The sequence below is a fragment of the Homalodisca vitripennis genome, chromosome 5 (genome assembly GCF_021130785.1).
Source record: "Homalodisca vitripennis isolate AUS2020 chromosome 5, UT_GWSS_2.1, whole genome shotgun sequence".
Classification (NCBI taxonomy): Eukaryota; Metazoa; Arthropoda; class Insecta; order Hemiptera; family Cicadellidae; genus Homalodisca; species Homalodisca vitripennis.
The window spans coordinates 8083348-8227526 of record NC_060211.1 but is presented as its reverse complement, the minus strand read 5'-3'; the positions used below and the strand labels follow the sequence as shown (position 1 = coordinate 8227526).

General features: G+C 32.9%; 4 protein-coding genes across 4 annotated transcripts; 2 read left to right on the top strand and 2 right to left on the bottom strand.

Annotated features, from left to right (window-relative positions):
• Window positions 1–27428: 27428 nt before the first annotated feature.
• Window positions 27429–53599, top strand: LOC124361751 (tripeptidyl-peptidase 2-like). The gene is made up of 8 exons (XM_046815712.1): window positions 27429–27438; window positions 29134–29278; window positions 34673–34803; window positions 37603–37836; window positions 38874–39004; window positions 41853–42033; window positions 45299–45456; window positions 53316–53599. The coding sequence occupies exons 2-8, from the start codon at window positions 29154–29156 to the stop codon at window positions 53400–53402; spliced, it is 1047 nt and encodes a 348-aa protein (XP_046671668.1). The 5' UTR covers window positions 27429–27438; window positions 29134–29153; the 3' UTR covers window positions 53403–53599.
• A 2-nt stretch (window positions 53600–53601) lies between these two features.
• On the top strand, window positions 53602–81784 carry LOC124363347 (tripeptidyl-peptidase 2-like). Its single transcript, XM_046818595.1, is given in 13 exon segments — window positions 53602–53652; window positions 56085–56302; window positions 57379–57613; window positions 58001–58137; window positions 58184–58303; window positions 58350–58446; window positions 60241–60370; window positions 60486–60627; window positions 73429–73507; window positions 75900–76035; window positions 76332–76596; window positions 78597–78765; window positions 81225–81784. Coding segments are annotated over 13 exon segments (1992 nt in total). The 3' UTR covers window positions 81438–81784.
• A 23936-nt stretch (window positions 81785–105720) lies between these two features.
• LOC124361749 (eukaryotic translation initiation factor 3 subunit C) lies at window positions 105721–141249 on the bottom strand. Its single transcript, XM_046815710.1, has 18 exons — window positions 141127–141249; window positions 139284–139396; window positions 130275–130407; window positions 122875–123019; window positions 122463–122605; window positions 122185–122279; window positions 120212–120348; window positions 119820–119964; window positions 119267–119529; window positions 116042–116251; window positions 115333–115486; window positions 113557–113772; window positions 109161–109301; window positions 108882–109020; window positions 108020–108213; window positions 107304–107507; window positions 106165–106303; window positions 105721–105897 (listed from the first exon to the last, which is right to left on the bottom strand). The coding sequence occupies exons 2-18, from the start codon at window positions 139374–139376 to the stop codon at window positions 105782–105784; spliced, it is 2667 nt and encodes an 888-aa protein (XP_046671666.1). The 5' UTR covers window positions 139377–139396; window positions 141127–141249; the 3' UTR covers window positions 105721–105781.
• LOC124361750 lies at window positions 127730–129652 on the bottom strand. The gene has a single exon (XM_046815711.1). It carries the CDS (start codon window positions 129228–129230, stop codon window positions 127752–127754), a length of 1479 nt encoding a protein of 492 aa, XP_046671667.1. The 5' UTR covers window positions 129231–129652; the 3' UTR covers window positions 127730–127751.
• Window positions 141250–144179: the final 2930 nt, after the last annotated feature.

Sequence of the window (144179 nt, the reverse complement as noted above, 5' to 3'; positions counted from 1 at the left end):
CGGAAATGGGGTTGGGTTTTGAAGGGATTCTTTTGGCCCATAATTTTCCCTGGTTCCCTTTTTAACCCCTGGGGTAAAAAATCTAAAATTTTTCGTTTTATTGGGGAAAAAGGTTTAAAAATAGGTAGTTTTTTTAAAAATTGGGGGTTTAAAAAGAAATTTTTTTTTTTTGTTGATTTTTAAAACGAAATGGTTAAACCCCCAATTATTTTATATTTAAAAAATATTTTTATTTTAATTTTTTTAAAAAATTTAATATTTTTTATTTAGGGTTATTTTTGGTTTTCATTTCCCTTTGTAAAAATTTTTAAATAAATTTTTTTCCCCCCTTTTACCAGGTTTTCTAAAATTTGGGTAAAAATTAAAAAAAATTTTTTTTACTTTTTTAATTTGTTTGGAGTTTTGGGGGGAAGAGAAAGGGGCTTTAATCCAAATTTTTTATGTTAAATAAAAATAAAAATTCATTCTTTCAAAAACCTTTGGTTTATTTTTAAATATTTCTTTTTTTGAGGAATTTGCGGGATTGAATAAAAATGTTTAAAATTAGTTTGGGGTTGGGTTTTCCATTTATGGGGCCCAAAAATACAAAATACTAAAACATTTGTCAACCAACCCAGCCCCTAAAAAGGGTTTTTTAAAAGTTGGTCCCCCTTTTTTTATTTATTTAATAAAATTAAAAAAATTTTTAAAGTTTTTTTATTACAAATTTTTAAAAAAGATTTTGAAACCCGTTTCTTGCGTTGAGTCCTCCTTAAAAAAGTTTTAAAAAAATTTTTATAAAAAATTAAAATTTTGGACTCTCCCGGGGAAAGAACCCCAAACATTGGTCGAGGGTTTATTTGGGTTTTTCTTTAAATTTTTTTTTCCGTAAAATTGGTAAATGTTTATTAAAATTTGGGTTTTTTAAAATTTTTTAAAAAATTTTTAAGCTTAAAAGAAAAAACGAAATAATTTTTTTTTAAACAAATTTTTTAAAATTTGGAAAAAAATTTTTTACTATGCCCAAGTTTTTGTTTGGGGTTTTAGTATTTTTTGCCCTGAAGGTTGCTCTTTAAAAAGGGTTTTAAAAAATTAAATAAAAATGTAACCTTAATTTTCCCAAAAACTTTCAAATCTTCCTAAATTTCTTCCCCTTGTGTCCCTTTTTTAAAAAAGTTTTAAAAAATTTTTTTCTTTAAATTTTCCTTCTTTTTTTGCCGCATATTCGAGAATAAAATTGGTTCGAGCCATGCAAATCAGTAAAACCCCTTTACCCACAAATTCTTTTTTTTCCCCACATTTTATAGAAAAACTGTAAATCCCGAAGAAAAATATTAATATTTTAAAAAATTCAATAAAGGTTTATTTTTCGGCCAACCGGGGGCAAAATTTTTTTTCCCAAAACCTTGTTTTTCCCCCCTGTTTGGTTTTACCCCAAAAATGTGGATATTTTTTAAATTTTTTTATTTTTTTTATTTAAAATTTTTTTTTTTTGTTTCCTCTTTAAAAAAATTGTTTAATTTGTTTTTTTCCAAAAATTTTTTTCTTTTTAAAAAAAATTTTAAAATTTTTTTTTTCCAAAAAGTTTTTAAAAAAAAAGGTTTATCTTGTTCGCTTGGAAAATTTAGGGCCTATTAATTAAAAGGTGGGGTTTTTATGGATGAAAATGTTAAATATTTGTTAATTATTTCCCCCAAATTTAAAATTTAGCCCAAAAACCAAAAACAAACGGTACGAAAACCCCTTTTCCCCCTTCTCATTTTTCCCCTATTTAAATTATGGTTTTTTATGTTAATTTTTTATAAAAAAAAAAACCCCCCTTTTTTTAAACCAAATGTAAAAAGTAAAAAATTTTAAAATTAAAATTTACCCCAAAAAGGGGAAAAAAATTTGATTAATTAAACAATTAACTTTTACTTTCTTTTCTTCAATAAAGGGACTTTTAGTTTTTAAAATTTACATAAAATTTAAAAATGGGGAAAAAACCAGGATTGTTATAATTTGGGTTTTTTCTTTTTTATAAGGGTTTAAAAAAAACAATAATTCCAGTTTGTTTTTTATGGTTAATTTAAATTTTCGGCCCCAAAACAAATCAAATGTAAAAATTTTTAAATGGCTTCATAACAAACCAATGTAAAACCCCTGTATTGTAGGTTGGAAAACCGCATGATAAATCGTGAAATATATCAAGAACAGTGATTTAAAGCTTCTCTTGCAACCAAGGCGCACGGCTGTTGGCAACAAATATGTTCTTTTTGGCCCTGTGTTTCAAACAAACAGGCGGTCCCGGGCCGCGTAGATTAAGAACATACTGTTTAATAAAAGTAGCGGTTATAAAAGGTTTTTTGGGTATATTGGGTTTTAAACAATTAAAAGCTCAAAATAACGTGCCCCCCAAATTAAGAGCTCAATGGTATTTCTTTTATCTCTCTTTTAAAGCTCAGGGTTTTTCCTTTGGGTTTATGGCAGGTTTGGTTTTTAGTCACTGTGACTGTTATTTCCTATAAAATGATTAAATCTTTCCCCGTGGGGAATTTTCAAACCCGTTGATCTTTTTTGCAGTTAAAAAAAGTTCAAAAAGGGTTTTGTTTAAAAGTTTGCCAAAATTTTTCGGGGCACACTTTATTATCATGTTATCGTTCCACCCGCAAAAGTAAAAAGTTATTTTGTTGGTATATATAGCATATGCTTTTCAATAGTCTCTAAAAACTGAGAATAATCAAGCAAATTTTAATGGTAACTCCCATAAGTACGTAACGGCGTGACCCGTTATTCACATTACATGATTTATGAGTAACATAATATGAAGTCTAAACTAACTGTTTTTATGATTTAAAAACGTTTTAATATAAATATGAAAAACAACCTTATAAATGTTTAACGCCCCCAAATCTTGCCGCCCACGTTGTTGAGCACCCATAATAACACGGTGCCTAAATACGGGTTTGCTAATTCTGTGATAAGGAATATGATATCTCGTTTAATATTATCCAAACAGAAATTTTTGAAGAACAACGCGGCAACGTCGAAACTGCCATATTTCCAATATTTTCTTTTTAATATTTTGAATGGTTTTAGTACATTAGTTTTGATTAACTTTGTTTATCGGTAACTATTCTCCATACAGAAAGAATCATGTTAAAAATAAAAATTTAACTGCAGTATATATAAAATTTTAATGAACTGTTCTTTATAAATGGGTTGTGAAAGACAGAAAATATTATTTTATCCTCTTTGTTAAACGCATGAAATTGGATTTTCACGCATTTTCATATGATGTCGCCCGTGCGTCTGCATTTTAACTCATAGCTGTTACTTTACTAGTTACGGCAGGCATGTTATCATTTATAAAGTTAGTGGTAGTTGAAAATGTGTAATTTTGCAGTTGTGGTTGCAAAAGTCAAAGATAAAATTGTGATTATTTCGTCATCTTGTTTTAAAGGTGCTTATACTTTGTTGTTGTTTGGGTATGGAGTTTATATATTGTTGGCTAGTTCGTGTGTTATTTAATATTGTCCTCAGTAGTCATTTGGAAGTAATATGAAATTTTGCCCTTTCAAGGACTAGTAATTCACATATTACAGACGCAATGATTGCAGAATATTATATACGTCCTAAACATGGACAGAACACAATCCGTAGGGGCTAACAAATTAAAATTTTTGTAAACTGTAGCTCTAAATTTAGCGTTTTGTGAATTAAAAGAAAATAGGGTCTATTTTTGAGTAACTATACGTTGTTATTTTAATTGTGATGAAATCAAAATAGTTTGTTTTTAAAGAACGAATTTTAGTGAATAATAGATGTTTTCACATGTTGTTAGTGTCCCAATAAAAAATATTTTGACTATTAAACAATTTGTCCTGTTATAGGTTAGCCTGTTTTAGATTTAGCTGTTACAAATAGTTTATCCTCAGTTTTAATAGTTTTTTTTGTTTCCTTTTTCGAGTAGAGTATGATAAGCGACCCCAGTTTTTTAATATCGATATTGACAAATGGTATTATTTATAGCTTTTTCGATATAAACAACCGATACTGATTTTTTAACAATAGACTAACTTTATGTATCAACTTTAGTTTAGTTATTTTTAGCCTGTTATACTTAAAACTACTATCCATAGTCCCGATTAGTTGCCATAACGTGGGCTTTGGGTGACAGCTGCGGGCGACTACTCGTCCTGAAGATAAAATGTAATTTATTGATTAAACTCAAAACTAAAATAACATGCATGAGAGCAATTATTATTAGTAAAATACATTCAAATTATTGAAGTATCCTAAAGAACCCATAAAAGATATTAATAATAAGCAATATATTTCATCATCAATTGAGTTTGTAACTCATTAGTTAGATATTTGATGTAACTATTGAATTTATATTACAGTCCAGTATTATAAATTTTAATACTTAATTATTTTTTATTTATTATTACCATTATATAATATAATAATACAACAAAACTTTTAAGTTTGGTTTTTACTCTACACTTTTATTTTGTAATTGAAACATTATTATTACAAAATTAGATACGCATTGCAAATTATAGTATTGATTTTATTACTCCAATACATCCAAAAGTGTATGATACCTGTGTTGAACGACACATCGAGATCGAAAGAACGATATGAAAAGAGACATCGAAATGGAAGTAAAAATAGCATCGCCTATTCACAAGAATACGATAGAGGGTGAAAGAGGATGTATTTTTAGTACACGTACTAACTGTAAAATGTAACTCTTACCTAATACAACTGTCCATAATGAATAACCTGTCCTTTATTAAGATTCATAATGATATTATGTATAATTTCAAGAAAAGTATCCTTTATTAATCAAACAAAATGTGAACATTTCGAATTTAAATTTTGACGGTTCCAATGTTGATTTAAATGGGAAGATAAAGAGAACAGAAGTGCAGTAGAAGTAAGTAGCAAGTGACTGACACAAAGTCAGGTAGTACAGTTAGTGCCGAAACCTGCCGTTTTAAACTTTCAGGTCATCCACCTGTACTGCCAACTAAACCCTTAGTGAACAGTGGGGTGTATTTGATTGTTATTGTGATGAAACTATTGATAAATTCTTTGATTTGTCCAAACAAGGAAAGTGATTGCTAAATCATTGCATCAGTCATTTTAAGGTATTGAACTGCAAATTGCTAAGAGATTCTAGCGCAACCCATTACTCTTACCACAGCACAGTGCCACGCCTGCATTGTTTGGAGAATATCCTAACCGATCGACCCTTGGTATTCCTTTTCTATGTTTTGAAGATAGTTTTTAAAGCAAAAACTTATTGAGACCTTTTCATAGTGGAAGCTTGTGTTACTGAATGAACCATATTTGTGGTGCTAAAACATCCACATAAACACAGTGGACACAAACTCGCGACAATTGGACTAACATATTCAATAAAACACAAAAATATTTTGATATACCCACTTGCTTTTCAATTGCCATTCATTCCCATAATTATTGGATTTAATCATATTTCTTAAGTTTTTATCGTTGCTATTTCTTTTGTAATACTTGTTACATTGTTTGATTCATTGTTATATTTAATTTCATGTGTTAATTTCGATTATTTGGTACTAATTATTGTAAAATTGCGATTACCGTGCAATTATAAATAAAATTGGCTAGATATCCAACAATAAATTGTTCACAAGAGCATTGTTCATACGGAATGTGTCCTGATTTTTTCATCCATTTACTACACCTCATGAAGGCTTCAGTGTAATAGTTAACATAAAGCTCATGGTTTAACCTTCTCCAAATTGTCGATTATGATCCTTATTTGCAATTATTAATTACAGCTTTATTTATTAGTAAAAAAAATTAAATAATTATAGTTTTTCAATCGAATTTTGAACAGATTAAATAAATAATTTGTGTAACATTTTAGAAATGACCTAAAGTGAAATGGCAATGAATATGTATTATAGAGGTGGTTGTTAAATAGTTTCTAATAACAAGCTGACAATTTTTTTAAAAGCTGTAGACACATGTATGTCCTACAAATCAGTTTTGAATTTACTGCTTTGTTTTACATTTAACTAATATATACATAAAATATTAGTTATAGATTCATAGAATAAAATGAATGTTTTCCCTTATATAAGTATTACATAACTTTTAATATTTTTAGATAAGTTAAGCAAATGATTAATCTCCCATATTTATAACCTAAATGTCAATAGCTTGGACATATTCGATTATTTCTAAACTATTCAGTAGTTTAAATGATTCAGAAAGATTGGTAGTTTTTAATGTTTTGATTGCCAACATTATTTTACTGCAGCTCCCTTGTTTTACCTAATGTAAGAACAAGTAAAATGTTTGATTTGTGGTTTTAAATTTTGTATGGTTGCAGGGAGGAAGACTTTGAAACATCTCATTACTATTGGGTTTTGTTTTGGTTTCTTTTATATTTAGAATTTGCTCTATGGTTGTTGTGTCCAAGTTTTGGCAAAATGTAACAGTTGCTACGAACAATTATATTCTGTTTATTGCGTAATAGCAGCATCCCCTAGTTTATGTTTTTTGCCTGTTAGGAAGATTATAATTTTGATGATATATTGTAAGTTATCAAGTGATAAGGCAACTTCATGTTTCTTATTATAGGGTGTGGAATTATAGTCTAATACTACTGCTTCAATAATTAACAAGCCTCTTGGTTTAAACATGAGCTAAATTACATTCCGCCAGCATTATATTTTAAATATGTAAGTTTTACTGTAAGTAGTGTAGAAAAGCTTACAAGTATGTTTTAATATAGTTCTTAGGACTATAAATTTAATATTTAAAAAAATCAACACACACAATTTAAAGTCAAATGTGGTAAGTCTTCGTTAGAATTTCTTCTTTATAGACCTAAAATGTGTTGGATGATCACCCTTGCAGGTCAATCCGACAATATAGCTGCAAGTACAAGTACAAATGAAAAATGAATGGAAATAAACTAATAGATCCACTTGCATTTATTCAACTTTTCATAATTTGTGGACATTGTCAGTAGTCCCGCGTGCATACCTTGTAGTTCAGTTGAAAACGTCCGGTAATATTATGAATCTAAATCTTGCTGCTTATTTTTAACACAAGCTGTGAATAAAATAAATCTAAAAGCAACATTGTTTCAATAGTATGAAAAGCTTGTAACCTGTACACATGGTAAAGACAATAACCTTCTGCATCACTTCTAGTTGTTTTTGGTTTTTGGTAATTCATCTCATTAACTCCTTTAATTTATGTTTATGTCACGCTAAAACATTTTTAGTGCAGGCTCTCAAGTGTTTGTATACCAATAAACTATATAAATGTTAAAGGCTTGTTGTGAATAAAAATTAATCAATAAGTATATCTTCTGGAACCGTTATTCCCAGGTAGCAGTGGTTGGTATTAAGATATTCCATGTTCGAGATGAGAACTATCTACTAAATACTCAATTCTGTCCCCTTACACGTATGTTTCTAATGTGTGTCTATATTAAGACTCACAGGCTTATATTGGCATCTATGGGCTGGAAATAAAATTTTGTACTAATGTACTGATTATAGAAATATAGGAAAATAAACAAGTTTATTGGAGTTTAAACAATCTTTCCTAATAAAATTATGCTTGTTTCGAAGCGCTATTAAAGTTCTATAGAGATTCAACAGAAGAAATTTCATTTATATGCAAAAAGATCATGATAGTGAAAAATCTTAAGTAAATACCGAGTCAATAGTTTAATTTTTTGAAAAAATGCCATCGATAGGACATATTAATCTTATCTTCTTAGACTTTAAGCATCTTATGTCATCAACTGACATCATGTACTTGTTTTCCATTTTAAAACTATGTTGAAACATTGTTTAACACTATTAAATTCTCATCCTGTTAAAGTATAAGCATGGCCTACCTGTGGGGAGCCATCCACAGTCAACAGATGTTGGTCCAAAAGTGTTGTATGCTAATAAAAAAATAGACAAAAAGGTTTTAGTTGACTATTCATTGAACTAATATAAAGAGGCCCCTGTAATGTGGAGTTAATAACAAAAAAATTAAATAATGTGAAAATTCCATACTAAGGATAAGAAGAGAAACCTTACAAACAATCAAGAAAAAAAAAACGAACTAAAAAGGTAGCGTGACATTGTCAAAGAGCTGGCATCTATATTTGTTTAGAAGTCATACTGATTATAATCGGTTGTTGGTAATAATTTAAAACCATGATAAACTCTTACTTATCGTGTCCCTTTCAACTTACCTTAACTGGCCGTTTTGTTTTATATAGAAAATATATATATATATATATATATATAATATAAATATATAATTAAACAAAGAAAGTTCCCACAAAGCGAGGTCAACATATAACTTTAGACGTTAATTGAGTAAGCAATGTTTCAATATGTTTTGCACCAGAAAACATTAATGTTAAAGAAAATATAAACACCTTTTTCTCTCATGAGTTAGTACATGATAACACACACTAGTATTCAATATAATGTTGTAGCACCTCAATTAAGACTAACTCTGACCTATATTACTTACAATTTGCAACAAACTAGATTATTAAAAAAAACTACCATTAGCTATAAGAGAACTACCAAAAAATAAGTTTTAAACTAAGGATTTTCAGCTTGGCTTAAGACAAAAAACTTTTTACTCTGTTGACTAGATACTTGAAGTGTCAACATGTTTAATCTGTTTACAAGTACATCTGGTTACAATTTACAACTGTTTTTTTCATTGGCGAAGCCTATGTAACAGAAAATGTTTATTTAATGGCCAATATTTATCTAGAATCTTGAATATATATTAGCTATAAATATCGTTACAGTTAAATAAGTGAGTGAACATTATGTTTGATGTTTACATAATAACCTGTTGTGTTTTTCAGCTTTCAGTAATGAAATCACAATGATGTGTTCCCAACGCTCTGCGAAATGAACCAGGTTTTGTGCCCTTTAAAATCCCACAAATGCTTGAAAAATTAGTTTTGCTGTGTAATTTTGCTTAGCACAAACTAGTATTTTAGTTTTTTTTTGTTTTAACTCACTAGTTTTTTAACTGTCAAAACCTCAAGACTCCTATTTTAAAAAATATGTTTTTAACAGTTTACAGGTTGTTTTGCCTTTTGAAAAATGAGCAGTGGGTAAAATTAAAAACTAGAGGAGTTTAAAATATAACTAGAAGTTATTTAATCAGAACAGATTACATATATGAAGTACAGAACAGTTTTTTCAGTAGGAATTATAGCACTAAGAAGAATATTTAGGTCAATCTTTTCGGGGGTTCGGAAGAAAAGATTGTAACTAATTTCAGAGATTGTTTAACCATAGTTTTATTAATAAAAATTAAGATAAAGAGTGTTTGTTTAGAGTACTTTTACCAAGTCCTTAAAACATTTTTGGTAGCCCATCGGTACAACAACACTACTATATTGCCCTAATATTTTATTGTTTTGCATGAGCTATTAATTTGGATCTAAATATAAGTAGTCCACCAAATTCTGGGTTCTTACGTACTTACGTTGATTTAGTGTTTCAAATGGTCTTACATTATACTCCATAAGCCGCTGGCCATGAAATAAACAAGTGAGCAATTTTGCTTTACTAAAACACTGTTTGCTATAAGAAAAACATAGAGAAGTTTAAATATTTTAAATTTAATAAAGTTGAAACTTGTGCATTGGTTACAACATAGTTATTTTTTTGTCAGTGATTCATCCCATACAATCAATCGGTTTCTTACCATTTTCCACTCTACTTGGTATTTTAAATTATATGAAAACAATAATCTTGTTTTCATCTCCCTATTTTTTGGTCAGGACAATAGATAATGTTGGATGTAGGAACAAACCAATATATTGTAGAATCCCAGATAAATAAATTAAATTTCAATACAATTTATGTACAAGTGGTACTCTGGGATTTGCAATAATTGTATTAGTGTAGTAATTTGCAGTTTTGTGTTTTAAATATGTATAATAATGCTCAATGACAATAGTAGAATATTTTTTATTTTAAAGTGATTAATGGTTCAGTTCCAGATTAGTGATAGGTACCTGTCTGGAAGAGTATTGAATCATGGCGTGAGAACATTTAAAGTGATTAAGATTATTCTCAAACCCACAAACAGTTCATTTATCACCGGATTAAAATGCAAGTTTTGAAGTCCAACCAATGGCTGCTTCCCTTGTTTAAATACACATAAAAAACAAATAAACAGACTTCACCAGTTTTAATCTTTGATTAAATTCTGAATTGACTATAGTTCACATTACGTCAAAACATTATTTACATAACTCAAATCGATGTTTTGGTCACCCTGTAAAACGCCATCTTCAGTCAACAGATGTTGAACCACAATTGGCCATGCACTTCCGCTTTTAAACATGGGTGAAGAGGGTAAGTTGTACTGTTATTAGATGTTTCAACAAATCAGTGAGATTTGGTTGTAATCAAAGTAATCAGCAATCATCGGTTTGCTTCTTATTGCAGGTTGCCAACTTTTTGATAGTCTAATGCATTTTTCTGATTATTTCAGAGTTTCTCCTTTTTTATAGTATGGATATTTACAATGCTTTATGTTTTGTAGAAATCTATTAAATTTTTAGTTTTGTAACTGTGTTCTGCTATATCCAATTTTCTATATCTTAAGTATGTTTAACTCGTAGATATTCAATGTTTTGTTTCATCAAAGTAGACTGAGCCACATGTTCAAGAGATTTTGCAGGAAAAAATAGTTCTTAAATTTTTGAGCCAGGTTGAATTATTTTTGATATTATGTTTCTTCAATATTTTACTTATGGTTTTATCAGTCCTTACTTTTTATCGCTGTAAGGAAGATAGGCCAGTATTGGATTTTCTTCATTTTGATTGGACTTAGTAGCATACTTTTTGACGATGAGTAACACTTTTGTAATTTGATTTTGAAATCCTTTATTAATTTGTGTTGTGTTTACCCATTATCCTTTTATACCTTGTGAATGTCCTCTTCTCTTCATTCCAGTTATCTTTATCTGATATATGTAATTGGCGCAATTAACTGATTTATTCAATGCTCCGAACTAGGGCTGGATGAGAGTGAGATTTGAGTGTTCTAGAAAAAAATTTTGACTTGTATCAAATACTGATTATAAAAGAAAAAAACTTTTGTTAAAAACATTTTCAAGCCTGTTTTAGTTATTTAAAAATGTCAATTGCATGACAAAAAGTGAGCTAAAAATGTTTAAATACTTTGATTTTAAAGTGTAGGTCAGCTTTATACAATTACTTTTTAATACAATTAGTGGGTTTCTCTCAGTATCATATGGGCATGCTAGTTAATGCTTTAAAGGAGGAAATAGCAATTAGAGACTAAGCCCTAAGGGCCAGGTAGTCACCTTCCATGCACAAACTCTATTCGGGTTATTCAGTATAGTATAATTTTTGATGTTGTGATGTTTACAATCTGTATTGATCACTTTTGTAAAATTACAAATAACAAAAAACTGGGTTCGATTGGGAAGTGCACTAGATACTTACAGGGTGGAAATGTGGCCGGTTATAATCCTCTGCACTTTAGTGTGGGGTCTGTGTCTGTGTTGGTGTAAAACTACCTGAGCCCCAGCTGTAGTCACTAATTGCTAATACTACAGAATATAACATGGCTCCTCTGCATGCAGCTGCTTGCTTACTGTGTAGTTTTTATACTATAATATTTAGATATTATTGATCAATTTTTAAGATTCAAGGAAATCCATGTTGGTTTATAAAAACACTTGAACAAGCTACAGAACTGTTATTACTTAAATCTTGAAACCCACTATCTCTTGTCAATTCATCAGAATTGTCCTATCTGTGAACAAGTAAGAAAGCTCAGCTTATAATTAACCTGCCAATCAATCTGTGATGACATTTACATTTCCTCATCAGCCAAAATCCTTTCTTTACACTTCATTATTGACTATGGATGATATAACAGAATTACAGACGTTTACCGTAATTTATTATTAAAATAATAGGAATAAGACGTTTCCAGGACTTGAATTTATCCTCATTTCCAAACTAAAACACAAATTGTATGCGTGAAAAAAGTAAACTAATCATTATTTGGTGAACACACAAAGTAAAAATTAACATTGAAAATAGTTTAAAAAGTGAACTTGTATTTGAAGCACTTACTCTTTCATTTAGATAAACAGATGAGTATCACTTGGCATCAAGTTGATGTTGTCTGGTGTATGCTGGAAAGTGCATGTGAACTCATGATGTAGAGATTTGGATCTTTAATGGGTAGAATATGACAGTATTATAATCTAAACACACAATACCAATGACCAATGACCAATAAACTGCATCACTTATTTTGGATAGCTCGACTGAGGTTGTTTAAGTTCACAAGTAAAATTCTTATAGTCATTCCATGTTGTACATATTCTATAAGCAAAGCTCTATTTCATGTCCGCAACAATTCGTTACCACTATTTTCTGGCCAATAGTCTTCAAGACTTAACAGTTTTGTTACATAAAGCTGTATGATCCTAACAGTGGTATTGCCTTTCGATTCACAACTACAGCAAGATACCCAAGACTCGTCAACAGAACTTCTCCTTCATTAAATCTTAATGTAATAAAAGTAGAGAAGCTTTCATAAAGTGCTTTTTGTAGTTCTAAGTAAGAATTTGTCACCCAACAGAACAAAATTTGCGGTAACTCAGCTTTAGAAATCTGTGTAAAACTGTCCAATAGTTCAGATATACAAAACAGAGTTTTGTACATTTTCCAAACTGACTCATTGTTCACCACAGGCAGGTAACTACTTCTATGATCAATCAACACTTCTCTATTTTTAGACAAATTACACTGATGACCATAAATATTTTATAGGCTCATCTTCTGTACAAATTTCCAAATGGGTGTTAGTAGCAAGTATAAATCGTATCAGCTTACTCGACTAACTTCACATGGCCATAATTGAACTAATTGTCTATTGGGGGGGGGGGGGGGTGGGGGGGGGGGGGGGTGGGGGGGGGGGGGGGTGGGGGGGGGGGGGGGTGGGGGGGGGGGGGGGTGGGGGGGGGGGGGGGTGGGTCAGGTTTTACCAAAACACCCTGTGGTACTGATTTACTTTCATGATACAAAGTCAAGCCCACTCCCTGGCATACTTTGAAACTTGAAATTTGGCACAATTCTAGCTTATTACCTGTAACCAGCTAGAAAATGTCTGAAAGCCAGCAAATTCTTCATTCACTTTACTCTAAAATGTTCACAATGGCTGACCAGTGCAGTCTCTTTTTTGGAACTCTGTACCAGGCAAACGAGGGGACTTAGGTGAAAATCAGATGGCACAATCGTTGAAGAGTTTTAAAAATCGTACAACAATGATCCAGTTACTTTTAGTTATAACTCCAACGGTTAAGCCAAAATACAACTTCTCCAAAGTCAAAACTTTGGTTAAATCCAGAAAATTAAACAATCTGCAATCTACTTTTAACTCCCTGACAATAGTAATCTTCGGCTGTTCATTTTTTGGGAATGTTTTCAAACTGTAGTTTTGGTTGGATTGGTATTGATCAGTGAGTTTTCAAGTTTTCTTTTGAGATGTTTCTGGTGGGGAGACCTCCCTTTCAAACCAGTTTGGAGTTCTTTGTTGGAATTCTCAGTGGGGTTATAGTTAAATAACTGAAAAGTGGAGGTGTCCATACGTTGTCTGTAGGCCTCGTATACGAGGGCTGTTCAGAAAGTAACCTCCGGTCGATTGAAAAAAATACACCAAGTTAAGTAAAAATATTTTAATATATACATCTTACAACTACATCTTTGCACTATTTTTCGACATAGTCTCCATCACGATTGAGGCACTTATCGTATCTCTTCACAAGCTTTGAAATTCCTTCTGCATAAAAATCACCCGCCTGTGCCTTGAGCCAGCCTGTGACCGCATCTTTGAGCTCTTCGTCGTCATCAAACCGCTGGGACCCGAGCCATTTCTTCATATGCATGAAGAGGTGATAGTCGCTTGGCGCCAGATCTGGGCTGTAAGGTGGATGGTTGAAAACGTCCCACTTGAAGGACTTAAGAAGGGCTGTTGTTCTGCAAGCAGAGTGAGGACGGGCGTTATCGTGCAAAAAAACGATACCGGAAGTCAGCATACCAACGCGTTTTGTTCTGTATAGCCCCGTCGTAATGTTTTTAGTGTTTCACAGTACACGTCTTGATTAATGGTCGTCCCACGTTCCATGAATTCAACCAACAACACCCCTTTGGCATCCCAAAACACCGTTGCCATCAGTTTTCTGGCAGAAAAATCTTGCCGGGCTTTTTTTGGTTTGGTAGGCGAATCTGAATGTGCCCACATCTTTGATTGTTTCTTTTGTCTCAGGGTTTACGTACTTAATTCCAGGTTTCGTCACCGGTCACGATTCTGTTTAACAATGGTTTTCTCCTTCGTCCGCATAACGTGACAGAAAGTCTAATGCAGAGGCCATTCTTTGAGTTTTGTGGTGGTCGGTAAGAATTTTGGGCACCCATCGTGCACATAACTTACGGTAACCCAATCTTGCTGTCACTATCTCGTACAAAAGAGTCTTAGAAATCTGTGGAAAATCAGTAGACAACTCCGCCATTGTGAAAACGTCGATTTTCACGAACTTTTGCATCAACTGTCTGAACGAGTTCGTCAGTCACCAAGGATGGTCTACCACTCCTCTCTTCATCATGAACGTTTTCTCGTTCCACTTTTAAATAAACGTACCCATTCACGGGACAACTCCTTCACTCATAACTTGTGGTCCGTACACGGCACAAAGCTCACGATGAATAGCTGCTGCAGAGTATCCTTTGGCTGTAAAAAACCGTATAACAGCACGCACTTCACATTTGGCGGTATTTTCTATTGCAGCACACATTTCAAACCTGCCACAAAAACTAAACTAGCGCAGGTACGATGTTCACTCGACTACAGCTTGATGCCGACTGACCTGCTTAGTGCGTGAATGCACAGATGGCGCGCTACTCCCCTCCACTACCCGCACTGTGACCAACCGGAGGTTACTTTCTGAACAGCCCTCGTATATGTAGTCAGTTGTGTTCATCACTATAGTGGTGGATCCTTTGTTAGCAGGTAGAATTTTTTTATGATTTTTCTCCTTCGGTGATTGCGGTCTAGGTCTTTCTTTTCTTGTGTTCTACATAGCATGTCTTGGAGTGATGGTTTGCATAATATAATTTGTATACAATTCAATGGGATGGTCTGAAGGTAATGGTGGAGGGTTGCAATTGGAAGCTTGTTTGAATTTCTTAAGGCAGTCAACAGGCTGTAGCAAAGTTGATGATGGCATCAGGCTGTTGGTAAATGTAATATTGTATTTTTAAATTTCTAGCAAATGAGAAGATACCTCTGCTGAAGTTGAAGAAGTTCATTTTGGTTGTGGGAGTAAATGAAAAGTCCTCGGACAATAGAACTGAATCATCGTCAGTTAACCTAACTAATAATAGTTGGATATGTTGAGGACTTGGGTTAGAATTCTTAATTAGCAGATTCTCTTTTATTATTATTAGTTGGTTGTTGATTTTATTCGATATTGGGCGGCTTGGGCAAAACAAAATTAACTAGTCATGCCGAAAAAAGACAAGTGGGCTATACATAGCCTACTTGTTGTTTTAATGTTTATAAATTATTTATGTAACTGTCTGATACATTTATCCTTTCAAAATAGTAAGGAATAAATTCAGTTTTATTGTGCTTTATTTTTTAAATTTAATAAACATAAGCATATTCTTGGAAAAAATTAAGAAATTTCTGACCCTAGATCACATTGGACGGTCCTAGCACTATTGGCACAAAAAGAAAAACATATTTCGAGATAGTACCTTAAATTTTCAAACTCAGATCATGTCAGCACTTGTAAAGGTTTAACTTTAACTTATATATATAATACGTATTTACCTTCTTATTTGTATAATAAAAAGTAGTAAGTAGGGACAGAGGATTACTTTATTAGCTTCATTCAATATTTTTATTTGTTGTTTTAAGTTTATTAAGTTTTTATTACACTTGTAATTAGTCTCAAATGTTATTAAAAACATCCATTTCTAGTTACGAATAATTTTGGCCATCAGTGTTGATGTTGGGATTTTAAAAACCGTTGATTTTTGTACAGGTAAACCCCTCACACTACAGGAGACAATTAAAAAATTGTTATTCGTACTGTGTTACTAATGGTTACAATTTTGTTTTTTGTCAGATTGGTATCGACAGTTTAATTGTTTCTGATACCTTTCTTTGTCTTTTGGTCTCCCACTGTTTTTGCTCGATTTTAATGTTTTCTGATTGCAGTAATTTTTTCCTGTCAATAATAATGGTATTTGTTTGTAATTTATAGATGGTTGAATGAAGGATAATATTTAATGAAATATGATCTCTCAATTTTAGTTTTGAGACAATGTTTTTATTGTTATTTTAATAATGTACTGGTTTTGGAAACTTCAACTATGTGTAAATAAGTTTTATTAGGTACAACATATTTTATATGGCAGTATCATTTGGTATACATTATGGTTTATTGGTCAAAATTTCTTTCTTTCTTGACTGAATCAAGTAATTTAAAATGGGCATGTGTCCTTAAAAATTTTAATAGGCTATTAGAAAATTTAAAACTCTTCTCACAACTATGGATTCAGGTTTTTGTTTGACACCTCAACATTGTTAAAATTGGTTCTCAAATGATGAAGACGAAGTTCTATTAAAAAAATTCACATTAGTATATTGTATATAATAGATTTAATACAGCAAGTTTTGAACTTACATTTTGTGGTTCAGTGTCCCTTTTATTTTTGTCCTTTCTTTCTTCCTACTTCCTATTAATTTACTATTCTTTTTTTGTTGGTATTGAAAACTCAGGAGAGTTGGTAATAATATTATTGATGTGTATTTCAGGTTACAAGTGATGGAATAACCTAAACTGATAGGCAGATATGACTGTAGTGGAGCCGGGTGACGTTGACACCTCTACAGTTCAGCAGAGTGTTGATGGGGAACTCCAGGGTATCACAGGGCGTAAACTGAAGGTTAGTCGTGATATTCTCTGTTCACGGAAGTATTTTGTTGCAATTGTCTTTTTCAGATTTTTTTCACGTCTAAATTCATGTGAAATTCTTAATAATTACCAATTTTCTATATCTATTTTCCTATACCATTTCTTAGTACACTTTCTAAATTAATTTGAGAAAATGTAATAGTCACGTTTGTTAACTCCTCCAATATGTTCTATAAAATCAAGGACTGTGGTTGGGAATTTGATGTTAATGCCACTTACTTAAAAAAGATTGTTATAACTTTTTTATTGTGCTTGCTGAATGGGCTTAACACATTTACAACAGATCTATTTTTTTCCAAGACAGCAGCAAAATGCCTTTTTCATTGTGACTAAATATTTATTTAAGTTTTTTCCTCCCCTTAGTTTTACGGTAGGAGGTTTCTTGTCTGACTGATTACAATTCTTCCAGCGAGGAAAAACTGTACTGTTTTGTGCAAACTGTTTGAAAATAACTCAAAGTGTTTCAATCAACTAAAATGTTATGATTAATTTATAAATAAACATTAATCAGTACGTATCGCTATTGCAGGTACCTCCGGCATGGAAAAAATCCTACTGGTAATTACTATCTTGGAATAAAAAACGCGTTTGATATCTACCCAAAAAAGGCTCAAGAACGACTTATCAAGGAAAGAAAAGAGAAACTATGGGATCCTGAACACAAAACTGCATTGGCTGATGCAACTCGGAATCTCAATGCAATCAATAAGGTAAATCAATTACAGACAGGTTTAGTTCATTCTGATCATCCTTAAACGTAAGGAGAATCCAGAAGTTAATGTGCATTCATTTAATAATTTAATACAGCAGTTGTGGGTGTCATACAATGAGATTTAGTTGATAGTGCCACAGATAATTCATTAATTGATAATACAGGGTGTATCAAAAAGAATCATCCGATTTGGCATGTCTATATTTTGAACAGTAGTAAACATATACAATTACTAATTTGTTTGGCTGAAAGGGAAACTAAAAAAGTTTTTTTTCATACCTTTTCAAAGGTGTTCAATATGTCCACCTTTAGATACACGGCATATGTCTGTGCGGTATTCAAATTCATCCCACACTACAGCGAGCATGTCCTGAGTTACTGATTCCACTGCTGTTGTAATGCGATTCCTCAGCTCATCCATTGTTGTTGGTAGCGGAGGCACATATACAGAGTCTTTGATTAAATCCTATAAGAAAAAAATCGCATACAGTAAGGTCCGGTGACCTCCTTCCTGTGGGAAAAGGACAGTTTCTCCCCGCGCTTAGTCCTAAAAGGACCTTCATATACTATCACTCATGATGTCGAACTGTTAAACCTCAGCTAACTGTCGGTAGTGACAGAGTGGCTTGTTTGCTTTAAGAAAGTGCTATTTACTTTTTAGAGTTCTCTCAAATATTTCAAGCCTTAACTTAAAAATATTTATTGGATTGCCTGGATTTTGTAATAAATATAAATAAATTGTCTAGTCTGAAATAAAACATTGACAAACTTCATAAAATAATTCCTTAGTGACACAGATAGTTATTAGAATTAATTTCATTTTATGATAAAAATTATATTTAATGCTTACTCTACTTCACCATTTCAATTGCTTTAACAGTGAAAAGGTTAGCTCCTTAGAGCATCTTTAGCATGATTTTGCTGTTATTCAGATTCAGTATTTATAATGATATTTATATAATCGATGCAGATACATTTTTAATAATAATAAGAGTCAGGAGGACCTGATCGATTCTTTTTGGCGGTTTGTAGAATTGTTGTAACTGTAAACTGGTTGACCTCATGATGTACTTCCGGGGTACACAAAAGGTCCTTGAGACTTACATGAAACCTTAGAACAAGAATTGGACAGGCTGCCTTGTGACACTCCAGCAACGCACTTCCTTGTGGCAGGATTTGTGTTGGGGGGGGGGGGAGGCAAGCTAAGCAATGCACTGGCCACAGTTATATCAATGCTCTAATGCAGTGAGGATTAGGTGTGACTCAAAGGATTTTTTTGTCCTTTGTGAGAAAACATCTAAAATGAAGCTTTCCCAGGTTTTTAGTGGTTGTGATGCAAGTTCAAACAGAAAGTCAATGAAAACATGGAGTGATCTGAATGGCCAGGAAAGTAAGATTGCCTAGGTTTTGACTGTCATTTGAGTGTAATACTGGTGCATTTGTACAAGTCTCACTTCTTATGATTTGTAGATTTTTTTAGTGGAAACTACTTAAAAAGTGTTATGGATAGCAATATTAGAGAAAAAAGTGAGGAAAGACCTAATAAGGAAATTATTGAGAAATATGAGGATAATAGTAGAAAATGTTATTTTATCCATTAAACTAACAAAAACATACCTAATATAGAACTACCTGACTGTTATGTCTACCCGAGGGCCTACCACCCTACACAAGAAGGATTTCTTTCCCTTGCGGGAATTTTTGTAGATTTTAAGGCCATTTTTCACTTTTATTTAATTAATTGTGAAGTGGGTCTTATATACTAGTACCAAGGGAGGTGTGTGTAAAACTGGTGCCTAAAGTGTAACCAGATTTTCCAGTTCTAAAAGCTAGTTAGAGAAGACGGATATATCAAACTACCATCCAATATCTCTTTTGTCTGCATGATCCAATGTTTTTTGAAACAATCTTTTTGGTTTGTTAGTTATTTTTCTTAAATACGTTTAAAATTCTCACAGACTTTCAATTCGGATTTAGTTTTAAATCTTCAACAATAGATGCATTGTTTTTATTTATTGGATTTTTTTATTTATTATTTATTGATTGTAAAAACAGTATTACAGTCAATTGTAAGAAATTACTCTAGAAAGAAGATGTAGGAAGAAAGGATTTTAGCATCTTTAATGTGTGATCTTTCTAAAAAGCATTGTATTGCGTCAAATCACACTCTTTTCTTTACGAAATTTTAATATTATGGGATGCGCGGTAAAGCAAAAAATTGGCTAAATTCTTATCTTTGTGGGAGAAAAACAGTGTGTATCCTATGTAAATAGTGATGGTATTACTTGTTAATCTCCCTGGGAAGTTAACGATCGTGGGGTGCCCCTGGGATCAATATTTGGCCCCACCTTTTTCTGACATATGTGAACGACCTTCCACAGGCCTTCGGGGGGTTCATCAGTGGTCCTCTGCTGATTTCAAATAAAAATTAATATACACGAGCTCAATAAACTCATTGAGGAGCCTGAAAGGTAACTGTTTAAATATGTTCCAACCATCACACCCCAACAAGCTGACACAGTGTCTTTGATAGTAGTTGTGGCAGGTACAACTGAATTTGCAGTGTGATAATTGAGAATTTTACAAGACCCAGTCACAATACTTAACAGGTAATTGTGTGCAAAGGGCATATACAGGGCGCTTCAAAAAGGACTTTACAACTTTGAAAATTCATATAAATTTTTATTAAACAAGGTACAGAGCTGGTTTTGGTGTTATTTTAAAGGAAAAAACTTCAAGTTTTTTTACCTTAAACTAAAGATGTTTTATGTGGCTTCCGTAGGTTATTCTGCAGACATCCCATCGGTAGTCGATTTCTTCCCAGACTCGCACTAGCATTTCAGGTGTAACTTGCTCAGCAGCAGCGTAAATTCTTGCTCTAAGTTCAGGTAGAGTGGCCGGCAAAGGAGGTACATACACCATATCTTTTATGAAACCCCAGAAGAAAAAATCTAGCGGTGTCAGGTCTGGGGAATGGGGGGGGCCATGCAATTGGCACATCACGGCCAATCCATTGACCTGGGAAGCGGTCATTTAGAAAAATCCCGGACGTCAGTCAGATAGTGTCGTGGTGCGCCATCTTGCATAAAGAAAACATTTTGTTCTCGGACATCCTCATCGATCTGTGGTATTAAAAATTGTTGCAACATATCAAGGTACAGTATCCCATTGATGGTTCTCTCTTGGAAATAAAAAGGGGCCGTACACTTCCCTCTTGCTCAACGCACCAAAAAACTTTCACTTTAGGGCTATCACGAACATGTAATGTTTCATGTGGATTTTCGCTGCTCCAAATCCTACAGTTATGTGTGTTTACCTTGCCACTTGAGTGAAAAGTGGACTCGTCAGAAAAGATTATGTTGTCCAAGAAATGTTCATCATCATCCACTCGATTTAACATATCCACACAGAAGTTCCTATGGGCAATCTTATCAGTGTCTTTAATTGCTTGTAAAAGCGAATATCGGTATGGTTTCAAGTGTAAACGTTTTCTTAACACACGCCAAACCGTCGTATGTGGTACTTGCAGCTCATGAGATGCACACTGGATCAATTTCGTAGAGCTATTTACAAAACATTGTCTCACTTGCTCAACGACTTCGTCAGATGTGTTTGGACTACCTGAGGATTTTTTATGTTTCACTGAGCACCCTGTTTCTACAAAACAACTATGCCACTCATTGTAGGCCTACTAGGAGGATCTTTAGCGTACTTGGTACAAAAATTACACTGAATTGTTGTCGCAGACTTTGATTCTTCAAACCAAAACACACAACTAGCACGCTCCGGTCCAGTGAAGGCAGCCATGTTTAACGTAACTGTCACTAGCGCTTGTGCGGCGCGATTAGGCACTAGCGGACTACGTGAGTCAAAACTTGAACTGTTTTCCTTTAAAACAACACCAAAACCAGCTCTGTACCTTGTTTAATAAATTTTATATGAATTTTCAAAGTTGTAAAGTCCTTTTTGAAACGCCCTGTACTGTCTTCACTGTACTTTCATGTTACTTGTGGACACAGAGTGGACAAAGGTCATAGGTACTATGTTACTTTTTTATAATACTAATCTATTTTTGTATTTGTCATGTTTTTCACAATATAAATTTTATCTCATTTAGTCGGTTATATGTTTTAGAACTGTTGGTTTTCAGATTTTGGTTAGTAGTAAATCCAATTTTGTGTTCTTAAGAACTTACTTATTTCCCAAATGTGTTTTGGACATAACCAAATCTTTTTAGGTATAGATTATTTAATAATTTGAAATGAAATATGTAATGCTTTTACATTCAACATAGTCATTTTCTTTAGGAACAAGAGGCAAACAAATCGTCTACTATACCAAGAGAAGAGAAGTTAAAAAAGGATGAAGCTGAAGCACGTATTGAGATTCTGAACAATTTTGAGAAGAAATACAACGATGTGGGAGCTGTATATGATTGCATAGTTTTTTCATGATGGAGAAATGTGGCGGTAATGTTTTGACAATGGCTTGTTGGCCTATACACTTTATCTTATCTGTTGTGTTAAAATGATAAAACTAAGTCAGGGATTTAATGTTTTATAAAATTATATTAGAGGTAGATAGCTTTGATCTGCTCCAATAGTTTTACTAGACCCCTCTTCCTGTATTATTTATTGTTATTGCTGCTATCCAACTCAGTATTTGGTTAAGGTTGTGTGAATAATCAATAACTATACTAATACTATGCATACAAGATTATATCTCACATGTTGACATATAATAAACTTGTCTAACGATCTGAGATAAAAAAAATTAAATAGTATTTAACATATTCACGACAATGGTTAATTTTGTGGGCTTTTTTATATACCATCTAATTTTTCAATATATTAAAATGGGAAAAAAATTTTACCAAGGAGTACTTAAAGAATTAACTGACCTAAAAAATTGAGCAATTGTGCACCTGAAGAGAAAACATGATAGACCGAGGTATTTATTTAAGCGCAAGGTCAAATGTAACAAACCACCAAGGCAGTTAAACAATAAAAACACAATAAGGAAATGCTTAGCAATGTATACCCCATTAACCCTTTCAGTGCCAGACATTCTCCCTAGTGCGCCTGCAAGAAATGCCAGGTATAGTGCCATATGCTCATGCAAGAAGAGCCAGGCTATAATTGCCAATTTTTCAGCAGTTTGCAAAAACTGTCACAGTTTTGTTATTTATTGATGAAAATTGTTACTTTTTGTTTTGTTTTGCTCTAAACAGTGTGCTTTAAATTAATACTGAAAAATAAATTTACTACAACATGCATTAAAAATATAAAACCAAAAAAACTTTTACTTACATAAAATTTTATGATGAATTTTTCAGTTTGGTGTAAATATAAAGCCAGTAAAAAAAGCCTTGTTCCATAAATTGAGTATGTATTTGAACCTCCACATACTTTTGAACACACATACACAAAAAATTTTAACATCTATCTTCAAAAATAAAGGTTTTATCATTGTTTTTCAAAAATAACGCATATTTGGATTTTTCGCACATCTTGCTAAACACTGTTTTTCACTTTATAAAATTTTTTTTTCACTATCACTCATAACAACATCACTTTCGTCTTCTAACACTCTCCGTACAGTGTTTTCACTAAGAGGTGATGCACTACACTTCATTTTGTAAACATTTTACAACAATAAACAAAACAACAACAAGTTAGCTCGGCGCAATCGGCAAAACTGCGTAGTTGGTTAGTAAACAACAGACGACAGCTTACTCAGACTAGCGACGTCCACAGCCACTTGTATTTTGTTTTTATTTATAACACTAATGTAATGGAAATACATTCAACTGAATGTTTTTAATAGTTTATATCTTTATAAATACAATTATATCAAAATTAGGATTGTTTAGATATTTTTTACGAATATTTTAAAACACGTCCGTGTAGTCGGACGCTGGCTCTTCTTGCACAATTTACATGTGTCCTTGTAGTCGGACGCTGGCTCTTCTTGCACATTTTATGTACGTCCGTGTAGTCGGACGTTGGCACTGAAAGGGTTAAGTGTAAGACACGCTTCACAAAATCCCGGTGTATACCCGATCTGGTACACAACGGCAGATCGTGAAAGATCGTGAATACCCAATGGGTATATGTCGTTGTCAGCATGTTAAACCCAAGGCACAAGTTTCAAGCTAATACTTGCTATTTGATTGCTGTCTTATTGCTACTTGTGGTTTGTTCCATGATTGTAATTAACTCTTGCAGCACCGTAAACAATAGAGCAAGCCCGAGAGCTGGTCATGCTCTAAACACTCATAAGCATAAGCGTGTATACGCATAAAGCAATTGTTTGCCTTTTTTTGTGATGATAGTTCTGAGTGTGTGGGAAGTATGTGGTAGTTTAGAGAAGTGCTATGCATACCACACTGTACATGACCGTCTCTGTGCTTATAGATCGATGCTAGGCCGGTTCTTATCTTACATGCGGTAGTTTGGTTGTACTGATCAACGCCACAAGCGAGTATATGCGTTCACTACTGCTGCACCAATAATAAACATCTGTGGGGAAATAAAATATTTACTTGTAGTTTCTTTTTCTTTTGTTATATATAGAAAAATCAAATGAGCATTGAGAAGATATGGTTTTCTTTTTTTATAATTAAGGAGCGCTAATCCAAAGTTAGACATCAACTATACAAGGCTTTTAGAGTTAAACATATTTATTGGTTTCAAGTGAGAATATAAATCAATAAACAATACAACAAAATTAAACATTAAAAACCAAATATAAATGGAAAAGCAACTCAACACTCAACTCAACTTTAATTATACACATTTTTAATTTTAATCAGTAACTTTGTAAAAACTGACATTAATGGCATTAAGCTTTTTATTGCCTTGTATAATCTATAGTAGGCAGTAATAGTTTTATGTTTAGAGACTTAGGCAAGTTGACGAAGGCCTTTCTTCAAATTCATTCGATGTCCAGTTGACCATCAGAATCATAAAAATTAGAACACTAAATACTCTTAATGGTAATAACCAGACAAGTAACTATTAACTTTAAACAAAATTTAACAATAAACAAATATAATAAATAAAATCTGCAAGATGAAAGTTCTATCACAGGTTATTATGTATAAAAGGGTATTATAAGTTAAAAATCATCAACACAATAAAATATACTATTTAACCCTTTCCGGGCCAGGCGGCAATATATTGCCGCCATAGATCGCGTCTGAAAAGTGCCAGGCGGCAATATATTGCCGTCGGTGGCATACGCGAAATGCGCCAGGCAGCAATATATTCGTTATATTGATATTCGTCGTTTTCTTAAATAAATACGACGTCAAATGATTAAAGTTTTATGTTTTTTTATTCCTTGGTATATTTTTAGATAATTAATATGAATATCATTTTTATTTTGGAGGTCTATGCATTTTTCTTTCGTAATTGTCACGTGACATTATCAGCTGACTCGATCTATTGTTGTTAATTCTTTATGCTTTAGTGTAATCGTACTATTGTATGCTGGATTCTTCTTCATTATTTTATGTTGTGGTTGTAAATATTAGTAGTGTTAGTAGTTACCTGCTTAGCTATTGTGTGTAGTAGTTACAATGACTGACAATTTGCGATCTCACGGGAGTGAAATTGTAAGTAGCATATTTGTAAATAAAAAAATTGTAAATAAATTTCAAATAAAATTGTGTAAATTTTCTTGGTAAATAGTGTTTTTAACTGTATTGAAACTGCTTATGGATCCTACAATCATCTGTTTACCGGTACATCCATAATGTAAATATTTATTTTAAGTTTCTTGCAGTGTAAGAGTCAGTTGCTTTATCATTTATAAAATGTTGCGAAGTACAATTATGCGTTTTTATACAAAATGTGTCATAAAAAATTTATTTATGAGAGAAATAACACAAAATTTTGTATGGTTGTTCCTTTCTAAATGTACAATATAATAACATAGCTTCCCACATTAAAATTATTTTTCCTTTTTTAGTTATTTACAAAAAAAAAAAAAAAAAAAATTATTTTATGTAATCCATTAAAACATTATTTTTTTCAAATTTTTAAATTACTTAAAACTACATCTATATATTTTTTTGTTGATAGTCTATATCTATACGAGTAATTTGGTGCAACTTTTAGGTCATTCTCTAATTTTTATGAAAAGTTATAAATTTTAATCTAAGAGACTGCAAAATCGCCAATTTTAGCCTGGCACTTTTGACTAGTCACAAGGTGATATGATATGTGAAAAAATTTTGCAACATCTCATATTTGGTCCTGGCCCTGAAAGGGTTAAACGTATTTTTAAAACTTTGTTATATTTTATCAGTAGTAGGCCTAAAGCTTTTATTGCTGAACCTAAACAAGGTTTTTATGATCTGTATTGAAATATTTTATAAAAGATTGCATAGGCACAAAATGTTTTCAGTATATATTATTAAAATGTATTTGGAAGAAAAATTGCTGTTTAGTTGAATTTGTATTTTGAGTAAATTACAATCGAAGGCTCTCAAATAGATAATAAGAAGGTATAATTTTGCTGAAATTCTTCATGCAAGATAATAGTTTATAGACATCTGCAGAACCTAATCATTTTTAATCATTAAAATTTGAGTAATCCTAAATATTGAATGAAAGAATTTTTGTCTACAAAGCGAAGAGATTATGTAATTAAAAAAATACCTTTACTTATCATCTATTAAATAGTTTAAAATGCCATAAACCATACCAGTATAAAATATAATCTAAAGAAGATTTAAATACATGAACAAAATTAGGATCTAAAAGATGTCCCAGTGTGACTTTTCAGAACTATTAGGTATTGCAGAAAAATTAAATTACAGTACTAGTGTTTAAATTGAGATTTTTTTTCATATTTATATCACTATTTGTTATTACAGTATTGATGTATGAACATTTATTATTGTTGTACTGTATATTATAAGTTGCGTTAACACATCCACTACCAAAGAGTGATGGTACTAGTGTGTAATGATACAACAAAAAATTACATTTGATGAACGTTAGATTTCAATGAATATGTGATAAGTGATTATGTGGTTCACAGAGCTTGTTTGGACACGTCTGAGAAAGGTGACCTGGCATCTTGCCATGTACTCGGAGAGTATTCTAAGACTAGAGATTTTGTATCACTATCAGCATCTGACCAAGTGAACTACTCAATTAACGTTCACGATGAAGGAAAATTACTAGAAATTGTTAGTGTTTGCTGTAAGTACAAATTATACTTATAATCACTAGGAATCAGTCAGTTTCTAGAGATAGAGTCAGTACTTAGCGATACTAAGGAAGATTGACCAGAATTGACATACTGGTATTTTTGTTAGAAAAATAATTTTAAGCAATCTGTTTACTTTTACTAACTAAAATGTCAATGTATAATACATTTATGGATACTAACGTACTTAAATTTTTAATTGAGTTCAAAATCGCTAGAACATTTGGTTGTCAAATGATTGGTTCTCTAAGTCCAAGTTGTCTGATCAACAGCTTAATGCGTTGGATGTTTTTATTCCTGAATTATTTAATACTTTTTAATAATAATAATAACTTTGCCACGGAATGTTCCAGCAACTCATGGTACACATGTAGCCAGTATAGCCGCTGCAAATTTCCCGGATGCTCCAGAGAAGAACGGGAGTGGCACCAGGAGCTCAGCTAGTTTTCTTTATGCATAGGTAAGTGTTAATGTATTAACAGTAGATACGTATGATATATAACTTTCAGTAACATCTTCTACAACAGGTGGTTATCTACATGGAAGAGTATGAGAAATTTTAAAATCCGGAAAAATTCAGAGGATTCTGTAAACAAAACAGTCAGTGAACTTTGCCCTGATTAACTGAGCTTTGAAAAATAAATTTAAAGTCTTTCCTAACAAAGTAGTAGTTTTAAATCATTACTATAAAATGTAATAGAATTCTTTTCTTTTAAAAAGAGTTTATTGGTGGTGGTTCGGAAGTCACCTTTAAGCTGTTGGTCCCCAGGTTAAGTGTTAGAGAGGGCTTCTTAGGCCTAACTTCGCCTGGTAAAATAAGACATTCTTTCCTTTTTTTTTTCCTTTTTATTCACAATAATTGTATTAAGTATATAAGAAGTTAGTATTGTGTTTTCTTATTCTGAGTATTATAAATTTTATTAGATCTCTATGCATAAAAATGTACGTTTATTTTCTTTTTAGCAATTTTTATAATATTCTTAGCAAATGTTTTATAAGAATCAAATAAAATGAAAAGTAAGTAAATAAACTGTTTTTACATTTTGAGTTCTTCAATTTTCTAAGTAATTTATATTCTCTCTAAACATTCATAATTTGTTTTGGCATGTAAACATTTATAAACTACTAATTTTCCATCTGTGACAAAAAATTTTCCCGCAGTATCATTATTGTAATAACGTACTCATTTATATTTAAGATAATAGGGTTTTGATAGAGGAGAAAGAGCAGGTTTATCTTTACCAAATTGGTTATAATTTTTTATGTGAAATAGAAACATTAAATAATAAATAAATGTTATATTTCGTGCCCACTGAGCACCTCCAGAGAGAAAAACTCAGGGCAGAGGTTGACAAAGTGAATAACCTTCCAATCTGGAAAGGTACTATTGCAGTGTAGGTAACTATAGTATGGGACATAGCGAACCTGAGTTTTGGCAAATAACCTGTTGTTTAGTGAACTTGGGGCTGAAATATATTGTTTAAACTTTGCAAGAGCATAGAATATTGATTTCTTGTGATAATACTAGTATAACAATTATTAGAGCAGCACACACCAATATAAGTCCCCCCCTCTACATCTTGCGTCCATCAGGGTTGCCAATTTTACGTGAATGAGAAAGTACTGATCCACATCAATATCAGGGAACACCTGATGGTCTGCAGAGATTTGGCAACATAACCTCAAATGTCATCGGACTATTTTGGTGCGGGCTGCTCCAATTGAGATTTCTTTACATTATTAATCAATAAAAAGATATGTCTCATACTCTAGATTAAAGCTTCATCAGACCGCTTGAATTATCTAGTGATCCCAACAAATCAAGACCTCATTAGAAAACCTTTAGAGTTTAGAGTTTTCACAAAAGTAAACAAATTTATAATAGTTCTTTGTGGATTTTAAATAAAAAAATACACATAATTCAATCAGTAAAGCACATACGATTTGTACTTTGAGCTGGTGAACATTTATCAAAATACCCACATTGTGCAAATAAATTATATAAAATAAGATGACAAATGTGAGTTTTGTTTTAATTGTGGTATTTTGGCTTTTGTGTGTTACAGACAACAGACTTTTGTTTTACTGTGTTCTCTTTCAGCATGAAAAAAATACATAAAATAACTACAAAATGAATGAATTGTGACTGTTTTAGGAGATATCCGTCTTGAATCAATGGAGACTGGAACTGCTTTGGTCAGATCAATGATTCATGTAATGAACAGTGCAATCGAAAATGGGTACAAAATTGATATTATAAACATGAGCTATGGGGAGCGCACACATTTTAGTGGTTCAGGGTGAGTTGATTTATTTTACTTGATTTATAATAGTGAATTGTAAGTCAATTTGTCTTTCAATGGTGTCTTGATAGTCTGATGATTAACGGACTGGCAGATGTTGGATTAGTAGTGTTGGGTTACCGAAGGTCAGCTGTATTTCAATGAATTTAATGGTATGAGCCGATAAAGTTTTATTTATAATGTACTAAGAGGTATGCTTTTTAGTAAGAGCTGTTTTTTATGTCAGCGCTAGCATCGTGTCCTGATGTTTGTTGGAAACAACTGAGCTTAGTTGCAGCTATGTAGCTAACCTGTAATGTCTGTTCTGTGTTTTTAAAATGTTCAAAGATTTTCAAATCTCCCACCCATTTGAGGTTTAGTCAGTGATACAATTTTTGTCGGCAAGAAACCTGTTTCCTGTTAACATTCACCAGCAGTGTTAGTCCAGAGTGAAAACTGGCCGTTATCACTTGTGGTGCTGGAAAAATTTAATTTCTGTATATCTGTCCACACAATATTTCAAAAACAAACTGATCTATAGACTTGAATTTGTGCATGAGGCTTAATTTCTACAAGACGAACTCTGAGTTCGATGATGGTGCATGCCATTTCCATGGGATTTGGCTGAAGTTTAGCAAATATTTCTACATCGATCTTATGGGTAACTGTGATGGCAACTAGAAAATGTAGTACTCAATACTCCCGTACGAGATTCAAATATGTGATATATTAACACATGTAGCCCAACAATAAAGAATAAAGAATGATTTATTTTCTCATTTTCTTACAGGCTACACACATACATCAATACATAACGGTAAATTAATATAATGGAGTTATAATTTCTTAAATCTTGCCAGTTCTGACTGCACCATTACAAAAGACTGGAAATAAAAAATTACTTCTTCAAAATACCTATAAACTAAATTTATAGTTAAAATATAACCTACAACTAAATGCGCTTAGGCCTATACTTTACAATAAATGAGAAAATATAGGGCCTCCAAGGCTAAGCCTGTTTGGAGGTTCCTTATTATATTTTAACACATAAAAAACATCAGCAAACAACTTAATTTAACAATTTAGATCTCTCTTGAGGATATAAATTAATATATTATTTAATCAAAACAAAATATAATAATAGTTATAATCAACCTGCTTATTTGAGTTGGATTAGATTTTTCAAATTATTTGAAAATATATATATATATATATATATATATATATATATATATATATATATATATATATATGGGCCGTGAGGTAAAAAACCAGTTACTATGTCTGAATATATAAAACTGAATTTATATCCTCTAGTTGAAACAACCACCTTCCCAATTTTTAAAAAAATACTAATTTGTTATTTGAATTTTTTATATTGTTAGGTAATTTATTAAAAATCCACGGTGACATAAAAATGAATGATTTAGTAAAAAAAGTATTGTTTGGTTTTGAAACTCTTATATTTCCTGAATTTCTTAGTTTTAAGCTGTATTCATTTGCTTCTAAGTTGGTAGTATTTATTAAATCATAGTATTGTTTTAATACTTTATATATAAATAACATCTTGATAGGGAAAATCTTAAGCTGATTAAATAATGGTCGTGAGTGTTCAAATATATGTCTGTGGGTTATTAATCTGACAAAGTGCTTTTGCTGCATAAGTAATGAGTTTAAATTTGAATCATACGCACTTCCCCAAAGAAATATGCCGTATTCAATTCGACTTTGTTCAAGCGCGAAATATAACATTCTAAGTATTTTTAAATTGCAAATGTTTCTTAAAAAATAAAAAATTCTTATAATATTATTGAGTTTTTTCTGTAATTTTCGATATGTGAATTTTCCAATTAAATTCACTATCCATATGAATTCCCAAATATTTTATAATATCCAATTTTTGTATCGTTGAACAATCCATTGTTAAGCAATTATTGATTTGGCTTGATTTCAAAATACAGTCAGCACATCTATAGAAAACAGGTTCAAATATAATGTCATTTTTTCTGAGACTGAAATTGACATATTTTGTTTTTTCCGTACTTAAAAGCATATGGTTCATTGTGAACCACCACTGAATTATTTCTAGATCTTTGCTCATAGCAACGTGGATATCAGTCCAGCTATCTTTGACATAGCTAAGGGCTGTATCATCAGCAAATGATGTTAGTGTTCCTTGAAATCTGGCATCGCATAGATCATTTATATATATAATGAAAAGGATTGCTCCCAAGGATTGACCCTTGGGGCACGCCATATAAAATTTTACCCATTTCACTATATGTGGAGTGCATTCTGACACACTGATACCTATCCCGTAAATAACTTTCAAACCAAGAATAAGCTATTCCTCGAATACCACACCTATAAAGTTTTTTTAATAAAATTGTATGATCTACAGTGTCAAATGCTTTTTTTATATCTAAGAATAAACCACAACACATCTAACATCATTTTGGAATGACTTGGTGTGTAGGCCTTTATTATTTTAAACACTGACATAAACCCAATTCAATAAAAAGAAAATGTATCAGCAAGATATCTTGAGAAGATTTCATATGTAACTTGAAATTTTTCACGAAACTTGATTTCTATAAGAATGAGATCGTCTATGATGCATCATTCTTGTGTAAACTTCTTTTCTGTTTGATTATCTGTCTGTCTGTCTTAAAGAATGAAATGAGCTGTAATTTGAAATTTTTTCCTCCAAACTTAGCAAAGCCTATTATGATGACATGCGGTGCAGACTTCTTCCTTGTTGATAAAGTGGAACAAGTTTTTCAATGCTGATCTGATAACCTTTCATATCAAAGATCTTATCTAGTATGTCACTGTTTCTTTGAACTTTCATTTTCTCCAAACCGTTTTCTACTTAAACATTCCTTTAGTTTCAGGAAGAGATGAAAAGTAAATTAGGCGAGTGCCATATTCAAATATTTCCCTCTCAATGCTATAGATAATAGACAATGAGATTATGAAGCATTGTGTAGTCATGAGACCCAAGTTTGTTTCTATAGCCAGGATGGATTGTCCACTATGTTATGTAAAGAGATCTTTATGAGTTGAAGGAACTTACTTGTGTATGGTGCTCAAAGTGAAGCACCAGTTTTTCTGATTTTTTTTTCCTCAGCTTTTACATTTTAAGTTATAGCTTATAATTCTTTATCATGTCCATTGTTTCTTCCTTGATTAAATATTATGCACCATTTTCTCATAGAAAATCCATTCCATATGTTGTATCCATGTTTTATTTGCTTAAATTTCGATTGGCCTAACATTTAATGAAGGCTATTTAAGAAAATAATGACACTACACATTTAAAAAACATTATTCACCAATTACTTTCATTAGGGGTCTTTTTTGAAATAACATGACCGCTGCAGTCCGTAAGGAGAATACCCACTATGAGTCTAACAACTTAAATAACTGTACTATTTTAATATATGTGAATACAATATCAATGCAAAAAAATGGGTTTCAGAACATTATTTTATTAAATAATAAATAAACGTTATTAACAAGAGGAAGCACTATGGGTTTTTAAAATATTAATGAGAAAAACTATATTTTTGCCTCACCGTTTGAAGTTTGGACTTAAGTTTGTGCAGGCTATTGTCATTAAATCTTGGAGATGTTTGTCGATTATTCTGCTCTGGAATTTATTTTAACGAAGTTCATCTTAGATGCTGCTTCACAAACAAAATGAGAAGTTCCAAGGGTTTTTTTTTTTAATTCTGGATATTTATTAGCACAAATTGTATCCAAAACTTTTGACACAAATCTTTCTCTTTTTGATGTTTTAAAACTATATTTTCTTAGAAATCGTTCATTTCTATCTGGAGAGCAGCTGTATTACTCCTGAAAATATTTGCAGCTTCATTGCTCCATTCAGCAGGAGCAAGTACTGAGTATGTCAACAGTTTTTTTAAAATCTGTGAATCTTTTTTAAAATTTCCAAACAACTTTGTTATCAAATTTTCATTAAATTTTGCAATGGGTCTTAATAGGTGAACTAGTCCATTTATAGATCCAATCATTGTTGATGCACTGTCAGTAGTTACTTATAAAAGCTTGTTTAAATGGGTTTTTCCTATTGACAGCAAAATAATAAACAGCTCCTCAACAAAAGTTTTACTCATTTTATTCAAGAAACCAATTGTGCTTTATTAGTAAAATGAAAAATGACATGATTCATCCATAACCAAGGCATAGTCGGAATTATTTAACTGTCTTTCACATCACAATGATTTTCTTTTGCCAAAACTTGTGTGTTTCTAGAGTGAGTACTTGCAGATAACAGAATCCATCGAATAGTTTCAACAACATCTTTTTTATTATCACAGAAATCATTGCCTGCCTCAAGCATTTATTTCTCAAGATATAGATATGTATTTCTATGTCAGCATCGGTGAATGGTTTCATATGCTTAGCAAGAGTCCAAGAAATATGTGAAGAAGCGTTACCATATTTCTCCTGTTCAGTCATTGAACCACTCATGATTTGAGTAAAAAATAAGTAGCTTGGCAATAAACGCATAATTTTAGATTTGTACAGGTTACTACCATTTGGAAAATTGTCAGCAAATGATTTGTGTTTGGTCTCATAATGCCGTTTTATATTCGAGTTTTTAACTAACGCAACTGTTTGTTGATAAATCAAGCACTGCTTCAACACAATTTGGCAGTGTGAACCTATACAAATCGGTCCATTCTGGCAAAAACTGTCTATTTTTGCATCCACCTCTTTTTTTTCGGTTCCATTGTAAAAAGTTAAAGTTACTTTAACTCGTAGCATAGCAAACATATTTAGCACACGTAGTGTTGGCATTCATCAGTCAACATAAAAATAATACACTGATTGAAGACGTGAGTGGGCGGCATCAGCACGTACTTCCCCCTCCCCCGAACACACCGTGACGACTGACCATCTTGTGCTCTAATCCTATCCGTTGGTGAATCGATGAAAGGAAAGAGAAAGAACAGGAAGAATCAAATAACATACTCAAGTTAAATATGTAAAATATTTTGAATTGGTAACACGATGTCTGCACAAAATAGATTGGTGGTCCGCATCCGGACCGCTGTCTGTTATTTGGTGACCCCTGGGTTAAAGAATTACGGACAATAACTATTGTTATCCTTCTTAATATTGTCAATTCTCAATAATAAACTTTAAATTTCATTTGACAGGATTTTCAGGATCTGTCAGCCTTTCTATAACCTGAGTTCAAGAAATGTTTCAGGAAATTAGGGTATTGTACGACTGTAGTGTCCTGTAGATACCAGATTGCAGTTGCTGCCAAGTGAATCATAATCTTGTCAAAAGTCAAGTTCATATATTTTTTCAGACAAACCCTGTACATAATTGACGTTCCAAAGTGTTAAACAACAGTTTTAATTGTTTGCTCCACAGGCGGTGTGGTGAGTTGATGTCTGAGGTGATAGACAAGTATGGAGTGGTATGGGTAACAGCTGCAGGTAACCATGGACCGGCTCTGTGCACCATTAACACACCTCCAGACATTTCCGTCTCCAGTATCATCGGTAGGCTTCCATAAACATACAAATATAATGTATTTAAAACTATCAACTATGATTTGAGCTTTTTAAACTTAAGAAACTAATAAATGTAGTAGTATCTAGTCATAAGTTTCTAGTTGAGTAAATTCGTAACACTTGAGATTAAATTATTCGTATTATATTTGTATGGGACAGCAGGTTGCACCAATGTATAAAATCTTGGACTATGAGTCTGGGATTGCACAGCTGATCTTGCCTTTACTGGATCACTTTGTATCCATACGTGTTTTACACCTAATATTGTACGACTGCAACCCTTACACTGCTTGTTACTTTTTCCATGCAGATTATAATTATGGAGGAATTAATAGAGCAAGGTTGTAAAAGTGGATAGGCTCTTCTTAACCCTCTCCCGCTCGCAAGGCATGAATCGGCACGGTTACCACATAGCCACTGCAGCTTAAACGGCACAGATCGGCACGCACTGCTTTATCTACTAGAGCCGATAAGTGCTGCTCTCGAGTAGCAATATGTTGTACTACTACGGGTTGTTTGCTATCAGGAGACCATTCACTTTACTTTTACAGTAGATTTATTCCATTATTTTGCTATTTGTATTAGTTGTGCGGAAATAATGGCGGGTTGTAGTCGTACACTTTGTGACAGTGAAATCGATCTCGTTATTAGTAGTGATTGCGACGATTCAAGTGAGTGTAGTGATGTACCAGAGCCTTGTGAAATGGTTGGTGGCATTGAGAATGTAGTTCGGAGTGATCACAGTGGCAGTGACGGCGAGCCAGACAATGACCTTCACCAAGTAACTGCGCAACAAACAATCCCGCCCCACCGGCGCCCAGCTGTCCGTGTGCCCCCTCCCTGGTCTCGTACAGTCAACTTCATTGAACCAATAAATAGTAAAATAATTAATATATATAATTATAGTTAATTACAATGACAGAACGTGTGTAAGTTGAGGCGCTGCGTATTTTTACCGAGCGCGACCGGCAGAGCGAATTAATTCAGGTTAGAAGCACCGTGAGCACCTGGAAACAATGCGAGTGGGAGAGGGTTAATATACATGTTTATGTTTTGTTTGTTGTGCTTGTGTTGCATTCATACGTACGTGTGTTAGTGTACACATGTGTATATGTGAGTAAATGTAAAGCTTGTATTGCCTAATTGATGATTTAAGCTATCAAAGCTTTTGAATAAGTAGTGGTTTAAAATTGGTTAATTTTTACTAAGATTTCTTATTGGGGATGTCTCACGGGGACCAACCATTGATGGGGACAAGGGTGTGACTGTGTCTATCGCAGTTTTATTACAGTTGAGAATGTGAACAGGTGTGGGTGCCCCCCGGACATGATGGAAGCTGAGTACTCATTGCGTCAGAAACAGCCGGGAATGCAATTCACCTGGTCCTCACGGGGACCGACCATTGATGGGGACAAGGGTGTGTGACTGTGTCTATCGCAGTTTTATTACAGTTGAGGTTGTGAACAGGTGTGGGTGCCTACGTGTCCCCGGACATGATGGAAGCTGAGTACTCATTGCGTCAGAAACAGCCGGGGATGCAATTCACCTGGTCCTCACGGGGACCGACCATTGATGGGGACAAGGGTGAGACTGTGTCTATCGCAGTTTTATTACAGTTGAGAATGTGAACAGGTGTGGGTGCCTACGTGTCCCTGGACATGATGGAAGCTGAGTACTCATTGCGTCAGAAACAGCCGGGAATGCAATTCACCTGGTCCTCACGGGGACCGACCATTGATAGGGACAAGGGTGTGACTGTGTCTATCGCAGTTTTATTACAGTTGAGGTTGTGAACAGGTGTGGGTGCCTACGTGTCCCCGGACATGATGGAAGCTGAGTACTCATTGCATCAGAAACAGCCGGGAATGCAATTCACCTGGTCCTCACGGGGACCGACCATTGATGGGGACAAGGGTGTAACTGTGTCTATCGCAGTTTTATTACAGGTGAGAATGTGAACAGGTGTGGGTGCCTACGTGTCCCCGGACATGATGGAAGCTGAGTACTCATTGCGTCAGAAACAGCCGGGGATGCAATTCACCTGGTCCTCACGGGGACCGACCATTGATGGGGACAAGGGTGAGACTGTGTCTATCGCAGTTTTATTACAGTTGAGAATGTGAACAGGTGTGGGTGCCTACGTGTCCCCGGACATGATGGAAGCTGAGTACTCATTGCGTCAGAAACAGCCGGGGATGCCATTCACCTGGTCCTCACGGGGACCGACCATTGATGGGGACAAGGGTGAGACTGTGTCTATCGCAGTTTTATTACAGTTGAGAATGTGAACAGGTGTGGGTGCCTACGTGTCCCTGGACATGATGGAAGCTGAGTACTCATTGCGTCAGAAACAGCCGGGGATGCCATTCACCTGGTCCTCACGGGGACCGACCATTGGTGGGGACAAGGGTGAGACTGTGTCTATCGCAGTTTTATTACAGTTGAGGTTGTGAACAGGTGTGGGTGCCTACGTGTCCCCGGATATGATGGAAGCTGAGTACTCATTGCGTCAGAAACAGCCGGGAATGCAATTCACCTGGTCCTCACGGGGACCGACCATTGATGGGGACAAGGGTGTGACTGTGTCTATCGCAGTTTTATTACAGTTGAGAATGTGAACAGGTGTGGGTGCCTACGTGTCCCCGGATATGATGGAAGCTGAGTACTCATTGCGTCAGAAACAGCCGGGGATGCCATTCACCTGGTCCTCACGGGGACCGACCATTGATGGGGACAAGGGTGAGACTGTGTCTATCGCAGTTTTATTACAGTTGAGGTTGTGAACAGGTGTGGGTGCCTATGTGTCCCCGGACATGATGGAAGCTGAGTACTCATTGCGTCAGAAACAGCCGGGGATGCCATTCACCTGGTCCTCACGGGGACCGACCATTGATGGAGAAAAGGGAGTGACTGTATGTGCTCCGGGAGCTGCTATCACATCTGTCTCCTGCTTCACACTGAGAGGTTCCCAGCTGTTGAATGGGACTAGCATGTCTTCCCCTCACGCCGCTGGATGTGTAGGTCAGTTTTGCAATAAATCTTGGATATATTTATAAAATTCTAAATATATTGTGAATCCTCAATTAAAACAAAAATAACCCATTGGGTTGTGGCTGCTAGCTCCTATAAATGGAAAAATGGACATTTTCAACACAGTAGTGTTTATAAAGACAACGTTCTTTCCTTTTGGTGTAGCACAGAAGTTCTTAAATATGCATATGAGTACAGATCAATGTTCAGACTGTTGAGACTGTACAAAACACTTTGTGACCATTGTTGAACTGTTGTGGGGCTGGTAAATATCCAGCGGAATGATTATTTAAATACTTCAAAACAAGGGTATGTTAGTTTTTGAGCTTTATACAATACTTTTTGGTGTTTTGATGAAGTGTTCATCAAAACAAAATTCAAACACAACCATTTAATCAAAACAAAATTCAAACACAACCATTTAATGCCTTAAATTGAAATTAGTAACAATATTTAACCTTCAAGACAAAAATAAATGTATAAAGTAATTTTTGCACTTCTGCTGTCTTGTCTCTTTAAATGCATTGTAATAGTTTTCTTTTTTCATACACTTTGAATGATATGTTGAGAAAAGCTTTTCATCATTTTAATATACGCTTGAAGTAATGTATAAAGGTTTTTAGTGTTTCGTTACAGTGGTATTATATCTGTATCCACTGGATTACAGGCTTACAAGCAAATAGACAGACAAACAATTTTAATATTAAGATTTAAACTTTAAAGATAACTTAAACCTGGATATTTGATCAGTCTAATGATTTTTAGAGATGTGTTTATTTGTGAGGGAATAAATTTTCCTTTGAAATTATATTTATAGATACTTACCACCACATTTATGTTAAACAAGCAATACATTTTAACATTGACTTTATTATGTTTACTTTAGACTTGTTTAGTTATATTGTTCTTTCATTCTGGGGAAAGTTAATACTAAATGAGAACATTGGTATCGTTCATTATATAGTTTAAAAACTTATTTGCTGTTGTTTGTTTAATGGATTGCACATTCATTTAAGTATGTTTTACAGCACTTTTACTGTCTGGCATGAAGGCTAGAGGGCTTCCTTATTCTCCATTCTCAGTAAAGAGAGCCCTTGAAAATACTGCACTCTTTGTAGAATCCATGGACGTCTTTGCTCAAGGTTATGGTCTTCTTCAGGTAAAAGGTTTTTTTGGTTAAATTGAGTTTAATATTTAAATATTTAATATATAAACTTAATATATTAGTAAAGTCTGTATTTTTTTATGAAAATAAGGTTAGAAATGTATAAGGAAGAAATAAAAAATAAAATAGTGCTTATGAATGTTGGCTAGTATCCAGTCCAGATATAGCTCTTGAACAGCTATTGTTGGTATAAAAACATTACTATAATATCAACCTATTACTAACTACTATGCATGACCTGACATTTTGAATAAAAAATCAAGAAGCGTTATTGTCATTAAATACACAAAGGTACAATAGACATTGTCTGACAATATAAATATAATCTGCTTGAACACAAGCATAAAATAAATATACCCTTCTGAGACAGCCCGGAATGCTATCCTGAATCGGAGCCATCATCAGACTTCTCTGCAAAGCAGAACACACAGCAGACACCACCTTACTGTGCTGGAAGTTAACCTTAAGAACCTTATGTGTACTAAGCGAGGATCTGCTCTCATTAACCACTGCTCCAGGTCTTTGCCCTTAGTGTGGTTCAAAACAGTCGTCCTGATCGTCTATACAGGAGATCTAAGGAGCCTTCCGGCCCAGAAGAGTCCTGACCTTGAAGAATATCTTGGTAGAATGAGAGTTCTATAGTTCCCAACGATCACACCTCTCTTACCAAGGCAGTTTACCCTTATCCTCAGAGCTAGATCCCGCAATAATGATTCAAGTACGTTTTCTAACTTTTAATAAAGGCTAAAGAGTTTTCTTATTATTCATTCTCAGTTAAAAGTGTTGTTGAGAATGCAATGATGTATTTGCCTTCAGCCTATAGTTATCTTCAAATAAAAGCAGATTAAATTGAGCACAATACTTTGAAACAAAGAGTTTCCGCAAAATATTAAGATTTTCCGAATTAGCTGCTGTTTTTAATCAAGAGTAAATATATTTTTGCCACTTTTAAATATGCGATTTGTTTATCTGTTTGGTCTTTAAGATAATCATGTCTGTTGATTTAAATGTTCAAAATTGTATTGAAGGAACAATAATATTAAATCATTATCCAGTTAAATTTTTAACAAAAACCAATGACTTGTATAAAATATTGGTACTTTATACATTTTGCTTGGGCACTTCAAACTATCTTGTTCATCATATACCAATGCTTAATAAATAGCTCAATGAACCCAGGGATGCAGAATACGTTTGACCACTAAAATTTCCCCAGGACACTATTTTTTTTATGTACATTTTCCAGCTATAACAATACATCCGTACAGCAGTATTGCTGGGGCTTGCTGTTGTTAGTTAGCCCTACCAATTAAATTGTGATGTTAAACATTATTTCAATAACATTTATTTATTGTTATCTTAAAAAAGAAAATAAATAAGATAAAAACAGTGTTCCCTAAAATTCTAGAAGAACTAATACTAAAACTAGAAGTTAAGAAAGCAATGCTATTTCCATGATTAGTAAAATAATTTAAGAGATAACGCACATTTCAAAGCGGACAGCAGCACTGATATCACACATTCACAGAGAAACATTGTTCTAACATCATAGGGGAAACAATTCCCAACCCTCCCCTCCAACCCCTCCCCAGCCCTATCCCCACTCTGCCCGCCAGTATGTGGTGGGAGTAAGTGATCAACACGCATGGGATATGGCATATTTTACTGTATATCAGAATATAGGAAAATAATTATTAATATCATAATTAAAAAGATTTGACTATTTTACTGAATGAAAAAATTTACATGTAAAGGTCTACAAATATATGTACATTTATTCATTTATCTAAATACTATACATTTAATGTAACATTATTTTTAACTCTTACACATAAAACATGTTCTTTTACACCCTGTTTTATGTTATGAAATGTATTATTATTATTATTAAGTGTTATGTGTTAACACTTTTTTAATTGAAATAAAAAACGAATTCTAAATATCAGTGTACATCAAAAGGGTACAAAACTAAATAGTAACCTATTATGTTGAAATAATAGTATGAAATAATACTTTCCTCAAAACAGTGACATGTGCCCTATGTATATAATCATTACCTATATTAACTACCAAGTGTTTCGATTAATCAAGAAGATATTTTGGAGAACACTTATCGATGACATTTAAGAGTTTGTTTGCTACTTGTACATAGTCGTGAGTCATGACCAAATTAATTTTTCTATTCTTGTATTTTTTTTTTTAATCTAACAGGAAAATGTTTGGAAGAAAATGGAGTTCATATATGTGTATAAAGATTAAAATACTATTTATTGTAACCATGTATTATTTAGCATAAAAATGCCCAAATTATATTTGTATAATTTTCTTACATTACATTTTGAATCTTATCTTTATTGCAGGTCGACAAAATATTTGAAAATCTAGTAAACTACCACAACACTTAAATTACATTAAAATACAAAACCAATATTTAATACATATTATTGTTAATATATTAATACATAAAATACTTTTTTTTTTTTTTTTTTTTTTTTTTTGTGATGTGTCTGATGAAGGTATCTTGGATATCGAAAGGCCTCACAATAATATGTATTAAATATTGGTTTTGTATTTTAATGTAATTTAACAGTGACCAATATAAGCTCCATCTACAGCATACCACAACACTTCTGTAAGAGACTTGAGGTGTCATCTCTCTTGTACTGACCAAGTTATATTAGTAGAACTTTACACATAACTTAGTTATGGTAGGAAGGGTTAATTCAATTTGAACATTGAGTTTAGCTCCAGTTCACCTTCCTTTTATGCGGTGTATGGTATCTGACACTGTCTCAGACTTAAATTTTCATACATAATATTTTAACATGTTTCGGTGTTGCAGGTAGAGAAAGCATTTGAAAATCTAGTGAATTATCACGACTCTCCTGACAGAGAAGTGAGATTTCACATCTCCTGTGGTCCTGGCCACAACAAAGGCATCCACATCAGAAACGGTGTTCAGGATGTGCCCAAAGAATACACAGTTTCTGTGGAGCCATTCTTCGCTGATGCTGACAATGTAGGTTAGTCTTTGTACAAAAATTATATTTTCTATTATTGATGTTTAGCGCATTTTGTATTCAAAGGTAATAATATCCTGGTAACTCAATATATATTTTATAAATAGAGTCAGTGAAGAATATTTTTATATCAGGGTAGTTGAACTGGATGATTGGACCATCAGATATAACATTGGATTCGCAACTGATGACTATTCTGGGAAAATCCTGTCTTGTGAGGTTGCTTGAGGAATAGAACCTTGTGGATCATGCAGCTTGTGAGTCCTGCATGTGGTATCCATCGGCTGCATGTTGAGAGCCTTCTGATAGATGGACACATGATAAAAAAAGCCTAAGATTGAAAATGAATGATATGGCAGAATTCTGGGGAGCTTTTTTGTTTGATAAATGTCCCTGCCTGAAATGTTGTTACCATATGCAGGATACGAATAATGAAACACCGGTATAAAAATCAGTGATAGCATCAGTTGTTGCTTGTTGCTGTGGTCTCTGGTAGCATACAAGTATTCTTGATCCTGCACAGTTCTCTCAGCCTGCCTCACTAAAGGGGGGGATGCAGTATACAAATCAATAGATATCACTGAGTTTCAGCCCATTCACCATTGACCATCTAACAGCTTCCTTTAAGTCAAGATGTTATTGACCAGTGGTGGCTGTTGTAATTATGTCAGGATCATAAGAGTATGTATGCAGTTGAGAATTATCAGCATATAAATAACCCATTCAGTTCTGCAAACAGGCAGGAAAATCTACCGTGTACAGAATCGGTCCCAGACAGCTACCTTGAGGAACACCTCTCTTCCTTATAAACAGACTAGACTGACGAGGTCACTCCCTGTCTGGGTGACTTGCAGTCTGTCACAATTAAGACCCATTCAATTGACCATGTCATCACTGACTCCATCCCAATGCAGCTTTGCTAATAACATACCATGGTGCATTGAATCAAAAGCCTTCGAGTAATCTAATGTTGTAAGGGAACTTTGTCATGTCACTTGGCAGGTTGGTTATAGTAGTGCAGGTATTGTGATTTTATCTAAAGCCTAATTTTAATTTTGGCAATAATCGAGCTTGATTTCCAAAGTTCATTATTTGTTTCACAACTATTTTCTCTAGGATCTTTGACATAGCTGGTAATATTGATATTGGTCACAATTACTCGAATGTGAGTGGTGCTGTCATCTTTGAAATAAATCATAATAAAATATTTAAATTCAAACCTTACAACTATTTTAATTTACGAAATACATGGCACTACTCATATAATACTTCAGTTTGTTACAAAACCCAAAATATTTTAATTTCATCTTCACGTAGCAACCACGAAAGTGTGGTTAGTTCTTACTATTTCTTGTGATTTCTACCTGTACCCGGTGCTTTAGTAAGCGAGTAAAAATGTACTGATTTAGAATCAGACGTTACAAAGTACTCCTAAAATCGTACAGGTACAAGTTCCAGTTACTGTTACTGCTAAGAGTCCGAATACTTTGTACCGGGAATGATGGTAACCGTGTAATGTACTTGTACGGATTTATAATATGTTACAGAGTACTCCTAAATGGTACGGGTACAAGTTCTAGTTACTGTTAAGAGTTCGAATAATGTGTACCAAGAACGGTGGTAAGCGTGTAAAGTATCTACGAGATCGTAAATGCATCTACAACAGTATCCTGTATCGGGTACTTTTGGTTTATGGTAACTTGCACTCTCTGTACAGACGAGTAACCAGTACCAAAAGTATTTTTTATATTAGACCTGACGTGATCAGTTGTCACAGTAGTAAGTTGCCAAGCTCTGAGCAGTTCTGTACTGTGTTAGTTTGTTATTATTCATCACTACAAGACCCTGGGAACTCTGGCAATTGCACATTAAAACAAACAATTACTGGTTACAGTGAATTAACAAAACTTGCTTAATTTAATCTGTGTTAAAAATTAAATGTTTTAATTGGTGATTTACAAAATTACACACTGTGACCAATGCCTAATTTTGTAGACCACACAGTCATGAATTAAAGTTAAGATGGTAATTTAACAACAACCTTTTCATACTATTCTTAAATTTATATAGCAGAACTACAATTACAGTACACATGTATCTTATCTTCTATAAACATTTAGTTTTAATCGGATCACAAGTTATGAATTTTTAAAGTTTGAGTTTGGTAAAAAATTGACTTAAAACTGTATTTCTTTTGTTTTTTTGTTATCAATATAAGAACTGGAAGTTATTGTTATTAAACAGTTTGATATGTACAAACACAGAAATAAACAAGCTAATTAACATAACTGCTGTTATTATAGCTTAATTAGTTAGTTTGCGGTCAACTTTCAAACTAGGATACCTATACTTTTTTGTTCTGAGAGTAGATATCAAGATTTAGCTTCGTCTTAATTTGTGTTTTAAATTTAACTATTGTGTGCAATATTTTGTTAATATTATGATTAAATTTTGGTTTAGTTAAATACACTTCATATAAACTGTATGTGTTACAGATTTTAATTATCCCTGTATAAGCTTCTTCTGGTGATTTGTGGTAGAGTGGTTTTACTATCAACATTATACCCTCTGATCTGATCTTTGCCTTCCTTTTATTAGTTCAGAAGTACAATATTTAACGATTTTAGGACCTAGTATTTCAAAAATTTCCCAGGGGAGGGTCCCCGGACCTTCTTCTAGTATAGGGGGGTTTCCATACCCCTGACTCTCCAGTGTTCTGGAAACCCCCCAGGGAAGATTTCATATATATTATATTATCTTATAAATGTAAATATACCACCAACTATTGTACGAGACATATCAAAGCCTGAGTTGTAGCAAATTAATTGTTGTTTATGCACTTAAGTCTGAAATATATTGTTTAAACTTTGCGTGAGTATAGGAGATTAGTTTCTTCAGATAACACCAGTATTCAAATTATTACTTCAGATTATTATTTATAAATAATAAAGGGAAAGGATTAGGCTTGCTTCGTATGTCTCATACTCTAATAGAAATCAGACTTAGGTAGTACGAGAAAATTATTGTCAAACCACAATATTTCAGATTTCTCAAATGTCTTATTCCTAAATACTGTGATCATGGTATCGTGTTGGGTCCTAAGTATATGGTTTAGTTTAACTTTTAATTCAAAATAAACAGTAAATTCATAATTTTTTTTATTTTTCGGATGTACCTTTTATATCACATATTCTTCAAAGTGAAACTATAGCTGTCATCTTTATGATCATAATATACATTATTATCAAGTGTAACTCGTATTTTCCAGAACCAGAAAGGAAAATTGACTTCCAGATGTCTCTAGTGCTAGCTTGTAGTGCATCTTGGGTACAACATCCATCCCACTTCGAAATGATGAACATATCCAGAGCAATATCCATCAGAGTGGATCCTAGAGGGTTACCTCCAGGAGTTCACAAACACATGGTATGAGTTAAATTTACCATTACAATTTTAGTGCTGGGGTATTTATAAATAAACATAAGATTTGTGTTTTGTTTCTTAACTTCATTAACCTTTTTATTGCTGATATCCTATACATCAAATATCTGCCTCTGGGTACGTGTTACTGTAATGTATAAGGTAAAATGGCAAATTATTGTATTTAGATTTTTTAGTAGTTAGGGTTACTGAGTCATTTGTACCATTTTGGCTTTATATTTTTTCTTCAGTTACTTTTAACAGAGGCCATGTTATTCTCGGCTTTTTTGAAGTGTTGGTTTAGGGGAAAACATGCATGGTGCTGCTATTTTTGTTAATAAACCTGGCTTTAGACATACTTTAACCCTGGAATTGGCAAACGCCCGATATCGGGTGTTTTAATACGTCTTTTATTTCTCAATATTACGTACTTAAAACACGATCAAAGAGTATCGGTATTGATACCAATCGAAAGAGGAAGGTTCAATTTATGTAAATAATACACTAATAAATAATTTATCGTTTCGTTACACGTCCATACGTCTTATAATCTCTGAACTATTTGTTTACATTCTCCCGCGTACCACGTTAGTTGCGCGCGCAGCGATGAGTCAACTGGTTCATTCGGCTATTGTTATTTCGTCAGCTGCATGGTGTCCTGTCTGGTTTATTGTTTGTTTGAGTTCGTTGTAATGATGGTTGTGTATATTACACAATAATAGTAAGTTTTTTGTGCGTGTTCAAGTCAAGTCAAGTCAAGTCAAAATATCTTTATTACATTATCTTCAAGATAAGTACAGTGTCATAAAGTTTACCTTAAGAGCTAATGCTGTGGTAACATTTTACATTTAGTTACAAATTAGAAGTTCTGTCAAAGAATTCGTTTTACAGAATAGAAGGGCCGGTCTTGTAGCCAGATCTTTAGGCGCTGTCCAAAGAGTAGCTTGTCAGTTTTTCTTCATTTCTTCTGGCAAGGCGTTCCACATCTTTGCCCCAGAGTAGCTTGTTTTCTTCTCTGTAGAGCTGAGATGGTGTATAGGTAGGCAGTAGTTGTGAGCATGCCTGGTGTTGTGTTGGTGGGTTTGTGATCCATTGCTTGCTAGTTCGGGCATCTTGATATATACGTGTTTTATTGCCTCTAGGATGTACAAATTGTGTACTGTGAGGATCTTTAGCTCCTGGAAGGCTTTTCTACAAGATTCTCTGGATTGTAAGTTGCTCAGAATTCTGATTGCTCTTTTTTGGAGGACAAGGACACGTTGGAGATTTCTTGCTGTAGTACCACCCCAGACAGCAATTCCGTATTGTAGATGTGATTCGAAAAGGGCATGGTAGGCTATTTTAGCTGTTGTCATGTCACATAAAATTTTTATTCGTCTTATCACAAACAGCCCTGTGCTTAATTTGCTGCAAAGAGAGTCTATGTGTTTCTGTCCATGATAGTTTGTCATCCAGAGTAACACCAAGATACTTGGTAGCTGTAGCTTCTTCCAGCTCAGGCAGTCTTCCAGTGTGCTCTTTTCGTCTCCCCCTGACTAGTTGCTTGGTTTTGTTTTCATTCACAACAAGGTCATTGTTGTGACAGTATTGAACTGCCATGTTTAGTGCAATATAACTGTCCACTTCCAGTTGTTCTGCCTTTGGTCTGCCAAGAAGTAGTACAGTGTCATCAGCGTACATTAGAGACTTGCAGTAACCTTGCATATGCTTAGGGAAGTCATTCGTGTAAAGGATAAAACAGAACAGGCCCCAACACTGATCCTTGAGGGACTCCTCTTGTGATTGGCTTCAGTTTGGATCTAATTGATTTTGATTTGCCATTTGCTGAATGTGTTATTTCCACCAGTTGGCTTCTGTTGGTTAGATAGCTGGAGAACCATGATTTTGCACTTCCCTGTATTCCAAGAGCTGTTAATTTCCTTATGAGATAGTCATGATCCAGGCAGTCGAAGGCTTTGCTGTAGTCTAAGAGGATGGCAGTCGATGTGTTTCCCTCTTCTTCTTGGTCAAGTAGGAATTCCACTAAGCTGATCAGTGCTGTGTTAGTCGATTTCCCAGCCAGAAAGCCATGTTGATGTGGTGTCAAAAGCTGATGGAGTGTCAGGTGGTCAAAGAGTCTAGTCAAGACAATTTTCTCAATTATTTTAGAAAAAGTGGGTATCAATGAGATGGGGCGGTAGTTAGCTGCTTGTGTGGGAGAGTCCTTTTTGAATTTAGGGTATACTTTAGCAATTTTTAGTGCCGAAGGGAAGATACCAGAGTTAAAAGACTTATTGGTGATGTCTACCAGAGGGTCCACCAGTTCATTCTCACATATCTTTAGCAATCTAGAGGATATATCATCGTACCCTGCTGAGGATTTAGGCTGCAGTGATTTGATTATTTTGGAAACTTCTTGCCTGCAAGTTTTGTGTCAGTATAAGATTTGGAAGGTCTGTTGAGGGGGCTGGTAAAGATTGTTGTTTGTCTATGTTTCCATTTTTCATAATTGTTTCTTCTGCTTTTGTGGTGAAAAAATTATTCAGATAGTCTGCTATTTCTGATGGGTCTGATTTATCCTGTCCATTGATGTCGATTTTGGTCAGCTGATTTATTTCTGTTTTAGTTTTCCTTTCTGAGTTGATTATATGCCAAATGGTTTTTGATTTGTTATCAGCCTCAGCAATTTTTAGTTATATTGGTGTCTTGCCTTATTTTTCGGAGCTGTAAGTCATATTCCTTTTTTAAAAGGAATGCTCTCCTCTTATGTTCCTCACTACCGCTTGTGTGGTATAAGTTTTGTGCTCTTAAAAACTGTTGTTTTAATTCTGCTGCAGTTGGATCATTGACTGGATGTTTTTTGTATCTTTGTTGCCTCGTAGTAATTAGTGGACATGTATAGTTTAGTGCCTGTTGAATGGTAGTGTTAAATTTATCATATGCATCATTTGGATTTGTTGTTTTATAGACATCATCCCAGTTTTCTTGTTTCAATGTGTTTTTTAAATTGAATAAATTTCTATTGGTCATATGTCTTTTTGTCATTAAAGTGGGTGGTGAGTCCATTTTGATAGCAATTCTGCATATTTGTCCTGTATGGTCAGATATACAGGTGTCTATTACTTGAACATTCAGTTCCTCTGCCATTAAGTTGGTACAGACACAGTCAATTGATGTTTGAGATGTTGGTGTTTTTCGGGTTGGGGGGAGCTCAGCTCTATACATGTTGTGGCTACTAAGAATGTCTCTTAGCTTGTGGTGGTCAGTATTTTTAGCAAGGCAGTCAATATTTATATCACCGATAAGTAATGTAGAGCTTCTCTCAGCATTGATTTTTTCAAGGACGTCATTGATCACTTCTAGTCCTGTATCCAGGTCTCTGTGCGTTCTGTAAATTCCAATAATGTAGATAATTGTTTTCTTGATAGTTACCTTTACGGCGGCCATTTCACAGGTCATCTCAATGCAGAATTCTTTTAAGTCAACTACATCTATGTTATGTCCTACCAGGGAGTTTCGTATGAATATGGCTACACCTCCTTTTATGTGGTTTTCACGGCAGAATGCAGTTTTCAAAGAGTAGTTGGTGAGTCTGGTGTTATCAAGGCTTTCCTTTTTTTGTCCGTGCTCTGTTATGATTACCACATGAGGTTTTAGGGTTTCTAGCTCTGCATTAAGTTTTTCAATTTTGTTTGATATCCTATCTGTGTTTTGGTGAAAGATTGTTAATGGTTTTCTTTGCTGTTGCTCCCTCTTATTTGAATATTTGTGTTCCAGATGATCCTTGTTTTGAACTTGTTTTCTTTTCTTTCTCGCAGATCTAAAAAATTGCTACTGTTGGTGTTAACCGCTGTGCTAGTTTCCCTAGTCACTGGTGGTTGAGACAGTTTTTCTGGCGGGGTTTGGCTGGCTCCCCCTGTAAGGTCTGACTGCAGCTTAGTTGTCGTGTAGCTGGTTTCCCTTGTCACTGGTGGTTGAGACAGTTTTTCTGGCGGGGTTTGGCTGGCTCCCCCTGTAAGGTCTGACTGCAGCTTAGTTGTCGTGTAGCTGGTTTCCCTTGTCACTGGTGGTTGAGACAGTTTTTCTGGCAGGGTTTGGCTGACTCCCCCTGTAAGGCCTGGCTGCAGCTCAGTTGTCGTGTAGCTGGTTTCCCTTGTCACTGGTGGTTGAGACGGTTTTTCAGGCGGGGTTTGGCTGATTCCCCCTGTAAAGCCTGATGGTAGTGTCAGATTAGTTTCTCCTATCCTTAGTTTAGTCTTTGCCATCTGTAGAGAGACGCTGAATACGTTCTTTCTGTGAAAGCTCGGAATTGATTTGTTTCCTTTAGAGTTTAATTCGTTTGGTTTTAAGTTGCCCTTTTTGGTTGGGGTACCATGTTTGCTTTTAGAATTTACAGCTTGGGATTGATTTAGGAGTAGATTTAGGTTACATTCCATGATATTTTGTTTCTTTTTTATGTTTTCCAGTTCAAGCAGGAGCACTGGCGATGTGAAGTGGGAGTTTGTATTTGTGATAGGGTTAGAGATTTCTAAAATATTAAATGAGGTTGATGTGGCTGAGATTGGTATTTTATTGTCCGTTTGTGTCTCTCTTTCACTATAAGTTTGTAGATTTGCTGGCTGACTTTTACTTTCTTGTAAGTGGTTTACCTGTTTAGTCAAGGCCAGATTTGTTTTTTCCAGACTATGTATTTTATCTAAATGTTTAATGATCAATTGGTTTTGATTTGTGTCATGTTCTTCAAAAATTTGTTGTAGTTCAAATTTGGCTTGTTTACTTTTATCCAGTTGACGTAAGGTATCTTCTAATTTTTCTTGAAGTCTCTCTATTTGATTTAAGTGTTTTTTCTTCATCAGTCAGCATTGCCTCATTTTTGGATTCCAGGCTTGTTATTGTGGTTTTTAAAATGATTGTTTCCTGTTTTAAATCACACAATTCATGTTTGAGTTTATTGTTTTCACAGAGCAAAGCATTTCCTACTTCTGCTGCTAATGTTAATGAAGTCTCTAAGTCGGCTTCCACTAGATTTTCATGATTTTGGATTTTGGTTTTTACTTCTTCAAGGTTGTTTTCAGACATCAGAACTCGCTGTTTTGGTGTCTGAATAGGCTTCAACCTAGCAGTTGGCGAGGACTGGTGGAGAGAAAGACTGTTCTGTTTGGTCACATCTGCCTCTCCCAAGTCATTATTTACAACCGCTTTACATTTAAAGCATTCCCACTGTTCTATTTGGGAATTAGTGAGTTTCTTGAGATGTTTGTCTGGCCAGTTTAGGCACTTGGAGTGATACCACAGTTTACAGGTACCAGTGCAGGCAATTCCTTGGTATTTAACACCTGTGCCACACACTCCTCATGGATATTTGGACATTTCTAGTTTTTTGAGACAAGGGTTTTCAGATGCCTTTTGTTGAAGGATAGAATAACATAAGTTCTAGTGTTTTTAAAAAGATGTATACAAGTCACATATGTTTGTCATTCAAGTGCCAAGCACTTCTAATCTATTTAAAATCGTAAGTGTAAAATAAATTATATGTAATTGTATGTTTACGTAATGGATCGTAATTTCCGCGATCGTTCAAGTGACATTCGAGAACTAGTTGTACATTGATAACAATCGAAAGAGTAAGGTTCAATTTATGTAAATAATACACTAATAAATAATTTTATCGTTTCGTTACACGTCCATACGTTTTGTAATCTCTAAACTGTTTGTTTACATTCTCCTGCGTACCGCGCTAGTTGCGCGCGCAGCGATGAGTCAACTGGTTCATTCGGCTATTGTTATTTCGTTACCTGCATGGTGGTCTGTCTGGTTTATTGTTTGTTTGAGGTCGTTTGTAATGATGATTGTGTATATTACACAATAATAGTAAGTTTTTTGTGCGTGTTTACATAATGGATCGTAATTTCCGCGATCGTTCAAGTGAAATTCGAGATCTAGTTGTACAAGAAATAAACAGCAAAGAGGATTCCGATTTAGACATTCAATCAGAACATAATTAAAAAATATATAATAAAAAATTAAAAAATAGAAAATTAATATAAACTAATAGTTACAAGATTGTACAAATCCAAGTGAGCTTTGAAGTTCTTACTTTTGTTGGTAAGTAGCACTTTCGAATGCCAGTGTATGATTTTTGTATCGTTTACCACATGTAAAAATAAATACCTAATAAACTATGTGTTGTTTTACTTTTACTCAAAATTAAATGCTCTTCCTTTAGTATATTTTGGATTTTGCGTATCACTAACAACAACAATTTTACAAATCAAAAACTTTGAACTAACTTTTCTTTTTTCTAAAAAACATTTTTTTCCTAAAGAGGTAGAGTAAGGGTATTTTTTTTGTTTTAATTATATTATGTGAAAATTGTTCCTTGAACAATGCTGAATAAATAAATATATAATATGACATAGGTACTTTATATTAAACATGTAATAATAAAATAAATATAAGGCAATGTATGAAGTACTAAAACACTCTGCCACTGAGAGAAATATGACCGCCAGTTCCAGGGTTAAGAGATATATATTTATAGTTTCAATAAACATTGAATCACAAAAAGTTTCGCCGGGACTCAAACCCGGACCTCTCCCTTGCCGAGTGAATGTGCTACCATTACACCACAGATAGAAATATGTTGCCTGTATGTCCCTTACTTTGATTCCAACCTTCAAACTTCTCTGGAATCATCAGCATAGAGAAAAACATATTTATAGCAATATTGCACTGTAATGTTGTTAGCTGTGTTTGTCAATGTTCCAATGTTGTTTAGTTCAGTGTGCGCAATAAAGTTTTTTTTGTATAAGCGACTGTTGTCATAATGTCATAATGCTTACTAAGGTCCATTGAAGTTGATGTGGAGTTAGATAAAGAAATAGAACCGGGTATTTCTTTTGATGAATTACTTGATGACATTAGTGATATATACCCAACAACTGCCTTTACTTTTAGAAGAAATTTATTTATTAGAGTTGTAGCATTAGGACCAATTATTTGTCTTCTGAATCATCATAAAATATTTTACTTAGATAGTTTTAAAAAGGTTAAAACCCAAACTCAACCAGAACCAGGGATTAGTTGAAACTCAACCTAGTTGTTTAGGTGGTGATCTAGGCCTAAACTTGCTGCCAGACAGACAAGGCAAGTTTTGAGTGAGGGTTCAGATATCAGGATACCAATATAATTTTGACAATGAGCCTAACTCTTAGCAAAGAGTTTATGGAAATAAAACTCATGATTTCATACATAACTGTGCATTTCACGAAAATCCTTGTCCAAACGCTGTAACTATGACCCTCAGACAACACAACCTATTTATTACTTTTACTTGTTTTTTACTGCAACCCTTTTAAGATTATTTACCGATTAGACTAATAGGTATACAGCCCAAACCTTATCTAGTAGACATGACACTTTATCACTTACAAGTGGATTTAGTAAATGGAGTCCGGTGACTGTTCCAGAAATTTAAAAAGTTCATTGTAGTTATTTTCAACATGGTGTTGATCCTAAAATCTACAACAAATGTATACTGGGCACAGAGTAGTTCCCAAGCAACTCCTTGGTTTTGTCTGTCTGACTGGACAACTCAGGGATTAAATGTGCTATAGGGTTGAAATTTTGCATCCAACCGTAGCGAAGCCTGTTATGCAATATAAGGTGTAGTGTACTTTTACCTTGTTTATATTTAGGACCTATCATATAAATAAGTATCAATATTTATAGATATATAGAAAATTATGAATTCGACTATAAAAATGTAGTTTAAATATGCTTAGAAAGCAGTATATAGATAAAAACTTTGAATTTACTCTTCCTTGACATTGAGTTTATCTGAAAGAAATTGTGTAAAGGTTTACAAGTGTATTGTTATGTAACAGTGTAAGAGCGTACGATGTGAACAAACCGGAAAAAGGCCCAGTGTTCAAAGTGGAGGTGACAGTGGTCCAGCCGCACGTGTTAGATAGTCTGAAGCCAGAGCTGGTGTGCAACACAGTGTACTTTGATCCGAACACCATCCGGAGACACTTTATCCTGGTGCCTGACCCCGTCTCATGGGCTGTCATCAAACTGCGGGGCCTGGAGCGGGAGAACTTTGGCCGCTTCGTCGTTCACTGCATCCAGCTGAGACCCAAACACTCGTGCAAGGCAATAGAGTTCCACAAGATGGTCAATGTCTCAGCCCAGTCCGAGACAGTTGTCTGTTTCCAAGTCAAGGTAGGTTAGATTGTAAACTACTCAATTTACAGACAATGAGAATATTGACAGTGTTTTTACTCTAAAATATTCGAAGAAGGTTGTTCCTTTAAAACTTGAGAAAGTGGAGAAGAGGCAATCAAAGTGGTCAGGAAATCTATTTACAACTGTAATTTGGATGGAAATGGCACCAAATAATGTGCGAATGACCATTCTTGTCTATCTGTTCTGTCCTGACCTCTTTCTACACTACTTTTGCCTTTCTGTTATTTTCAAATCAAATAATTTACTTGTCACTTTAAATCACATAAGTTTAGAGCTTTGGTAATATTTGGAACATAGAGAAGATTAAAACATACTAAATTTTAAGTGTAATAATACAATAAGTTATAAAAAGTGTAAAATTTCAGTAGCAATAATTAACTCTTATACATGTGTACTTCTGATAAGTGTGATACTGGAATTATTATAGAAAAAAAAAGTTATCTGAATTCTTGAACTTTATTTAAGCAAGCTATAGTAAGTGTTTTGGCGAGGAATAAACAAATTTGTTGAAACTATCTTCTTGTTTTATCTCCTTAGATATAATATTATAAATTTAAATATAATATATCCCATATAATATACAGACAAATAGAAATAGACAGAACAAATAGACAAGAATGGTTATTCACACATTATTTGGTACCACCATTTCCATCCAAATTACAGCTGTAAATAGATTTCCTAACCACTTTGACAGCTTCTTCTCCATTTCAAGCTTTAAAGGAACGACCTTCTTCGAATATTTGAGAATAAAAACACTATTTTTAGTGTAGTCAGATGATGAATTGAGTATTGGTATCTATCCTCCTTGTTATCATTTAATGCTGGCAATATCACATATTAAAACAAATAAATTTATCATGTATCCGTTCCTTGAAAATAAGATACAAGGTATTTATCAAATCAAAATTACATATCAATTTTCTTTTTTTTTACATATTTGGAGGAGAGCTAGTTTGATTAAATGTGTATTTGTTGACTTATCTCTAATACCATGTATCTATAAAACTAAAGCTTTTCGGGTCTCTAGTCTCTAGTCTTAAAACAGAGGAAATTGTATTTAGTTTATGTAACTTAGATGATAAGACTGTGAAATTGTTAGGAATTACATTAGACTGTAAATTGGGCTGGCATCATCACACAAGTAACTTGTGTACTCGCTTATCTAGAGTAGTTTTCCTACTAAGTAAGCTAAAACAGTACACAAATGACAGTTTAGTCATAAATGCATACTATGTCTTTTTCCACTCGCACATATTGTATGGCCTAATCCTGTGGGGAAACGCCCATGGTGCAAAGGAGGTTTTTAAATGGCAAAAGCGAGCAATCAGATATGTTTCAGGTATTGGCTTTCTGGATAGCTGTAGATCACATTTTACAGAGCTAGGCATACTTACTGTTCCCTCAATGTATATTCTCCAATGTCTGATCTATGTTAAAGAACATTTGGATGAATATAACCTAAGAGGTAGTTGCCATGAGCATAACACTAGAAATAAGGGCCTAATTGATTGTAAATATGTTAGACTAAGTAAAACACAACACAGTTATGGTTACATTGGGGTCAAATTGTTTAATAAGTTACCATTAGCTGCTAAGAATGTTACTGTACATAATTTTAAAAACGTTTTACAAAATTGGTTAAAAATTAAAGCCTTTTATTGTGTTGAGGACTGGGAAACTGCTGACATGAGTAACCTTAAGTTTTAACAATTGTACATAGCCTACCATTCTAGTCTAATATTTTATATGTTTTATGTTGTAGGCCTTTATATTTATATTTTTAGCATAGAGTAAATTTTATGTTCTTATTTGACAATGTCTATTACAATGTTGTATGTTGTTTAATGACAATAAAGAATTGATTGATTGATTGATTGAATTTAAAAAGGCCATTAAAATTGATTTAAAATTTTGTATTTTTTGTTTACTTTTTTTATAGGTTACTGTAAAATTTACTTTAGTTTAATAATAAACATTATGAAGAAATATATTTTACTCAATAAATGTGAGACTTTTTTACTTCCTGAAGAGATGTTCATTTATTTCAGATACTTGTTAGTCAAGTATAGCTGACAAATACAACTAATTGTTTATTCTTCCGTAATTAGGTGTGAATTCTTTGTGTGATTTTGGGGGGTAATTTTTTATGATTTACTGGGTATTTTTGTGAACGTTCATAGACAGAGTTTAGTACATTTTTATTGTTTTATATTCTAAGAGCAAATTTTGTGTTCTTAACAAGTAGAAATTTGTTGACAAGAAAATTGGTGCTTAGTTTTTTATGAATTCATTCATTTGTGTTACAAATGTTTCAACATGGAGTTAACTGGAAAAATGAGATGTTATATAGAGAAGTGTTATAAATAAATGACAAGATCACTGCATGTGCGTGACACTGTGTGTAGGGAGGGGTGGTGCTGGAGGTGGTGATAGCCAAGTACTGGGCTAACCTAGGCCACATGAACCTCAACTACTCGGTGGAGTTACACGGTTGCCGACCTGACACTCCCGCAGTGACCATGCTGCACGCCGACGGCATCCATGAGATCGAGCTGTACAGTGGCCTGCAAAGTGAGGAGGTCTCTCCTTTCATACAGATCAAGAGCAGTGTCTCCGTCCTAAGGTAAGTAAAACTAAGGGGCAGAAAACAAAGTTATGGGGTATTTTTCTTCATTGATGAGCGTTTGTGAATTCTGTCACTCTAGAAATGCCCTAGAAAATATGTAAAGAAGTTTGTATTTATAGCCATGGCAATTTATTCCGTTCTTATTTTTTCTGCCATAGTTGATTTTGCTTTGTTTCCCTGATCAAACAATATATACATACACTGGTCTCAGAAAACTACTTCCATCAAAAGACAATGCAAATGGGTTGTATAACAGTTTTTAAATTTATAGTAAATGTTAGATAGCAAATTTTGTCTTTGATATTTACACTACAATACCGATCAAGCACTGCATACTTAATATTTGCTAAAATGTACAGTTAAAAGTATAATTTATTAAAAATTGTACTTTTTTATCTGGATATTGTCTCACTCTGTGCTCAACAGCAGTTGTAGGACAGGTTGATATAAGGTGATGTTACTATCAAGCTTACTATGCTTTCAAGACTATACATATAAAAAAAATTGAACAGATTGTTAAATTAATTAAACATATCCGGTTGTGCTGCCATAAAGATTGTTTACATTCACCAGTTGATTACATTTAACAGCCTTATTTTCTTTTAACTTTGTCCAAGTAAATATGAGCTTGTTACTAACTTGTAAAAGTATCTACTGTATTTTGATCAGTAGTTTTGACCATATTTTGACACTCACGTTGTTCATAAATAAAACTAACTTTTAAAAAACATTGATTTATCTGTAATAGGATATGGAAAATAATATTTTTAGTGTGGAAAAGTCAGGGAATTTCTTCAAGCCATTTTGCTAGGCACCCTGGTTACAACTCATTTACTAAATGATAATGGACTGTGGATTGAGCAATAGCTATTGGTGTATCAAACTTTTCAGTTACACGTTTCTACACATTTATGTTTCATTTTAAGTAATATCAAGATAAAACGTAATGAAGGACTAGTGTTAGTTACCAAATATTTCTTTGGAAAAGGAATGGGCAATAAAAACAAAATTAATGTCTGTTCATGGCCAATATTTATTATAAGAGAATTAAAAAAATATTGCATGAATTGCAGGCCAACAGAGGCCAAGGTCTTGGCTCTGGACAAACGCGATGTCATCCCTCCGAGCAGACAGATCTACCAGCTGTTGTTGACGTACACGTTTCATCTTAGCAAAAGTTTTGATGTGACACCAAACAGCTCTCTACTGAGTCACCTGCTCTACGAGTCTGAGTTTGAGTCCCAGCTCTGGATGTTGTTTGACTGCAACAAGCAGTTGTTGGCCTCTGGTGATGCCTATCCTAACAAGGTAGTGTGTTCTCATTTCATGTAGAGTAACTTCATGTGGTGATCTAACCTATTAGCGTAAGATTGTGACAGTCACCTGCTCTACGAGTCTGAGTTTGAGTCCCAGCTCTGGATGTTGTTTGACTGCAACAAGCAGTTGTTGGCCTCTGGTGACGCCTATCCTAACAAGGTAGTGTTCTCATTTCATGTAGAGTAACTTCATGTGGTGATCTAACCTATTAGCGTAAGATTGTGACAGTCACCTGCTCTACGAGTCTGAGTTTGAGTCCCAGCTCTGGATGTTGTTTGACTGCAACAAGCAGTTGTTGGCCTCTGGTGACGCCTATCCTAACAAGGTAGTGTTCTCATTTCATGTAGAGTAACTTCATGTGGTGATCTAACCTATTAGCGTAAGATTGTGACAAGTCACCTGCTCTACGAGTCTGAGTTTGAGTCCCAGCTCTGGATGTTGTTTGACTGCAACAAGCAGTTGTTGGCCTCTGGTGACGCCTATCCTAACAAGGTAGTGTTCTCATTTCATGTAGAGTAACTTCATGTGGTGATCTAACCTATTAGCGTAAGATTGTGACAGTCACCTGCTCTACGAGTCTGAGTTTGAGTCCCAGCTCTGGATGTTGTTTGACTGCAACAAGCAGTTGTTGGCCTCTGGTGACGCCTATCCTAACAAGGTAGTGTTCTCATTTCATGTAGAGTAACTTCATGTGGTGATCTAACCTATTAGCGTAAGATTGTGACAGTCACCTGCTCTACGAGTCTGAGTTTGAGTCCCAGCTCTGGATGTTGTTTGACTGCAACAAGCAGTTGTTGGCCTCTGGTGACGCCTATCCTAACAAGGTAGTGTTCTCATTTCATGTAGAGTAACTTCATGTGGTGATCTAACCTATTAGCGTAAGATTGTGACAAGTCACCTGCTCTACGAGTCTGAGTTTGAAACTATTTTGTCAATTAAATGCAAACTTCAGGAACTGGAATTGGTAGGAGATAATCACAACCATTCTACAAGAAATGGTAATAATGTAGCAATAAGCCCCCATACCTTGCAAGTTTTTAAAAAGAAACCAAAGTATTTTGGATCCAAATTTTATAACAGAGAGTCATGTTTACCAATTTCAAAGAATTTAAAATAATTACGCTTCCAAATATGTATGTATATTGCTGCTTGATCAATGTTAAGGTATCTTTAAATAGGAAAGATCACCTTCTTTACTTAGCATTAGTAAGATTACAAAAAACCAGAAATAGTCATATATACATGAAGATTAAATTATCCAATAAACTGCCAAAGAATGCATGGGATATGTCCTTTACTTTACAATTAAAAAAACACTTGATAGATAGATGGTTGAAGGATAATATTTTTTACTCCATTAAAAATTTTTGGCCTGTGATATAAGTACATGTTTTAATGTTTAAATTGGGTACTTTGGGATTATACCGACCACACCCAGACATGAATCGTTATTTGACATTTTGCTTCTACTGATTACTAGATTAGCATAGAACAATATTTCGTCAATATAAAACAGGAGTTGTCTTATCGCAAACCCCTCCCCATCCTCAGACAGAGGTCAAAGTCGAGCGGTCTAGTAGATAACGTGATTGCAGAGTCTCGCCGCCCGTTCAGCTGGTGCGTCGCTTTGTTGTACTTCCGTGTTTTACCCCTACATTTCTCTAAACACAAAAATTCAACAAAAACAAACATTACCAAACAAAAACTAAACTATTTATTACAAAAAACACACAAAACTTGTTTTTATTCTTGATCACACTCCGTCACCCAAAATGCGAGTGCCTCCGGCCATCAATCATCATTCGTTTGTCAACGAAAGAAAAACATCCCTCGAGATAGTACCTATCAGCAAAATATCAAGTTCTAGAGGGGCTGATCAGAAATATAAATTGAATTGTAATGGAAAGGCAATTATGTACCATGCAAAAAACTTAAATAACCATGTGATGCCGTGCGGCCTGCCGTAATCGGGATTCTCGAGAAAGATAAGATAACAGCAACAACAAAACTGATCAAAATACCTGGAAATGCTTGTTGATTGATGGAATGTTAGTTCTGTTACTCAACTACATCGTTTTATAACGTTCTAAGTTCATTGAAAAAAGTTTAAGCGTTGGGGCATATAACGGAATCTGACCCATTAACAATAGATAATCTTTGTAAGTTTGTAATTAAAGAGTTGTTTTTTCGTTCTATCATGTTTGTTTCTATAAATTGATATTTTTGTGTTCTTCATACTGGTGTGGTCGGTATAATCCCAAAGTACCTTAAATTGTAATTATGTGTTTGTTTTATTTTAATAATTACATGTTGTTTGTCATTGTAAATTGTATTAGTATTTTAATTTGAAATTACATTGTTGTCTTTTCTAAACGTGTTATATATAGAGCAAAGTTCATAATATATTTTAATTAGGCCATTGTTATTTTCTTATTGTTAATTTATGATTATTTTTTTCTTAAACAATATATAATTGTCATTGTTAGTAAAGATAAAAAAAATAATTATAAGCCTATGACTTAATCAATTACACTGTTTGTGTTAAAAGACAATAAAAATTCTTGATAAGACAATATTGCTATGTTAGTTATACTTAGGACGTTTTGCATTTGTTTCAGTATAATGTGAAGTTGGAGAAAGGAGATTACACTATACGACACCAAATCAGACACGAGAAGAAAGATCTGCTGGAGAAACTGACTGACTTGCCCATTCTCCTGTCACACAAACTCGCCACTCCCGATCACTGTAAGTTGTTTTCCTTGGAAATGGTCACAATTACAAATAAATAGCTGACAATTTAATTTAATTATTTTGTTTTAAATCCTTAAACAATGAAATTACAATATTAAACTGATAATAGTATTGTGAATGACTGTTTTGAAGGTAGATGCGTATGGGAGCCAGTCTCAGGCCCTGATTGGTGGCAAGAAGCTAACTTCCGCCATTTTGCCAACCGGAAAGTACACGCTACCGATCTACATTGCTCCTCTGCCTTCTGACAAGTAAGAACTCGCTTGTACTTTTCCAGTTTAGTGCTCCATTAACCACTTATCACAGTACTGTGTTAAACATTATTAAATATTTTTCAACGTTACCATGGGCTCAAATAATATAATTTATGTATTAAAATTTTTAAAAAAATATACACATAAATATGTAAAACATGGTAAATTAACAATAAAAATAGCATATTTGAGTTGTTAAGAGTTGCTGATTATTTCGCTGTGAACTATTTTTTTTCCAAATGTTACATTTTAAGGTAATCTACATTTTTTACTATTATTTATGTGAATAATTAAATATTCACAAAAAATACAATACAGAAAGTGGATCAACATGGTTTTTTTATACTGAAATATTTCTTGCTTTCCACGGATTACAATAAAACGTACATTGTAGTCTGTTTTTTTAGCTAAAACAGTAGCTCTGTCAACCATTCACAATAAAATTTAATTTTTGGTGAGAGATTTACTAAACCCTTGAGTAGTTTTTGCAGTTAACTTGGATTTGTACAAGACGATTAGGTTCAGCAATATTGAGTGGCTGGTAGGTTAAAGTTGAGTCTTGTTAGTTACTCAGAGTATGTGCAACATCAGCAATATTGAGTGGCTGGTAGGTTAAAGTTGAGTCTTGTTAGTTACTCAGAGTATGTGCAACATCAGCAATATTGAGTGGCTGGTAGGTTAAAGTTGAGTCTTGTTAGTTACTCAGAGTATGTGCAGCAGTATGCTCAGAGCGTATGTTATTTATTGTAAATATTGTAATGCATTAAAGATTTTAAATATTAGGGCATAACGACTGATCATCATATGAAACGGAATATACATATACAAATCTTAACGGCTAGATAAAAGATCTTAATTTATAAACAAACACTCCAATAATTAAGAAATTTTATTTTTGTGAGGCCTTTCGTGTCCAATGACCCACATAACATATATATATATATATAATTTAAATAAAGAGTCCATCACATAAAAAAATTTTGCTCCACCGGGAATTGAACCCGGATCACTCACTTACCGGGAGAGCATGCTACTATTACACCACAGAGCCCGTACTTTGTACGATTAAATTATTTTGTAATTTATCATTTCTGTCACATATGCAGTCCCTGGGCTAAAAATGGGTACACTGGGCATCTGCCCAGAGTGCCAAATTTTAAGAGGTGCAAAGTCGGGGTTAACTCTTTGAGTGCCACGCGAAGTGGCGGAGGTCGTGCAGCCAGTGCCAGTCATTTGTGACAGGCCATTCCCCTCAGTGCCAAGCACTATTTTTATGTTACTGCAGTATTTTACTAAAAAATTAACACCTTCTTTAAATATTAACACAATGGAACACTTTTTGCTTTATTATTTAGGGCAAGATACGGGCTACAAATTGGTATATATACATTTTGACCATAAATAAAAAAATATATATTTATATATGTAAGCAAAAATAAAAAAAACAAAAAAAACATTTTTTTTTGTTTAAGATACAAAAAGTATTTATTTATTTTTGTTTTATGAGTTTTATGTGCCAATTTTATGTTCACCATGTTACATGTACCAAGTTTCATAAAAATACATTTATATATAACTGAGTTTTGAATTTTTTTTATATATTGCTGCAAAATGCTGAAAACCTGCCCCAACATGCACGCTTACTCTTGTTCATGTAAAATATATTTTACTAGTTTTAAGAAATTAAATCAAGGTAGATTCAAAGTCAAAGTCTTTATTGCACATTACATTTGAACATTATTACAATTTGTAATACAAACAGGTGCATTGTCATAATTTAATAAACAATGTTAAATTTAAAAGTAAAACAGTGGAATTTCCTAAAAGTAAGACAGAAGTATTCAACATACACACTTATTATGCTTGTGCATGTGCTGGGATGTTTAAATAAATTTATTTATTTAAAATATAATTGTCTTGTCATTTAATATCTCATCTGTACTATAATAGGCTTTTTTCAATAATATTTTTTTAATACATTTATGAAATTGAGCTTCTTCAAGATGTTTTAATGGTGTTGGCAAACTATTGTACACACGAATACCCATATATAAAGGACTTTTCTCTAATAAGGTAGTTTTATGAATTGGAAACAACAAAAGATCCTTATGTCTGGTGTTATAGGTATGCTGGTTTGTGTATGAACTATAAATATTTGGATGTTTGTGGACCAGATTTAAAATGTCCAATATGTATAAACATGGCAGTGTAAGTATTTTTGCTTTTTTAAATATAGGACGGCAGCTTTCTCTGAAGTTTGCTCCCATCATTGCTCTTACCACTGCTTTTTGTGCCATGAAAACTTTTTTTAAATCAGGAGATGATCCCCATATTACTATACCATACTTAAGAATTGACTGAATATATGCAAAGTATACAATTTTACATGTGTTTATAGATACGGATTCTACTAAAATCTTCATTGCAAATCGGAACGAACTCAATTTGTTTACAAGGTGGTTTACATGGCATTTCCAATTTACGTTTTTGTCAATTTTGATACCTAAAAATTTGTGAGAGTCCACTAGATTTAATCCAGAATTTTCTAAGAAGCTATTACCATTGTTACTAGGTCTGAAATTTATTATATTGGTTTTAGTTTGATTTAACAGAAGTCCAGTAGAATTAAACCAATTTTCTAACAACTGAAGAGTTCTTGTTATAGATTCCTCCATATTGAAAAAGTTTTTTTCTGTAATAAGAACATTTGTATCATCTGCAAATAAAATAAATTGTTTGTTTGGTATGTCGATTGGTAAATTATTAATATATATAAGAAAAAGGGTAGGCCCTAAAATAGAGCCTTGAGGGACACCATACAGAATATTTTCCCAATCTGATGTGACTCTATGCGAATTCTCATTGATAATGGTTCTTTGTTTCCTGTTATTTAGATATGATTGCAGATAATCCAAAGCTAGACCCCTAATTCCAATTTGATATAATTTTGAGAGGAGCAATTTATGATTTACGCAATCAAAGGCTTTTGATAAGTCACAAAATATACCTGCGGTATACTTTGACTGATCCAAGGAAGTTGAAACACTATTTACAAACGAAACCATAGCTAACTCTGTATTTCTGTTCTTTCTGAAACCATACTGCTCATCACATATTAATTTGTTTCTTTCTAAAAATTTTGTTAATCTAGAATGTACTGCCTTTTCAAAGACTTTTGAAATGTTGCTCAATAAAGAGATAGGTCGATAGTTTGAGATGTCCTTAGGGGAGTCTTTCTTTTTATATACAGGTATGATTTCAGACAACTTTAGTTTATCTGGGAAATGTCCTAAGAGGAATGACTGGTTTATTATCCTGGTCAATATTGGGCTTATTATTTTGGACGAAAGTTTCAGTAAAGATATGGGTATGCCATCCCAGCCACATGCCTTACTATTGTTTAAACTAAGAATTATCTTTTCTACCTCAGTAACTGATACAGAATGAAGAAAATCTAATTCTGGTAGTTTGTTTACTGATCTAGCATCAATGTTATGTGTTTGTACTGTTTTTGGTATATGTAGCGTATCAACAACGTTAGCAAAATGGGCATTAAACTGTTCAGCAAGTGCATGGGGGTTTCTTATCTCATCGCCATTAATGCTTAAAATGATTTTGTCATCCCTGCTACATTGTACTCCTAGCTCTTTTTTCACAATGGCCCAAGTGGCTTTTGACTTTTTTTTTGCATTGATTATAAACTTTTCATTTGCTATAATTTTTGCTTTGTTTACTAATTTTTTAAAACATTTTTTGTAGTTCTTAACATAGTTTTGGAATTTTGGATCTTTGTTTGTTTTGGCTATGACATGTAACTCTCTTTTTCTCTTAGCAGACGTTTTTATACCTTCCGTAATCCATTTTATTTTTTTCATATTATTTACTTTAACAGTCTTTAAAGGAAAAGCCTCATTCATACAAGATATAAATTTATAGAGAAAACACTTATAATTTGCCTCTACACAATCCAGGAAATGGAATTCATTCATTTCACGGTCTAAGTTTATTAAGAAACAAAATGAATTGTCTCCATTATATATTCTGATATTTTTTGTTGGTTTTTTATAATTTTGAGAATTGTTTGAGTATGGTAAGGAAACGATAAGTACATTATGGTCTGAGAGGCCAGGATCTGTGTTGAGAACACTGCTACTGCCCCATTTTAAACTGGTTAATATGTTATCTATACAACTCATTGTTGTATCAGTTATTCGAGTTGGTTCTCTATTATTTATCTTATATCCAAATTGTTTTGCTAAATCCTGAAATGATTCTGAAAATTTATCATTTTGTAACAAATTAATATTAAAGTCTGAAGCAATAGCTACAAATTTTGTTTTTGAGTCCTTTTCAAGTATTTGCATTAAAAGTTTTAATTTATGTATAAAGAGGTTAGTCATTGAGTAGCCTGGTGTTCTGTATATTGCCACAATTAAACAATTCAGAGATTTGATTTCTGTAAATGATCCTTCAAAGATGAACTCTTCATTTAGGATTGAGAGATCCGGTCTAGGAGTACCCTGTAAATGGTTTTTAATTAGAATGCAAGACCCTCCCCTAGATCTATTTCTAAAAAATCCGTCAGTTAATTTAAAACCATTTAATTTATTTAAAAAAGTTTGATTAGAATTTTTTATGTTGTGTTCATTAAGGCAAATTATTTGTACATCATATTTACAGTTTGTTATTAACAACTCTAGTTCATCAATTTTGCTCTTAACACCTTGGATGTTGTAATGTAGCATAGCGGGACATTTATTATCCTTTATTTTTATACTACTGTTTATCTTTTTTCCAGATATTAGATTTCCTTCATTGATGTTTCTACATTTTCTAAAAAACTCTTATCACTATCTAGATTAGGACTACAGATTATAGCAGGAATGCGTGGTGCAGTTGAAGGGGTCACTAGTCCAATTCCAGCAGGGTAGTCAGTGTTTGGAGGAGAATGGGAGGGCCGAGATTCACTTACAACTTGTGGAGTCGTAGTTGCAGTCAGAGTGGAGCGAGAGTATTGCAGTGTTCTCAAAACTTCTTCAGCAATTTTTCTTTTTCCTCTTTTGTTGTAGTGCATACCATGGTTGGTATATAGATGACGTGGTAATAGATGAAGTTCTAGTAGTCTAATGTTTGTGTCCGTATTTGAAATCTTGGTAGTTAGTTCCGTATTTATTGTATCAATTTTACTGTCTAATTCTGGCTTGTCATGACGCATAGGCAAGGTCGCAACAATGAGATTTGTTTTCTTTGTACATTCCATTAACCTTCCAAACTCTTCCAAGATATGCTTTTTTCCAGTGCTTTCAACATTGTTTGTGCCTCCTATTACAAGAATAAAATCATCTTCATTGAAACCACTTGAAAGTTCCTCTACTTCTTTAATTACCCCATTTATCTTTGCACCTGGCCTCACAACTGCAGTTACATTTAAGTTTGTCTTTTGCTGCACTAGATTACTGAGATTTGTCCCATGGCTATCAGCCATTATTAGTAATTTGGATTTTGCAGCCAGAGATACATGAGTATGTGCAGAGATTTTCTTCAATATGTTTACTTTCCTGGTATTACTTACATTTTTGGTTCTTTTACTAAGGGAGTTTATGGTATCAGGAGTGTTGCTAAATTCTTCTTCCTCTTCACTATTGTCCTCAGACAGAACCTCAAAACTGTTTTGGCAATAAATTGTGGAACTATGTTTTTCCATTTGAACTTTTGATGTATGTGTAGGTTTTTGCCAATTCATTGAAAGATTAGAATTAGTCCTGACTTGATCTAAGCATGGAAAGCAGTTTAAACATTTAAGTGTATTTTCTCTTGTATTTTTAAATTTGTTTTCTAGGTCAGTATAATCCTTTTGCATCATAGCTATAACAGTTTTTAGGTTTTCATTTTCTATTTTAGTTTCTTTGAGTTCCCGTATTAGGATTTGGGTTTGAAAGTCTTTTGTATTATGTTCCTCTTGTAGCATAGAAGATATTTCATTTGTTTTCAAACTAATTATTTCATCTTTTTCTATCATACTTTGTTTTAAGCTTATACATTTTTCAGTCAAAGCTTCTACTTGAAAATTCAGATCCATATATCTAGGAGTGTTAACAGCCTTATCTTCAAAATTTATTTCGTCACTTCCTACATTAGATCGGTTTATAGAGCTTTGGAGAACAGGAGTTGAGCACCGTATAGATGCACTATTATTACTTATAGAAACTCTCATTTTTTGTTTTTTATTGATTTCCTCCTCAATCTCTTTTATTGCTAAACAAAAATCTTTGTTATTCATAATTTTTCCCTTTGAAAATTGTTGTTTGCTTTCTCTATAATGAGTCAATTCACTTAAACGACATTTGCCCGTTTCTTTAGTTTTATAGAACATAACATGAAATATGGACATATTTCCCTTTTTTTCAACAGTTTGTATTATAGCAGGCCAGGCTGCATGGCCCCTTATTTTGGCAAAGACAAAATCACCTTCATGGAATTTACTTGCATCCATTTTTAATATTTTTTCCAAGTTTTGTTAATTTAATTTATGCTGTTTAATTTAATTTTGTTAATTTAAATCTGCCTATATTATACAAAATAATCTTGGTTATAAAGCATTAACACCTGGCATATAGCTACTCAATTCACCATATATCAAATGAAAAATAAATAATCTGAGTTTCTCTTATAGGTAAGATATTTGATTATTAATCCAGTGTAAACAAGTGGTTGTCTGCCAGCTATGTTCCACTAGCTTGACCTTGGTTGTTCTTGTTTACTTGTACTCAGATGTTCCAATCAGTGACATGTTATATAAGAAGGTTTATCCCTGACAGAAGACATGAATGAACTGGATACTGGCAACTGTCAAGATACAGTGTTGTTCACAGCCAAGTTCAAGTTCACTGTGTCACAATCAGAACTAATTTATTGTGCTTTTAAAATTATTATCAGTTAATTAATAAATAATTTATGAATTATTATTTTTAAGTATCTGCATGTTGGAATTTTGTTGCATATTTTTAAACAAATGATTAAACAGTTAAATGAACAACTGAAGTTAATGAGTATAAGTTTCCAACATTCAACAGGAAGCAGCTACACTAGTCAAGCAAGTAAGCCATATAATAAAACCAGTATTTAATTTTGTTCCTGGGTACCAATATTGAATTTTAAATGTAAATCTGCATACTAGAAGAAACTTGCAAACAAGAAATATAGCTTCTTTTTGTTCCACAGTTAGATTTAAGCCTCACAACTGTGTTCCAAAACAGGTGGTTTCAAACAGAAAAAATTATGAGTATTGAATTACTTATATTAATCAACTGTCTGTGAAAATAAAATAAACATTTACAAGTCCACTTGGTAAAATAAACTTCACTTGTTAGTTAAAATTAAAATTTGGCACTTACTTATGAATGAAACAAGTAAAAATTTAAATATTTCAGCACTAAAAATGTAGTTTGTTATGCACTAGACAGCTAGCAGAAGACAGCCGTAGATTATACAACTGTTATTTATTTATTATGAACACACATAAATTAATTACTTTGGGCTTATTTCATTAGGCCTATTATACTAAATCCTTCAGATGAAATAACTGAGTGAGTGTTTTTATCATAAGAATAAATTAATGTATTTTCGCGGTCAGATTCCGTTATATGCCCCCAACGCTTAAACTTTTTTCAATTAACATAGAACGTTATAAAACTATGTAGTTGAGTAACAGAACTAACATTCCATCAATCAACAAGCATTTCCAGGTATTGCGATCGGTATTGTTGTCGCTGTTATCTTATCTTTCTCGAGAATCCCGATTACGGCAGGCCGCGCTGCATCACATAATTATTTAAGTTTAGGTTAGTTTAGTTAAATTAGCGTTGGGGGCATAATGTTAGTTTTGTTACTCAACTACATTGTGTTATAACGTTCTAAGTTCATTGAAAAAAGTTTAAGCGTTGGGGGCATATAACAGAATCTGACATATTTTCGCTTAAGGGCGATCTGTTCCTTTTACTCATTTCGGCAAACTATACCTTTATTCAATGATGAAATTGAACTGAAGTAATGTAAGTAGGAAACTTTTAAAACATTAATCAAAATGTCAACACAGCCACAATAGACAGCTAGCAAATTAAAACAACTGAACGTAACAAAAACGACTGCAGCGTGACAACAGGCGGTTCGCGCCACAGGCTTCTAGATATCAGCTACATAAAAATATTGTATACTACATATACAAACTATCACTACGTGAATTATATCGTACATTTCTTGGGCTTTAATTTGATACGTTTTCGATATTATACGTCAATATTTAGCAACAGGATGACCAATATTGGAAAGGCCGATCTAGTCGGCCCTCGGCAATTTTCATCAATACCATCGGGACGATTACATCGGCCCTTGGCACTATGCGGAAACGTTGCTAGGCCGATTAAATCGGCCCTTGGCACTCAAAGGGTTAATGAAAAAATTATAAAAGTTATTAAATAATTAAAGAAAGGTATGATAAGATGGTATTCAAAGTATAGTCAACGTGAATTAATTATATAAAAATGTAGTTATATTCAATACATATGAACTTAACCCTTTGCACGCCAGCCTATTTTCCAAAAGTACTACCCAGAAACGCCAAGGGCATTTTCAGCAGTTTTGCAAGCTTTCACAAAATGTGTCATCACTTTTTTATTTTTGAAACAGATATTGATGATTTCTTTACCATTATTTTGCTTATGAAAAGCTTTTGTTCAGGTAAATTGTAGTTGCATAAAAGTAATTTAAACTTATAAAAAAATAAAAAATTTAGACAAAAAAATTAAAATTTTCAAAAAAGTTTTTTTTTTAGCACAAATAAGTGGTTTCAAAAAATATTTTTGCTTTTTTCCTGTTATATCCTAGTCAACTATATCTACCCCTTAACCTAATTACAAAATTTCAAAAGCCTATCTTATATAGAAGTCCAATTGTGATTTTTTTCACTAAATGTGACACGGGCACAGTTTTTGTAAGTTGCATGGACGTTGTATGTAATGTTACACTATATTCACAAATCAATATTTGACACTATACTAAAATAAATCGGTACTTTGGGATTATACTGACCACACCAGTATGAAGAACACAAAAATATCAATTTATAGAATCAAACATGATACAACGAAAAAACAACTCTTTAATTACAAACTTACAACGATTATCAATTGTTAATGGGGTCAGATTCCGTTATATGCCCCCAACGCTTAAACTTTTTTCAATAAACTTAGAACGTTATCAAACGATGTAGTTGAGTAACAGAACTAACATTCCATCAATTAAACAAGCATTTCCAGGTATTTTGATCAGTATTGTTGTCGCTGTTACCTTATCTTTCTCGAGAATCCCGATTACGGCAGGCCGCACGGCATGATTATTTAAGTTTTTTGCACGGTACATAATTGCCTTTCCATTACAATTCAATTTATATTTCTGATCAGCCGCTCTAGAATTTCATATTTTACTGATAGGTACTATCTCAAGGGATGTTTTTCTTTCGTTGACATCAGCGCGGGCTTCGGTAGCACCTTCGATCGGAGGCACTCGCATTTTGGGTAGCGGAGTGTGATCGAGAATAAAAACAAGTTTTGTGTGTTTTTTTTTTCAATAAAGAGTTTAGTTTTTGTTTGGTAATGTTTGTTTTTGTTGAATTTTTGTGTTTGGAGAAATGTAGGGGTAAAACACGGAAGTACAACAAAGCAACGCACCAGCTGAACGGGCGGCGAGACTCTACAATCACGTTATCTACTAGACCGCTCAACTTTGACCTCTGTCTGAGGATGGAGAAGGGTTTGGGATAAAACAATTCCTGTTTTATACTGACGAAATATTGTTCTACGCTAATCTAGTAATCAGTAGAAGCAAAATGTCAAATAACGATTCATGTCTGGGTGTGGTCGGTATAATTCCAAAGTACCAATAAGGTACGAGTGTGGTCGGTATAATCCCAAAGTACCAATAAATCTAATAAAAGGGGCATAATAAAAATGCCCTAGCAACAAAAGTAATGAGAGAAATTCGTAAACAACGCACAGCAACACGAACGTAACCTCACTCTCAACCAAACAATCCAACAGCTGCGAAGCTTAAATACGACCAAACAAACAGTTTCATATAGGAAATAAACAACTTTGTGGTTTCTAATCGACTATCGATTAGTCAAAATTTCGCGGCAATCAGATGAACTATAAGAAAATTCCAGGCGAAAAAACGTGACGTACCTATATTACGGCCGTTACTCCTCAACTGAAAATCGCCAATGGCCATAATATAGGTACGTTGGCGTGCAAAGGGTTAAATATAAAATTATGTTTTTACACATAACACACAATTTGACTGTATAATCGTGAATAACAATGACTAATATTATTCTGTTTTTGGATTTAAATCATTTTGCAAGATTCAGGGAGGCATAGACTTTTACTAATATCATTTTTTCTGTATCACAAATAAACTTAATATAAAATGTGTTCAAAAACAATGATATTTGTTTGCTTTCGTGGAAACCAAATAAATTGAAAACTTATGTTTTGTTAACTATTTCCTTGGAAACTAGGTGTATTTTAATTAAGTCTTGAGCTTGTCGCACGTTATTTTTAAAGCTCTAGAGCAATTAGATTGAACTGTGATTTGTGTATAGTAGTAAACAAATCGCAGTTCAGTCTAATTGAAAAATAACTACTAAAGAGGGTCGTGAGAAAGTTTAGAAGTTACACAAAGAGGCATTTATCTACCTGCTTGAACGATGGTTCAAACCAAGAAAGAGTTATCCAAGTCTTCGCTATAGGCTTTTATTCTTTTGCTAGAGAGAGCTTCATCTTCAGTAAGGAAAGAGAAAGTCAACCAACTACCAAGGTTTCTTTTTTCGGAAGAGTGGACAGCCCAGTAGAGGATAAAGTAGAAACACTTCTTTATTGAGGTTATTGAAGAAGGCAACAGGAGGACTTAATTTCAACAGTTCCAAATAGTCTTCAAAAAGAGCTCCTTTCGTTGAATCTTAAGTCAGCAGAGAAGAGTCCTCTCACATCAATCCTTGTGAACTTCAACAAGACAGGCTTCCAGAGAGTCTAAGGGAGATCTTCACGCTTTCTTCTGTTTGAAAGAAGACTTCAGGAGAAAAACTCTGAGGTCCATCTTCTTGAACTCTCATTTCCTAAAAGGAGAGCGTCTGGAAAGTGTCCTGGGATGATCTTCACAATCCCTGCATCCAGACGATTCTTTTTAGAATCATCTTGCAACCAATCGGCCACTGAATATACAACTGCAATGTGAGGCGGTGTGTTTGAGTAACAATTCTGGGAACAGTGCTGCGTTTACGAGGTAGAGGATGAACGCTACACTACGTTGCGATGGTCGGGCTGCATAGACATAGGGACACAGGACACACTACCATCAACTTTGAGACACACCGACACGTGTATGAGGACCAAGGAATTGGTTAAAATTCTACAAACAATAAATTATTGTTTCTGTAAGCGATTTACATTTATATAATAAAATGCAAATTTCTATTGTTTTGTGCTGTTAATCATTTTGAGGGGATCTATAATATAATACTTTATAAACAATGCATGTTGGAACACTAGTGCACTAATATTGGAATGGAAGCTGTGAATATAACTTATGAGTGTGTGAATATAAACTTTTATAGACTATCACCCAAAAATCCAGAATATTTAAAGGAACTTTTTAACAATAAAAATACACATCAATCTGATACAGATAAGGTGATAAGGTACTGTTTCTGGTGGGCCACATAAAAGCCTTGGGCAATTCAAGAATGTTCCCAGCTGTATTTTGTAACTATTTTGCCTACTTCAAAAGAAAGAAAAATTTATGTGTGCTATACATTTTTAACCTAATAGTTTAAATAAATCAGAGAAATGTACAAAGATTTATCAATGTTTCTTGTAACAATACACCAAGAAATGTTGAAAATTGTTAAGGGATGACAACTTAATTCATGCAAGAACTTTTTCCGGTTTTCCACTATCAAGCACAGAAGATAAAACACATTACAATTATAAAAATAATTCTTGCTTGGTACAGTTTTTCGTAAGCAAAACAAAACAAAATATTTTACGTAGAACGTTTATTTATAGACATGAGTTGGTAGCTGAATTTTACATACATACATTTATAAATACATTTTAAACCACCAATTTCCACTCAATACAGGATGACACATCTGGAGTGTTTGAGACAACTGCTCAGAACAGCTCATAGAAGACTAAAATGTTTTGTGGGTTACATTTTGGAAACCCGGGAATTTCTTAGTTCACAGGAGTTAAAGTGTATAATGCCTAACTTTTCGTTAAGCTTTTGTTGAACAAAGAGGACAAAAACGTAACATCTTCCTCTCTGTGGATGACTAGGTTCGTAATGGGCAAGAAATATTCTATTTATGTTCAATTTTATGTGTGTATGTAAAGAAGATTAACTTTTAAATTTTGTAAAGATAAGCTTGCTCCTCCTATCCTATCAACCTCTTACATTATAAAAATGAAAAACTATCTTTATATAGTGAAATGTTCAGTGGTACATATTGGTGATGCTCACCACGGTGACATCGTTACCCACTGTGTATTATGTGCATTACGCCACTGTAGCATCAATGGGCTTGAATGTGTGAAAAGAATTATTATCTGGAGCAAATAAACTTCTTATCAGTTATGTATCATTTATGTTTACATCTGTTTTATTTATGCCATTGATGAATCATGCAAGACACATTTATATTTGTATTGCAATAATTGACTAATGTTCTATTTTATCTTACAGATTACAAAAGATTGGGACAACAGGACACTATTTACAAGGAACTATAGTTTATTCCAAAGACGATGTTGGGAAAAAAGTGGTTAGTGATTAATTTTTCAACATTCTGATATTATAACAATCTTTTTTGACTTCTGTGATCAGTCGCATTGTGTTAACCTGAACTATAGTAAATAATTTAGTACTGGTAATAACATCAGTAACTCAAGAACTGACTTGGTTGTGTTAATAGAAGTACATCACTCCAATTGGTATTGGAATTGAGTGAAAAAAAGCCGTAGGATCGAGAATTCTCTAGTAAGAATCGATAAATTGAGTATTAGAATTGTTTCCTGCAGATATAATAGCATGTTTTAGTGTAAAGTTAAGGAAAATTTACATGTCTGCTAGTCAAAATAAAATAACAATTATTGTATATTTTTAAAGTCTGTTCAGAATCAAAAACTCGTGTGTATCAATTTAGTTTCAGTGTCATTTTTGTAATCACAATAAGATAAGCAAACAATATTATATTTGAATGTTATAAACCCCCAGTTCTATTCTTAACCCATTAAAGCCCAAAACTTTTTTTTTCTCAAAATACTTTATTCACTATAAAAAATCAATTATTCCTTATCTAATTTACACTAATATGACAAAAAAAGTATTTATTTTAAACATTTTGGTACTTTTTTAACATGGGTCGTTAACGACCCGTTGGGCTTTAGTAAAACACAATAAAGTGTATATAGTGGAAACTTTATTTACAAACACATTTGAAAGACATGTTAGTTACACAAATGATTAATCTTTGTGGAAATCTGCAAAACAGGTATCATGCAGTGGGACCTCACATCGTTTGCACGCTTTTACAGTTTTATTTTTACATACAACACACCTTCTTCTGCTCTGACCTGTCACTATCAGATGACCTCCATGGTCACTACGGAGTGGGTTTGAAGCTCTCTTCAGTGCTCTTGTAGGGCCAGTTGCCTTAGGAGCGCGTCCAAATTTTTGAAGTAAAGCCTGGACCACACTTCTTGGGAAACTGAGACTGTCCAAAGTAACTCCTTGAGAGTGAGCCAGAAACTAAGAGTTGCTCATCACAACATCAAAAAGCCAGAGAACGATTGGGATATACCACCGTTTTCCACGAACACCTATTCTGTAGTTCGATATATTATTGTCCATTATTATTGTCGACACCTCCCATACTCCTGTTGTATTGCGCAATAAGATATGGCTGAGGAATGGAAACTTTCTTTCTTTCTGTCACTGAATATCTGAATATCTCACACTGAAGGGGTACCTCTCTTCTGAACTCTAAGTCTCCTTTTTCCCAGTTTCGAACGGGGTTCATCTTTTTATTGGGTGCAGGCTTTTCCCGGCTTACTCCCCCCTTTTCAAATTTAGACCCTTCATGTGTGGCATTCGAAACGGGTTTTCCTCTTTCCAGTAGCTTTAGAATATGTAGATATTAGTAAATTATTACCTCTGTCTTCAACGCGTATGTCACTAAGGTCACCACGTTGATCACCTAAATCACCTGGTGTATCTTCAACGTTTTCATTTCCTTCTAATCGAATGTCTGCCTCGGCTTGGAGCTGACGACGGCACACTCGGTCTGGGTCATTAGAATCTTCCTCTCCAGATTCTTCATCTGTGATATTGTGAGGGTCATCATTGTCGGGAGGACTTATATAGATATCACCTGCGGTGTATTCTGATGCAGTGTCTTCCAAGGCTTCTAAGATCTCAGCTAGCGTAAGCGGACTGTCGATCATGAAATAACCCAAAAGTAAAAAATTAAATTAAACATTTTCTGTTGAAAAAGCAGATAACATAAATTTTAATATTGTTTTATGTATAATGTGTATACATATTGATTTCAATTTACCACCGTGCGCTTTTTACTTGCAAACTTGAAAAAAGATTCAATGCTAGGTTTGAGGTTAGGCCTATGCTATGGGCTTGGTCCCAACGGGTCGTTTTCTCCCCACTAATAGTTTGTCATGTAATAGTAAAAAGTCAGTAAGTTTCGTGAATCTCACTAATAAACATTTTGTTTACTACATATATTGATAGTAATATTCACTTATTAGATATATTTTAAAAGGACATGGTATATATAAAACTAACGTGTGAAGTGGAGCAGACATGATGTATTGTGCAACTCTCAATATATCAGATTGCGATTAGTAGTAAGGGTGGGGGAAGAGGTCCCAAACCTTTTCTCAAGGTCAATAGACTAGTACACTCTCAGATAAAAACATCACAGACGGAATAGTACGCTTTACTACAAAATGGTTTACACATATTTAGATGGGTCGAAAACGACCCGTTGGGCTTTAATGGGTTAATGGTAAATAAACAGAAATAGTAGTTCGCAAAATTTATTGTTCTGTAAAAAAATGTAAAAAGTGTTTAGTTTACCATACCTCAGCAAATTTATGAATGTTTCGATTTATATTGTGATACTGTGTATTTTATTTTAGGATTCTTACCCCTTCAAGTATATTCTTGCTGAACCGGGAAAGAAAAGCTCCTCAAAAAACACCAATGAGAAAACCAAACAAGAAGAATATGAGGAGGCCCTGAGGGATCTTCAAGTTTCTTGGCTTTCTAAATTAGGTTTGTCAATTATTGATAATACAGATTAGTTAACAGGATGATGAGTATAGATTATATTCACTGTTGTTAAAACCAATGCTTTACGTTAGGTGATTTAAAAATTTGCTTATTGTGAAGCAATCTTAATACTATTTTATTAAATTGTGTTTTCATGAAAACTCTTCAACTACTGTATAAAATTGATAGACATTGTTGTTGTTGAGGTATATCAGTTTTTGCATAAACATACTTTTCATCATCATAGAAATTTATAGTAAATAAATTGATAATGAAACTATAATATTTTGTATATACAGACAACAGTGAAGCAGCAGAGCAGCTGTACAAGGAGCTATGTACCCGTTATCCTGACCACCTGGCTGTGCACACAGCAATGTTGGCACACCTGGAGCCGGACACAGGGCGGGAGTGGCCCGGTTCTGCCAAGCCACTGAATCCCACCCAGTTGGCTCGTCTGCAGACCGTGGCTCAGACTGTCATCTCCGGTGTGGACGCCACAGAGTTGCTGGTACACCTCGGTACTAAGTCTGATCAGCGGCCGGATGCGCCTAAGATCAAACAGTGAGTTGATATTATTGTTTTAGTGATGGTTAGACAAAGTTGAAAATAACCATTTCACATCAAAAGTAGTGTTTCTTGACAATTCTTGCCGAAAACTCTTTAGGTCAAAAATATTGATAGACCATCCTTTCGTAGTCGTATGGGTAGCCACCGTCTTGAGCAAGACGTCAGAAACCTTGCTTTGCTCTATGCAAGATTTCTGTCCTCTCAGAGCTTAGTGCATAGTGCGCCCTGGTGGATTCGGCTGGATCAGGCTACGTAAATCAACAAAAACACATTCCTTGTAATAATGGTCGTCAGTTATTACAACACTGGCCTTTCACCCAACTGATAAATGGAAAATTGTTGGAAATATTGGTGTTCCATCTCCCATTTTGTTACACTTCTCATGTCTCCTTACAGTGTAGACTAGAGTCAAGCTCAACAGGGTCTTCTTTCCCTTTGATTTTCCCAAGCCCATTCCTTTGGTTTCACTAGGTAGTAGATAGAAACGGAAGGAAGCTTGTTAATCTAATAAATCTATTCAATTTCCATAATAATGTTCGTAATTTGCTAAATGAGTTTTTGTGTCAGTTTTTTCTTGCAAATTAATAGCTCATCCTAGTTCACCTAAGAGTTTCTCTTGTGTGTTTTTCTGTCTTCCTATCCTATAATCTGTTTTTCTATCTCAGCATGTATTATTTTCTGTTCACTGTTCAACTACATATAACAAAAGCCTAGACTTTTTGTAAGCTTTCATCCGTGTTTTAGGTAATTTATTTCATGTTTTACTCAAAAAGACTACACCGTTCTAGTGTAATCTAGGTAACACCTATTAATGTCAATAGACATGTGAAGCAACGTCCACTTGTCGCAAAAGCTGAGCTTCTATAAAGGTGATGGAATACTTCAGCACCATGCCCAGAGCATACAGGATGATGCAAATCACTTTACCTTTCGCTGTCTGCAGCAACTCCCTCATCACTTGGATCATTGAGGTGTATGTGGTCTCATGTCTGCTCACAACGCACTTAACAAAAGGCCGACTGGGTACACAACGGCAGTTGGGAAAGATCCTGTGTAACCAATGGGGTTCACATCGGCGTGAACATGTTAATAAGTATGGTGAAGTTGTTAATCAATATCTGAATCCGTTTGGAATATATCCTGGTGTATCAGGACTTAATATACACCCTAAAATATAAGGGGTTATTTGCCCATACCTTTTGCTAGGAACGTTAGAGATGTTTTATTCATGTTGTTGTGTTTTCTATTGAATAGATCTTTAAAATTATATATCTCAATATAGGGGTTGCAATTTGAAAATTAAAGTTACCCCCCTTTATCTCTCTTTGAAAAGGGAGGAACATTTTTTATACTACCCTGTATATTTTTATACATTGTAATATATGTATAAATTTGAATCTTTTCATTTAGTCCGGTAAAATAAGGATGCAACCTCGGAATGAAAGATAATAAGCTAAAAATGTGCATACGTCTTTATTTTGATGGTATAAAACTTAGCTCAAAAGTCTCATATGATCACGTGTACGCGACTTCAGATATTTAAGGTCAAAGTTCACGAAAATCAGTTTTTTGCAAATATCTCGTTTCCCTTACACTAAATGACTTTTATTTATTTATTGTAAATATCTTAAATATCTGAAGTCGCGTACACGTGTTTATATGAGACTTTTGAGGTAAGTTTTATACCATCGAAATAAAGACATATGCAAATTTTTAGCTTATTATCTTTCATTCCGAGGTTGCATCCTTATTTTGTCTTATTTTACTGAGTTAATTGTAAATATACCGAAATAAAGTAAAACCGTTTGAATGTGTTATAGTAATATTTAATTTCACATAAGGCATAAAAACATTGTGCTTATAGCATATGAAGTTTTTATTTTATTGTTTTAGTTATTTGTGTAAGATTTACATTGTCATGTTTTATTCATGACTCAAATCTCTATTCTGTCTCTATTATCACTATTGGACTAATGTTAGTGGTATTGTTACAGAACAATGGATCGCCAGAAGACTGCACTGATAGATGCGCTTTCACGCTACGGAAGTGTTCAGTGTCGTTTGTTGAAGGCTACTTTAGAAGCGGATGTGCCTAAACCAACCCTTGAAGACATAGACAAAACTTATCTCGAGCTCATGCGCTTTTCAGACAATAACGACAAGGTAACACATTTTCTTTTGTCTTCACTGAGTTAGGATGTCTAACTTAGCCCTTTAAGGACCAACCGTCTGATTTATCGCCGGCGGCGTACTATGCAAAAAGGACCAGTCGTCTGATTTATCGCCGGCGGCGTACTATGCGAAAAGGACCAGCCGTCTGATTTATCGCCGGCGGACTTTTCATATTTTTTAAGGGATATTTTAATCTTCTATATGGAATAAATATACTATTTTTCTATTCCCTGTATGTTCTTACTATGATATCAAATTTTAAACGTCTTTGGAATCATCAGCTTGGTGAAAAAAATATTTTACGGCCATGTTGCATCGTAATGTTGTCAGGGTACTTTGGGATTATACCGACCACACTCAGACATGAATCGTTATTTGACATTTTGCTTCTACTGATTACTAGATTAGCGTAGAACAAATTTCGTCAATATAAAACAGGAATTGTCTTATCGCAAACCCCTCCCCATCCTCAGACAGAGGTCAAAGTCGAACGGTCTAGTAGATAACGTGATTGCAGTCTCGCCGCCCGTTCAGCTGGTGCGTCGCATTGTTGTACTTCCGTGTTTTACCCCTACATTTCTACAAACACAAAAATTCAACAAAAACTAAACTCTTTATTGAAAAAAAACACACAAAACTTGTTTTTATGTACCGTGCAAAAAACTTACAATCATGTGATGCCGCACGGCCTGCCGTAATCGGGATTCTCGAGAAAGATAAGATAACAGCGACAACAATACCGATCACAATACCTGGATATGCTTGTTGATTGATGGAATGTTAGTTATGTTACTCAACTACATCGTTTTATAACGTTCTAAGTTCATTGAAAAAAGTTTAAGCGTTGGGGGCATATAACGGAATCTGACCCCATTAACAATTGATAATCGTTGTAAGTTTGTAATTTTGTAATTAAAGAGTTGTTTTTTTTGTTTCTATAAATGTATATTTTTGTGTTATTCATACCGGTGTGGTCAGTATAATCCCAAAGTACCGAATAATATCCTTAGTAGCCTATAAGGTTTTGTATGTTAGGCTAATGCTGAAAAGTGTGTTTTAACCAGTGTTACAGAAAAATTTAATTAATTTACAAACTTTTTATTTTTTATTCCAGGGCTTTCAAATTTTGTACAGTTATAGAGAATTATATGTTGTAGAACTAATAAATACCATTTCCTCCCACACATAATTTATTCTTATTTTTGGTAGTTATTGAAGAACAAACTCAATTTTTTAATTTTTTTTTCTTTTTTTTATTTGATAAACAGATAAATCAAATTGTTTTTTTGCTATATAATGACTTAAATTTATTTTTTCACAATGAACAATTTAATTATAAACATTTTAAGCCTAAAAACAAATCTGTACAGTAATTAGTTCTGAAGATATGATTTTTCTATCAAACGCTTGAAAAATCGCACATTTTTAATATGCACAGTTCTTGGAGCATGGCCAGAAAAACGCAAAAATTTTCTTTGCACATGTCAAACTTTGGTTTGGTCCTAAAAGGGTTAAATAGAAGGTGTAGCTCAGTACCCCGAAAGAATCCAATTTATAATTACTTAATCTTGAAAATGCATAGGGCCAAAGAGATTATTAAATTAGAAGAAATAATTTGTACCCAGAGCAATCAGCTGACATGCTATAAATATCAATTAAGATTATTGCAACTCACTGATTACTTGGAATTGACAGTAATTTACTTCGTCATTTAAAGAAGCTTATTACAGAGTGTCTGAGTTTACGCAGGAAAATGTTCTATAGCATGTATTTACTTTAATATGTAGTTTTTTTCTAAATTGGAGATATTTTAGTAAGCCGTTATTCTTGTTGATTTAGTTACAGTATTTTATATTGTGATTTTAAAATTGTTTATCGACTCTGGTTTTTGCTATGTTGTTGATGTTATTTAATTTATATATATTTTATTAATTGTTAAATTTTATTTAAACTAATTGACCATGTTTAGTTTGTAAAATTTATCATTTGTTATATTTTTTTCTTGTTTTTGTAAAAAAATGACTATTTTCACTTACTCTATCCTAAATTTGTACCATGATTTACAATTTTGTAAAAAAATATGACTTGCTTTTCTCAAATAAAATGCTAATAAAGGATTGATTATTAATGATATCATAAATCATCATGTGGCTAATTTTTACATATAATTGATCGATTTTAAAATTTAATAATATCTGGACTTGGAATTATGAATAAAGAATGTTTTATTGCCACTAAGCATAAAATTATTCATGCAATAGACAACGGTCACAATATTATTTTCTTTTAACGATACAGACTATATATATCTTTATACTAGTGAGGAGATCGAATGTTTACAAATTACAATATTTGTGATTTGTAAAGGACATTATAATAAATTGTATACATAAACGTCTTCACACATTATTTATAGTTGTGAATGTGAACACTTGCTTATTGAATCTCAGGTGACAGGACAGTTTGTGGTGTGGCACGCTTGTGTTCACCAGCACTACGGACGCATGCTGAAGGTGTTGGCCAAGCTCGCGGAGGACAAGCCTACCAAGGATCTGGAGGAGGCCACAGTGTGGGCGATGAAGCAACTGGGTTGGCAGCACGCGGCCGACTTGCTCTCGTCCACTACTCCAGCACGTTACCCACCTGCCTATCGGCCGTTCTAGCCCTAGTTCACGTGTACAAACTACATATACATAGTCAAATAAAACGTTTTATAAAGTTTGTGCTTTGATTTATGCAGTATTACGGTCGGGAAAGTTTTTTCGTCGAGTTTATTCTGTAACTGGTGCATCGGACGGATATTGTACATAAATATCGTGTACCATTTACATTAAATGAGGCGTTCTTACAGCGGTAACATTTATCAAGAATTAATAAATCAATTTTAGAATCAAGAATGTATTTATAATAATACTTTAAATTAATCCAATTTGTTTGTATTTTACTATGAAATGTAATGAATTATGGTCATTAAGAAAGTTTTTATTAAATATTATCACTTACGTTTACTTTCTGTGTTTTATTTCTGTGATCATCTGTTTTATTTTATCTCTATATTTAATATACAGTATCATAAATTTATTGTAATTATAGGTTTAACTTATCAATTTATAAATTTCATAACTTCAGTGAGTTATAGTTAGACTAAGACTCAAATAGTTTTTGCACACTACTATTGACCTCTGGTAAGTCGTAGGTGGTTGGTCGGCGAATGCACTATTGTGACCTGTATTCTGTAGTTCAGTTTTAATAATTAGTGTTGTTGTTTTTTTTCTAAGTGCATGTTTTGGAGTTACTGAAGTTGACACACAACATGGTGGTTGTAATTCCTGACTTAGATGTGTCACAACACTCTGGTATGGTTTGTTTATTTTAACCTAGTTTGTAAATATGTGTTAGGTTAGATATTTATCTGAAGAAGAGATCAGATTGCAGGTCTCGAAATGTAGTGTTACTGATTTTTTTGTTTCATTGAACGATGGCAAATGTCCGGAAAAATCATGTTTCCTTCACAACAATTTTTCATAACAGCATGTGGCGTATTGTGGAAAGGTCCCATGAATTGTGATGTTTTTGATAGCAACAACGGTTCAGTATTAACCCATTGGCCTTGTATCACCGAACGGTTCCGTGGCAGCTAGTCTGGGCTTAAAATTTATATCACGGAACCGTTCCGTGACAAGTACAGCGCCATCTAAATAATTTTTTTTAACTCCTTTTTCAACCAATTGTTAGTATAAATTAGACTAATATTGTTGTAACACGTAAGAACTGCAATACTACAATTAATTGAAATTTAAATGAATAATAAGTTACTATAAGAATATTAGTGTACTACAAGAGAAAAAAATCAATATTCTTGGAATTTTCAGTATTTAGAAAAACATTTATTCTGACAAACTATGCATATATATATATATAAGTAGATATGAATATGCCGATTCTGGCGCACTTTTGGGACAGTCAGAAAATCAATGTAAAATACTGTCCATTGAACCATAAACAAATCTAAGAAATCTAACAGGAAACCACGAATGTAAAATACTGTCCATTGAACCATAAACAAATCTAAGAAATCTAACAGGAAACCACGAATGTTAAATAACCGAATCTATAGCTGTTTTACTGTTCATTGTAGGCTTCTAATTTCTTAAGCTGTTTTAATGAAAAAATCCAGAAATCTTAATAAAAAATCTATAAACGGAAATAATGAAATTTGCTAACAATCACTCGAGAAGTCGGGGAGAATGTGAGTAAAACCGCATTCTTTTCAAGAGGTTCCTCGTTTAATTTCTCCAAGTGTACTATAAAATCATCGAGGATTTCTGGCTTAAAATCGTAGACAAATTCAACATCCAGATAATGAAAAAATACAGGTAATATCTTTTCATAATAAACGTGTGTATTTAAACCAACAAACCTAATGTATTCTTTGAAAAGGAAAATAATTTTGTCAATGGTTCCAAGAGATAAGTAAAAATTTTTGTTCTTTTTTCTAAATTCTGTAACAAATTTTGTTTGCTTCTTGTCTCCGTATTGTAATTTCATAAGCAGATTATTCAAATATGTTAATTTATTTCGAAATTTCTTAGGCTTAGGTCTTTCGTACAAAATTAAATTACAATCTCTACAAACTAATCTTTTATCAATAATTTCTCCTCTATTATAACACTTGTAACAGTTGGCATTATACTCTTCCATTTTTACAAAAAGAATAAATGGAAGCTATGGAACTAAGTCTGCCGAGATATAAATTTTTCAGCGCAAATGTTTATGTTTATATTTCAACTACCGAGATAAAAAGAAATAATTTCATTCTATTGTACAACTATTTAGGATATTTTGTTTATGATTATAAAGATTATTCCGGAAGAAATCGAGATTTTTCATCGGCGAAAGAGTATATTTTTGAAGTTTTAGAAGGAATGAAAGAGAACAATATGAACATCATTAACTACTGAATTTCTCTAATATCGTTCTTAATCACATCATAGGCTAAAAATTTCTCAGAAACCACAACCACATAACAAATCGCGTTTGTAACAGCTTTTTGAAAATCCATATTGATAATTATATCGTTCTTTGAACTAGAAATATTTGTCAAACTCTTTGTTGTATCAATGACATAAATGGGTCTATTTGCTATAAATTCTTTGGGGTTGTAATACATTTCCATATTTTTGTAGTAAACTTTCTTAATTTCATTAAACATGGCCGCCTGTTAAACATAAAGAATTAGTGAGTGCAGTGAAAAGTGAGTTTTAAAGCTAGAAAAAGATGTCTAGGGAACACAAAATGCTCACCTCAGATTTACATAGAGACTGTGAGTTAAACTAGCAATAAGTTATCACTATATACTCACATAAAGATCACTAAAAAACATAAATCACTGCTACACACTGAGCTGGCATTCCAACTGCCATAGCCCACAGACTGTTATTAATACTTCTCTTAACAACAATTAACAACAATTTCTCTCTTTTCTTCACACTATCTATCAAGACCATTTAAAGAAAAAAAAAATTACTTCAGTGACTCAAGATATAAGACAACTAACCATTTCTCACATACAATGGTTTAATGACGTCATTAGGACAGCCAACTCACAAGAAATAGTGACGTATTAGACTTTGTAATAGCATCCAGCTGTACAGCAGAAGCACACAGTACAGAGCGAGGTCACAGACGGGAGCGGTGACCCAGCATCTGCTGACAGTGCAACCTCAGCACCTGACCACACACAACTGCTCTGCCTCGACCACCTTGCTAGCTGTGATAATTATTCATTCTAGCAAATCCTATACTCAACCCTATACACCTCAATACCAGCCAGCACTTGGTTGGTTGGAGTGTATTAATATTTTAATCTGATTGACTACTTTATTCTGACTGAAGCAATCAGCCAAAGCTCCACCAAAAAACTGTATTAACATTTTAATCTGATTGACTACTTTATTCTGACTGAAGCAATCAGCCAAAGCTCCACCAAAAAACTGTATTAATATTTTAATCTGATTGACTATTCTATTCTGACTGAAGCAACCAGCCAAAGCTTCACCAAAAAACTGTATTAATATTTTGATCTGATTGACTACTTTATTCTGACTGAAGCAATCAGCCAAAGGTCCACCAAAAAACTGTATTAATATTCTAATCTGATTGACAACTTTACCAACATAACCGGAGAAGCCAGTCAAATCTCAACAAAACACTGAAAATATCTGACCTTGGTGCAGTAATAGACACACCAGCTGAATACACACTCACTGTCCTTAGACATAAACAACACTCTATAATGTGCACTGCATTGTTGACAGGGGAATCGTTAGCCTAATTCAACACCGAATTTAAACTGCTACAATTTTTATCATCTGGCCTCAAGAATTATTCAATGACCTCAAGAAATTTGACATAGTTATATACCAGCTTTATTATATATTTCATTTATACATTTCTATAATTTACATACCATAAAATGCCACCAACTAAATATCCTTGTGGTACATGTACTATTGGGGTCAAGTATTCTGGAATAAAGTGCACGGGCCACTGCCAAATGTGGTACCATGCAGAGTGTGTAAATATTTCTAGAAAGAACCTCACAAAAATGTCAAAGCCAGATGTCGAGCCCTGGATTTGCAGTGACTGCAAAACAGTATATACCCCAGCTAGATCTCCCAACAAAAAAATCTCATCTCCACAAAGTAAATCTTCCCCAGGCCCTGAAAGCTTAGCTGTTATTCAAAAGAAAATTCAACTTTTTGATGAACAAGAGGGCCAGGACTTGGAAACCTCCCTGGCACTAGCTGCTGAGGCAGGCAGTCTTCTTGTTCAGGAAAATGAGGAACTTAAACAGGAACTGCACAATAGCAGAACCGAAAACGCTAATCTGCAAACTGAAGTATGCAGATTGAAAACTGCTTTGAAAGATGCCGAAGACCTGGAGGATGTTCTGAAACTCTCTGAAAATACAAATGCAACTCTACAAGATAGAAATCAAGAACTCCATCTCGAAACCCAACATCTAAACAGAAAATTAAACCAAGAAATGTGTCTAAAAGAAGAAATCATTATCCAAGCGGAGAGCGACAAGCATATGTTAAACAGCACTATTAACGACTTACAGAGACAACTGAAAGAAAACTCTTTTAAGTTCGAACAAGACACTATTTTACTTAAAACTCAAATACAAAGTTCATCTTGTACAGAAGAACACTTAAAAAAGGAAATTGAAACCAAGAATGATAACCTTATGACCTTACAGACGGAGTACGACCTCTTATGCAGGAAACTGAAGGATCAAGAGGAAAAAATCAAATCCTGCATATCAACCTTCCTTACCAATGTGAAAAATAATTTTTCATCTGACATCTCACTACTTGGCATCAGTTCTACAAATGAAAAACAGGCAGTAGGTGTAAAACAAAAAGGTTATGCTGAAATCATGACCCAAGAAACTACAAGGGAAGTCAGCCAAACTCCTTTCAAAACACAGAACCCGGACATGACCAGGAGAGACAGCCAAACTCCTTCTGAAAAACTGAACCAGGATATGACCAGGAGAGACAGCCAAACTCCTTCTAAAAAACTGAACCAGGAAATGACCAGGAGAGACAGCCAAACTCCTTTTAAAAAACTGAACCAGGATATGACCAGGAGTGACAACAATAGATTAGAACCTGACACGGCCACAAATAAGCAGTCCTCACTTAGGAAAATCACAACACACCATCCCCCCCTAAATGCAAGACTACGATCACACAATGAAACAATAGAGGAGTTCTTCAACAAAAACATAGACCACTACAGGCAAATCATTAATAGTTACCCAAGCAGAGCGACAACCATGGTTCTGGAGAACAGTACACAACCTCGAAGTGATCAAAAGGAATCATCTTTTTTAGACTTGAGCACTTCAAAGCAAGGCAGACAAAAAATCTCAAAAAAAGGAAGACTTGCCATCCTGCATCAAAACATAAGAGGACTACAAAGCAAATCCCATCGCCTCCTTCACTTAGCGGAGCTGGAAAAACTCAATGTCATCATCTTAACAGAGCATGGACTCCGACAAAACCAGATAGAGTCCATTAAATGGTTACCTGGCTTTGAACTAATAGCCCACTACAGCCGCACCCATCACAGACTTGGAGGTGTAGCTATCTTTGTAGAAGATGCTCTACAAGCTTATGTTGAGGAGGTTGATGTGTCACAATATTGCCAAGAACTTTCATGTGAGGTCGCAATGATCAAGATAATTTTTTAAGAAAGACATTACTTACATCATAGGCACATATAGATCACCTGATAGTAACTTAGAAGATACAATAGCCACATTAACTCGTATAATAGATTACACTCATGTCGAAAATAAACATCTCATTATCATGGGAGATATAAATGTTGATATACTGGAGCCAGACAGAAACACAGCAAAATTAAACGAAATGCTCGCTTACCATAATATTCAAAGAGTTGATCTGCCAGCCACAAGAATTACTCCTATATCAAAATCATCTATAGACTGGATTGCTTCCAATATGATCACTGAAGCACTTGACATATCAGTCTTTAACACTGGACTCGCTGATCACACAGCCCAGAAGTGCACTATCACCAACTTAGAGGAAATAAAAACACCTAAATCAGTGCACAGAGCAATTGGAGGAAGAAACTTGGATGAGCTGAAATGGTTGTTAATAAATGAAAGGTGGGAAAAAGTGTATACATCTTTAAACTCAGAGGAAGCTTACAACAACTACAGAACCACGGTAACAATAGCTCTGGACACTGCTTGCCCTCTTAAAACTGCCAGGACTAAAAAGACCAAACCTAAACACTTTGCAGATGCAGAAGCATTAATTCAGAAGAATGATTACCTAGCTTACCTCAACCAGTTTGAAACCACAGGAAATCTTGCTGACAGAATCAAAGCGACAGACTTAAAAAAAAAAGTATGACCAAAGACTGAAGACCCTAAGAAGTCAAAGAATCGCAGATCAAATTACCAACTCCCAAAATAAGTCAAAAACAATCTGGGAAACGATTAATAGTGTCCGATCAAAAAAACAAGACACCTTACCTCAGCTCAAACTGACCATCAATGGACAACTTATTGAAGACACATATGCTGTAGCTGAACAGTTCAATGATTATTTTGCCAACATTGCAAAATACACCATTGATCGTAATAATGGCACTGCCAGGAGACCAGTTGAACTCCCTGGAGGGACTCACACACCAGTGAACTCAGATCATTAAGACCCACAACCCAAGAGGAGTTAAGATCAATTATTAAAAGCTTAAAATCCAAAAACTCAGCAGGAATTGACGACATATCCACAAAAGTACTAAAGCACTGTGCAGAAGAACTAATTTGCCCCCTCACTGACATCTTCAATAAATCTTTCAATGAAGGCCACGTTCCCTCCGCTTTAAAAATATCCAAAATATATCCAAAATTTAAGACTGGTAGTAGAACAGAATTAAGCAACTATAGGCCCATATCCTTACTCCCAACGGTCGCAAAACTCTGTGAAAAAGTAGTACTCACCAGGCTTCTAGAACACTGTACACTCAACAACCTGATAACAAGCTCTCAGCATGGGTTTGTCAAAGGTAAATCAACTACCACAGCAATGATTGAATTACTAGAATCAGTAATTGACAGCTTAGAAAATGGGAACCTAACTACAGCGATCTTCCTCGATTTCAGCAAAGCGTTCGACTGCTTAGGACACGACCTCATACTGAAGAAACTGAATGCACTGGGTGTAACAGCAACGGCCCTAAAATGGTTTGAGAGTTACCTCAAAGACCGTAGTCAAGTAGTTGAAATTAAGTCTACAGTAAAAGGAACCACCAAGGCATTTCGGTCGCAACCTCTGCCAATCCAAAGAGGTGTGCCCCAAGGATCTGTGCTGGGCCCAGTGCTGTTCATTCTTTTTACTAATGACCTCCCAGAATACTTAAGTGAATACACTAAAACTTTGATGTACGCAGACGACACAACTTTAATCCTCGACAACCATTCTCCTGAAAATCTGTGCCTGAATGCTTATATTGCTGTCAATATGGCATATCAATATTGTGATGGAAACGACTTAGTGGTGAACCCCTCCAAAACTAGCCAATTAGGATTTGGAAGAAGATCAGGGCAAATAAACTCCTTACCAGAAGTGAACTTAGTTGACCAAACCAAATTCCTTGGGGTTTTTAGTTGACTCTAACTTATCTTGGACCCCTCATATTGACCAGCTATGTAACAGACTGAACTCAAGCTTGTATGCCCTCAAGCAGATCAAAGCTATCGGAGATCTGACTACTGCACGTACTGCCTACTTCGCTCTGTTTGAGACACACATAAGATATGGACTGGCTGTATGGGGAGGAACCTCAAAAACCAACATGAACAGAATTCTAATCCTCCAAAAAAAGGCAATTAGAATCCTTGCAAACCTTCATCCCCTGGAAAGCTGCAGAGAGGCCTTTCCAACCCTAAATATCTTGACTGTGACAGCTCTCTATATCCAAGAACTCGTGATGTACGTGGACGGAGAAAACCTTACAAGGCTTGAAGACATTCACTACTACAACACACGCAACTCAACAATGTACCAACTTCCCACTCACCACTTAACGCAGTATGAGAAGAAACCGACCTACATGGGAAGAAAGCTGAGCAACTGCCTACCAACAGAAATACGGACGAAGAAGGGAAAAGAACTGAAGACTGCACTCTGGAAACTACTCTCTCAACGGGCCATCTATACACTTCAAGAATTCTATCTGGATGTCTCAAACTATCAGACAAATCATGAATTTTGATGCTATCGATTATTATTATCACATAAATGTAATAACTTACTTTTTGACACTATCTCTGTACTTGATGTATATGAATAAAGAAACTTTTGACTTTGACTTTGACTTTAAAATCTTGATACATCTGATACATGATTCTGAAAAGACCACCGGAAATGTTTAAATTTTGTAATTCATCTGGATAATAAGAACCGTTCAATTTTACTCTGATATTTTTCACATCCAAACTATCAAACTTTGAAGGATTTTTTTCTTGATTATTCTGTCTATCTGTTTGAAAACCGATGATAACGAACTTGGGATTGAAGATATTTCTATAAATATTTGTGATATCGAACGAATAAGTTGTTCCGGAAATACCTTTTTGTTCAATACATTGCCAATCTAGAAAATTAAACATAATGTTTTGACTTTTTGTAATTTTCATCAATCAATCTAATTTTACTCGTGGTTTTATAATCAATCATTGGAACTCTAATGAAAAACTCGTTAATTGTAATTTTGCCATCAACAGGCATAACATTTCCAGTTGCAGTCTTCAGAATCACATCATCGTCTTCAGCTCTTATGAAACTAATGTAAAATCCACCTTTATAGATTGGAAAATTTACATTTTCAAAGAATCCTAAGCCGAAATGTGCTAAATCACCGACCGCTTCAAATTGTCCAAATTTAAAAGTTGATTCAAAACTGTTTGAAAATAACATCACTTTTGGAATAACAAATGGTTCCTTTAATAGTGCTTAATTGGCCACAGTTTTTCGACTTCTTCTATCAATTTATTGTGTTTTCTTACTTCAATCTTAGAAAATAAAAACGGTATAAAATTATCGATTAATCTAACATTATCAGTTCCAAGATATGCTTGACCATCTTGTTTTTGTTAAAGTTCCAGAAATATAAAACTGGAAGTTAGACGAGCAAAAATTATCTCCAAAATCAATATTAAACTCAGTTCTTTTATTCGGTTCATTCAAATGTTGTTTACTAATTGGATAGAAATTTTTAAACTCCGCCCTTTCAATATCGCCTGAATACTTTTTGTAGTCCACCATTTAATAAGAGAAAATTTAGAAATTTTAAACATCATGTATAAGTCGATAAGAAAAGATTTTAGTCATTTTTTAATGATCTACTTCGTCATATTCAGGATTCTCTTCCTTAAATTTTGCGATCTCGGTCACATATTTCAATAAAATTTGCACAGGATAGTAACCGCTATCTATAATATTGTTCCAATCAACTGTATCTTTATTTTCATCCAAAAACTTTATACTCAAGTGTTGATAGAGACAAAGAACAGACATATGATCTTTTAATTGATAATGTATATTTTCTTGAATGAACTCTGGGGACAGAGTTTGATATTTTGCAATGTTATACCAATTCAATTTGTTTACGTATAATCTCATCATATCTTCGGATAATTCATATTTTTGAGAAATGTCATCCCAATGTTCTTTTTTCAAATCTCTTTCGTGTTGCATGATAAAAAGATCGAAAGCACTGTAATGTCCCGCCATCTCTATTTATTAGGAAAAAATTTCAAGTTTTTATAAATTGACTCTTTTTTGCGTTACATTCAGCACATTTTCCCGAAATTCTTTTAACTCCATTGATATTTGCATAGTATTTTATATCATTTGTTTCAGTTTTTGCCTTACACCTCACACAATATATGAGCGCCATTTATTTAGGGAAAATTTATCGTGCATAAAACCCTACGCGAATACCTATTTCAGTAAGATCTTCCTCCATATTATTAAGTTTTTTTTCTAATTTTTGAAATTTGACAGCATAAGAATCATTGTATTCAACAAATTTATGACCAATATTCTCAAAAGTTTTCGTAGCATCTAAACTAAACTTATCAAAAGACTCTTTAAAATTAGTAAGTTTTTCATTAATTTCACCAACATCGTCTACTGATCTTCTATTTCTGGCTTCTAACTTGTCATAGACTTCTGTTGTAAAATCTTTAACATGCTGTTTATGATTCTCGTAATTTTGTTTTAGTTCATTAAACATTTTAATAGGATCTTCTAATTGAATCATTACAACAACATCAAATGGATTAATTCCTTTACTAACACCGCTAATTCTTTTTCCTTTAAAATCTAAGGCATTTTTAACATTCGGATCATGTAAATCAACAATATCGATGTTTTTCTGATAATTTTAGAGGTTTTAAAATTTGTTCTTTAACAACAACATCATGTTTGTCAATACCAGGTCGAACACCGACAATTCTTTTTTTATTAGCCAAACTAACATAATTCTTTTCAACTTTGATCGCTTCAGTAATTTCATCAGCTTTTTTCGATGTGAGACATTAAATTTGTAAATAATTTTTTTACACCATCATCAACTTCTTTTTCCAATGTTTTTATTTTATCAGCAACTTCATTTGAACTCATGAAATTTGCAAGTTTGTTATCATATTCTGCTTTAAAATCTTCAATCTCGACAGCAAACATATCTGAATCTGGAAGGTTTTGTAATACATTTTCTAACTTGTTATCAAACTCATTTCTCAAACTATCAAAATTCAAACTATTATCTACATTTTGAATAATTTGTGTTCCAAATACGTCAAAAATATTTTGTGAATCCATATTTATTAAGCAATAATTTGTTAACAACTTCTTTAAAATCTTTACCATTACTCAGTTCATTCAAAACAAAAAACACATAAATGACCACAAATTGGGGGATCTTTATAGTCTTGAATCTGAGAATCATTGTAGTAGACGCTTGATTTTTTCAAATATTTAATCAATTCTATAGGTGGTTTGTCCTCAATTCTTCCATACGAATCAAAATAATATGCATTCTTATCATTTTTATAATAACAAATCCAATGTGTTCCACTTCCCATAATCGAGTCTAAATTCACAATTCCACATTCAAATTTCTTAACTTTTTCAGGTAATGTATCTCTCATGAAGATTCCTCTAAAATGTTTAATATTTTTGCAGATTTCTTCCAATTCTCCGAATGTTAAAGGTTTAAATTTTTTTTTCAATGTTTGATTTCACGTAATTCAAAGTTTTTTCATCTAATCCAGATCCTGTAACATCTTCCAACTCTTTATCTAACCAATTTAAAATGTTTCGAACAATAGGAATCACATCTTTTTTAACGATTGGAGCAGCTTTACGAACATAAGGAACAACATTTTTAACAACTGGAATATTTTCTCCAAAATCTAATAAATCTTTCAAAAGTCCACCATTTTTGAGTTCTTTCAACTGATTATAAGAAAATTCTATTCTGGTTCCTTTATTGTTTTTCTTATGTTTTTCGAGTTTATTGTATTGTCTATTTGTTAAAAATATCTTATCTTCGCCATTTTTTAGTTGATCTATTTTAAATTGAATACTAACGGGTATTTTTTTCTTAAAAGCGGATTTTTATTTTTTCTTTCTGATTTTTGCTGAAATTTACATTCACCTCCATTTATATAGTTAAAATTTCAAGTTCTCTTCGATTCCCATTCCTAGTTTTCTCTTCAAAAACATTGCTCCAACTGTTGGAAGTGCAACAAATCTTTCACCTAAACTAGCATCTTTTGATAAAAATCGATCCATTGCTTTATCTTGCAAAACTTTATCTGCTATATGTCTGGAATTTGTGTCTCTATGTTTTGCATAAAAAATATCGTGTTCCATAGCAGCTTGATCTAATTTATTTATACCAGGATCTCCTCTTTTTAGTCTTTTTTCGAGTTTTGTGCCAGGCCCCAGATACTGATAAGTTGGTACGTGTAATTCAAAAGGTAAATTGTTGATAAAATCATTCAAAAGTCCACTACCCTCAATCATAGATGAACTTATTGCCGGCAAAACTCGTTTTAAATATTTAATTCCATCAGGTTTTTCAATCATTTCATCAAGTTTGTTCGAAATAAAATCTTTAATCGCTTTCTTTTCGTTCAAAAAATTGTTGTTTCCAGCCTTTTCTTGAGCATAGATATAATTTATAATTCCATCGAGTTTTGTCAAATCGTCGATATATCTGTACTCAATCTTATTATCACTGTATTTTCTCACACCTGATCCTTCGATTCTTTTTTCCCAAATTGGTTTAATCAAATTGAGATATTTTTTACCTTTACTTGACTTTGGTTTCTTAGTTGATGGATCATTATTTTTGTAAATTGAATCAGATTTCCATAAAATTTCAGTATACTTTTTCAAGTCTTCTTCAGAATATAAACCGTCTTTTGGAACATCAGTGCCTGTTAATAATCTCCATAAACCTTGAGTTCCTTCATATGTTTTTTCATTAATAATGATATCATTATGCTCAAAATTCACGGGCAAATTTCCAATCATAAAACTTTTCTTTTTTCTGTCCCAATACAAACCAAATTTATCATCCTTTGCTCTAGGAAGAAATTTTTTACCAATTTCACCAATTATTATATCCGTTGTTCCAGGACTTATTGGTTCAACTATGGTAGAGTCTTCAATGATTCGAGGTCTAAATGGTGTTGAAGATGGTAATTTTGGCAATTCAAACTCAGATTCTGGTATCGAAATATCAGCAAATTGTCGTACAACTGGAACCAAATTCATCAAATTTTGATTATCGCTTAAAACATTTTCAATTTTGCCCTCAACATTTTTTATTGCAGAAGTTACAGGTTGATTAATTTTTTGAATAAATTCTTGTTCTTTTTCATCAATTCGAATCTGTTCTTTAAATTCTTTGATTAATTTCTTTTCTATTTGATCAAGTTTTTTTGCTTCTTCTGAAGTTACGTTCGCCATTTATTTAGGAAAATTTTGAAACGTGGAACGTGGAAACGTGAACACGAAACGAGAACACGAAACGTAAAACGTGAACACGGAACGTAAAACGTGAACGTGGAAACGTAAACACGAACGTGAAACGTGAACGTGAAACATGAACGTGGAACGTGGACCGTAAAAACGTGAACGTGGAACGTGAAACACGAACGTGAAACGTAAACACGAACGTGAAACATGAACGTGGAACGTGAACACGAAACGTGAAAACGTGGAACGTACAACGTGGAACGTGAACAGATTTACCGTTTTTTCTGTTATTTTCATAATGTAAATAAAAAGTAAAGATAATGTAAAAATAATTGTAAAAAATATTTTATCAAGTAGATTTGTCAGACCACTGAGCAGCATTTATATTAGAAAATTTATTCAGATATTTACCATTTTTAGGCTTCAAAGGTAGATTAATAGTTAAAAATCCGTAGTCTTCCTTCCAAATTTTTATCACATAACTCAATAAAGTGGTTAAAACTCATATCAGATCCCACATAATTGTTATAAATCTTTCTCGAATAGTGATCATCTTGCTTAAAAATACACAACATATTCAGGTTATTTCTTATAACTTGTTTATCAACCTTTGAAAAGCATTGGGAAAGATAGATACAAGATATGTTTTTGTGACGGGACATTACGAAATATTCCTTAATAACGTCTTGATTTTCTAAAATACAATCATCAAAAACGATTAACGAATTGGGTTTACATTCGCTTAACGGAACTATGTCCTCAGAAGCATTATAAAAATGTGATACCTTTTTGCTTAAGTTTTTCTCAATATTTTCAAATCTTTCTTGTAATTTTTTATAGGCGTCTTGTTCTAAAGATTTACTAAAAACATACAAATTGGAATAAGGAATCAACCTATTGTAGATAAAATTCAATAGTAAAGTTGTTTTTCCACATCCACTTGAACCAACAATTAACAATCTGATTGGTTGATCTTTCTTATTTTCTTCAAACGTTTGAAGTTTTATCTGATCTTTTTGCTTTAAAAATTTCTCCATTTAAATAACGAAAATGAAGCTGTTCAAGTTGACTTCAGAAAGCTCTAAATTAGTTTTAAACTTGGAACATCCTATACACTTAGAGGAAGAATCAAATTATTTTATTGGTTTAAGAAGCGGTTTTTATTCTGACAATTTTGTAATAAATATTAGTGAAAGTTCTCCTTATTGTATAGGATTTAGTGAGAAGAACGTAACAAAATATTATGGTTTAAACAAAGGATATTATACTTTCGATCAAATAAAAAATTCCCTTAAAAATTATCTGAAAACATTCAAACAATCAGATAAATCTTTAAACTTTGACGAAAACAAGTTTGAAATGCAAAAAAATTATCTCTCTAATAAAATTCAAAATAAAATCACCAGTAAGAATAATGTTTTCAGCAATTATTGTAGATTTGTTAGGGTTTGTTCAAGAAACTATTGAGCCAAATCAGGTATATTTAGGAAATAAAACGCCAAAATTTAGACCGTTTGATGTAATTGAAGTACATTGTAATCTCGTTGAACCTAGTTTTGAAAATCATACCGAACATTTACACAAAGAATCTGAAATTTTGTACACTTTTTTCCCAAATGTTGCTTATGGATCAAAAATCAGTGAAAAAACCGAATGAAATCGATTATATTCCAATTAGAAAAAATATTAAAAGAATTCAAAAAATCGTTCTAACTATACAAGACTCTGAGGGAAATTTAATAAATAATGAGAGTAAAACAACAATATATTTAAGATTGTCGAAAGAATGATGAATCAAGGGGGGAACGAATCGTTCTTACCTTCAAACTTTCAAAACGAGTTGATAATGATGATAAATACCAATACTTTTATCTAAAAGATAAGGTAGCCCTCGAGGGCCACCTCACAAATATTCACAAAAAATACGAATAAAGACAATGTTAAAGAAAAATACAAAAAAAGCTTTGAAAACATAGATTCTGACAAGGGTATCGATTCGACGCTCTTACAAAAATTTTAGAATATGAAAACACGAGACAAGCAATAATATTAAACGTTGATGATGATAAATCAATGTTTAAAGACATAAATCAAGGGGGTCTATTGAATAGACTACCTTTAAACTTTCAAAATAACACTGTTTTCGTTAATGAATCTGGACTTTATACTCAAAATAAAAAATTGCTTGTTAAATTTTTTCTATCTAAATGGAGTCAGTTGTAGACCTACTCAATAATCAACTTATATTCAATAACAAACATATCTTTACGATTGTTGACGAAAACAATGTGATCTGGTTTAAGGCTAAAGACGTAGCAAAAATTCTAGAATATGAAAATACTATGCAAACGATCAGAATAAACGTTGACGAAGATGATAAAAACTTCTATTTTAATCTAAATATAAGGGGGGCTATAAATAGCTTACCTTCAAACTTCCAAAATAACACTGTTTTCGTTAATGAATCTGGACTTTATTCTTTAATTTTGAGATCGCATAAACCAGAAGCGAAATTGTTTAAAAATTGGGTTACGAAAGAAGTATTACCTTCCATTAGAAAATATGGCGAGTACAAACTTGAAAACGAAAATAAGCAGTTAAAAGATGAAATAAAACAGTTACAAATTAAAGATGAAATGAAATCATTGAAAATAGAGAATCAAGAATTGCGAATGGAATTAATGAAGAGAGATATGGTATGTAAAGATTTTGATAAGAAAAAACACCATGTTTTTGTGTTAATTAAGAAGAATCACATGTGGGAATATCCTTATTACGTTATCAGAGCTCAGAAACGAGAAATACCAAACCGATTAAAACATCTAAAAATAAATTATCCTGAATTAGAGATTTTGTTCATTGATGACGAACCAAATTCTATCAATCTCTACAACCAAATGAAAGAATCTTTGAATATTTTATACAACGGAAATCATTTTACTACAAATATGGCAGAATCTCGACTGATTTATAGAATATCTAAATTACACGATGAAAATGTTAAACTCTCGAATTATGATATTTTGTTTGTAAATGTCTTTTAAGACTATAGAATTGTTGAATTTCCCTTCCGCATACGCAATGAACTGGTCCAGCAAAGATTTGTTTAGCACAATCTTTACAATATGCTTGTTTTTTATCTTTACTATAATGCCAATTGTTAAATTCAGAAATATTCTTAACTATTTTACAGCGTGTGCATTCTTTCTCTTCTAAAGTTAATTTTTCCATTTTATCATATAATTCTTTTCTATATATTTTTTCACAAGCCTTACAATAAGCTTTCTTTCTATCTTTACTATAATGTCGATTGTAAAATTCAGAAATATTCTTAATTTCTTTACAAATGTGACACTCTTTCTCTTCCAAAGTTAATTTTTTCCATTTTATCGTATAATTCTCTTGCATATTTTTTACGACAATCCTTACAATAATAGTATAATCCATCTTTTCTAAGCTTATCTTTATGAAATTCTTCAAAATCTTTAAATTCCTGACACTTTATACATTTCTTTTGAGACTCCATTTATATAGAAAAAATCTTTGACTTTCTCAATTCATATTCATAAAACTTTCCGGTTATTTCTTCATTATTTAAATCTTTTATACTATAAGTTACAGGATCTGTGTTATTAATTTGATAAATCACAAAGATTTCTCTTGACCAATTGTTCTTATATTTGTTCGAAAATGTTTGTTTTTTACTAACAATTCTTACATGATCATTGACTTTAAATTTAGTTTTCGTGTGAATTTCTGGTGGAACATACTTGAAAACGGTCTCTAATAACTCCTTTTCTGCATCCTTATCTACGTCTTTGGGCTTCATTTTGATTGTGCTGTGAACTGTATCGTTATAATTGTTTACGATTTTTTGAAGAATATCGATCCATTTAAAGTTTTTATTAATCTCAAAAATTACTTTCATTCTCTCATTTTGAGTTCTGTTATATCTCTCTACAATACTTGATTTCTCTTCGTTTTCAGTATGATAAATCTTAATGTTGTATTTTCTCAAAACTTCGTTAAATTCTTTATTTTTAAACTCTAAACCCTTATCTGTATGAAGTAGGTTTGGAGGTTTGTGATTGATCCTTATGGCATCTTTTACTATATCTTCGAAAGCTTTTGAAATATCCTTGCCGTTTTTTCTTTTGATAGCTCTTGACCAAGCATATTTTGAGAAAGTATCAATAACATTTAACATATACTTAAATCCATCATTTTGATCTGAATAGTTAGACATTATAACTAAATCTGCTGCCCATAAATCGTCAATTCCTAATGTTATAATTTTTCTCTTTTTAAACTTCTTTCGTACTGGTGCATGAATTTCTCTAGCTTCAATCTCGATTTCTTCCTTATTCTTAGATTCTTTCTTTACTTGTTTTTCATTTGGATTCTTTATAAATTTACTCTTATTTGTCTTACATTTTGAACATTTTGCTGCAATTCTATACAACCCGTTTTGAGTTTGAACGATTTTAGAATCTATATTTTTCGTTTTTTTCTTGCATTTGTGGCAGTGAATCAAATCATCTTCCATTTACATGTCAAAGTTTCCAAGTTTATTTAACTCATCTAATATATTAGATTTTGCTTCGCCTTTATATCCATACGGTACTGTATCGATCTTATTTTCTAGGACATTTCTCTTATCATCTTTAGCGTTCAGTGCCAGCTTGTTTATGGTGATGGTATACAAATCATGTTTATAGCTTTTGATTACTGTCATCTCTCTAAATTCTTCTTTATCTTCAAACAAACATCTCTTCAAGTTTTCGATATTTATTGTTTTATTTACAACGCTTCTCTTAATTCCTTTACACCTAACTGGATTTTTGTCTAGATATTTGTACGAGTACATCTTTGACCTCAAACCACAAAATTCTTCTAAGATTTCCCCATTTAGTTCGTCTTTGAATTTCCCTATTACCTTCTTGTTTTTAGTAGCGAAACATTCATGATCTTTTGGATAATCGCTCGTATCGAAATCATCTATATTTTCTTTAATAATTTTGTAAGGATCACGTTTCAATTCTAGGAAGTAACTGTCTGTGTCCATGTAACACAGATTCAAATCTGGATCAAACTTCTTTAATTTGTTGTAATAAAACTCGTACATTAACAATTTTGAAAGGTCAAGAACTGAAAAAACCTATGTAGATTGGCTTGTTAAATTTAACTTTCTGCTTGTACATGTGACTCGCTATACAGTTGTCGTCAAAGATGTTAAAGCATTTGAAATTTGTTTTCTTAGCTTGTTTCATTGAAAATTCTTCATTTCCTAGTCTAATATCACATCTGTTTCTCACATTTTCCATAGATTTTCCAAAAACAGAGTTGTTCATCAGCTTGTAAAAATCTTTCTCAAAGTCGCTTGTAGCTTTGGTTCTCATACTAGTATTAAAATCAATGTAATCTTTCATAAAAGGCTTCTGATCGAATGCAATAACTCTATTCACATGTTTTAAACACCATTCCTTGTTCCAGATAGAATTTCAAATTTCTCGAATGAACAACATATTCAGTTTTATCCAGTAGAGTTGTGCAAAGTTTGTTTTTAAAATGTTCTGGAGCAAGAGGCAAATCTTTATGATTTTCATGTAAATTCTTCGGATATTCTAGATCGACTTCGAGAATATAGCCATAATCTTCGTCGCCAGTGAGTTCCAAAATTGTTTCTTTCCATTCTGCAGTTGTGTAAGTTTTTGGATCCATCCACTTGATTTCGTTATATGGTAAATTTTGCATTAGGCCATACCCATAAAGGTTATTTGCATCGACGTACAACAAATAGTTTTCAGGCTTTGTCTTATCAAAATCTTTTAAATATTTGTTATTTGCTTTCACATATCGTTTAATACATTGAGAAATGCCTCCGCGAATACCTTTTTCGATCATCAAATACATATTATAATCACTAATTAATTGTAATTCTATATTCGTTAATTTTAACATAGCATCCCATGCAAGACTGGGAGCTGTTAGATAGTGTGCTGGATCAAGTTTATAGCAATTCAAACAAATATTCCTAAAATTTTCAAAGATATCAGCGAGCAATAGAACATCTTGAATGTTATAGAGATCGGAGTAATTTCCTAGATTTTTTACTTTTAATTTGTTCCATACATTTAAGTAGTGTTGAAAATCTTTCTCAGATATGCTCTCGTCTGTCAAAAGTGAATAGAAATCTTGAATTCTCAATTCTTCTGTGTAATCAAGTTTTTCAATACTGTCGATAAATTCGTAAGGAAATATGCCTTTTCCAGATAGAATTTTAAAAATCTCGTCGTCGTCATTTGGCTGTCTTTCTATTATCTCATTCAGTCCATCTTGTATAAAATGATTTGTATGTTTGAAGTCTTCTCTCTTTAGATTTTTAGCTAACTTTTCTATAGACGAGGCCATGAATCTGAACGTGTCTACAAACGAAAACTTGATGAATTTTCTTGGCTTATCACCTTCGAATTCATAGCCATATCCAGAATTTACAGAATAATTTATATATTTTTCATCGGTGTTTGCAATCAAATCAACATTACCGTATTGTTTTGCCAATTCTTTTATGTACAAATGCGTATCGTAATTAGACATATTGTGACAGAAAACGGGAATATTCTGAGGAAATTTCAAATTCAGATTACAAATTCTATGAGCTGCACCTCGAAATTTTCCAGTCAAATGACAGTGATCTCTGCATTTTTTGAATGCATCATAAGCAGAACTCCAATTATCTGGTAAAAACCCTAAAGTTTTTTCAGTGTCTTGATACGATATTTCTTCACAAATGTGGCAAAGATTTGAATTTTGATACGAAATTTCTTCTTTGTCAGTCAATTTCATGGGCTTCATGTTCTTTGAATTATATTTTTTAGCTATGTACTTCGATAATTTATTGAGTTCTTCAAACAATTTTGCAGGAACGTTCGGCAACTCTTCTTCATTTTTTGCTCGATAACATATCGGCTTGTACATACGATTGGTCACATTAGACACTAAGTATAGAGTAAAACCATATGGAATGTGCTTCTGAATCTTGGTTGTGATCGATTTTTGCGGATTGTTTTTGCATGTGGGAATCTTCTCTAATATGCTTTCAAAGTCCATATAAATTACGTACGGATGGCTAAACTTCTTTTGATAATTAGTAAATTTAGTTGTTTGACCCGGAAACGGCATAATTGGCTTACAAACTTCGTGATTTTTACAAATTTCTAAATGGTCTGCTAAATCTCTAGATTTGTAGAAATGGCTTAAACATCTCCTACATAGAAAATTTTTATGTCCATGTTTGGATGTTTGAGAACTCACTAACCTACTTAAATCGGTTATCAAAACAAAATGAGATTTGTCTTCTTGTTTTACATACAGTAGATCAATATTTAATTCTGCATCATATTTTTCAGAAATTTGTAACGGAACAACCTTAATACTTTCATCAAAACTGTAGACATTGATAGACATTTTTGGATATTTGTACTTGGAATTGTAACTTCGTTTTTCAAATAATTGTATATCTTTTAAGGACATTGGATACTCGAAACCTGAAAATATCTCGTCATTTACAAATTTTTCATATTGTTTTGATCTTTCGCAGTCTCTTTCGGGGTTTTTCAATAGCGCATCGGATAGAATAAATAAAGCAATAATCATCTTTATTTTTGATATTTATACAAGCTTTTTTATCTTTGATTTTCTTTGGTAAATCGATATATGATCCTGCGTTCATAAATTGGTGTTTATTAAGGCTCAAAACTAGTTGTTTGCAGCATTTTAATGTCCATCCAGAACCTTTATTTGGATGATTCGTTTGTTCTCGATGTGTTAATTTATTAAATTGCTTAGTAATAAAGTCGTTTATGTCAAAGATCTCGTCTGCTTTTATAGTAAAATACATTGGGCAAGTTTGTGTTTCACCGTTCACTAAAGTACGTTCGTATTCGCATTCTAAAGAGAGATAGCCCTTCATATTTTTAACGGTTTCTTGAAATTTTTCGATTAAACTTTTAATTTCTGGACGCAAAATAGAAAGATATTTGTAAATTGACATGAAATTTTCATTTAAATTCGTTAAAATGTATTGCTTGAAAAGACCATGGATAGAGGATAAAACTTCGACATCAATGATATTTTCTGGTTTCTCATTAAGCGTTTTGTCAATTTCTTCGATCATTTCAGACTTAGTTTTATCGTTTGTTTCAATGGACAATTTTTCAGCGATTGATTGAATTTTTTCATCTTTAAATAGATTGAGATCTTTTTTACTTTCCTTAAAATTTTTCTTTAGTTCACGCAATTTTTTCTATATTATACATGTTTTGGTGATCGGCAATTTGATTTTCTTTAGCCCAAGTCCTCAAATAATTTAGTTCTTTTTCATAAATGTCTTTGTTTTTTAGATGATTTTTTGACTTATAATGTCGGGTAAAATGATGTTCGAAAACATCTTTTTTGCAGTATGGGCACTCTATCTTTTTCCGCTCCATTTAAATAGGGAAAATTTGAATGTGCCAAGTTTTACTATTTAGTAAAATATCTTTTTATTAAGCTGAAAAATAGCAATAATTCAGTAGATTTCTAAGGATTTTTATCAAAATTTGATAAAAATCAGCACAATTTATGGTTAAACAGCCTTTGATTCTTCTATTTAAAGAAGAAAAATTTGTTTAACTAACACTTTGAAAAGTGGAGAATTTTACTAGAATTTTACACAAATCAGCACAAATTGTAGTAAAACAGCTGTAGATTCTTCTATTTATTATAGAAAAATCTGTAAAACTAAGACTTAAAATTATTGAAAAAATAGTATAGTTATAGTAATAAAAGTACTTTTATTACTATATTGGTTTGTAGGGGGTAATTTAAATTCTATAATACTATTTTTTCAATATTTTTTTCTTTAACTTTTCCAAGATTTTTCATTAAGATTTTAATATATTTACAACAGAATTTTCGAGAAATATCGTTCACATTATCAACTTTAAAGCTAAAAATTCGCAATAATTAGAGAAATTCAGTAGATTTTCAGGATTTTTCAAAAAACTCTAGTATATGCACCTTAAGAGCTGTGGTTTTGACCCTAAAAACCGTGTTTTTAGGGTCAAAACCCGGTTTTTTGTGTATTTTGGAAGTATAGTGTTGATTTTTCACCTTAAAAGTGTAGAAGTATTAATTTTTTTCTATGTAAATGGCACTGTTACAAGAGTTGAATAAGGTTGGTGATTTAACATTCAAAGAATACAAGAAATTAATAGAATTAGAAGAAAATAAGAAATACAAAATTTTGAATCTGGAGAAAATGAAAGATAAATTCGGGTTTACAATAATTGCCGAGTTGGAAGATTATAAAGTACACTTACCGAACAGATTTTTGACTGTTTTGGATGAAAAAAAGATTAAAGAATTGAACAAAAATGAAAAATTACACTTGGTTGTTACTGGAAAGAAGACTATTAAAGATAAAGACTGTGTTACAATTAACTTCGTGGAATAAAGATTTCGAAGATTTCTGGATTTTTTCATTAAAATAGCTTAAGAAATTAGAAGCCTACAATGAACAGTAAAACAGCTATAGATTCGGTTATTTAACATTCGTGGTTTCCTGTTAGATTTCTTAGATTTGTTTATGGTTCAATGGACAGTATTTTACATTCGTGGTTTCCTGTTAGATTTCTTAGATTTGTTTATGGTTCAATGGACAGTATTTTACATTGATTTTCTGACTGTCCCAAAAGTGCGCCAGAATCGGCATATTCATATCTACTTATATATATATATATATATATATATACACACATATTCTAGTATTGCTAGATAGAGAAATACATTTCAAATAAAATAAAAGCAACAATGGGGTATTTTATTTTATATTATTTGAGCAAAAAAAATTTTTTTTATTTAAAAAGTTCCAAAACTTTTATAGTTTGTACAGCATTATTATTTTTAAATTATGACCAAATATATCACTATCTATTTATTATTTCATTTAATTATTTCATTATCATTTCATGTTAATCCAAAAAGATATAAAATATAACCAAATAACTTGAAAAATAAATTTTTTATAAACATATAACAAAACTCTTACGCTTGTAGCATTTTTAATAGGATAACTCCAGTTGAGCTGATAGTAAAAATATGTATAAGCCAATGGGTTAACCAGGCTCGAGAAGGGTTTGAAAAATGTATAATACAGACATATGTTCTAATTTATAGGCAGATAGACCATGCAGAAAGGATTACTTAAATTATTCAAGAATCATAGTAGCGATTGATATGTCCATATGACCTTCATTAGTATTATTTCTTTTTGCCAGAACTCGTCTACCTGCTTGTATATTAACATGTATCAAAGAATGATCCTCAGCCCAATTACTCACAAGACGAACTAAGCACCTAAATCTATGTGTTCAGTTTTCAGCCCACATGCAGTATTCAACTCTCTAAGATTTGCTTGTTCAATGGTAACCCAATAGCATTAAGAACAACACTCCTTTGTTTAGCTTCAGTTTTGTTTAATAATCGATCATAATTGTATATAATATCTTAATTTATTGATTGAACATTAGCAAAGCCTGTAACTCAGGCAATATTTTTCTCCTGTCTGTGCACAGGATATCTAGAGATTAAAAAATCTGTATACTACCTTTTACTACCACATTGTTGACCATTTTACAACATTATACAGAGTGTAAAAAAGTCCTGCATGGGCTTAATAATTCCCAAACAGGTACAAGCATTACAGGTAAAGCAATAAAATGTGGTACATCATTACTGCACCTATAAATGTATTTTTTTGATATTTTTGTCATGTCAGGGGGATGGCCCGCAAGGAGTCGGAAGGAAATCTTAAATGAGAGCATAGGTTGAGTAGTACATCAAATTCAAGGTCTTTATTAGTTGAGTACAATGCTGCAAATCCGACCTCAAAGGGTTGACTCTTTAAAAAGTTACGCTGGTTTAAAGTTAGAAACATTTACAATGTAGTCCTGTTCTAGATGGTTTAATATTATTGTCTTGGCTCAAGTTGTGAAAGTTAAACGTAGTAAAGGAACTGGACCTATGAAATAGTTTTGAAGGTAGTTATTGACTCTTTACATCGAATGGAGGATGGTCTACTCAACCTATACCATATCGCAGACAGATCTATAGATAACTAAAGGGTTTATTCTTGAGTAATTCACTATTTGTTATCTCATATTTAGTATTGTGTACACACATTTGCATCCTATTGAGTAGAGCAATCTATAATCAATTAAATACTTTGAATATTCAAACAACCTTCCCTATTACAATAACGTTCCCTATTAAAATGGTGGTTACAAAAAATAAAACATGCTTTAAATCCCAAAATTATTTTATTAATAATATGTATGAGATAAGAAAATAAACAAATGAAATTAGTAAGTCCTTTGCGCGTTGTCTCGGTCACGCCTCTGTCGACCCCAATCTTGGCCGGGTCGGTTGTAGTTCTGTCGGAACTGTCCTTGGTTTCCACCACGCAGGAAGAAGTTTCCTAGGATAAAAAATAATCAAGTAAAATAACTATACCTATAGATTTACTGCTTTTTCAGCTTTTCAACAAATTTGTTCCATAATTAAAAATATTAATCTAAATACAGTATTTATTATGAGAATTTATAAAATATATTATAGAGAAAACACTTATTTAATTCTGGTCTTTGTTCTACCAAAACAAACAAAAATAATTTCTTCTCAATCTTGACAACTCAACTGATATTTTTCTCACTGTATATTAGTAAAATCCAAGTAATATACTGACCTTGCTTCATCTCGAATATTCTCTCGTTGGACTCCACGAGGTTGTTGACCTTGTCGGCCAGCTGTAAGGCCAGGGACTGCAGGCGACTGGGTTCACTGCGATGCATCACCACTGTTTGGGTCGGGTCGTCTAGAGAAGCCTTTACAACACAGTTTCATTAAATTCTTGGTAAAAAATCAAATATTATTTTTTGAATTGGTACAATTATGTGACATCATTGGTGTTGCTTAAAAAATTGAATATACAATTTTATTTTTAAAAAACTACACAACTCTTTGAATGCCAACGTCCGATTCTACCGGACGTCAAAAGTTAGCTGAAAAGCGCCAACATCCGATGTTACCGGATGTTTGGGGGGAAAAAATCACTAAAATTGAAAACTTTATTTAAAAACTAATATCATATTACATTGTTCGTGAAGAACTGTTCTTTTCAAAATAAATTATTATAGTACACTTCCAATCAATTGACTTTAACAAAAATCTAGAACTCACATATAAACAATTTTGGTTGACATGGCTACCGGAAACAATGTGATATTAGTTTCTTAAATGTTGTATAACTAACTCATTCATTGTTTAGCTTTTTCAAGATTTATAGAAAAATTGAATACCCTTTCCAGTGATATGGACAAAGAAAAAAAAAAGAATTTTTTTAGATAAGTCCATTTTTGGTATTCTTAAATTTTTTATTTTATGGTAACTTTGTTATTTTATGTTAATTAGGCAGAGTTTTCATACAAAAAAACATTGATAGCTTATTAAATAATAAAACTGAAGTTTTTACTGAAACCTTGCAAAATGCCTTAAAAAGGGCTGGCACTTTTTAGTACACCCACTCAATAAGTACTTGGCACTCGAAGGGTTGAATACTAAAACTATGTTATAAGAAAGAAGATATTTTATTTTTATTTAACTGTCAATTTTATGGCATAATAATTGAAAATAATCACGTAGACGACAACCAATGTTTATTGTTCATAAGTACTTTTATTACATACTTTTGAAATCTTTTATCTTTTAAAATTTGAAGCACACCTAATTTTAAACGTAATTTATTTATATTGCCCATTCAAAGAAAACTTAACTGAACCCAGATATGATGAAAACATAAACAATAAATTTACAATATTTTCTTACCATCAACTCCTCGTTGATTATCATTTTACTGATGATGGAATGAACGCTGGACTTCTCCATCTGGAACATCTCCGAGAGAGTGGGCATGGAGATTGACGCGTACACGTGAGAGTAAGTGAACAGGTAAGTGCGCAGGGATTCTTCTTTGATGAGACGGGTCAGCATTCCTCTCACCTTATCACTCTCGTAGAACAAATCCCAAACCTACCATAGGAATTTATATTTGTTAAATTAAGGGGAAAATTATAAAAGAATTAATGTAGACTCATGACTATATTAAAACTAAGTGCAGTATTTTTGTTTTCCAATCTTTCACAGCATACAATTTTTTTAACTAGTCACCATTGGGGTGAATGTAGCGTAGAGTTAATAGAATCGTTTTAAGTGTGTAAAAATAAAGTTAAAGTGTGTGTGCTAATTTAAGTAAACGTTACAATTTTCTGGGGATTAACTCTTGGCCAATCCATCCCTCCAACAGACAAGTATCAAAAATATTGAGACACTTTCCAAAATGCTTTACCCAAAATCAATCAATTAATCAAAGTAAATTTATGTAAGCATACTGTAGTACTTTAGCTGTAGTAACAGCTTTTAGGTGTTTACAGATGAAAAAGTGTATCATAATTACAGTTTTAAGTGTGGCAAGTTTTATGACTGGACTGGTAGAATCTAGGTCAGTAGGTCTCTATTGTACTAGCAAAGAAAAAAACCCTTACCTTAGCATTCATTTTATCATTGATGATGTAGTCCTTACACACGGACCAGTTGCCGTTCCTCATGGCTTTGCTAGCGGCGACCACGTGCTCTCTCATACTCTCCGGCGGCCCGACTAGCGACTGTCTCTCACTGCTACGCAGCTGCTGGTAAAATGTCTTGGAAATCATCCTTCGACGAGCGTCAAATTCATGGGCTGCAACAAAAATGTCAATTGTTGTGTCTATAATATCCAATATAAACATATTTACAATAATTAATTTTGGTGCTTATTATCCACCAAAGGGGACGGATTCTAGTTCTTGAAACAGTATTCTATTTGGTAATATATTACACCATAGATTTGTCATCATTGGTAACTGTCTACAACTCTGTTATTCTTTTATTTACAGATGTTCATAATAGTGGTACACAATTCAGCTCTGTTCAGTGCACAAGCATCTATGTGTTTCCTTTTAAATTGACGTACATTCTTAAAAACTCATGAAATTTTCATAATTCCATTCTTAATTCTCTTTTAATGTGTATATGTATTTACGTATGTATGTGTCTGTGTAAATGTTTATGACAACTATTTATTACCATAACTTAGAATGAATGAATGTTTATTCCAGCAACTGTACATAAAATACACTTACAGTATTATCTACTACAAAAGAAAGAACAATGGGGTTGAGTTCAGATGAACTGAACCTCCTTGGTTGATCCAATTTTCTCCGTAAATATGAGAGATATTATTTTGAACAATCGACGTGAAATAGACCGGTATTTAAAGGTAACTTTACTTCTATTCAAGTCTTCCAATTTTTTTTTATTAAGATCACTTAATTCTTTACAGTTAAAGTACGGATGATTTAGACTTACCTGCCATGTAAGGGATTTCAATCAGCATGGCAGAGACCAAGTAAACGCACTCTAAAAGTTCCAAGTTGATGTGCATATGGAAGGGCATCTGTCTCTGCTTCTCCACTTTCTCTTGCTCCTTGCTTCGCTCATGTTGTCGCTGAAACATCCAAACAGTTCAGGTAATCAAAACCCCAAGTCCCAGATTACCAAGTTGTCTGCCATCCATTAAAAAATTTCAAAATTGGAGAAAATTCTTTTGCCAACAGTTATAGACAAATACAATGTCAAAGTACACACCTGCGGCAGAAGACCCTGAGCGAGCAGTTCTTTCACTTTGCCAGTCATCATCAGATCCACGAGGCAGTTGTGTGCGTCCTTGATGTTGGCGTGTCTGAATGCGCACAAGCCCAGGTGAGCCATAGTCCTGTTGTACAAAATCTGCACAAACACGTACACAGGAGTTGATTAGTATTCTTTTAATTAGGTCCATTTTACTAACACAGTGTATAATGTGTTTAGAAATGTCTTATTTCAAACCCAATAAACCGATACAACAGAGTATTAAGTTTCAAGACTCAAGGACAGAATTATCGCACAGACGAAAAACAACATGATTTTAAGAAGCCCTGTCGGGTTCTTAATGCCTACCTCATTTAATATATTTCTAACGTATTCTCATGTAGAGAATTCCAGCTTACAAGTATGAAATTGTCTTATGAGTACCTAGTAATCAGAACATTAAATCATAAGAGGTTAATTGATGTGCTTAAATATTTTCTATCCAAGCAAGCAGGCTAAAAATCCAAAATTCTTTTCTAAACCATGAGTTCTGTGGCACATTATGTTAACGGCATTATTGTATGTCCATCATTAGATGGATAATTGTAAAATTGCCAATTTATATTAATATTTTAGTTTGATCTCTTGGGTTGACTGTACATTATTTTGAAAGCTTGGAACTTCTCTTGATTTTGTGGATGATGCAACAAGCATAGCCATGCTCCTGGTATTAATGATCATTGAACAACAATTTTCTTACAATAAGCCTGTGTGCCTAGCCGTTGGTTATGGTTCAGAAGCAACTTAAAACTGTTGGTCCCATAATAAATGTTATAATTAACTTCTTTCTAATTCTTCTAACTTTAACCCTTTGCGCTCGAAGGTAGTATTTGTTATTTGTCCTTGGAGCTCGTATGGCCAGCTCTACTGGCCGCTGCCATTTTGTTGGGAGCGCGGATTAATTTTTGCTGTAATGTTATCTCAGCTCGTATGTCCAGCTGTACTGGCCAATATATAATACGTCCATAGCTCGTAAGGCCAGCACCACTGGCCACTAACCATAGCAGTTATTTTCTAATATTCTATTTGTTTCATAATGAATGGTGAGTGCTGAAACCTATCGAGCAGCTTTTGAATTAAACAACCAAGCCTTCATTTCACTTGTTTTAGCGCCAAAGCTCAGTGCAGACAGTAAGGTTATGTACGTAGTTCAGTGAACAACAATTCAGTGTGTTTGTGCTTTACTGTGTTATATTTCTTTAGGAATCAGATGTAATGTGTATTTTCTTTGTAAATAGTGAAAATGTTAGTAATAGTGTTTATTATTTGGACAGTTCAGTAGAAAAGTTATAAACAATGGATGATCTATTACGATCTGATGAAGTAAGAGACATATTGTTGGAACCTGACATTGATGATGATTGTTCGGTCCATGAGAGTGATATAGAATCCAATATAGGAGAAGAGTTTGAGAATGAACTACGAGCTGAGTTAGGTGATGATTATGAACGATGCAGATATGACGATTTAGTAATAACTTCAATTACTGAAGATGAAAGTCTTGTGGAGGAGAACACTTTTAATCCAATACAAGAAGAATTAGCTGCTGTAGGTGAGGATGTAGAAACCATTGAATTATCATCGAGACAATGGAATACAAATGACCCTAAATTTAAAAAATTTTGTATGGGCAGGTAATAACGGCTATAAACCGCCACAAGGAAAACAACCACAGACTCCCTTAGAGTTTTTTCAGCTTTTCTTTGATGATAACCTGCTGTCTGAAATTGCTAAAGAAACCAACCGGTATGCTGTAGAAAAAATCCGAATGAAAACACCACTTCCAAAACAATCTATGTGGTGGTCGTGGAAGGAAACGTCAGTACCTGAATTAAAAGCTTTTCTGGATGTTCTCATAAATATGGGAATGAATGAGAAGCCCGAGTTAGATGATTTCTTTTCAACAGACTGGGTGGACTACCAACCGTTTTTCAAAGACGTTTTTAGCAAGGAGAGATTTTTGCAATTATTTTGGAATCTCCATGTTAGTCCACCCCGTTCTGGACCAGTTGCTGGTACACTAACACGTTCAGGGAAAATCCGTAATGTGGTGGCGTATCTTGATAAAAAATTTCGAGAGTACTATACACCAAAAAATAAAGTTAGTGTAGATGAAAGCACAGTTGGCCACAAAGGAAGAGTAATATTTAAAGTGTATAATAAGGAAAAGCCCATAAAATGGGGGATTAAAGTTTTTGTGCTATCCGAATCAAAATCAGGATACATATGCACGATAGAGCCTTACTTTGGAAAAAATACAATGGCACGTATGCCAAGACCGGACTTAGGTGCTACCAGCCGCATAGTCCTACATCTGATTGACAAGCTACAATCTTCCTATCAAGATTTAGAAGGCCTGCATGTATTTACGGATCGCTTCTACACAAACCTTGATCTTGCAAAAGCTCTCTATGATATGAAAATACATATCACTGGCACCATAATGACTAACAGAAAAGGCTTGCCAGAAGAAATACGATCAAATAAGAAAAACAAAGCTGGTAAACTGAAATTAAAGAAAGGTGATATCAAAAGTTTCAGAAAAGAAGACAAATACAATGTTCTTTTATGACAAGATACCAAGTTCGTGTCTATGTGCAGTACGCTATACGACAATTCAACCAAGGAAGTGACTCATGTGAAGAAAAATGGACAAGTTGAAGTAGTTGAAAAGCCAGCCGTCATTTGTAAATATAATAAATCAATGGGGGGGTGTTGATCTGGCAGATCAGTATATATCGAGCTATTTATTTACACGAAAGTCAACCAAGTGGTGGAGGAAAATTTCCTTCTGGCTCCTCGAAACAGCTGTTGTGAATTCCTTCGTACTTTACAATAAACAAGAAGAAAAAACAGTGCGCCAAAGAAAATATCGTAAAATGTTAGTAAAAGATTTAGTAGGAGATACCAGAAACACGAGAAAACGAGGAAGGCCTACAAGTATAGAAGAAGAAGAGAGGTTGAATGGAAAGCTTCACCTACCATACCCACTTGATGGCGGAAAGACGAAAGACTGCGCAGTATGCAGTGATAGAAGGGCTGGCAAAGAAAGAAAACGTAGTAAATTTTACTGCAAGACTTGTGCTAGCCAACCCGGACTACACATCGGTGGATGTTTTGAAAAATTTCATTCCGTAAAAAAATTTTAAAGACTAAGAAAATTGTAAAATAGTTGTGACTGTGTATATAGTAATAAACGTAGAACTGTAATGACATTTATTTTCTTACACTTGTTAACAATATTAATGTAAGATTTATATTTCCTAAATTCATGCTTATCTTAGTATTAGAAAGTTTATATAAAAGTAAATTTTAAATTAGCCTATAATTCTTCTCTAAACAGTTAATCTTAGTATTAGAAAGTTTATATAAAAGTAAATTTTAAATTAGCCTATAATTCTTCTCTAAACATTGACTGTGCAAATGAGACAAATGGCGTGTAGTGGGCCTATATGCTGAAATGATAGAAGAGATGGAAAATAGAGAAAATCTAGAAAATTTTACTAGAAGACGTGTGCTAACTATTCTTGACTACATGTAGGTATGTATTTTTAAAAGTTTAATTCCATAAAAAAATGTATAGACTAAGAAAAATGTAAAATAGTTTATGTTTGAGTGTAACATAAATGTAAAGGCATACTTTATAACATTTTATTTACATATCTTTGTTAAAAATATACGTTTAAGAGTTAAAATTTCTAAATGTAAGTTTATCTTTGTAATAGAAATATTCATTAAAAATAAATTTTTAATTATTTTTCAATTCTTCTTTAAACATTTTAAATTACTATGCAAATAACGCGGAGGAAATTGAAAAATAATTCCGATCTGGCGAGGCAAACAACAAATATGGCCGCCGAGCTGTCAATAAAAGAAGCGCGGCCAGCAGTATTGGCCATACAAGCTGCGAGGACAAACTACGGCAAAACTAACACGAGGTGTCTGCAACCTTGGTGTGGCCAGTACTGCTGGCCTTTCGAGCGCATAGGGTTAAGTTTAATCAGTAAATAAAATAAGTGCTTCTTTAACTGTACCATTTCCTCTCACCATGTAACATTGTGTTTGTCCATGTTACAACAAAATTAATAAAAATAAAAAAAGACTAATCACAAATGTGTGTTATAGATAAAATTAAGATAAAAACAAGTTTATATTTAACTGGCATAACATTTACAGCAATTAGTGTTGAAAGAGTTCTTATGATTTGTTATTGTATCTTAATTCAATTGTACATATCAACAAATAACTTTAATCTTTGTTGAAAACAGTGTAAAGAATTAATCTGCACTAAACTTACTAAGCCCAAAGATACGGACACAGTCTCACACGTTATATAGTACATGAAGAAGCTGACCTGTGTGGAGGGGTCCGAGTGTTGGATGGTCTCCTGAAGATGAGACATGAGGATGAGGTCACGGGCCTGGAACCAGTTGTCGTGCAGGGCGTGGTGGTACACGTGGGACAGTATGGCTCGGGTACGTAACCGGTCAGTAGTGTCACGGTCGTACACGTATTTGCACAATCGGTCCATCACTTGCACACTGGTCACTGCGTCAGACGGCAACTCACCCTGGACAACAGTAAACGTTAACATTCAACTGGAAGTGCAAAGTATTTTTACATTATTTTAAAAATATATTAAACAGGTTTTAACCCTTCCCACGCCGTAGACAGATATATCAGAATGGTAGACTTTGAACAAAACATCAAACACGAGTATATTCTATCAGATATTACACATTATGTCTCTTAACCAATCCCAAGATTTTTGTGTGGGGATCTGCCAGATTCCCAGCTCTTGGTGCTGAGGTATCTGCACCAGTCCCAGCCACATTTTACTAGAAGTGTAGACGTTAGCTAAAAATTGCATAGAATTTTCATTTATTGATGAAAATTAATGTAGTTTTTACTTCCCAAAGTACACTGTATTGCACGCTTTAAAATAAACTTTTGTAATCATACACAAAAAAGTTTTTGTAAAAAAAGTGTTACTTACAAAAAAATAATTCCTAAATTTGGCATTTCCAATGGTAAGGAGAAGCCTCAAAAAATTCCTAGGTCAAAAACAATATGTTTTTTTATTATTACACATAAAATTTAAGTAGAACCCAAGTTTTCATGGCAATATATTTATAAATAGCTGAGATAATATCAAAAGAAAAAAAAGATGTAACATGGCCAAACAGCCATCTAAATCAAACTAAAACATAGTTGACACATTGAATAAAAAGTATCGATAGTTACTGTAACTTTGTAGGTCGGTTCATTACGAGTACTCTGATATAATAATTATAGTTATACTGCAATTTATTATATTCGAAAAATATTTTTTTTCCGAACGTCCTAAAAATAGGACATTTGGATCATACGCGATTTCATGTGACGTCCTAAAATAAGGACGTTGGGATCGAAAGGGTTAAGAGAGTTTTTTAGTACACAAAAGACCTTGGAAATGGCAGGTGTATGCTCTGTGCTTATCACCACCCCAGATTGATAAGGAAATATTTATAGAGACATTCACTCCATTTAAACATGGCTCTAATAACTAGTGGTTTATATAATTTATCAGTTTTATAAGTTTGCACCAAGAATTTGAACTTAGTTCAAATTTACAGTATAATAAATTGTTATTTTCAGATTTTTTATCAATAGATATACTAATTTTAACTAAAATTCCATGTTCAATATTTTTGTATTTATCTCTTATAGCATATTTATAATAAAAAATTAGCTTCGAGTTAAAGAAAAATATATTTTATAGATGTCTTGGTGTTATAGGGAAATCAATGGATTTATTAGCGGCGTGCGAAGGGTTATAAGTTTTTATATTGGCAGACATAATAATACACACATAATAATATTATTTCTTCAAAACATACATGTTTCTTCACCATGGTTTTTATTTATTAATTACAGTATTAACTGATGAGTTGCTACGGCCATAAATATCTTAGTATTTACATAGCCCCAGAGAAGGCTACTCTAAAAAAATTTTAATTTTTTTGTTATGTATATGGTCTTATCAAAAGTATTGTAAGGATTTTAAATTTAAAATTATGTATGTATAATATAGTTCTTTTGTTTTGACAAAACTTATTATCTTTAATGTATTTAAGCTTTATAAGCTCACCTTCTTCTGCTTTAGGACTTGAGGATCAAATTTGTAGTAAAGATGTTCAATTTTGCGCAGGTAGATCCGACACAGTTCAGACGGGTTGCCTTGGCGTTCCAAAAACTCTTGGACTTTGTCGATAATTTTTGAAACACGTTTTTCATCAGACAGTCTGAAAAATAATTCAAATCGTTGAGATGAGGTCAACAATATAACAGTCATATTTTACTGTCAAGTACATGTTAAAAATAAATATAAACTGAAAAAATTTTAGAAGAGTGTAACTGAGTCATAATTATATAGATAGAAGGGTGTTGTAAATGTTTGCATTGTCAATCAAAAATGTATTTTCACACTAAAATTACTAATTGAGCTATGGTTTTAAAAGTGCATAGCTTCTGTTTACTTAGAAAACAATGTCTCTTAAGCCCTCTATATATGGTAAGTTCTAACTCTTTAGACAAAACTAGTCAATCGCATTTTCACAAATTTTGTAGGTGATGTCATTAAAAATGGATTTTTCCTCTGTTGGCTACTGGACTGTAAAAACACACGCCAAACTGTAACTTGTGATAGATACTGGAGTTTTCATGAATCAGTCTTAGATTTTTACCTCCCTAAAAGTGAAACTCTCTCTTATACGACTAACCGCTGAAATGAACCACTTAAAAACTTTTCAAAGGTTTCTTTGATAAATTTCCTTGACCTTTTAAATGTGTTCACTCACCTCTGAACATACTCATTACTGTGGGGATCACATTCCTTGAGGAGCTTGGTGAACTCCTCGTCCAGTCTCTCCAGCACGGTGAGTACACAGCCTCTCAGCTTGTAGGGGGGGCTGTCGAGCTTCTCCCCCTCCTCTGTGATGTTCTCACCGATTGTGATGTCAGTGGACGCCAACAACATGTCCAGACACTCCGAGATCCTCTCCAGTAACCTAGACACAAGACATGATGAGTGGAGAGTTTGCAAAAAAAGAAATAGACAGGAGAAAAGAGACAGAAAGAGTATGAAAAAACTAGAGTAGAAGAGACATTCTTACATAGTATTAGGTACTTTAACTTCAACATATTTCTGTAGGTAAGAAACAGTGTATTATCTGCAGCTCTAATGGTTGAATCTCATTCATCTAGACCTGCATGTACAGTAATCATAGCCCTCACAAAAAAGAAAACAAGTTGATCCAGATGATATTAGTAGCTAGTAAAGATAAATGGTAGTCATTATTTTCTTAGAATAAAAGTTCATTATATCTTTTATAATGACAGTATTTAAAATTCATTACATCTACAGTATTATACACTTTAATAAGGCTGATTATTTTCATTAATATCATGAATATATTCATCTAGTAATCTTCAGTCATATTTTCTATCTACTTCTGATAAAAATTAATCAGAGATAGTTCTTCACAAAATGTAAATACAATGTATTTTATGCTGTTTGGTGTAGTCTAAGAGTCTCTATAATTTTTGTTGTTATGATGGTTACAATCTATACACTTGTATACTAACCACTTAGGATAAAATTACAAATAAGAAAAATCTGGGTTTGATTGGGAAATCACACTAATCACTATTTGCGAAATACCATAAGTCTACATGTTCCGACACATCATGCCCTCACTGCTACTCTTGTGTTAAAACGTTTTCAGTCACATGACTGATTATTGTTTATTTCTTCTTGCCTACAGAATACTTACTGCTCTCTGGTGGTTATTGTCAGTACTATGATGACTGAAACATTGCTTGGCAAGTGTCTCAGCCTAATTACAACTTTGGTTCAACATCGAGAGCACATGTTTACATCAACATATTAGCTCGTGTCTAACAGCAATTTATTAGTGCAGTGTGTTATTTGTGACAGTTTTTATGATTTTTTATTTTAGAGAGTGGGGCAATTATGGCTGATAGTCATAATAACAAAAGTGAAATGAGACAACTTCTTGAAGAACACAGTTCACAGTTAGACAACAAACACACCTGGTTGTTGAAAGATGACGGTCGGTTTGGGAAACTGGCAAGTCTACTTCTGTTCAAGGGGCAAGTTGGGTTAAACAGTTTATACCCTCTAATAGAAGTAGGTACGTATAAAGATATACGTACAGTGATATTTTAACCCTTATAACGTCACAGACGCCGTATGGCGCATAGACAAACTATCTCCAAACGGCAAAGACGCGGTACGGCGCATCGACACAAAACTGCGTCTACAGCAAATTTAAGTTCCTTAATCCGATCAACGTCACTAACGGTATTCGTCAACCATGTGTGTGGGTTATTGACCTATGTCAAGTGTCAAAATATAGCTGTCGCGTTACGTCTAGACACTCTCCCCGCCACACGGCACAGACGCCGTACAGCGCGCGTGCTTTTGTTTGCAGTTTGGCTTCAGGTAGTGCGTGTCTAACCATCGCTGAGTCGGTTTCCTTCGTCGTGTTTTCTGTTTATACGGTTTTTTATTTATTAAAAGTATTGATATCTTAGATTTAGTGTTTTTAGTGTCATTTTAGTGTTTAGTGTCACCTATTTAGTGTTCAGGTACTTCGGGATTATACCGACCACACCAGTATGAAGAACACAAAAATATAAATTTATAGCTAAACAAACATAATAGAACGAAAAAACAACTCTTTAATTACAAAATTACAAGCATTTCCAGGCATTGTGATCGGTATTGTTGTCGCTGTTATCGTATCTTTCTCGAGAATCCCGATTACGACAGTCCACGCGGCATCACATGATTTGCGCGGTACATAATTGCCTTTCCATTACAATTCAATTTATATTTCTGATCAGATCCTCTAGAATTTGATATTTTACTGATAGGTACTATCTCGAGGGATGTTTTTCTTTCGTTGACATCAGCGAGAAGGCATGGCACTCGCATTTTGGGTGGCGGAGTATGATCAAGAATAAAAACAAGTTTTGAGTGTTTTTTTCAATAAAGAGTTTAGTTTTAGTTTGATCATGTTTGTTTTTATTGAATTTTTTGTGTTTGGAGAAATGTAGAGGTAAAACACGGAAGTACAACAAAGCGACGCACCAGCTGAACGGGCGGCGAGACTCTACAATCACGTTATCTACTAGACCGCTTGACTTTGACCTCTGTCTGAGGATGGGGAGGGGTTTGCGATAAGACAATTCCTGTTTTATATTGACGAAATATTGTTCTACGCTAATCTAATAATCAGTAGAAGCAAAATGTCAAATAATGATTCATGTCTGGGTGTGGTCGGTATAATTCCAAAGTACCGTGTTCATTATTAGTGATAAATAACATGTCTCGTAACATTGACGATCCTGAGTACAGTGACTTTATAATTTTAAAATTTTTACTTTTTTATACTTACCATAATTATAGAAAGTAAAAATAAAAATGAACTTTACACATTTAAAATTTTTTTTTTTAATATTGTGCCGTTTGCTGGAAGTCGTGAAAAGATATACTGACATTATAAGGGTTAAAACTGGCTATATCATTGATCACCAATGGAAAAGACAGTGAAATTGACAAAACAGAAGATTAGGCAAACCAATTTTTATTTGAAGTATAAGCAGTTTTTGGAACAGCACGCTGACATTAACAATCTAACGTTGAACACTACGCATTGGCCGTGCCACAACTTTCGCTCTCAACCCGTCTACAGCTACTAAGGGATTAAAGCCATTAAGTGAATTAATTAATGCTGTTTACATGTACAAGCTTGAATGTGTATCACAATGTTTGATGCAAATATCAAACTTGGAAAGGATCAAGATAATGAAAAAAAGCTTTTTAAGCTCAAACCCACAACCTTGTCCTTTTTGTACTCAAGGAGTTCATATTTTGTATAATGCATTATCAGAAATTCACTATATAAGCAATAACTTAATTAAACTTAAACTGAAACTCTGTGATACTGATCATTGGGAATCCATTAAAATTCAGTTAAAAAACCATAAATACTTACTTGGCCCAATACTCCGGTTTCATGGCATCAGACACCTTAGGATTGTAGTCGAAGATGGAAGACACGATGGCAAGCTTGATCTTGATGGCGATGGCCAGCCCGAGGTGGTGCTGGTCAGCCACAGCCTGCAGCTCGTGCAGTAACTCTATCTGCTCACGCCTGTCCGTGCGTTTCTTGCCGCGCGCTGCCACGATCTCACTCAGTTTCTTCACCACCACGTTTATGTCAATCTCTGCATCCTTGGCAAACATCTTTGGCTTCTCCTGTAAAGAGGCGGATTGAGCTCTTGAGTAAGTTTGTTCCTTCGAAATAAACTCCTTAACAACTGATTCAAATTGGCTCAATTTTCGAATATTATTTTATATCTTGTTTCAATCAACATAATGTTTTGTCAAGCAATATTTTTTTAAATGGCTTGTATAATACAACATTGTAAACAGTAAAAATATGTTTACTGCATTGGTTGTAGTAATGAACACTTTTTTATCATAAAATGTGTATACACCTGAAACTATATTTACTGTTTAGTACAAGTATATATCACTTAGATTACCGATGGAATAGCAACTCCGCCTTTAACAGTCTCCCATGTTCCTTCACCATCATCTTCATTCTCTTGGCGCAACTTCTTGCTTCGTTCTTTCTCTTTACGCTCCTTTTTCTTTTCTTTCTTCTCTTCTTCCTCTCTGTCAGTATTCCTATTAAACACACACATAATTGTTAGTAAATGATAATATGTTTTACTAATATTATCATACAATAAAACTAACATAGCCATATTAATACGTCTTAGTAATAAAAAACATTAAAAAATACAAATGACAAAACATTAGGCTTTACCTTGTTGCAAAATGTGAAATTTACGTTTCGGATATCAATACGCCAATGTACTCACATATCTAAAACCTCTCTAAGCATAATATAACACAATCCAAATGTACTCACTTTTTCAGAAAGCGTTCCCGAATGCTGGTGTACTGAGTCTCATCGTCACTACTCTCAGAACTGCTCTGCGAGTCACTGCCCCAGTCTATAGAGTCGTCACTTCCTTCATCGTCATCTCCAGCAGCTGCACTGGCTCCCTGCATGTCACAACATGTCTTTACATCCCAGTTAAAACCTCAACTCACAATGTACAAACATCTCAGTCCGTTTATCTCTGCACTTTTTACACCCTCATTGGTTTACAAAAGGAAAAGTCATCAAAATTAAATTTCACAAAGGTAAAAAATACAAAGTAATGTCTTGTTATGAGGGATAAAAAGTTAATATCTAGTTTTTATGTATTAATTTTTTATAAAAAAGACTTTTATAGAAGTGTAATTGTAAATAAATTAAATGATTATGGTTTAATTGGAAATACAAATACCTTTATAAATACTTGCAAACATTATTTATTGGGTAACAATATGATTTAGAAATAATTTCTTTTAGTGTTATATTCTTATGCATAGTAGAAGTTTGTTTGCAATTTTTGCCATGTTATCGTAATGTTATAAGTGTTATCTATTGTTTGTTATACATGTTATGTAATAGTCAATAGTCAAACTACTTTATTCTGTAATATGTACAAGGTACAAAGAATAGCGTCACTACAATGAAACTAAATACTAATATTAATTTTAAAATACAAGTCAAAAAATACAATCGTAACATCTTAACAATTTATCTTCAATCCTTCTTTAAATGAATTAATTGGTTTTTTTATTGAAATATTCCTCGAAAGAATATAGATAAATTAGTTACATAATCCTTGACTTCTTTTTTAAATTTTAACAGATATGTTTCCATTATAAATTTTGTTGGTAAATTATGTAAATATCTAACACCTCTGTAATATGTTTTCTTTTTGTAAAATTCGAGATTGTGTTGATCGACATGTCTATTAAAACGAGTATTATATGTATGTTTATTTTAAATTGTTTTACATAAATTATTGATTCAAAATATATGTAAACCATATACTGTCAGAATTCCAAGTTCAGAAAAAATATGTTTAACAGAATCTGTATATCTTAAATTTTTCATGATTCTCAAAATTCTTTTTGTAGGACCAAAAGCCTATCTAAATTACTTATTGTTGTTGCTCCATAAATGCTTATTCCGTAAGCTAAATGTGAATGGATCAATCAATCAATCAATCAAATATCTTTATTCATTTGAATACATCAAGTGTACAAGAATAGTGTCAAAATGCCATCATACATATGGCCAATCTTATTACTAAAAATATTTGCTAGTTTGGTCTTTTTAATGACATGAATTCCTCCAACGAGTATAAACTAAGGCTTATAATATACTTTTTTAATTTGGCTTTAAAAATATTAATATCATTTTCCTTTATCAAAGAGAAAATATATTAATTTCAGTGTATGTAAATTACTAATTTTTGCCATTTGTCACAATGCATATAGACCAGTAGACATCTTCTTAGTAACATGATCTACATGTTTATCTAAAGGTAAATTTTTATCTATTATAAGTCCTAAAAACTTTGTGTGGTTTACTTGTTTAAGTCTGTTATTGTCTAGAAAAATGTCACAGTTTAAATTTGATCTGGCTTGCTTTGTAGAAAAAGAAATATAATTAGATTTATCTGAATTTAATAAAAGATTATTTTTGTCAAAAAAATCCTTAATCCTACTTAGACCAATATATGATGAAATTTCAATATTCTCAAGCTTCTGAAAGAAATAGAATTGGAAATATTCAAACCATTCAAATACTCAATATGTGAATATGAATTGATCGTTAATAAAAATAATCGTTATTCATGTTAGTATTATAACTAAATAATTTCAAAAAATGAATTACTTCAGAATTCAAATATGCAAGAGAAAATGTATCTTAAAACTCCAGTAAAACCTTCATGTGCAATTTAAATATACTTTTGTGTGCTAACGTGTTTTACTACCAACCTTGATTGCCTTACTATCAGGGGCACTTGACTCGGACCCAGCTTTCTTGAAGGCGGTAGGTCCAGGAGAGTCAGCATCAGAATCATTGTCTTGATCTGTTACAACAGAATAACAGCATCAAACAATATGTGGCAGGCTAACAGTTTAATTTTACTTTTTATACTATAACACTCTAATTGAATCATCCTTAATGTATACATTATCGGATTGTTGTGAATAATATAGCTTATTTTAATGTGAATATTCTTGAGAGAAAACACATCCAGGTACTAATTTACCTCTTGGTTGATCTTCATCTTCATCAACCACATCAGGATTTTCTCGGAACTTAGTTATTTCTTCTTCGAAGTCTTTATTGTATTTGCGCAGTTTCTGGCGAAGAGACGCAAGAGATTTAGAGTTATTTTTTGACATGTTCTTCCTGGAAAGACAATATAAAAATTGCAATTAATTGACTTGCAGTAAAAAGGATAATACGTAAGAAAATCAGATAACAAATTACTATGAAGATAATAAGTTCCAATCACTCTACGAATTAATACTAATAAAAGCCTACGTACATTACGCCATTTTCTGGCTTCCAAATAAAAATCAAATTTGATTAAGGAATTTGTTGTACTAAATAGAACTATCTTTTAGTAAAGTCTTGTAACTAAATATCTCTTTAATATTATAAAGAGACAGACATACCTTCCCTCTCTGTCCTCCCAGACTTCACTGATGAAATCCTCCAACTCCACCAAACAATTAAGATAGAACTTGGGAGTGACACCATTGTCCTCTTTGGTTATCACAGGTAGTGCCTTGGAGTACGCTCTAGTCAGATCCTCAAAACCTGTAATCAGAATAATTCACGTGAGGCTCAGTTCTGGTTTATATAACATTAATGTCACTATGATTGTTGGAGGATGATGAGAGCTGAGTTGTAACCCCTAATCACTTCCTTCACATATTCTAAATTTACAATCAGATTCACCTTGCACAGAGAGATGGGTCAAATCTTAGACATCACAATCAACCCAGCCTTCTAAAGGAGGGAGTTCACCAAGAGTATAAATATTAATCTAGTTGTGTAAATTTTAAAGAAATTAAGACAAGAAAAGTTTTATTCCAATGATCCTAATAGGAATTTAAACAATTGTGCGGACCAGATAGGCCTACTGGTTTTTATTCATATGTATTGTAACTGTTATGCAACTGAACATTAATTTTGACAAAGCTAACATGCCGATGTATATATTGTGTTTTTTATACTTTGATGACCTGGTATCTTTATACTGAAACACAATTTTGATCTTGATTCTATAAAAAGGTATATTTTAGCCTATAATTGTTGTAATTTTGCAATGTGTCCCATCCAAAATTAAATTTAAATAATTCCTAGTAATACTAAAACAAGCTAAAATAGTGTAAGACTTCAGCCTGAAAGATAGTCCAATGTTCTTCCAGACCCACTAAGACTTTTTATTGCACGAACTTTAATGTACTTTATAGAATTAATTTCCGAATTTTGCCAGGGTTTTGGGAAATGAACTGTACACCTCATATCTGGATTTACTTTACATCAAGAAGCCATTTATGTACCAGACTATATCACTTTGTCTAATTTTCACATCATAATTATTATATCATAAGTAATACATATGGAAAAAATGAAATATATTAAAATATTATAAAAGTATAATTACTTCAATCAAATATGAATTAACAACAAATAATACAGCTAGTTGCCTTTCTTTGTTTGAAGTTTATTTTTGATGATGGAAGGATTGTAAAGGAAAAAGGATTTTTCCGGACATTTGTCGTCGTTCAGTGAAACAAAAGAAATCAGTAACACTATGTTTCGAGATCTGCAACCTGATCTCTTCTTCAGGTAAATAACTAATCTAATACATTATTACAAACTAGGTTAAAATAAACAAATCATACCAAAGTGTTGTGACATGCCTACTAAATCAGGAATCACAACCACCATGTTGTGTGTCAACTTCACTAACTTTAAAACATGCACTTAATAAACTTTAAGACTACACACAACACTAATTGTTAAAACTGAACTACAGAATACAGATCACAATACGTCTGCATTCGTCTACCAACCACCTATGACTGATCAGAGGCCAATAGCAAATGGCAATTGTCACGGCAGAAACAAAATGTCGGAATGGGCCTTTATTATTATTATTGGTTCATGCTAGTTGCATTTCACTGTATAACTAGTCTCAAACTACTTGACAACATTTAGGTGTCCCTCATAGTCTACATGACTGACAGCAGCACTATAAGGGTTAATATATGTATTTTATGGCAGATGTATTTCAATATTTTATTGTGTTACTTTTCAACAAACAACTATAACAGCTATTACATATGTCTTTTTAAAGGTATTTTTAACTCAAGAACAACATGTAATCATCCAATGTTTAAAACATCCAGAAAAATATGAAAACGTCAATTCAAAAAAGTATAATACGTAAATGATGCTTTCACACTACAATAACTTCATAATCACAATTTTATTATCTTTAGGATTTGCTTAAAGTAAAACAGGGTCTCCGAAAAAGAATGGCAGCATTTTGAACAGCCTTGACTTAAAAACTGACATTGCTGATTGAAGATGTTAAAAATGACAACACCTCACTCAGTTTATTGTGTGTTAAAAATGTATCATTAATAAACAGATTTATTACTTGTATTATCATTATTACATGTAATAATCTGTAATCATACAAAAATTAAATTTTTAGATCCTAAACTAATTTGAGTGTTTTATTTAAGATTGTATACGTATGTGTTACTTATTTAGGTCTGATGCCTGGCTTTTGTAGTTACTACAGGTAAGGTATAAATGGTCTTGTAAAGAAGAGTATTAAGGATTAAGAATCAAAACAATCTCTTCTATATCCATTTCTATGTTGTTTTAAATAGAAGTACATGATATACTAACCTGATCACGGCAGTAAAAAAAATCACTACATAAATACTATACAGGGTGATTCATGAAGTTCTCCCCCCACTTCTACAACACATTGTACTAGTAAAAATAATGAAAAAATGTTATATAAACATAGGTCCGAAAACGCTTCGTTAGGGAGTTACAGCTAGCGAAATATTTCGCATGAATTCCTGGGTAAAGAGTAAAATAAAGCCATACTGAACTTTTGGAAAGGTTAATTAAGTAAGAAATATCGTGGATTCTTATGTATTTTTACCTGATAAAGCTAATAAAATAGGTTTCAGAACTGTACCTGTAGTAGTTTTTGAGGGAATCAGGGTTAAATGCAAAAAATTGGGGCACAAAACAATGTTTTTTTAAGTTTGATGTACAATAACTTTGTTAAATTGGTAATAAATACATAAAATCAACAAACATTAATTGTAGAAAATTTAATTCTGAGAAAATTGATATAATCAAAGTCTAAAATAAAACAGAAATAAGTACCAAAAAATCTATTTTATTCAGTATAATACATTACTAGCTGTAAAGAAATACCGTACGGTATTTAGTTAAAATAAAACAAAAACAAAATGTTTGTTCCTCAATGATGAGATAAATTGAGAAAACAAGATTAACTGTTAAAAAAAATTTGTTTGTAAAAAAAAATATCATGTTTTATTACGTTGTATTTTTTTTTTTTTAATAAAAATTTACATCAAATGTTCGAGTATTAATTTCTAAGTTGGTAACACACGAATAACAGCTGATCAACAATGGTATTCTGTACTGTTACGTTAGAACTGTGTATTAGTGGTGTTTTGCAAGCTACAGCAGGAGATCGGGTTCTGTGAATCGTGTTATTAAATGCAATTTTTCTGTGAGTTATAATTCGATTGTTTATTCAGCGAAAAATGCCTTACCTATTTACATCAGAGGAATACGCTGATATGGTTTTTATTTTGGGTTACTGTAATGGTAATGCTAGAGCTGCTGTAGAAGAATATGAACTACGTTACCCTAATAAGAGGATTCCAGATACCAAAACAATTTCAGGAACTTTTCGTACTCTTCGGGAAACAGGATCACTACCAAGTACTAGAACCAATTATGAACAAGCTGTCCAATTTGATGATATTGTTATTAATGCTGTTCATCGCAGTCCAGGTGTAAGTACACAACGTATTTCTAGGCGGATAGGAGTTTCGCAGTCAACGGTGTGGAGGTCACTTAATCGAAACAAATTTTATCCGTTTCATAAACAAAAGGTTCAACATCTACAGCTAGGGGATGGTCCGCTTCGCTTGGAGTTTTGCAACTTTTTGAATATTAATAATCAACTCTACAAGCGTATTTTGTTTACGGATGAGGCACAATTCACTCGGAATGGTGTCAATAACTTGCACAATGAACACTCATGGGCAGAAGAAAATCCACATGAGGTAGTGGAACAGAACTTTCAACACCGATTTAGCGTCAATGTCTGGTGTGGCCTTTTGCACAATCGGCTGATTGGACCTTTCATATTACCTGGACGCCTAAATGCTGAGTTCTATTTGCATTTCCTTCAAGAAGAGTTGCCGCAGCTGTTAGAGAATGTTCCTTTACATCTCAGACAAAATTTGTACTTCCAGCATGACGGAGCACCTCCCCACTTTTCACATGCCGTTTCTGCTTACTTAAATCATCAATTTCCTGGACACTGGATTGGTCGTGGAGGGCCTCACCCTTGGCCACCAAGATCACCAGATCTATCTCCATTGGATTATTGCATCTGGGGATGGATGAAAGACATTGTATACAAGACAAAAGTGAATTCTCGTGATGAATTAATTGCCCGTATTATGGATTCGGCTGTGCAGATACAGGGAAGTCCTGAAAAATTAAGAAACGCAACAAAAGCAATACACAAACGTGCTGCAAAATGTATTGATAATGATGGCCTCATTTTCGAACATCTATTATAAAAAGGTGCGTACGGTTGGCCCAACCTGATTAATTTTGCTTAAAACTAGTAATGTATTATACTGAATAAAATCGATTTTTTTGGTACTTATTTCTGTTTTATTTTAGACTTTGATTATATCAATTTTCTCAGAATTAAATTCTCTACAATTAATGTTTGTTGATTTTATGTATTTATTACCAATTTAACAAAGTTATTGTACATCAAACTTAAAAAAACATTGTTTCGTGCCCAATTTTTTTGCATTTAACCCTGATTCCCTCAAAAACTACTACAGGTAAGTTCTGAAACCTATTTTATTAGCTTTATCAGGTAAAAATACATAAGAATCCACGATATTTCTTACTTAATTAACCTTTCCAAAAGTTCAGTATGGCTTTATTTTACTCTTTACCCAGGAATTCATGCGAAATATTTCGCTAGCTGTAACTCCCTAACGAAGCGTTTTCGGACCTATGTTTATATAACATTTTTTCATTATTTTTACTAGTACAATGTGCTGTAGAAGTGGGGGGAGAACTTCATGAATCACCCTGTATGTGTGGGTGTTACGTAACTGTAAGTATTCATTTTTAGAAATTATAAAAATTAGTTCTGAAAATTGGATAATTTATTACTAAAATTAAATCAAAAGGCAAGAGACATACAATGTTGAGAAAACAGAATTTATTTCAAACGATCAGTCTCCTTGGAGGTTGAGCTGTACTCATCTTCAGAGTCTGATGTCAAAGTCAAGGACATGTCTGAAGTATCAGCTGCATTCGTGTACGGTGTGTTGTGTGGGTATGACGCAAGTTCTGGCCTGTCCTGTTCCTGCTTTAAAGGCTCCTTGTCTCTTACGTTGTTCCCCGATGATTCAGATGAGACTTTAGACCCACTCCGTGACAAAGAATCTTTCAATCCACAATACAAAGAAATCATGGCATTTTTCAATACATTTTCATCAACATCGGCACCAAAAAACTCTGTGGTTTTCTTTCTTTTACGTCGAAATTTCAAACAGCAACATAAACACAAACAGCAACACAGTATAAATATGAACATCATGATCGCAAAAATTATCAAAAGAGCAAATGGATTGTTGATGATATGAAAATAATTTCCCATTTTTCCAGAGTGGTCAGTCCCGGAACCTCCAATATCTAAATTCGCATTTAACGCAGAATCTTGGTGTTCTTCATTCGCTGGCTGAACTACAACAGACTGGCTGTTTGAAGATAGACCTTTCTGTTTGATAGTTTCTACCACTCTCATAACGGCCCCAAATGCCGGATACCATCGATCTTGGTCATGAAGGCGTGGTATCACCTTGCCGACAAGCCATGAATAGAAGAAATTGCTGAACGCCACAACATCATTAGGATTACTAGATAAACATCTCATTGACAAAGTGTAATACTTTACCAAAATATAAGCGGCTTTGGGATCCATTAAACTGTATAGATTTCGTTTCCTGAAAGGCAGAGCAATGGCATTCGGTACCAAGTTGTTGTCCATGTAAGGAATGGCAATTCTCGAAGATTCTGCAACTATTGTCTCGGACCCAATTGATGTTTCGGTCTCGTTGCTGAGGGAGGGACCAGATACGTACAACTCTTGACAGGCTTCTTCTGGCTCACTAAGAACAAGATCAAGAATAGCGACCTTGGTGGGTATCTTACTCATATCACAGTCCTGAGACCACGTTCCTCCGTTCGTACTCAAGTACCATTTCCACTTGTCCAGCAACCCGTGCAACTCGTATACTGTGCTATAGTCCACATTTCCTGCGTAGTACGCCTCGTTCGCTATAGGGATGACAATGGCCTGCAGATAAGCTCCGATTACATCGGCCATCGCTGACATCACTAGGGTCTGGTTGATACCGGCTGGAATTTCTAAAATAATTTCTTCAACATTTTTCAAATACCGCAACAACATTGGTAGATCTTTTGGAATTTTTCTTGGCACAAGATCTTGCATCACTCTTCTGTTCAACAATAAATTTACCTCGTACAAACTCCAACAGCGAGTCATTAAATCTGTTTCTTTAAACAATACAGTTTTCAAATTTGGAGGTTCAAATGTGTAGGTATCACCATAGACAACATTATTGGACTGGAGAATACACAATAAGTTAACGGTTATTAGTTCATAAAACACCATTTTTACAGACTTGCCGAAGAGGTATCTATGGAAAAGGTATTGTTATTTAATGAGTAAATAAATGTTTTTAAATTTCCATAAAGCTGAGTCATATTGCATAATGTAATAATCTGATGCTAAAACTGTAATGCTCTACATGAAAATTTAAATAAGTGACATATTAATTTTTTAACTCAAACTATTGTATTAAGTACAGGACAATAAATGTAATTTAGAAATACTCAGCAATGTCTATTACTATATCATTACCAGTGTACACAACATCAAACAACCACACACAATCAAGTAGGCCTATCTTTTATGCAGCTACATAATCTAAAATTTTCAGATAAAGTACTTTGACAAGGTCTAAAAATCTACCATCAACTAAAATAAGCTTTAAAATGTATTTACTTGGTGACACATACAGTTTTTGTTTACAAAACAAGGAAGGCTAAAAAACAGATGACACTGACAATTATTTTCTAACACACAACTCATTAGACCTACTTAATAATAACACTGAAACTCTGTGGTATGGCCAATTATTATAGTATGAAACCCAATTAAACAATCGTTTCATGGATAAGAATGACCAAGCTCCAACTAAAGAGATTTTTACACTTATACAACATGCTATAATTAGATCAAATAAGTGAATAGCACTAATTGTGACACATGAAGAAGCAGTGTAAGAGAATTAAATTATTACACATTTAATCAATGATTAAATATACTAAATAATAAGGGAAATTTATTTTAAAACTTGACAAAGGACAACTCTGAAAAAATCAAATTTATGAAACCTTCTATAAAAGGGACCACAAACAGCTAAAAACATTTTAAAGTGCATTAAAAATTAAAGAAAAAGTTAAAAAAAGTAAACTATTTCATGACAGAGGAAACAAGAATGAACATAAGTATAAATTTCAAATGAGGTGAACAGTTATAAAATTTACTTTACAAATGATGAAATTAAAGTATTAAATTCCATATGTAAACCATAAATAATTGGCACTTAAAATACCAAGCAAAGAGAGACAAAATATTTAAGGCTGTACTTACTACTTAACATGCTGCTCATGTCCTTGATTTTTTTATAATTTCTAAGCTGTTTGATAGTGTTTCTAAGATCCTCATAGCGTTTCTCCTTTGCAGAACGAACAACACGTTTTGTATCTTCCTCTTCATCACTGAACTGAAATAAAATTACAAATTTTCAAACAACTTCAATTAAATCACACAAATTTACATACTTATTTACTAGTATGTTAGTAAAACCATATATAGTTATATAGGTTTCACTAACAAATATATAAATGCTGTACAACATTTCTTGAATTATCACTGGTTTCTAGGGTACAATAGCAAAGGAGTAAAGAGAGATATTGATATAAAATCAATAACAATTTGTATAAAAATGGTCCTATTAGCAAATCTCCACTTTCTCTTTCATGGATAGTTCACAATCCAGTATGATCCTGTCTTGTTTTTTCCAGTTACAAAGTCTGGACTAAAAGTATAGAAACCCTTGATCAGTTTTTTTCCCCATTTTAGTCTTTCCAATTTGGTCTTGACACTAAACTAATTCTGTAAGTTAAAAGAATAGCATTGTTTTTTTAATGATCTTACATGACATGCAATCCAGTTTACTTCCTTACAGTCATCAATGCATTTATACATTGATGACTGTAAATGTATGCTTCTTATGAAGGTGATAAATTCATAACTGGAATTGAAAACGTACTGAATGAAAAGAAGAGCCATAATTTTGTTATTGTAGATGTCCCTCACAGATATGATCTATCTGACTGGTCATGTGTGAACAGTGAGGTAAAAAAAGTTAATAGTAACCTTAAACAATTGAGTAAAAAATATAGTAATATTATTCTTGTAGAATCTAGTAAGGCAATGCGACAACATCACACAAGACATGGTATGCATCTCAACACTCATGGGAAAATGTGGCTTTCAGAACAAATATGTGAAGCGGTAATAAAATATAATCAGAAAAGAATTGGGACTCTTCATTCAAACCTCAACAACTTATAAGTGATGTGGATGTAATGAATCAGAAAGACTTGGGAAACGCGTTCACTTCAGAAAATTGGAAGACCAGCTTGAACAGTCACAAAACCTTATCTACAGAAGAAGTTGGCCTCAACATCAATAGATATCATAAATAAAAAATATGTCATGTTATATAAGTAGTAAAAATGTAATAAAACAGTACACCACTTAATTTAGTTCACTTAAATATTCAGTCATTAAGAAAAAAAGTTGGAATGTTAGAAGTAATGTTGAATGAATTTAATTGTAATGTTGTCAGTTTAAATGAGCACTGGCTTAACTCATATGAAAAATTTACTTTATGTACCTGAAGGTTTTGTTGTGGCTGACATGTATTGTAGAGAAGAACCTCATAGAGGTGGGGGCTGTTCCATATTTATTAAGGAAAGCATCGATTTTGAAATACTAAATGTTAATTGTTTTTGTGTTTTAAGTATTTTTGAAGTAGTTGCTATTGTTTTAAAAAGTTACCACATAGTTTTAGTTAGTGTATATCGTACCCCTCAGTCCCTGATAATAACTTATTCTTGACAAAATTAGACAATTTTTTAAGTTTTCTTACCAGAAGGTTTATGCCTGAATATGACTTAGTTATCACAGGTGACCTTCAATGTAAATATTTCAGATAACTCACAAGAGTCTCAAAATTTTCTTAACCTTCTGACATCTTATATAATTTTTTATTTTGTTTAAAACAAAAATCCTACTAGAGGATTGGCTTGTATTGACAACATCATAACTAATAATGTACATAATGTAAGTGAATGCAAAGTTTTCAAACCACACATATATCAGATCATGATGGCCTTTTATTGTCAGATACTTAGGGAGAATATAGAAAGCAAACAGAAAGATGCATCACCTTGTAGTTTTTAGAGTGCTATCTGTAAAGGCTATCAATTCTCTTAAATACATATTAAGTGAGACTGACTGGAGCTATTTGCTCTGTGAGCGGAATGTAGAATTGCTATTTACAAATAGTGTTAGGTTATCTTAGAAATACCCTTTGAGCAATGTTGTCCTATAAAAACTAATTAAATTCAAACATAATAAAACAAAGCAAACAAATAAGTGGTACAACAATGAGTTGAAAAAAATTAAAGAAAGAGTAATTGTATGCTATAACTTATATGTCCAATGTAATAATGATGAGTTGGACAAAAAAAAAACAATTAAAAGAACTGTATCAGAAGGAAAAAAAACATTACAGATATAAAATTAATGAGGCTAAAATGTTACACAATAATGAATTTATTGCAAATTCTAAAACAAGTGCAAAGCAGCATGGAAGGTAGTTAGAGAAGAATCTGGGTGGAAACAGTAGAAATCTTGAGTGTCCAATTAAGTCTAATGATTTTAATGACTACTTCATTAATGCACCAACAGAAATGAACATTAACAAACCTATTGATGTCATGGGAGCAACATTACTTGTAAATCAATACTTACATAATAATAATTTTAATAATGCAAAATAAAACATTTTTCTGGCAAAGGCAATAACTGAACAACAGGTAAAAAAGATTGTCAGTAATTTTAGCACATCTAATAGTGAAGACATATATGGGTTATCAAATAGAATAATCAAAGAAATCATTGATTTATAATTTAAGCCATTGGTTTTCTTGTTCAATAGAGCCTTAACTGAAGGTGTGTTCCCAGATGTGCTAAAATTTACAAAGGTAATACCAATCTATAAGAAAGGAAAAAAGTCTGATCCATCCAAGTTACAGACCAATATCATTAATCCCCGTAATAAGTAAAGTTTTTGAGGCATGTATTAAAGATCAATTATATAATTTTTTTGTTAATAATAATTTGCTTTGTGTTGAACAGTTTGGTTTTATACCAGGTTGAATACAATTAAGGGGCCGTTGAATGTGTTATTAATTATGTTTTGAACGGTTTTTGAAGATAAAATATTGACATGTGCTACTCTGATTGACCTGACCAAAGCTTTGATTGTGTCTCTCATGAAATATTATTGGAAAAATTGCAATGTTATGGTTTGGGGGGTGTGGAACTTGGCTTAATGACATTCCTACTTGTGTAACAGGAAACAAATGGTATATCAAAATAATGATGGATCTAATTTTCAATTAATTAAATCTGGTGTTCCCCAGGGATCTGTATTGGGACCATTCCTATTTTTAATAGCAATAAATGATTTTCCCAGGTAATATACCATGCAAATCGGTATTTATATGCAGATGATACTACTTTAGTTTGGAGTGGAAAAGACATGAGAAAATTGCAAATATAGATCAGAATGTATCAATGAATATTGCAGAGAGCTGGTTTAAAACAAATCATTTAAATAATAAATAAAAAAAAGACAGAATCAATTATTTTTTCACTAACTAAATTAACTGAAGCAGAGTCTATTAAACTACTTGGCCTATACTTAGACAGCAGTTTGAAATGGGATGTACATATAAATACCTTTGCAAAAAGCTATCTAAAATCATTTATTTACTAAGAAAACTTAAACTGTGTGTTAGTAGTGATATGTTGATCAATGCGTATTATGCCTTTTTTCACTATCAGATTGTATATGGCGTTACTTTATGGGGAAATAGTACTTATATGGAACAAGTTTTTTAGATGGCAAAAATATGCTATACGGACCATAAAAGGACTGGACAATCGTGAATCTTGTTTCCCATTTTCAAAGAATTAAAAATAATGACACTCCCATGTTTATATATATATATTTCTGTCTAATAAACGTAAAAGAAAATTTGCATAAATATAAAATTAGATCTGATATACATAACTATAACACAAGAAATAACTATGCCCTAGATTTACTACCTGCTAGACTTACAAAAACAAAATAACAGCATATTTATGCATGAAAAATCGATTATTTAACAAATTGCCTCAATCCGCTCACACTGTCTCTGTTAATAAATTCAAATATTGCTTGAGAAAGTGGTTTAAAGGAACAAGTTTTCTACAAGGTTGATGACTATCCTAGCTACTGATTATGGTAAATTTTAAGGACATCTTTTACTAATTTTTAATCAAAGCTAAATTCAGATTAGATAGTTAAATGTATGTATTTTAATGAATTTTGATGTAATGTATATAGTCTATTCACTGTTCATTGTTTTTAAATTTTATTAGTTTATGTTTTTTGTGTTTTTAACTGTTGTTCTAATTATTTATTCATAAATGTATGTCTTTTAGTCTATTAATAATTTACGTTTTTATTTGTTGAAGCTATTACAGTGTAGTTTATATAGTGTTATAACTATTTATAATGTTTTATATTTGTTTTAATTTTCACTTAAATATAGTGGTTATATAGTATGTCTTTTAATCTATTGATAATCTATGTTTTTAATGTTAAAAACTATTACAGTGTACTGTATATAGTGTTGTAGCTATTTATTATGTTATTCTACATTTATTTTTCTATATTTATTTAAACCTTCATTTAAATATAGTAGTTACCAACAACTCAACAAGCAATAAAAAGTAAAATTATGTTGTATTGATATTGACGAAATCTATTGCATCACTGTATGATTAATGATGAATAAAATCTTGAATCTTGAATCTTGAAATACATTCCTACACATTTTGCAGCATTTTCGTGAATTATAATGTACACAATAAACTAAAGATAATACAGATATTCTTGTATGCCATGTTTAGCGCAATGATGATGGTACAGATACATCCTGCTGCACTTTAAGAGTTAATAATACAGTAGTATCATTACTCCACATTAAATGAGACCAGACCCCTTCCAGACTATAAAATTACCCAGATTCTTTAAAATAAAACCTATAAAAGCCCAACACACATCTTAAATGTAAAATGCTCACAAAAATCTGTTTTAATTTTCACTCCAATGGTTAAAGAGAGGTAAAACGTACAAATAAAACTATTATTGTAGTCTAAGATGTTCTATTTTTAAAACAAAAATATTCTTTAGCACAGTAATGCACTTAATAATTTAGTTATTTTATGAAGAGCAAATCTATTACCATAACAAAATACATCAGAGTGCAAGAGTAAAAATGCCGCAAAAATACACACAACAATTGAACTTTGTAACAGGTCAAATTACGACATTTGAATATTCGCGGGGAATTGGCAGACTGTGACGTCAATGAATCGGCAGACTGTGACATCAGTGAATCACATGTTGTCGGAATTGAGATTTATTTAATAACGAAGACATTTATTGAACTTTATACGGGAAAAGATTTGATTAATTAAAATGAAGTAAACATAACCAAAATTCGTGTTTTACAAAAACATTAAATAGAATTACGCAGAAGAGCCAATTGTGGTATGAATGACTTGTAAATTTATGACGTCATAAAGCACATGTTGCTAAAAATTTAAATAAAAAGCTTTGAAAAATTAATAAAAAAAAAAATAGAAATACTTAAATTGATTAATTATAGTAAACGTGATAAATTTCGACAATTATAAGAAAGAATTAAATTAAATTTATTCGTGAAGACGCTGATTTGAACGAGAGAAGTGATGAGTGTTGTTTTGAATCAGTATCCGTCGTATTATACGGAGATTCGTTCTTCTACCATCAGACTCGAAGCAAGGAGGTTGTGTTAGTTCTCCTGGGAAAGTAATGATCTGTTGTATAGTATATTGAAATTTAATCAAGGATGGGATATTGTTTAGACTTTTAAAATTATCAAAGCACTGCAAGGTGAGTGAGTTTATAATATTGTTGAGAGTGTGACATTTAATAAACTAATCTCGTGGTCACTTGCTTTGACTTTCTTTAAATATCCCTTTTACAAAAAGTGTGGAGTGATGTTAAATTTTGTAATTATTACTTAATATATTTTGGAACCCTGACATACACACAGACTTGTCTCTGGTGATAACACCAGAGACATTCAAATCTAATAATTTTTGAGTAATACGAGGAAATACAGCTAGCATTGGGCAAGATGGCGACCGATACTATGATGAACAACATGGTATAACAACGTGCCACTGGTGACAAGGCGCGTACAACTACATGGTGAGTGAATAATTCTAAAGAACTGACTTTCAGCAAATTATCGTAACCAACGTGGGAGTGACACATAGCAAATTGGTGTTATAACCTGGGACTCTCATCAAATTTACACTCGCATCAAATTTGACCTACATCAATAGCAACGAGGGGTCCTCATCAAAATTGACATCTCATCAAATTTGGCTTACATCAAATGGCGCACCAACTGGAGGGCTCGAACTTCCACAACTAATTTAAGTAGGTTAGTGGTAGCATATTTTAGACTAAGTGAAAATTACTGTTTTTATATAATTGTAAATTGTATTTTCAGGTGTGTGTGTCTAGAAGAAGTATGACAAATTATTATTAGTCTATAAGTTTGATAACTTTGAACAACCTAGTTATAATATAAATTGGTAAAATTTTCCTGGTAGGCTAATATCCTCATCAAAATTGACATCTCATCAAATTTGGCTTACATCAACTTTTACAAATATTTCATTATTATTGAACTGCGTAGTTGTTTGTTTTTTGCACCTAATCTCTCATTTGTTCTAAAAAAAACGTGTTGTGTTGGTGTGCTCTCACTTTGTTTTTCAAGTCCACGGCATCAGTATCTCTGCTGCTATAAGTGCTTCATAATGTTTAGAACCCGCTTCTTGTATGTTATTTTTGTTCTCATCTGATTCTGTTCCTGCGTCAAGTTAAATGAAACTGAAAGCCTCAGTAAACCAACAAACAATGACGTTTCTGTTATCACTGCCCTTCCCGCCAATAACCACCAACATATAATTCACGCTCACCACATATATGTATATCATATATATATATATATATATATATAAAACAATAAATATGGGACAGTAATATCATTTACTGTCTAATATCATCAAATTGCAAATATGCCATTGCAAAAACCATTTACCTTAAATAAATCTAAGATTTTATACTTAACTACTCTCACTCTTTAGATGAATATCATATTATTAAATAAAGGTAGTGTTTACTGACACACTACTTACTTATATTTGTTGAATGTGTATTAGGAATAAAAACTGAAAGGACAGGAATTTAACCATCTCCTGAATTACAGCCCAAACTTAATAGCTGAACACTTTTTTATAATTTATATGCTAATGAACACCATATATCATATTCATATTTATTTTTATGGCCTCTCCGATGGATTTGAACACCTCTAATAACCCAAATTTAACCTAAGTATCGTTAGTAATTAATTTTGTTCAATTTAATTATTTACACTATAGCAAATAAATTCAAATTCAAATTCAAAACCTTATTTATTTCCAAATAAAGAAATTACAGTTCCATAATAGAGTAATATATACTATAGTAATTTTCAAGTATGATTAAAACATTAACATTACTTAAAATATAGGAAAAAAGTACCCACATAGGCAAGCCTGTGCGTGGGCACGAGTCGTTGAAAAGATAGGTCGACCCACATTGCCGATAAGTTTTAACCATATATAACTCAGATATGTAGCACACTTAACACACTCACGTACATACATAAATAAATAAACCTAGCTCCCATTACAATAGAGCTAAAAAAAAGTAAGTAAGGTAACGGGGCATAGGCTAGTAACAGACATGAGCCTGAAGTAAAAGAAAAAGAAAATCCTATCTGTAATTGGATGCAATAACGTTCTCCGTAAATAACATACTTTATTTTTATATGATCTTTTATATCAAATAATTAGACTATTGGGTATTGTGGCATAATTAATGTTGTCTGTGGCCTACAAATTACACAGATTATTTTAGATTTTATACTTAATAATTGTTTTTAAAATAGATATAAAATAGTTTATTGTTATTAAGGATAACTATTATGATACCGCTGTGCACAGCAACTAGAAACTGACTCGTCACCACGCACAAGCCTCTATGGCCCATGTGGGACTAATTTCATTCATATTATGTGTAGGCTATACTATGCTTGTTTGCAAATTTTGAAATAATTTTGATTTGATTTAATTTAATGAAAAATCACTGCTTTTTTTTGTCTTCAAATGTATAATCAGTAGTATAATTCTTATACATCATAATAATCAATAAATGAACTATCTACGTAACCTTCTAATACAAGCCCCATAGACTCATACATAGCCTATTAATATTGTTTGGTAACAGTAGTATAAATCTTGAGTAAAGTAATGACAATTTTTAATTCAATGTGAGGGGCGAGAATCTGCATTAAGAGAAGCATTATCCATCTCTAAAGTAACCTATGGGTAGATTTTAATAAGCGGCCTACACTCGTTATTTGATTGCTATTATCAAATGGTTCGATTGTTTTTATCCAAAGGATAATTTGGTATTATTTTTATTAAAATTATCATATGATTTTAGCTTATTAGTTATTTTAACGTAAACAATAAACAACAAGAAGTAACTAATATTTTGAGAGTGAAAATGGCGATGAACATGGGGAAAATATGCAAGATATTTCTCACGTGTGAAGAGATCTGTTTTAGTAGCTTCAACATGTGGGTTTGGCTCCTGGGGGAGAATTCTTTCCCCCATTTCACCAAAGGGGTTACTGATTGATATCAAGCTGGGCAAGTTACAAATATTATAAGGTTTCTTTGATATCTAAGTCTAGGCCATAGTTGGTTTTGTTGTTTTGTAATGTTATTGTAAAATTTGTGTATTTAAAATTGTAAGAACGAGATTCTTCTTGTCACAGTAATTTATTATAACTCTTATTGTGTACCTACGATTTATACATACATCGAGGTTTGATAATATATTGAACCATTCGATAATAGCAATCGAATAGTGTAGGCCACTTATTAAAGTCTCCCCTAGCCTATGTCTAGAGACGGATGATTCATTAGTCAGAACGCAAATAGAACCAATCAATGATTGCTGAGATATCTTAGCCATGAATATTAGAAACCTACAACTTGTAGTGGTGCATCGTCACTGACACAGTGTGACTACCAATGCCCAGCTACTTCTAAAGTAGATATATTACATATACAACCTACCGTGAATGCTGTGGTAGGCTGGCGAATAACCTGCTCCTCCTCTGACGAACTTTCTGATTCTGAATCAGAGCCAGTAGCAAAAAAACGACTCATGTTGAAGTTTTCTTTTGGACCTGTAAACAAAATGTAACTTACTAGACTTGACAACTTTATCTAGTCTTGAAGGCAAAGTAGTTTGTATGATTCCAACTCTAAGTCACTAGAGAATTACCAACACAACATAAATTACTCTTAACAAATTCAGAGGGAAATCTCAAATTTATTGACGTGAAAACATTAATTATTTAAGGATACCCTACAATTATAATTTGATGTGTGCATCAAAAAGCAACAACAGCAACTTTCTGCTTTTAATTTGAATAAAAGTGTGACACGAGACATTTCAAATCATTTTACTGTGGCTAGATCAGCAAAAATAAAGTTTAAGAATTCTGAGGTAAAGCTTTCTTATGAAATGGCCTTTGTTTGGCTTTTATTTAACTACACTACCTAGAAATCAATTACAATTTGTATCAAGAATTAGAAATATCTTCTCGTATCAGTAAATTTTTAACAATTTTAATGATTTTATAACTAGTACAAGTTCTTACCAAACTTGAAAATATAATTATTATTTTTAATGTGAGCAGCGATTTACTCTGACAGTAAGCTTGTATTTAACGGACCTTGGATTATAATGGATTGCAAGGGTAGGGTACGATAAGCGGACCCGGTTATTTATATCGAAGAATGTAATCATCGATACCTAATATACGCATCTCAAATCCTAGACTATCAACCGATATAAAAGTATATAGTCCTTTTTTTTTAATAGCAATCATATGTTTTAAATTAAAATATGAATTTAATATTTACAGTGATTGAACAAATTATTATAACCAAAGTTAGGAAAACTGAAGACGACAATATTTGCTCCTCTCACAGTTACAGTTGTTTCCTTCCCACAAATTTCACATAATGGGGTTTTCAGTATGAGTCCAACATGTTGAAGCCACGAAACACATGTCTTATCTTTCAAAGCAACTTCGTGTAGTTTTCTAAAATTGACTGCCATTTTTAATAATCAAAAATGTTACTTATCTAAAATTGAAATATTACTTTACTGTATTATTTGAAAGTGTTTACAGCTGTTGATATAGATTATTTAAGTTAATTGTTAAAAATAATGAATCAGTATCGATTGATTATATCGATGGTTATGATTAAGTAATATCTAACATCGGTTGTCAATTTCGACATAAAAAACCGGGTCCGCTTATCGTACCCTACCCGATTGCAATTATTTACAAAGCTATTTTGTTCATGGAAGTATTGGTCTGACAGTCAATCAACATTTTAAATATTTCCACTTTATATACTGCAGCCAATTTGAATACCACATATTTGCAATAATTGTGAATTAGTAAATATCGTATTTGGTTGCGTTACAAAGGCTTTTACAGTTAAATACATCATAGAACTGAAAATGACACAGCAACTAGATGAGTTGCTGGGCACTATAGCATAAACTCAGAAAAATTAAAAATAAGTTTCTAGCTATAAGAGGTTATTTTATGTTGGGCATAAGTAACTGTTATTTTATCAGGAACCAATGTATTTAGGGGCAATACTTTTAGAAATAATATATAAGATAACTGAGAAGGCTAGTTAATTTAAAGCACAAGATAATTTAATTCACATATGGCTCGTAGTAGAATCACTACTAACTAACCAATGAAGTACAATGCATACACTACATATTGGAATATATTTAACAATTTGAAATAAACAATACTAACAGTAATATTTTCATAAATTTAAAAGCTTAATATTAACACTTAAACAATGAAAATGTTAGACTAACCTCAAACTGCTATCACAATTCACACGATTTCACCACTTGGCCACCAATCAATGCGGACTTGCGGTACCGAAGAACAAGTTTACCACCCAACACCAACAGAGAAACATACAGCACAGAAGACATGAAACAGCACAAGGAATGAATTGTGAATATTATTACTTCAAATTACCCACAATCAAGACGAAAATTCCCACATAATATCAAATTCATACAAACGTGTTAGGGGGTAAAAGTAAATGTTTGTACAAAATGTATGTATGTAAATGTGAAGAATAAACTTACTGGAGTTATTTTTTTTAATCTCATTTTCAGTGAACTGTAAATGTAACACATTAGTTTAAGAGGTATGATTGTAGGTTTGTAATCTGGTATAGGGTATTCTATATTTGCCACATTTACAGTACATATCACAAGAGGAGCCTCAGAGCCACCAAACTGTACCTATAAACTAGAATGGAGTTACAAATATTTCGTCGTCTAATAAAGACTAGCATGTCAAGACAAGATATTTACTGATGTTTTTGTAGTGATATCTTTGTAATTTAAGAATAATTTTAAACTGACCTGTAAATGTAGATCGTAAGATGTACGAGGCATGGATAATTCTTATCTCAAATAAGGAAGAATAGGAATGTTATTCGTGCACAACACTGTGATTTATTAAATAAGTCAGTTTACCTACATGAATTAAAGCCAAAACTTGGCAACTGTTTATATAACTAATAATAAATAATAATCTAGCTGTCAAATAATCCACACTATTTCAAAAATATTTTTGACCTTGTGGAATTTTGTTAAATTATAAGTATCTTGTTCACTTACTTTTTAATAATGACTCTTAATCCTCTAGAGAAAGATTCTTTAACAGGACATTCAATTCTACGATGTGTCTGTTGACCACAAGAGTAGCGTTTCGAAGAGAAATTGACATAATTAATTTCTGATCTAGTTCCAAATTATTTAAATTCGTGGCTAAATTTGGTGTTTTTTTTATAGTGTTATTAACTGACGATTATAATTTTGATGTATTGAACTGCAACTTATTGTCCAACTTAAATCACTAAATCATGTCTTGTCTCCAAAATATTGTATTCCATATTAAGGAAATCAACTTTTGACACAGTAAAAAAGCAACTTAAATAAAATAAGTTTTTCAACTTAAACTAATTAAGCTGATAACTAGTGCATATATTAACAATATAACCTACATCACGATTTTAAAATACACTTCTTAGAAGAGGTAACAAAACACTGTAAAAAAATCCCTGGTAAGACAGACCATCCCGTAGCCCCCCTAATACAAAATTCAACAAGACGATACAACGGTACAAGAAGACTCCAACGCAGGTGAAGAAGAGACCTGATGTGCATATTTTACTAAAATCATCTCTATTTTAGATATATTTTGTTTACAAATCCGACCTATTACAAATGATCCTCATGGCAGCACTTACGATGACTCAACCAAAATAGCCCACACAAGTTGAAACTTGGTACAAAAATTCATTATAAATATTCTTGTATAGTTTATTAATGTTATTACAAACTAACTATCGATTAAAACAAACAAATCGTCCCGTCAGTTAGTCAGAGTAAAGTACTTGCTTATTTCCATACGATACAACAATCTTTTCAGTGATTTTAAACGATTACTAAACACACACAAAATTAATATACATGTTGCTTATATTGGACACTGCATGACGTGTTGCTTGATTAAAAATAATTTAAAAAATTTAACAATATAATCAATTTGAAAATTATCGAACAATTATATTTTTAAATTATGAAGTAATCAAATTTTCCACTAAATAACTTTTAGGGCCTACTATTTTAAAACTTACTTTAGAATTTTATAAGAAAGTGCATTCATATTATAAAAATACTTGTGCTGAATGATTTTTCAACTATGGCCAGTTTAAATATTTAAATCACCCACGTGTGAAAACAATTTTACATAACACAGATTCAAGACTATTAATAGCCAGGTAGGAAAAATGCTTTCACATGGTTATAAATTTATGAGAACCGAAGAGCGTAACAAAACCGTTGCGGCAACAATTCCCACCGTTATGTACTGAATAAGTATATTTATGGAAAAGAACATAATAGTTCTTTATGAATATATTATACATTTTAAATTAAATATGAAATATATTATATTTCAGTTGTATTTGATAACTTTCTTACCAAATTAGCCATTTAACATAGCATGATTATACTCTGCAAACATGTAATGCCTTATTATATATCAGTGATAATGGCATTATCTAACTATTAAATAGGGAAATTAACGTGTTTGCGGTATTTTTATGTTTTCTTTTTAATTTATATTTCGGCTAAAGATTTTAATCCTACGATCTCTTCGTATATATGAGTAATATAATACAATAATTTATTTCAATCCATTTAACTCAACATGGAAATAAGCTACAGAAATGTACTTTTTTTTAAAATGACCTTAAAATTACATTTTGAAATACGTAGTTAATTAATTCAAGACAGCTCTAACATTTCTTTCGAGCGTAACGGTTAAGTATTTTAAGAACGCTGGACTCGCGCGCTTGTGGTTACAGCGGGGAACAAGTTTGGCAACGTGCGCTCAGTTCTCGTTGGTCGCTCCAAGGTCACGGGCAAAATAGGCTCCTCCCTCAACTGCACTCTCTTGTGGTTTTTTGTATAGTTTAGATATATTTTGTTTACAAATTCGACCTATTACAAATTATCTCCATGGCAGCACTTACGATGACTCCCAATAATAGCCCACACACGTTGAAATTTGGTACAAAATTCATCTTATAAATATGTCCGAATAAGTTCGTTGAGCAAAGTAAATATTGGCGGTACTCCATTTAAGTCCAATATGGTGAACGTATATACTTTTAAAGATTTCACAACTCCTTATTCATTAAACCTAGAGAAAAAAATAAAAAGCGTTATGAGGATACTTATAACTTTTCCTAAACGTTTTGTAACAAACATTTCATAAACTGTTTGTAATAAACATTTTTTTTATTAATTTCTAGTAATTTTTGAAATGTTGATGACATGTA

Excerpts from the sequence above, each read along its gene's own strand:
- LOC124361751 (XM_046815712.1), top strand. The coding sequence starts at position 29,154 with ATGGAGACTGGAACTGCTTTGGTCAGATCAATGATTCATGTAATGAAC. Across the intron at positions 29,279-34,672 it reads ACACATTTTAGTGGTTCAGG|GCGGTGTGGTGAGTTGATGT; the intron begins GTGAGTTGATTT and ends TTTGCTCCACAG. Across the intron at positions 39,005-41,852 it reads AAGGTTATGGTCTTCTTCAG|GTAGAGAAAGCATTTGAAAA; the intron begins GTAAAAGGTTTT and ends TCGGTGTTGCAG.
- LOC124361750 (XM_046815711.1), bottom strand. The coding sequence starts at position 129,230 with ATGGTGTTTTATGAACTAATAACCGTTAACTTATTGTGTATTCTCCAG.
- LOC124361749 (XM_046815710.1), bottom strand. The coding sequence starts at position 139,376 with ATGAGTCGTTTTTTTGCTACTGGCTCTGATTCAGAATCAGAAAGTTCG. Across the intron at positions 130,408-139,283 it reads AGCCTACCACAGCATTCACG|TTCAGTGATGAAGAGGAAGA; the intron begins GTAGGTTGTATA and ends ATTTTATTTCAG. Across the intron at positions 123,020-130,274 it reads CATGAGCAGCATGTTAAGTA|GTTTTGAGGATCTGACTAGA; the intron begins GTAAGTACAGCC and ends TTCTGATTACAG.